Here is a 144179-nt window from a genome sequence, read left to right on the forward strand (position 1 = left end):
AAGAAACGATGGAGCTTAAGCAAGAGGAGCGAAGGGCAATCAAAATTCTCTGTTTTCGTAACCCTTTTTATAAGAGTTATGAGATATATTGGGTTCCGATAAGTATGGATTAGAGTGAATAAAGATGGATGGGTCGGCAGCAATGTTACTAAGCACCATTAATGCCACCAGAGTTGATTGCTTCCAACTGCAGAAAGTGGGGAATTCAAGCAGTTAAAGGGAGAAAGCGACAGCCATATTGGTAGGCAAATGCAGAGGAACACCGTGGCAGAGACATGGCCTTGATAGAGGTGATCACAGGAATTGGCATGGAGATATTTTGTCGTGGCCATCATTCAGTTGTCACATATTTTGTTATTTTGTAATTTCTTCATTTTAAAGAAGGAATCAAATCTATTGTAATCATTTGGGCAACAGAACCTCCGCATGCTGAGACAGCTAGTCGATCAAACAGTGGGGGCATCACTAAGATATTTTGTAACTATTGTTTCAAGCTTCCCCTCTCCTTATAAATCGGGGAACAAACTCATTTTAATGGTTCCAAAATCATGTTCCCGGAGATCTGAAATCTTTCTTTGCAGGTATTCTGAATTCTGTGTACAGAAAGAGGTTCCTACTCTTGGCTCAACGACTTGTTCAGGAGGTGCTTATGCTTATACAGATGTCAAATGTGTTGGACCTATGATATGGACTCCATTTTCAAATATTAATGAAGCCGATTTGGTGATTCCCTAGTTACAAGCTGCTTAACTCCACATTGTCTTCTAGAGAAAAAAATTCCACCCTCCATATTAATGTTTGAAATGGTGTCTGTGGCATCAAGGGATTCATAAAGATTTTTAAAGTAGGAATCCATTCCTTCAAATGAATTATACTATTATCTTTAGTTTTACGAATCAGCGTTTTCCTCCAAAACTTTCTAGTATTTGATTTGAAAAGTTACAATGGTTGTTCTTGCTTTCTATTTATATGGTACGTTTTCTTCCTTTTAATAGGGGTTTGTCTTGAAATGAAAAAATTGGAAATAAAAACTCGTTGAAATTCTTTTCATTTCACTTTGGTAAATAAACACAGGAATAAAACAATAAAGCAATACTTGATTGAACATGTTACATATCTAACTGATAACAGAAGAGTGCCATACCCAACAAAATTTGTTCTCCTAAATATAAAAAGTAGTGTTGCAGAATCCATGCATAAAACACCTTTATAATTATTAAATGAGACAAAGCTATCAAAATATAAAAACGGTGATTTTGAATTTCATTTATGAGAAATATTTTTGGAAGTTGTTGCTAAGTTGTTTTACAAAATACCTCATTATGTATTCATTAGATTACACATTTTAAAGTACTAGTTATAATAAACATTTTGAATTATGTCATGAGAACTAGGAGTCAATAAACATTTCAAATTAAATTACATATATTGCAAATCCATTAAACTCACTTGTAGATAAGATAAAATGGTTTTTCAACATTATTACAATAATGGAACTATAATGATAAATGTGTTGATGTTCTAATTAAGTTAAATAAGTTCACCAATTTCAAAATCCACACACATGTAAACATATAACATCAATTTGTATGCAATTAGATGTTCTTATTGTGCTTCCCAAGTGATTTTTGTGACATATATTTGGGATGAGTTGTAAACATGTTTCCCATCTCTTAAACCAATCAAAACATTTTTAAGTTGGAGTTCAATAAAAACATTTTTATGTTGGAGATCAATAATGGTGGAGGAACTTCACATTTGCATATGTTAAGCTTTGAAAATATATCTAATTCACTTGGGCCTAGTGCCAAAGAAGTCCAACAATGGTGGAGGAACTTCACATTTGCATATGGTTAAGCTTTGAAAATATATCTAATTCACTTGGGCCTAGTGCCAAAGAAGATTAATCATTTGGGTAAAACAATTGTACAGAAGTTTACTAATTGTCTCAATTATACATTACATAATTCTCTATATTCAATGTAACAAACTTTCATCATCTTTGTAGTTAATTTGAAAAGGAGAACAAAGAATACTTTGAAACAAAACTAGGAGAATGAAGAATACTTTGAAACAATGAATTTTTTCATTTTTTTATAATATTACACTCACCAAAAATTGACACTCAAACATGAAGGCTAAATGAAAGTGTCCAATTTATATCAGTGATATCCAAAGCTAAATGAAGGGGTCCACTCTATATCAGTGATATCCAAAGATAACCATGCTTAGTGCATAAGAACGAGGACAATAACCTGAGCGAAGTGAGTTCTTTATTCTCTATATTCAATGTAACAAACTTTCATCATCTTTGTAGTTAATTTGAAAAGGAGAATAAAGAATACTTTGAAACAAAACTAGGAGAATGAAGAATACTTTGAAACAATGAATTTTTTCATTTTTTTATAATATTATACTCACCAAAAATTGACACTCAAACATGAAGGCTAAATGAAAGTGTCCAATTTATATCAGTGATATCCAAAGCTAAATGAAGAGGTCCACTCTATATCAGTGATATCCAAAGATAACCATGCTTAGTGCATAAGAACGAGGACAATAACTTGAGTGGAGTGAGTTCTTTATTCTCTATATTCAATGTAACAAACTTTCATCATCTTTGTAGTTAATTTGAAAAGGAGAATAAAGAATACTTTGAAACAAAACTAGGAGAATGAAGAATACTTTGAAACAATGAATTTTTTCATTTTTTTATAATATTATACTCACCAGAAATTGACACTCAAAATGAAGGCTAAATGAAAGTGTCCAATTTATATCAGTGATATCCAAATCTAAATGACGGGGTCCACTCTATATCAGTGATATCCAAAGATAACCATGCTTAGTGCATAAGAACGAGGACAATAACCTGAGCGGAGTGAGTTCTTTATTCTCTATATTCAACGTAACAAACTTTCATCATCTTTGTAGTTAATTTGAAAAGGAGAATAAAGAATACTTTGAAACAAAACTAGGAGAATGAAGAATACTTTGAAACAATGAATTTTTTCATTTTTTTATAATATTATACTCACCAAAAATTGACACTCAAACATGAAGGCTAAATGAAAGTGTCCAATTTATATCAGTGATATCCAAAGCTAAATGAAGGGGTCCACTCTATATCAGTGATATCCAAAGATAACCATGCTTAGTGCATAACGAGGACAATAACCTGAGCGGAGTGAGTCCTATCCAAATTCAATGAAATAATAGTCATTTATTTATTCCTACAATGCCAACTACCACTACGAACTGTGAAAGGGGACTCTCAATGTTGGGTTGTAAAAATATATATATACTAAAAATTTATGAAGTTTTTATGTTCATAATGATTTTAACCCATCAACACCTCAGGAATTGCATAAGATCAACCTGAACATTATTGATGGAACTTGGCCAAATTAAAATTGTATCAACCTCTTTCATTAGGTGGGGGAAGTTAGAGGCACCATAATCTTTTATTCAACTTTGTGATGTACAGCAATTTGAGTGACACATTACAGTGAAATTTATAGTGAGTAAATAAAAATGTTAATATCATATGTATATAGTTCACAGAAGTTGAAATTATGAAAAGTTCTTCAAGTTTAACTACTTGAATTATATGGGAAAAAGGGGAACGCATGTAAGGAGTTGTGGGTTAAAAGTTAGGTAATTCAGGGCTAGTGGGTTAATGAGTTCGTCATTCTTTGCATGAAGCTTTGGTTCATTTTTTCCTTATTGGATGAAAAACAGTTTATTTCAACTTGCCAATATAGAAACATTAAAATGATTGTCACTCTTCAAATTGAAATATGACCCTTCCCTTTTAATTTTATCCATCCAAGATGTTCCCACAATGAATGCACTAAAATGTATTTACCTTACAAAACCTTAAAACAGAGTAAGATTACACCGCACTGAACCAGACGTAATCATTTCCCAGGCTCTGGAGTTTCCTGTGGTTGACTGTTGTATGGTTGACAGTTATTACATGCCAAGAGTGCATTAATGGAAAAATTGAGCCTCTCAAAGTGATAACCAAGAAGACTTGAAACCTAGTTGAATATTTTAGCAGTTTTAGTCTAGCTGAATTTCTCATATCTAACCACCATTTTGTAATGAGGGCATCTATATCACGACAATATCTAGAATAGAAACTAAATTTTTATAAAGAAACCAACTAAAAATATGCAATACTCTTTAACCTGACATATAGCTATTGGGGAAAACACTACACTGCATAATTCATCAACATTAAGGAAAACAACTGAAGTTATTGATATTAGACTTGAAACCAACACACACAACGACATCTAAAATCTCACTTATACAGTGCTGAGTGCTCTAACTGTAGCGAGCCATAAAATTCAAGTGTGTGATATGACCTGATCAAAAAACAAGATCCTTCCTCGAACTAATTTTTTCCTTTCAGTATTTTCTCTGCGACTCTCGAGAGAAAAAATCTAGCTTGTCATATGACCTGATCAGAAAAACATGATCCTTCCTCAGCTTGAACTAGCTTTTTTCCTTTCAGTAAATTATTCCCTCCCCAAGCCTGAACAAGCCCACAACTTCAGTGCATCTTTCTACACCTGTGTTCACCTGAATCCTTTTCCCTTTCCAACCTTTACTGGATTAACATTTGTCTTTATGAGCTGGCAAAGCTCATGGATCAAATGTAACAACATGCCTCTTAGGCACCCAAGTTCTCACAATGGCTTGGCAGATCCGCACTGACCGGTTATGAATTTGTTATCGTCATGGTATAGAGACTTACAAATTCACTCATAGTAGAGCAAACTTCAGAATGGGAAAACTAAATAGTGAACGACAGGAAAAGAAAACCAAAACTAGCGATGCTTGCATTATGAAAATATGGTAAAATCTAACAAACTGAGTCAAGCATTAAACCTAAACATGGACCAACTTTGTTGTCAATAGCTTACTTCATTTACAAACAACTATGCCAGATATGACTTTGTAAAGGAGATTGAAACCACTTAAAGTTAGAACATGTTATTTGCAGCAAAACTAGGTTTTGAGGTTTCTTTAGCTTAAACTGACAATAACTCTTGCCATATAACTGGCAATAACGCTAGCCATATCTGTAGAAGGAATATTATAAGCATAATTTACCACTAATACAAAAGAACATTATCAAAGGAATAGTCATGAGAATGCAGGTTGCACAAAGGATATTTACATGTACAGGGATTTTCTAAAAGTTTAAACACCAGCACAAGGAAAGAAAATCAAGGGAAAGGCTTGCCGCTTCATCAAGAGCACTGACCCTAAGATTTGCCTAACAGAAACAGAAAAAAATGCAGCAGACCAGAATTTTCCTGCTATGAAATGACAGAAATATTGCAGACTGGACACTTGTTTTTCTGAAGCAACCACTGCTTGATGCAGGCCTCGTGATAACTGTGACTGCACTTTAAACTTCCCAGCTCATCTCTTTCTTCATACTCTTCCTGTATAAACAATTCATACCATCATTTTCATACTCTCAGAAGCAAAGGTTTCCAAATATTTTTGAATCTGAAGAGGGAGAAAACTTCACACTTTAAAACTACCAACTAAACCTATAAATCTACAAAAAAATTTTAAAGTCCAAGCCTGCTTCATTCTTTGATAATCTCCCCACACAGGTTATAAATACCTGGCAAATGCTGCATTTGACTTCAATATCCATACTCTGAGAAGCATGCTCTGTTTTTGAGTACAAGCTTTTCTCTAAACACTTGGAAATAGTCTCCTCACTAAGTCCTGTGCTAACATAGCCAATCTGTTCCTCTAGAGCTAACAATTCCTGAATAAATAAGGGGAGGAAACATGTCATATTTCAGAATGAAACAAATCAATTCCTTCACATTCTGTATCCATTTGTCTATAACACAGTTAACAAATTGTATGGAGAAACCTCATATGACATGTTGTCTATATCGAGTCGCATAGCACTGTGTTGATCATGCAGGCTTATTCCATTTGAGAGAAGAGTTTCCTCCAGCATCAGCACTTGCTGCCAGCCAAAAGGAAATTACATTATCATATTAAAATTTGATTAGAGTGAAAATCTAGACATGCCAAATTTTAATTGTAACAATTACCTCACCTCATATGTTAATACTTCATTCTGCTCAATGCACTGCAAAGCTGATAAAACCTGGAAATATGTGAATCAACTGACAACTCAAATCACAATCTTTCCCATGTATATTTTCTGGTTTTGCAAAAATTCTAGAATATCCAACTCTATCGCAGAGTATAACATCAACCTGATAGTATAACAAGTCCAGTATCCAATGTCCTTGAGCTAGTTCATCCTACATCTTAAATCTTTGACCCCAAAACTTTAAACGCATTATACCTCGAAGGCTTTAAACCTTGAACCCTGCTTAGTAAGAAATCCTAACCCTAAAATACCCTTTAAAGCCCCAAAATCTGTGATGGACATTGGTTAAAATGTCCTCAAGAGATATCCAACCTGCCTACAAGGGTAGTTACGCACACAGATATCCATAAATAGCCCATTGGAAGTGCACATTCCATACTATGACCCAATTACCTTTTGAAAATGATTCTAAGCATTGTAGTATCCTTTAAGAACTGACCTTTTGAAAACGATTGTAAAAAAATGGTGAAACACTTGAGGAGTTTTTGGCATTAGAGATAAACTGCACTTAAGGACTCTTTGATATCTCTTGGAAATACAAGAGAAATGATTCTGAGAAGCATTGCAGTATGCTTTAGGAACTGGTCTTTTGAAAATGATTCTAAGAAAAATGGCAGCACACTTGAGAAAGTTTTGGCATTAGAGATAAACTCCACTGAAGGACTCGAGATATATCTTGGAAAATTAAATTTGTTCTAATGGCTAGGAGGCTGTTGGAAAGGGTTTCTCAGCTTCATGTACATTCAAGGTCCATATATCAATTAGGGGCCTTGGTCAGATCTACGCTTTGACAGTGGCAATTTCCATTCCACTATATCTATATCGCAAGGAGATGCAAGTTTTTTGTGGGCAAGGGATTTGAAGATTATTGGTCGTCTATGAAAGTAATAGACCTCATTGGAATCTACCATATGTGCACTCCATATTGCTGCATGTTGAATTCCTCCCTAGGAAGTCTAATACAATTTCTAAAGCTAAAACAGTCATCAATCATTTCTGTTTGGATTTACAGACTCCATTCTGGCAAGGATTTGTCCATCAAGAATATCTAAGTGAATTTCTCGCTGAAACTTCTTGCCTATAGCTGAATCGAATGTGAATAGCTTTCATATATTTTCCTTTCAAGTATCCAAGAAGAAGCATAACCCTTGCACATGAAAGGTTGGGATGCTGGTTTCAAATTGAAGCTAGGGATGATAAAACAGCATGTCAGTTTGAAACTAGGGCTGATAAAACAGCATGTCACAAGTGGAAAGCTTTTCCTCAAAGTTGAATTAAAAACTTTCCTACAAGTAAACAAGATATCACTCTTTGTGAGGGACTCGGAAGGCATATGTTCATCATCACAACAAGAAAATAGCTTGCATGGAAATCAAAAGGGTGTTCTAAGTTTGCAGAGAAATGGAAGTTGTTCCTCGTGTTATGTAGAAAGAGAGTGCCATGGATGTTTGAAAGCTGGATTAGATACCTGGAATGCCCTGTAGTGAGCAAGTTGGCTGAGCCATGAAAGCAATTGGGTTGAGTTGAGTGAGCTAGAAGCCTATAGCTTGGTTCGTTCACCCTAGTGTCCTCATAGTCTAGCTTCCCTACGCTTGGGGGTGAAATTGTTCATCATCCAGTTGCTTGGACCATCTTTGGATAGATGATAAGTGCTCTATCTTTGTCTATAAATATGCAATTTAATGTCATCTTTTGCAATGGAAATGTGTGTGTTTTGCATTTTTTGAGTGAATGTGATTAATTAAGAATGGAGGCATTGTTATAATGAATTCATGTTATTCCATGCTTGCATATTCCACTGCATTTTATTACTTTGCATCATGCATACATTTGATTGATATTGGACCTCCATGGGAGACCACCTCTGTTGGGATTATGGTGATTTGGTCTCTTGAGGTCCAGACTTTTGATCAGACTTTGCCATGAATGAATGAGGTTTTACTCGTGGAATTATATTGATGGCCCAGCATGTCTCATGGTGTTTGGAAGCAGCTCAAATGGAGAGGGTCATTTTTGTCTCAAATAGCCAGCATTTATTTCACTAGGGACGTGTGGACAATCCAGATCACAGCAGCAAAGGTTTCTCCTCAGTGTAAAAGAAGGTAGCTCTAGGGGCTAAGGAATGAGGATCTTGTTATCCCATCAACCAAAGACAGTGTTCCGTGTGGGAGGACTGGGGCCTGCCACCCACATAAAAGCTCCTAGGAGCTCCGTGCAAGGGTTGTTTATTGGCATGACTAGCACTTATTCTGTTATGTATGGTCTTCAACCTATGTAACATGGACTAGCCAGAATATGAGGACATGACCATCCAAATAGATTTGGTCCATGAGAAATGTGAAGGTACTAGAGAGGGCTTCACACAACTAGAAAAGAAAACCCATGATAATTGTGGCCTATAAAATCAAATGAAAATAATTCAAATCCATGAGGCTCAAAGTCAACAAAAAAGTTGCAAAAAATCAATGGGTTCAATGCAAATTGTGTGAAATCAATAAAGTGTTTACAAAAGAAAAAAAGGGTGCTACCCTCATCCCACCCTCTTGACCCTCACAATGTTTGTTGAGAATTCAAAAACCCTTGTGAAGATTTTCTTAAGTTAAAACTGGCAACTAGTGAAGGGAATTATGTTGTATTGTATTTGACTCAAGGCTGCTTGGAAGCGTGAGCGAGAGCAGGAGCGACAATTTTTTAAAGCTTCTAGGTCATGAGCATTTTCGGGAGCGTTTTTTATATAATATATATTTTGATGCATATATGTCAACAAAAGCACGTAGAATGATGAATTAGTTATAAACAACATAAAAACGTGGATTAAACCATATAACATCAATCATCTAGTAGATATAATCTTCATCAACCACATGTCCACAATATCTCATCTCGATTCTCATCAGCCTTAAAGTTTCAAAGTTTCAAAATTCAATATTTAACATTTGTCATCACTAAAGTTGTACTTGTAACCATTACCAAACTATAATAAAGAATATCAAACATGAAATGAAACATTTCATGAAGCAACGCATTCATAATTCATTACCAATGAGTTATAATTGCCAACTTCAAACTTCAAATTTAAATTGTACTAGAAATTGTAATTGAACTAGTTATAAAAAGTACTAGAAACTAGAAAAGACAAGTAAATCTACTATCTACTAAAATTTCTTCTTTCCACAAGAAACTTCTAATTTCTTTTCTCGTGATCTTTGAACAATGGGAGTCTCCTCCCACATAGTCTAACTCTGCAATGGTCGTGAACCATGTCCAGAACTAGAAGGCACATGACCTCCACGCAATTTTGTAGATGGAGATGGTGGAAAAGTTGGTGCAACTTGAGCCCTACAAGTGGATGGGGGTGGCATTGTTGTTGATGTTGTTGATGTTGTTGTTGTTGCTAAATGATTGTCATCCTCATCATCAAAACTTCTACTTCCAACTTTTCTAAATGCGAGGCTCCATCCTCCAAATTATCCTCCTCCAGGTTGTTGTCCCAACTAATATATGCTCTATCAAATCGAGCCCACTCACAATAAAGTGTCAACAACCTCAAGTTGTAGTGTGCATAACCAATCTTTCTGCCCCGTTTTCATTGGGGTAGTTTCTATTGACATTATGGATGAAGCTATAGGTTCTCCAACACCTCTCTACAAAATAAGTATTAACCACCAGCGAAAGCACTTTAACTACCAATTTCACCAAAGGTACCCCAAAGCCATACATGTTCCACTGTTCAACAGGATCCAATCTATCTCTATCATCGATTGCATCCAAAGTACCAAACATTCTAATTTGCCTGAAGTATTTGCTTAATTCTCCACGCAATCTGCCACTCCTCCCTGTCAGGGACTAGTGTGTCTAATGCTAGCATGTACCCATTTTGTAGCTCTAGATCTGTATGGGGTTTTCTCCTAACCCTACCCCCAGGTGCAGGTTTTGGCGTAAGGACATATGCCAAGGCATGGAGCAGAGCATTAATATTATCCCACTTTTTGACCACATGTTTGTGAATATGATCATACAAGATGACATCTTTCGGTTGAACAATATCTTTGATTTTCCCTAGCATGCTATCCATCTGCTCATACACCTCCCCAATCATCGGCGCATCTATATTTGCAAAACAAATCATGTTATAAATGGGCTTGGTGAACTACAAAACATACTTCACACTTGCCCAAAACTGACCATCAAGAATGGTGTCCTCCACCTCTTGAAAATCTTCCCTATCAGATGTGGTTGCAGCCCTGTCCTTTAATACCTGCCATGATTCACTTGATACCATGCTAGCCAATGCCTCTCTTACCTTCAAAAGGTGCCTGAAGGTGAGGTAATAGCTAGCAAATCTAGTCTTTGCAATCTTCAATAGCTCCAACCTTGAGTGACTACAGAAAAGGCCATGGGCATTGCTATGATTGGTAATAAATCTTATCATGTACTTGCCTCTCTTGTACAATGAACCAATCCATTTGTATTCAAGTTCCTTTATCTTAATAATGTCATGCATCAAAAGGTTCATTGTGTGAACCAAACACCTAGACCAAAATATGTTGGGGTATCTATCCTCAATGATTGCTCTCGTTGCCTTACAATTAGAAGCATTATCAGTAATGATTTGGATGACATTGTATGGCCCAATAGTTTCAATTGTTTGAATTAATGGTTCTGCAATGTTGATGTCGGTCTTGAACTTATCTGAGTAGTCATGAGATGAAAGGAAGATTACACCAGTAGCAGACACACCAAGAACACTTATCAATGGCTTGCCTTTTACATTTGTCCAACCATCAGATACAATGGATATCCCATATTCATTCCAAGCATTTGTGAATTTACCCAAAGCATTTTTTATTTTGTCCTTTTCCCGATCAAGTCCCATGTTCTAGATTTGTCATACTTAGGGCTCTTGTATCCTTTAGGGGCATCATTGATGGCGGTAACCATTTCATGCCAATAAGGTGAGCGAAGAACATTAGATGGTATGCCACATGCAAAGAGAAACCGATAAACTTTTGCATCCACGTCATCCCTACAACCTTGATCAAGGAGTTCTGATATTGTTCTATGCCTTAAAGGGATGTCTGTGCCTGTGGCTATGAATCCACTACCATGGGTGGATGGAGTTCCTGTTCGACCACTGAATGCTCTATGTGTGTTAGTGGCCTCATATTCAGCCTTTGATCTTTTTTATTTGTATTGTGCTTCCTCATCTTCGCTTACATATTTGGCTCTTTGTTGTGTGGCACACTTGCACAGGTTTTAGTTCCTATTGGCTTATTTCCATCCCATGGCATTTTCCCACATACGTGCTTTTTCGCACGAGTATATGAATCTATGTAAGTAGATTGCAATGGGGGCATATAAATTTAGTGGTTCCACCTCCTTTCCCTCCTCCATGCCTTGTAACATATTTCCACAAGGGTCTTTGGTCTATTTTGCTTTTCTTTCCATCATCATCTCCACTCCCATTATCTCCTCCTCTTCCTCTTTGTACACCTCCTCCTCTTCTCCACAGTATCCTAATCCACCACTACCCACTTCTTCATGATCTTCATCACTTCTTATGTTTCCCAACAACACCATCATAGCCAAAAATGGAACCAACAAGATAAGGCTAAGCCCCATCATGTTTGTTGAAGCTTGAGATTCTTGACAACAAAATGAGGGAGGAATGAGAAAGAGTAGAAGAAGAGAACATCTAGTTCGGGATGGATTTCCGGATGGTTGGTCACACCACATTATCTACCCAATCCACAAGTCAGGGCTTACTTCCGACCCCAACAACTACAGGACAATCATGGTTGGGCACACATTCTCCAAGCTATATGCTACAACACTCCACAGGACACTCTCCCATTTCCTTGAGCAGAGACAACTCAAGGCCAAGGGCCAAGCAGGATTCTGCCCAGACCACCAGACGATCGACCACATCCTTACTCTTCGTGCGGTGATCGAGGAGGCTAGGCATCGATCCTCTAAAGTGTACTGCTGCTTTGTAGACTTCCGGAAGGCCTTTGACTCAGTCCCGAGGGAAGATCTTTTCCAGAGACTAAGAGAGATTGGCATTTCCTCGACTCTCCTGACAGCTATCATGCGCCTCTATGAGGCCATCCTTGGCCGTCTCCGCATAGTCAGAGGAATGTCGGATTTCATCCGAAGCACCATTGGAGTCAAGCAAGGATGCCCCCTTTCTCCTACTTTATTCGGGATCTATATCAATGAGCTTGAGTCCTTCCTCCAGGAGCATATCCAAGATACAGATGGGTGTCTTCTTCACCAGGTCCTGATTTCCATCCTCCTCTTTGCAGACGATATTGCCCTTATTGCCTCCTCCCAAGAAGGCCTTCAGAGACAGCTAGATGCTCTCGCAGCTTTTTGTGATAGGAGGCATCTAACTATGAACTTGGGCAAAACCAAAGTGATTATCTTCAATGGAGTCAAGAAAACCTCGAACTTCCACTTCCTATTTAAAGGAGAAGAGATCGAGATTGTCATCACCTATACATATTTGGGAGTTTAGTTTTCAGGGCCTCGCTTCAGCCTATGGCCAGCCCTTCAGCCTCGGATCAACAAAGTGTATGGCTCCCTAGTCCTTCTAGAGAGGCAATGTTTCCGGCACCATTTCCAGGACATCTCGTCCAAAATGAGCATCATGGACACTTTGATTCGCCCCACAGTGCTTTACGGCTCAAAGATTTGGGGTCCCTCTCTCCTAGAGTCAGATTGGGCTTCAGCGGAGCGGGTCCAAACCCTCCTTTTGCACCGTTTCATTAGGTGCAAGCAGACAGTTCCTCAGCACATCATTCTAGCAGAGTTCGGGGCTCAACCTTTCCGCCTAGAGGTGATATTCAGGTTAGTGTCGCTCCTGCACAGGCTCTGAGGCCTGGCAGACGCGAGGAAGGGTCGTGACAGATACCCATATTTAGCATATTGCTCCTCGGAGAACATCACCCGTATGCAGACAGGCCAATCCAAATGTTGGTACACCGGTGTGACAGAGCTTCTGGAGGCTTCAGGAATCCAGATTGACCATCTCCCTCCTTTTCAGTACTCTCTGAATGCTCCAAGCCACCTCCTTCCCAATCAGCAAGAACTGAATAAAATCATTAAGGAGGATATTTACAGATGATACATTCAGGCTACATGGACCAATCCTCCCAATGGGTTACGTCCAAAAATGTTCTATGCGGAGCATTGCCTGGAGATCAGCAATGGGCTCATCATCAGACCCCAATACACGTTCCAGCATTGGATGCATGCCCTTAGAATCCCCCTCGAACAGCTCAGAGTTGAGTCTCACAAACTCCGGGTGGAGACAGATCACCACATCGATAAGGCAGATAGGATTTGCCAGCTCTGTCACTTACAGGAGATAGACACAGAGACACACTTCATCTTCGGATGCCCTGCTTACTACGAGATTCGAGGTCGTTTCCATTGTCTCTTCAAGTCTTCTCAGACTTTGCCCGGCTTCCTCAGATATGTTGATCTGAGATGCCTTACACTTTATCTCCAGGAGGCCTTCAGATTTCGGGCCTATTTTCTTCAACCCCCCACCAGATTGGACACCACGCAGAAGATCACGAACTTCTTTAGGGTGCTACCATCAGCGCGGGGCACCAAAAGAACCATTGACCAACCCACAAACACTGAGACCATATCAGTGCGGTCCCGGGGGGGGCGACCCACCAAACTGCGCCAGCGCTCTAGGATTGGATCCACCCCTAGGAGGTGCCCTAGAACCTCCAGGCGACAGTAGCGACAACCCAGTATGCCCACAGGACAGCAGACTTTGACAAGCTTCTCTCAATTTTCTTCTCTCGACCTCGAATGTTAGGAGTAGGAACTGGATAGGAGACTCCTTCCCCCATTTTTCTTCTTCTCCTTGTCTGCTTCATCTAGTGCTTTGTTTCGAAGCCGAGAGCTTCTAGCTTCTACATTTACATTTGCTTAGATTATAGATGTATTTTCTGCTTTTTAAAAGAAATGTGAAAGGGGATCGTTTGGTCCACCGGCTTGGCATGATGTAATCATTGTAACCGACAGTCCCATTGACCTATTATGGTCATTTGTTGGACATTAATAAAATTATCTTATCTTATCTTATCAACATATAAAAAACACAAATGTTACATGAAAAAAAACAAGAATGGGATTAGACCCTACCTCTTTGGATTTCCAATGGTGGTGGCAGTTTTCAATCTCCCAAGCTCTCATAAATGGTAGCCTTCAATCTCCCAAGCTCTCACAAATGGCAGCCTTCAATCTCCCTTGCAAGCTCCCACAATCTTATCTTCTCAATCCTCTCAAATCTTCTCCTCAAGGCTCAAACCCTCTCAATCTCTCTCACAAACTCATAAAATGATGTTAAGTGGGAGGGGAGGAAGCCTTTTATTCCCCTTGGCCTTCCCATTCCCTCCAAAAATAAAAATAAAAACCCAATCTAGGCCACGCGCGAGCTAAAGTGCCGAGAGCATTTTTATGTTGGAGAGCGCTCTCGGGAGTGACGCTCTCGGAACCTCCAGGGAGCATTCAAGGAGCGCGCTCCTAAAAAACGCTCCCAAACAGGAGCATTCAAGGAGCACGCTCCCTAAGGCACTCCCTGAATGCTCCCATTCTAAGCGCGCTCTAGGAGCGGGTGTGAGGGGGCCCTCCCCTACAACCCTGATTTCACTGTCACAGGCAAGCTTAGAAAGAAATATTGGAATTGCTATGATGATAATTTTGTTGTTGTTGTTATCTGATATAATTGTTCTTGTGCATAATTCTTGTAGTTCAAATTAGGTATTGATAGCTACAATAACATTGTAGAAGTCCTAATAGTCAGTGATCTTCTAAATCCTATAACTTCTAGCTCTGATAACATAATTGAGAAAATTTACAATCATTAAAAAGTTCTTTTAGAGGGGAGGAGAACTAAGGATTCAATTCTTTCATAAACCTTTCTATTTTATTGAAGTAACTAATAGAGCACAAAAGCTTATTGAACACCCTCCCTTAATGGTCAATCTAAAAACAACATAGAAGCTTATTTTGGAATTTTATATATTTTTCAAGACTTGGTGAAAATGTTTGTAATTTGGTCATCTATGGAACATTACTGCAACTCAATAGATCCATCCTTTATAATTTGTCTAATGATATGGCAATATATCTCAACATGCTTTGTATGCTCATGGAAGATTAGATTCTTGGTTAGTGTGATCACTCCTTAATTGTCACAAAGTAGGGGTGTTGGCTTTGTCAACTGCATCTTCATGTTTGAAAGCATCATCTTCAGCCAAACTACCTCACATGCTTCATTCATTACTTCTCAAAAATTTTCTTCTATTAATGAAAGGGCTACTACATGTTGCTTCTTGTTGGCCCATGTGACTACACATTTGCCAAAGTTAAATACATATCTAGAAGTTGGTTTTCTATCATCCACACAACCTACCTAATCTAAATGTATATGCATATAAAACCTAAAGTATATTTTTGTTGAAATTTGGGTAGCTTCAAGATGACTTTCTCCAAGGAAACCCCAAAGGGAAACCCAGCTACCCCAAAGGAAGCCCATCTGCCCCAAAGAGAATTTATATTGGCTAAAAGTGAAAATATTATTTTGGGGCGCTCTTCTTATTATCTAATGTTAAGAAATGTGGTCAATATATTTGATATTATTAAAAAGGAAATTAATGAGGTATCTTACAAGTCGAATCCATTATTGAAGGATCACTTCCACCATCAAATGCCTATATAAGAATATTGTATGGCTCATTAACTCACGCTTTTGTGACTCGCGTCTATTGTTTTCTGAGGTTCAAATATTCTCTTGAGGCTCGTATCTATGCACAATGGTTCGCAATAATTTCTAAGGCTCAGACTTTTGTGGTAACCACTTTTTAGTGGTCCCTAAGGTTGATCTCCACCTTTGTGGCTTTTGCATTTCTCTATGGCTTGGACTTCTGTGTTAACCACTTTTCAGTGGTATCTAAGGTTGATCTACCCCTCTGTGGCTTTCACATTTATGTGGTTTACAGTATTATGAAGCTCTCGCATTATTCACTGTGTGGCTCAATTATGTCATATCTGTGGCTAGGCTTGTATCTCCTGTAGATCGCATTCATCGGTGGCATCACAATGCATCGGCGGCATCACTAATGGCATTGCAATGCATCGGTGGCTTCGCTCGACTCTTACAATGGCATCACATTACTTTGCGCATCGGTGACATCATTATACTATGTTTTGTGGCTCGCTCTTATAATGGTAGTTTGTGGTTACAGTGACTCATTTTCTAAGAATCACGTACTCTATTTAGTGACATCATGGTTCGCACAGTAGAATCATGGTTCGCACAGTAGCATCGTGGTTCATGGCATCGCTAATTACAGTGTCTCGTTTTCTAAAGGATCACATACTCTGGACTATGGTTTGTAACACGCGCAGTGGCATCAACATATACGCACAGTGGCATCATGGTTCGAGATACTCTCTTCAGTGGCATCATGGTTCGTTGCAGTGGTATCATGTTTCAATGCAGTGGCATCATGGTTCTAAATATTCTGTGTCCATCATGTACTCTGGGGTATGGTTCGCATCAATGATGTGTAGTGTGTATATGGCATAAGCTCGCACTATACCCCGTGGACAGTGACCCCTTTTACTTAAAGACTGTCATCTACACTACAGTGAGACAATGGTATATGATTCAGTTATGCTGGACGTAATACATATATGGAAATATCGCCAGTATGATAGATTAACCTTATGTATATACATAACAGTGATTTAGACATATGCAGTGACTTTGTCAACAATGACCTTGATGTTTGACCATAACCCTATATGGCAGTGCACACATGACAATACTCTTGGTATAGTGTCTTATGTGAATTTGATACAAGACAATGATCTATATGTTTGACAGTGACATATTTGTATGGCAGAGATTTTTTTTATGAATGGCATGGAAATGACCTTCATGATAGTGACAACATGATAACGATACAATAAGCAGCCCTGTTGGACTTGTTTTGTTCAATTGACAAACGCAGTTGTGCACTGACATGGGTTGGCCTTAGGAGGCTTCATTTATCTCATTCTTATTGTACTTTGTATCTAAGTTGAACAATTGATGCATATCTAATAGAACTTAGAAGAAGAATCTGGTTGGGTTTCCCCCTTGTGGGGTTTTTCCCTGGTCTCTAACCTAAATCAGGGTGTCCCTATTGTGCATGCTTTTCTTTTGTTGTTGTTTATTGTTCTACTGCATTATTGATGTTATTCTTCTCTCTACATAATTGCTAAGAATGATGAAATGAAGTTATGGGGTGAATGTTACATGTTGAAAAAGTTTGAAAATGCAACTATCTATAGCGAGAACAATCTAGCCCTAAAAATTATCATTTTTCTACTATACAAAATGCCAAAGTCAAGTGTACATATCTTAACACCCTCTTTGTTGCAATCCAATACTCTAGCTTCAACATTACCATGAATTTGGAAATGAAGCTCAAAGCATAACTCAAATCAATCCTCATGGTTGTAAGATATATCAAACTCCCTACGGGCTACCTACAGACTGACTCATTAATTGCCTTTGAGTTGGTCATGGTTGAACGCTTCAATCTTTTCTCCATAGGTGTAGACAATACTTTGCAATCAATCATTCTAAGCTTGTGAAGCAAACTCCGAATATATTCCATTTGTGAGACAAACCGCTACTACCTATTTGCCAAAATTTTACACCTAGATAGTAATGTAGGGGGTCTGAATCAATCGTGTCAAAATCTTTACTCATATTAGATATGATCTAATTAATAGCACTTGCCTCACTACATGTAATTTTAATATCATCTACACAAATGACCAATAGAATGATGCCATTACCAATGCTTTTGACATACAAGTTGGAACATAGAGAACTCCGTTGGAACCCCTCTATATGCCACTTCCTCCAAATCTCCATTGAGGAAGGGCACTATTCATGTCCATCTGATGGACCTTCCACACAAATTGTGTTGCATGACTAGAACTAATAGAATGGTGCTCACCTTACATTGGCAGGCATGTTGTCTACCTTATACTTGTCGAAAGATATAACTATTTTTGGTCTTCATAATTGTACCATTATGTATTTTATGTAAATAGCAAAAGAAGAAAAAAAAAAGAATTTTTTTTAAGCATGGGTTTCAAGCTCAAAAGAATTTTATTATTATTATTATTATTATTATTATTTTATTAGATAAGCATGTTATTCATGCTTCTAGGTTTTGTTGAGTCAAAGAGTCAAAGTCCTATTTGGACCTCTTGAAAAGAAAAAGGAAAAAGGATTTTTATTATGTAATTTTGGGTCAAAAACCCCTCTAGATGCCAAGTCGGCCCTATCTCAATGGACATGTCTGTTCGCACCCCTCTGAACAGTATAAATAGAAGATGATATGATCTCATTTGGACATACATTCTTGGGTGTTTTAGGTCTGAAATTTCGCAGGAAGGGAGATGATATGGAAGGCTGAAGTATGAGAGAAAGGACTTCTCTTGAGCTGGAATATATTTGGAAATTCTACTTTGATACATTTCTTTGTTGTTGGTCTCTTGATGATGATTTTGTTGAGTAGAATGGAAGGTTTGACTTGGCATCTAGGGGTGGTTTCTGTGGTCATGAGTCTTGGATTATCTCAATTTGATCTGATTTTATAAGAAGAGAATTTTTTTGGGTTTTTCCCTAGCTGAGAGCTTATATCTTGTGTTCTTCTTGTTTCTATGATCTTCATGTTTATATTTTGGCAATTGTTTGATGAAAGACGACAAAATAAATGAATAAGAAGATAACCAAATTCACAAGCAATTACTAAAGAGAAGAGAAATCTAATGAAAATTGTAATCCTCTTGATTTCTCAACACTACTTAACCTTATACACCCATTTTTAGCCAATGGGTTTCTTCCCTGGTAGAAGAGCTATTAGATCCCAAGTCTGATTTTTCATCAAACGTCATGTTCAAGTGCCATGGCCCTCTCCCATTCAGGTCTCCCTTTTGCCTCCTAAAACACCTATGGCTCATATACTTCCTAAACAATGGCCATCAAAGCAAAGTTAACTATGTTTGATTTCTATTTGCTCTTCCCTCTCAATGATTTCCCTCAATAATTTCACTCGTTTGAACATCTCCATTAGTGTTGTGCCACCGTTGTGGTCTCTTCTTAGGATCTTCCCCATCAAAGTCATCACTATAATCTAGGTTGCTTATCGTTGCACCAATATCATCAAAATTGGTTCCTAAAAACTTGTCATGCTTATCCTCCCCCCTTCCAAGTGGAGTTGCTCAAAGCTTGATACCTAGATCCTTAGCTACAACGAATTATTACTATGTGATTTTAACCTTTGAATAAGTCAAGAAAAGTCCAACTACCTAATCAACTACAACATCTCTAATGAAGCTCAATTGATTGGTGTCAACATCAACCAATCCGTCAACGTCACAAATGTTATTGTACTCTATGATCATTTCTTGCTCTTAGGGTCTAACTTGGTTCTCTTCTCATCTCGAATCCAAGCATAAGAAAAAGAATCAAAGATCTTAAGATGGTTGACTATGGACTTCCTCCCATACCATGCATCCTCTAGGATTTTTTGCTTCACCACCATCTTGGGAGATCTATTCAGCTAATACACTATTTTGAATATTGTTTGTTGTTACTCAATCTAGCAAGGGTCCTAGGAGGGGTACCTAAGGGACAACTACTAGACCAAATGGAAACAATGGGAGAAAGATCCGTTGTCACCACAGTCAGTGCCCCCTACTCTTAGTCTTTACAAATTTTCAGCGATGGGAGGAGTCCCATTACGAAGGAAATCACTAATGATAATAGGATCAACAATCAAGTGTTGTGTAGTTTCCAATGCCCATTCAAAGGAGAGACTCGAATAGTGGCTCAATTGCTTCACAAAGAAGCTAATAGCTCTCCAAGAAAGGCTTATGAGGAGACCTAGACCTAGGAGGAAGGGTTATTCAATCACAAAGGATACTCCTAGACCCAAAGACTTCCTCAGGAGGCAAGGTCTTTCTTAGGATTTTGTAGGATAACAACCATATAAAGGATTGCAACGACAAGAAAGAGACCTATAGGGAATCCTAGTAAGGCCTAGGGTTAGAAAATGATCCTCAAGGAGATACCTAGGTCACCCAAGGACGAGAAAGATCAACGAATGATTAACTTCCTTTGAGATTTCAAGAGCATATGACCTTTGGAATGTAGAAAACTTATGATCTGCACTCTTAACCTAGTTTACAAGTTTGCATATGTTGTTTAGGCCCAACCCACATGTTTTGTCACACTGATATAAATTTCAGAATGCATTAATTGTAAACATTCAAAGAGTACTTCTACCATTTCTCACTTTTCCTAACAGTTGAAATTAATACAAAATTTAGGCAAGCATTCAAGCATGTGAGACACTAGTTTTTGGTCAAGGTGACCCCGGAAAAACCCCATAGCCTCTTGGGAAAACGGGTCTTCAAAGGAGGATTTTATTGCTTGAGAAAATTAGTTTAAGAACATAAAGTTAAACACAGTACTTATCTCCCTTCAGCTGAAGCATTAAATGCAAATCTGGAAATTTGTGAACACTGATAAATTTCATATTTTACAAATTTTTCATGCCCAAAATTTTCTGCACTTTCCCACAACTCATCTCATCGATTTTTGTGCCCAGAAATATGCCTCAAAATCCATGCTAAAGCAACCTCGATTTCTATTACAAAACAACCTCAATTTTTGTGCTAAAGCAGCCTTGAATTCTGCACTAGAAGTTAATGGAAAACCTTGAAATTCATGCCAGGTGACAGCAAGGACCCTCCTCGAAAATAATTTTGCCTATAGCAGCAAACCCAAAAATTCTGCCTTGAATTTTGAGCCAAGTCAACGCTGGAGCAGACCTTGAAATTCATGCCCAACAGTCTCGAAATTTGTGATAACTGCCTCCTTGATTTTCGTGCTCATCTCCTTGGAATTTGTGCCTCCTATGGCTACCTCCCTCCTAGAAAATTGAACCCTCCTCTTGTTGCAAGTTCTCCTTGAATTTCTACTCATGCTCTCTCAAGTGTGACATTAAGAAATGAGCCCCCCTTTTCTCCTTTTGTCTCTTAGAAAAGACTAAATCCCTAAACCTAGGATCCAATGGATGAGACTTCATCTCCAAATCTCAAGATGTTTGGTTGAGATTAACTCTCTCAATTGACCCCCCTCATACATTGGCCCCATTACTTAAAAGCGTCCTAGTACCTTTTTCAAGTTGTGTACCTTTTTCTATTTTTATCATAAAGTGATTTTTCAACTCACTTTAATATTAGAAAAGTACACTATGTATTTTACACATAAAGTCACTTTATAAAGTACAAATGACTTTAATATTAGAAAAAGTACATGGTACAACACATTTAAGTACCTTTTCCACCCATGACATTAATATAACTCATAAATGTCACCAAGAAAAAAGTCATTAATGTGTCTACTAGGCTAAAAGGGATAAATGCCTAGTAACACCTCTCCTTGGTACTATTTCCAACACTCCCTCTTACCGAGGAAGGTGTTGTTCACCACTCCCATCATGTCTCTGAAGAAAACATGCTTGCCTCTTGGCAAAGACTTGGTGAGAATGTCTGCTACCTGCTCATCAATGGATATATACTCAAGCTTCACTGCTCCTCTCTGAACCCAATCTCTAATGAAGTGGTATTTGATCTCTATATGCTTTGACCGATCGTGAAACACTGGATTCTCAGAGAGTTTAATACAACTCTGATTGTCATAGTAAATCGTAGTTGGTCTCAGCATTTGACCAAATAATCCATGAAGCATCTTGCGAAGCCATAATGCCTCGCACCCTGCCTGACTAGCTGCCATATACTCTGCCTTTGCGTTGCTCAATGCCACTGACTTTTGTTTCCTGTTGAACCATGACACAACTACTGAGCCCAATGAGAAACAACATCCAAAAGTACTCTTTCAGTCACTGACACTACCAGCCCAATCTGAGTCTATGCAACCAATCAATCTGACCCCATCACATCTGACATAGTCCAACCATAATCCACTGTGCCCTGTAAGTACCTCAACATATGTTTTGCAGCCACCCAGTGTACTCTCCTTGGCTCCATCATAAATTGGCTCAATGTGTTGATTGCAAAACAAATATTTGGTCTAGTGTTGACCAGATACATCAATGACCTGATCAACTGACGATACAAAGTGGGATCCATCAACTCAGAGTCAGCATCATGAAGCTTCTTCTGGTTGGTGATCAAAGGAGTAGCCATAGGCCTGCAACCATCCAAACGGAATCTCCTCAAGGTATCTCCTGCATACATGTCCTAGCCCACAACGATGTGCCCATCCTCCTGCCAGACCTCCAACCACAAAATGTAATGCATCAGCCCCATATCAATCATGTCAAACTCTGAAGCAAGATATCTCTTGCAATGTTGGATGAGACTGTACTCCCCTATAATAAACAAGTCATCCACATACAATACCAGAATGAGTGGATCGTCACCTACTACTAGGATAGAGTATAGGTTTGGATTTGCATCACTCTTCTGGAAACCCATCTGCTGCAAGTAGGCATCTATCCTCTGGTACCTTGCCCTTAGTGCCTACTTTAGTCCATACAAGGCTTTCTTCATCCTACATACATGAGAACCCCTCCCATGCAACTCAAAGCCCTCGGGCTGCTCAATGTACACCTCCTCCTGTATAACACCATTGAGAAAGGTAGTCTTCACATCCATCTGGTGAATCCTCCAACCCATCTCAGCTATTATAGATATCACTGCTCTAATGGAAGTATAACGAGCAACCGGTGCAAAGGTCTCCTCATAGTCAACTCCCTCTACCTGTGAGAACCCCTACGCCACAAATCGAGCTTTGAACTTCTCAACGCTACCATCTGTAGCATGTTTGACCTTGTAGAGCCACCTGGAAGTCACAACTGACTTCCCATCAGGTCGTGGCACTACCTCCCAGACATCATTCTTCATGATAGAGGCATACTCCTCCACCATGGCATCCCTCCAGATCTGTTGTCTAGCGGCCTCCTCAAAACTAGTTGGCTTTGTCTCCACAACATCTACCACAAAGCCACCCAACCTCTCTGGCGGTCTACTCTCCCTCACTGACCACTTGGGTCTCCCCACTGCCTCTTGAGCCTCCTTCAGGGTCTCCCGAAGCCATCTTGGCTTCCTCTTCCCTACAATAGTCTCTTGTGGTGGTATGGGAAAATCCTCAACTGGTGCCTCTCCTCCCGGCGATCAGAACTCTAAGATACTATGACTGATGAACTTGCACCAGGTGAGCCGGTACCAGGCGAAATTGTACCCTGTGAACATGTCACCCCTGAAGAAGGTGAACCTCCTGATCCTGATGTACCACCTGATGCACCTGAAACCTGTGGTGTGGCCCCCTATTGAGGAGCCTGCTGCTCTACCTGATCAACCTCCCAAGACCTCCTCAAAGCCCTCTCCTCCTCAAATGTCACATCCCTCCTCAAGACTATCTTCCTCTGTGCAGGAAGATATATATGGTAGGCTTTGTTGGTCTCACTGTAACCCATTAGGAATCTCGACATCAATTCTTCAAACCCTGGAATTCGATCATTGTTGAGTATAGTGGTTCTAAATACATACCACTCAGGTGAGAGTCCTCCAAGGGTGGTGAGAGTAAGTTCTCTGTCAGGAATGACTTCTCCAATCGAAAGTAGATAATTCTTGATCTCGATGATCCTTAAGAAGTAGGGTGAGAGTCCTCCAAGGGTGGTGAGAGTAAGTTCTCTGTCAGGAATGACTTCTCCAATCGAAAGTAGATAATTCTTGATCTCAATGATCCTTAAGAAGTAGGATTGAATATACTCGTCCTTGCCCTTCTTAATATCTTTCAACTTATTCTTGAGAAATAGAATTTGATTATCATTACTAACCTTGAACATGTTGATCAACCTGTCATAGATCTCCTTAGAGGTCTTCAATTCGGAGAAGTAGGCCACCAGACGCTTGTTAATGGAATCCCTAATAATATTCTTTGCTTTGACTTCAGCCCTATTGTACTTGGTCTTCGCAGCAGTCGGTGCATTTGAAGGAGGCTCAAGGATTTTACCCTGCACATAATCCATCACTTCTTGTTCTTCTAAGGTCAAATCAAGAAACATCTTCCATCCATGATAGTCAGATTTATCATGGAGCTTGTCTTCAACCGGGAAGTGGAATGAGGAACCCATTGAGCCTTTTGTCCTTGTCCAATTGTCTCTTTCACTCTTACTTGGGCTTTGTCTTCACCTCAGCTCTAATAATATGCTAATTTTAGGCAAAATGGTATGTTCTATGCTTTAGAGCAATTTTACTTCAATTTCTTTAATAGCCCAGTATCAATATTCAGATTAGCAATCACATGAACATGATATTAAAATGCAAATAGAACATAAATATAAACAGTAGAAGACAAGCCAAGAAAAGAGGACACAAGATGTGGCACCAGCCAAGGACAAACCCCAATGTGGGGAACCCTTGATCAAATCTTCTTATAGTCTTCAATAGTTCAACAGAGATAGTACAATTTACAAATCTGATATTTTGTAAATTTACAATTTACAATGCAACCCCTCCCATTGCAAATATAAGATGGTGGAGGGAACATGAGAGAATCCTCTAGGTGAGACATATTCACTTGATATAGACAGTAAAATGTCTATCTTCAACAACTTGTCTAATTTGAACAAGTTCTATTATGTTTATGCTTTTTCCAAAATTAGAAGACTTTGATTTTCTTATATTATCACAAAGTGATTTTTAATATTTATAAAAACAATTTTGGTATATTTGGAAAGTGCTTTAGCACATTTTTGTAGGAATAGTAGCCTAGCAGATGAGTCTAGAATAGGAGGGTGCACATCTCAATAAGGCTTGCATGCCTTTAAGGCTTTCCTACTCTCACATGATTTTCCACCTATGTTGCACAGGTTCGCAAACCCGAGGGTGGGGTTCTCAAACCCGTCCCAAGTTCTCGTCCCCAAGTATCGGGTCCGTGTACGAGTTCTTCTAAAACGCACCCAAAAGAATCGGGTTCTCCGAGTAAGCATCGGGTTCTTCGCAACCAAAATTTGGGTTCTTTTGTCTAATTGGGTGCACGAAACCCCAACAACAAGTGCGTGGAACCCCAAAATCAGGAACGTTAGGGTCAATTTTTTTACTGATTTTGTTATAATTCTTTTCAAGCTCGGCCTTTTTACTTCTCTTTCTGCAGTTTCAACCTAGAGATGGCCACTGTAGATTCATTGTGTAGGCTGAATGTCATTACTATTGTAGCTATGTTAAGGTCATTACTATTGTAGCTATGTAGTTGGAGAGCATGCTAACTGAAGATCTAAGTGATGTTGATGACATGGCTTGAGGAAGCCATTGTTCACTATTTTGAAATTTCCTAGTTCATGTTTGGAGATGCCTTAAGGCAAATTTTGAATGTAGTATGACAATGGACATATATCATGATTCTTATTAATATGTAAACTCCAATTTGCACTTGATATCAAACTAGAAATTTTGAAATTTCAATGTGAATGTTGAATGTTCAATGATGTGCATGTTTAAATCTTTAAAGTTTAAATCATAAATATTTTATTTTTCTTGTTTAAAGTTGGAAAATATACAAATTCATATATATTATAATTTATAATATATATATATATATATATATATATATATATATCCCCAATGAACCAACACACTCTGTTTCAAAAAGTGACATACTCGTCCCCAAACCCATGTTTCCTGGCAACATAGTTTTCCACACAAGCTAGGTGCTAGGGGAGATTTAGTCCAACTTCATTCTAACCCACGACCCTTTGCTTCAATTATAAAAGATGACATGGGAGTGAAGTTTAAACTTTAGTATTCACTTTTTGTTAACCTCAAACCATGAAGCAATTTTCAGAGTTGACTGTAGCAAATTTGATTTTCTGATTTAATGGTAAGGAAATAGCAAGGTGGACATTAATGTTTGTCCTTTTTCAATGTGATGAGTTTCAAACTTGAAGCATAGATCAGATTTCATTTTTGATAGTAGTTTAAAGTTATCTAGTTGTTAGCGTAGTAGAATCTGTATAGTAAACTATTACCATGAGTTGAAAATTTTAACATGGTATCAAAGAACGCTTTCAGAGATTTTCCAGATCCATGTATGGAGCAAGATGTTGCTTGCAAGAGGGAGTTGTCAAACGATCTCAATGGGTGTGATGACCTTGCTTCAATGATTGAAGCAAACTGAGACCTTTGATTGATTGTTGGGTGTAATGTCCGAGTTGCTCTAGTGATTAGTGTTGATCCACACCTATGATAGGTTGCTGACCTGACTTTTTTTCACACTGATTTGTTTGGTATGTTTTGTTCGAAAAGTTGCAGGAATGACTACTCGGTCTCTATCACATGTTGGAGGATGTTTCCAATTTTGTACAATGGAAGTTCAAGCTGCAGAATATATTGAAGAATATTGATCTTTGGAGTTTTATGGAAGAAAAGCTGACCACCCCTATCAATCCTGCACAACTGGCCGAGCACAACAAGAAGGCAGCCAAGGCAAAGAGAACACCATTGATTCAGTGAAGGACAATTTGATCCCTAGCAAAGAAGAAATTAACAAAGGACATGTTTAATGCTTTAGTCACTATGTACTAAAGTGTGAAGGTTAACCAAAAGATGTTATTGAAGAACAAGCTCAATAGAAATCACTTGACTATCACAAATACAGTGGCCCACTACCTAATGAAGATCATTGAGCTTCGAGATCAATGCACAGTTATTGAGGTCAAGGTGGAGGATGAGAAGTTGGTGCCCATAGCACCAAATGGGTTCCATTCATCCAAGGACATGTTTATTCTTGGTATCTATTCTTGAGAGAAGCTTCCTACCTTTCAAAGGCTTTGGAGGATTTCATCCAAGAGAAGAACAAACTAGAGTCCATTCACCCAGAATGAAACAAATCAAGAACTTCGCCCTCATCAGAAATATATGAGGCATGAAAGGAAGAACTAGGGAGGGTCAGAACTCAGAAGGACAAGGATGAAGAATCATATTCTTCAGACTAGGGTAAGAAACACTTGAGTTATGTGAAGTTTTTCAAGTGCCCAAAGTGAGTCACTATGCATCTCAATGTGCCAAGAGGAAGAAAGCCACATAGTAGCAAAGGCAATTCGTGAGAAGAGTAGAAGCTGTCGCCAAAGCGCATGAGTTAGCTTCCAAACTTAACACAGGTTTCTCATGGTATCATGTATTCGTACAATTTCTGATGTAGGGTGGTATGTGAATAGTGGACAATATAGACACATGACCTTCAACGAGAAAGCATTTTAACGGACTTCAAGAATAGGCAGACAGCATACAAGTGGAGTTGTGCAGTGATGCAACTTGTTTAGTTATTGAATTGTGATCTCATAGATAACAATTCATAATAATATTACATGTGGGTCAATGGGTATAACATCTCTAACTCAAGCGGTTGAGGGATGGAGTGTTATCCTTCCCATCCAGGTTATATTCTTGTACGTGACATGTTAAGCTCAAAATGAGTATATTGTTGTAACAACTTTGAGCCCTATTGTTGACTGAGCCTTGTGCCATGAAGAATCTAGTGTTTACCCTAGGTATCATCCTTGGAATGAGGGGAAGTGCCTGAGGGTTTTCCTCCAAATATGTTACCTAGAAAAAATAATATTACATGTTTATTATGATATAACAAGGAACACATCAATCAATGGCGAGATACAAATACAAAGTTGTAACAAAGATGTTACCATCAAATTTCTCTAGCATATCTGTTCACAAATTCAAAGCATTTTGAGGATGGATTGCTAGGCATAATTGACACATTACTCTTCCAATGCATTTTAAATACAACAGTTCCAGTTATCCACTTAATATATAGCATAGTTTTTCCTAACAATATTTTTGCCTCCTACATCTTTTTGGAAAACCTAGCCTAAAAAAATTCTTTCACTTAACAAACTCAATCCAAGAAAATATTTACAACTAAAATTTCAGATCCATCAATCTGCCACTCTTTTCCCACGGTCTGCATAAGAGTCTATGACAGCCAAAAAGCCATAATTGTTGTTCCAGCTTAAGACAAGATAGATTTTTGACAATAGAACTTGAACAGCTTTCATACAAACTTCCACAATTGTACTGAAATTTTTACCTTCTTGAATCTATGGATTTATAAACATCTGTCTTTTGCGGAAAGAAGACAAGATATTGATCAATGTGCTACCTTACTTATCCGTCCAAATATCAAATATGAGAATTGAATAATTCACCAAAATTCCCAATTGCAATTAGAAAATCTTGGTAAGACATGTTTGCTTAAACAATATGCTCTGTCCAGTAAAAGAACAAGCTATAGCTCTACATGATTATCTCTTTCCAATTTCCAAATGCCCTTCAAGGATTCTTGAAACTAGGAGTATGACTAAAGACACAGAAATGGGAAAACTTCAGAAAACAAAGAAGATGTATCTCTGGAACTCATTCTTACACACAATTGTTGCCAAATATCACCTTAAGGAGAGGAGGCGGAAGGGGCACTAAACCTCCTAACTTTGTAACGATAAAATATACGTGTAGCCTAACTCTTCTTGTTAAGGTGCCCCAAAAGGGTAGTCACAGAAAGTACACTTGTTTTCCTCCTTGGACACATTGATGGCTTAACATAACTTCATTTTCTTACCTTTGATTTAACCACTTGTGAGCAAACAAAAAGATAAGATTTGCTGTTTCAGTATGTTCTCATTGCTGCCAATCGTCAAGGTAACATGAACTTTAGATGCAAAAATGATTCACACAAACCCCCAAATGCACTGTTGTCTTGCTGCAAACTGAAGCTAAGAAGACAGCCTTACAATTGCTTCGTATCATGAAGTATGTTTATCAAAAGCTTAACAAGGAGTGAATATCAAGTTCAACAAACTAACTAGAAGAACAAGATGAAGTATCGCTGGAGGACTGAGTAAAGCACAAACAAGAAGTGAATCAACAAACTAATTGTCAAAAAGAACAAAATATGAAAATCCCATGTCCAGATGAATACCTGTGAAAATTTAAGATGAAAACGTAAGCCTGCCACATAAACTAAACAGTGACTAAATGTATACATACCAAACAACAGTACGTACTTTACAGTTGTACTGATCCACAATAATAGCCAGTATTGGAAGAGAAATACATTGTGATCTTTCCAGGAATAAAACCTAGGGTTCCAATAAGATGCATGCAATGACAGTGAATCATGCAGAAATCATAACCACCTAAAATCTAGAAATGCTAAAAGTGACCAGATGACTCACAGCTGAAACTAGAGTATGCAAAATATCTGAGTAGATAAAAAAAACACAGAAAGAAAAGCATCAATTTCTTAAGAGATATAGATAATAGACAAACTACATTTGTAGGTCAAAACACAGGTGCACATGGACACTTGGAGTTTGAATGGATACTGCACAAAAAACGAGGGAGGAAGAAGGATAAACAGACAGTACCTCCACAAATCCAGCCATTGCGAGCCCAGGCTGATTCTCATTAATAGCTGACCGGCGCCGGAATGACCTTTGTCTGATACCTTCAGAATTTGGTCTCATATATCTTTCTGGAGGACCTCTCACTGATGTAGACCTGTCAAACATTGAGCTGTCAAAGAAGTTCAAAGGATTGACATTATGTGCCGATGCAAGAGATGGTAGAGGATGTGTTTCCTGAGGGGTGGGCCTTGTTAATGGTAAGGATATAGAATCAGTTGACAATGTCTCTTCCCTGCTGTAACGTATTTCAGAAGGGAGTGGAGGTGGTCTTAAGGATGGCAAACTAGAAACTATAGATGTGTTATTGTTCATTTCATCCCCTATTAAAAGATTATACAAACTAGCTGATTCCATACTTCTGCTGATTCTATTCTCCATCTCCAATGAACCAACTAACCTTCTGCTTGGCATTTCGCTTGATATGTTTCTTTCAATTCTCCTAATATACCTGTTCGTTGTAATTTGTCCTGAAGAGTTGGCTGCCCCAAATGAAGTATCAGTTCTTCTTTGCAAAGGCCCAATAGAATTTCTCCCTCTCAAAGATGGAGAATTTAAACCCCTGTGTCTACTGAGAGGCATTGAAATCCGATTGCTTACATGTAAAACAGTGTCATTACTATGGTTTGGAAGTTCTAATTCCAAATCAGTTTCTTCTCCAATTAGTTCAACAGAACAACCTGCAGCAGATTCCATTGCAGTAATTGGCCTTCTGAAAGATTGAGGAGGCAAACCTCTATCTACTGAGTTCCAATGAGTTGGAGGTAACGCAGGTCCATTGTGCATGTTCCTCTGGGGTATAGCTGCAATTGTATTGTTAGCAAGTGATTCTTCAGAAAACCTTGGCACTCTACGTGACTCTTGTCCATAAATAGTACTCCTGGTCTGATTGGGCATACCATTCCATGGATTCTCCAATGCATGGCCAATATATGAAGAAAAACTAGATTGTGTTGAATCAGACACTAATGTATGCCTCAAACTGCTCGTATTTTGCCTTTCAGTGCGTGTACTAGCTTCTACCGACGACCGACCATTATAAACGTTTATTGATCCATAACCTTTAGACAAATCTTGAGAACAATTTTGGCTAGCGAATTGGTTCGCAGTTTGTGATATGGAGCTCTTACATTTAAATCCTGGAGACCTGGAAACATTTACCACCTCCCCCTGACCCGCAGGAGATTTGTCAATGTGGTCATCCACTTTCCTATTCAAACTTACCTGCTCCTGAGTCACCTGATTTACACTAGAAAGAAATAAAGAATCACTGTTAGAAGCTCCAACTGGTTCAATCAGATCTTCAGCCATTCTATCAACAGCAACAGGGGAGATGTTGTCAAAGCTGGTCTCAACACCTCTACCTCTAGTTCCTTTATCGATAAGTTGCCTATCTGACTCATTGATAAGCATAGTTGCCATTGGATATAAGGAAGATCCTACTCCAAAATGACTGAATTCCTCATGTTCTATGCCAGTCCGAACAGAATGCTTCCCATTCTTTTGCAATAAATCTGACAATCTGATCCTTTCACTGATTTCATCCAAGCTACTCCCATTATGCTCCCCATTCAAAACTATTCCCGAAAGTGCCTCAGGATCCGGCTTTTCATCACTTGAATTAATACTAAAAAGCTGATTGCTTTGGGAAAGACTTGCTGTTTCTCGAAGAAAAACAAAATTCATCTGTCTTTCTGAAGCTGTCAAGTTGGATGTTTCTGACAGGCCCAGACGATGGCTGCTGCCTGGTCTATAGGCAACTCCTCTTTGGCATGTTGGACTACTCGGTCGCAACTGAGCCAAACCAGCAGAAGAGTTTTGTGCTGAGCTCCATTGCCCTAAAGTAACAGAATTTTGCTGCATCCGGCATGTCCTCCTTGAGGTTAATGAGCTAGAAGAACCTAATTTAGGGGATATTGGAGCTGATTTTTGCAATATTGACTTGCTGCTGGAGGGATGCACACTAGCCCTGGAGGATTCTCCCTGCTCTCGATATTCAATAGAATCATTCCTAGAAGTAGTCACACTCGTACCACCTGTCCCAACAAACGACAGACTCCTTGGATGATGATTTGGATCTCCTGAAAGAAGACAAAATCCCCTGCTACTAATACCTATAAGAGGTGCAGCCCTTTGATTGGGTTGGTCGTCCATGTGAATCAGATGCTTGCAACAAGATGTTGATAAAATGAAAAAGGAAAGAAAAATATCAGGACTATAAACGTCTATGCTCCTGAACTATGTGCTCCTCTCCCTCGAACCTCTGAATCTCTAGAACCACCATTGTTCTCCTACACACAAAGTAATTGCTGTCAGGTACTGTTAACAAAACGACGTAACCAAATCCACAAGAATTTGAAGATTACTCACTAATATCAGATGATTATCTAAATTGTGTACAGCCAAACTGAAAGCATGGAGTTATCATAATCAGGAAGGTTTAGATAGAAAGATAAGAAAAAGATAGTCAGATGCCTGTGATTGTCTTGTAATTTGCTTTATCGAGATCAAACCATTCAAAAGGAAAATAATACCATGACTTGTGGAATATGTATAAAAAATCCTGTCAAAGAAAAATGCTGACGGCAAACTAATAAATAGTAACCAAATCCAATGTAAAATTTGTTATCTAGCTGTCAATTGGATGTAGCTCAGGTGGTTGGGAGAAATGTTGTTATCCTCCCCACCCAGATTCACTTCCCGCATGTGACATGTTTAAGCTCATAATGAGTATGTGCTTGCAATGGCTTTAAGCCTGTTGTCTGAGAGTCCCTCAAGGACCGAAACATGTATATTCCTCATATGGAATTTAAAGATATTTTTTGAGGGAACCCCAAAAAAAAATTGTTATCTAGAAATAATGAATAGAAAACCACCAATTTTTCATTCTTGAAGACGTTTACTCCAAAAGAAAATTAAATGTTATAAATATTTAACAACACCCCAATTATGTGATAATTAATTAAAACGCATCCCTAGAACATTAACTCAGAGAATTACCTCGGATTCCACTGATCATATTCTATCATGAACTAGAATAAACAAACCCTAAACAGATATAATATGATTGTAGCACACCACTTAGCAAGTTGAAGTATCTTGGAAGTTTGCCTAAGTGTGCCCAGGGTTCAAGTTTTCAAAGGGATATAAATCAAAAAGATAATTTACAGAAAGTAGTAGTCCTATGACAATTTCCAGCATTGCATCAGAAGCAAATATCTTTAAGTTATTCTCTTTATTTGCCGTTATTATAACAGTTTTGTTCTGTCATTTCTACTGATGTCTTTGTGCGCAAACCCTCAATTTTTTCCATTTTTCACAAGTGTAAGAATGATTGTCCCTTTGATTTAATGTCTTCTTCTCCTTGATCGTCCATCCTTCCACTTGTAATCAGGATAATACCTAATTTTATTCATATTAAGATGAAGTTTTGCCCTAACTTCTAAACCAGCTAGCGAGACATGAAAGAGCTCATATTTTGCATAATATGTTGATAAATATTGACTTTGTCTCATCATTCTTTTTACTTTTCCATAATCATTTCTCCTACATCCTTGTCAGACTTTTGTATATCTTGTTAGAACTTGACCACACTCACGGGCACAAACATCTTAAGAACAACACGAAATAGATGTCAAACAAGAACACTATGTGCATAGTGGAGAAAACCCCAAAGGGAAAAACTCCACTGTGAAATAACCAGTATAGATCCATCTTAACTCCGGATCTACCAAGCGCCAAGAGATATCAAATCTCAAGATGCAAACCTCGTTTTGAGCGCAAAACTTGAGGAAAAGTTTGCACCTCAAGAGATTTGATTCCTCTAGGTGATTGGTAGACCCAGTTTTAAGATGTATCGACGCTGGTTCTTAATAATATTATTTATATTTATGTAAATTTCACATCTCAATATATAGAAATATTCTTAATTTTAATTTTATTAAAACCCTGATAATACATATAGTTACATATATATGCAACATTTTTCTTTGGCATATTCTATAATTTAATTTTAATGTGATATACATAGCAATGATAATATATATATATATATATATAACTTCGAAAAAAAATTATTGTAAATATTGAATTTTATATGTTTGTTTATTAAATTTAAATATGTTCTGAAATATGATAGTTACAAATATGAATAGCCCTAAGGGTTAGTTCAAGTGGTCTAGAGCGAAACATGAAGTTCTTTAAAATTGATGCTAGTTGTTATCAATCAATTCAACTCTCTTCGATTCCCTTGGGGCGAGGCCCCGTAATAAGGGCCGACGGTTTACCCCCTTTACCATCCACGAAATGTGAGGAAGTACTTTGGGGTTTCCTATGCTTTCATTCCAAGTAAACAAAGAACACAAACACTGGTGGGACTACTTGCAAATCGATTCCAAACACCAAAACTCCAAAGAAAAAGAAAAGAAAAAAAGTTACGAATATGAATCGTTATTTTATTTATATAGTCAAATGGAGGTATATATATATATATATATATACATAGAAATAATTTTATTTTTAATTATACATTTATTAATTAAATTTCTTAAGTTTTTTTATGTTTATTAATTATATGTTTTGATATATCATGGATATGAATATGAATTATTATTGTTTACATTTAATTTAATATGATATGTATTAAATTTCCGCAAAACTCTACAACTACTTAGATGAATAACTGAAAACTGAAATCTAGTTTACTTTCACCAAGATACAGAGTTTCTTAACAATTCATAAGCAACGAAATAAAAACACAAAGATAAAACACATCACACAAATATTGACACACTTGCTTTCTCTGGAAACCCAACAGGGAAAACCTACTTGCTTGATATGGTATTTTACTGATTGTCTTGGAGTAAGTGAATTTATTACAAAGCAAATTGTCTCACTTGAGAAAGTGTTCAGCTTTACTCACAAATCTCAGCTGATATGGTTGATCTCGATTGGCCTAGATCAATGCTTGATCTTTGCCCTCTAGCTTGCAACCAATCCTCTGTTGCCTCCTTGACTCACTCTGCAAACCCTGTTGTCTTGCTTCAATTTTGCTCCTCCTTCATTGCGCACTTGGAAGCTTTATTCTTTGCGCTGATCTCCTATTTCCTAGCGCACTTCAAGCCCTATTTTCTAGCGCACTTCAGCGCCTATTTCTTAGGACCCCGGCTCCTTCCAGCACACAACTAGCTCCTAAATACTTGCGCACTTGTTCCTTCTATTTCTTAGGAAACAAGTTCTTTGCGCTCTCCACAATCAAGACTCTTCTCACAAACTTGTGAGTTGCTTTGTCTCACAACCTTGTGCACAAAACAAAAGAATAATCCTCGTGCCTTCGTCCTTGCTTTATATGCCCAATTCGAACATGTAAGGACGCCCAGTCCAAATTTAGAACTCGAGTTTTGATTGACGACTTAACTGAGAGTTCTTCTCGTCCTTTCTCGAATCAACACTGGAGCTCCTAACTCGTTCTCTCTCTAATCAACATTGGAGACCAACTCGCTCTAACTGAACTATACCTACCACCTTATTCTGTAGTCAAATTAATGAAGACTCCTCTTTAACTAAAGCTTCAACTCTATGCATGTTGACTTCATGATTATTCCAGTAAACTAGAAATAACTCATCATAACTGTAGTCAAACTCATGAGAACAATTCAAGGTCTTCACTGGCTAAGGCACAATCCAAAAGAGCTTGCTCGCTACATTTTCAACAATATGCATATTATGATTTTTCATGTGAAAAAAATGTTGTAATTTTATTAATAAAAACAAAATTACAATATAACAAATTGAATTGAATCAATTTATTATTTTTATTAATTGTAGCATTTTATTACTTTTTTCATTGAGCCAACAATATGTTTTATTATTATTATTATTATTATTATTTGATTTAATGTTTCATTTTAGGGACACTACAACATCTCTCCCATATCGTGTTGATCCGGACCCTTGAGGATCGAGGGTCTAAAGGAAGGAGCTCCACAAGTGTCCTTGTGGGCTTGAAACACAAGCCTAGGGTTTTGTACCCATTGATGTTTGGGCCAAAATCGTGATGAGATTTCGACATGTGATGGATGAGGATGATAGTACTCGTCGAGACGAATCCGATGCATCGAAAATCATCCGATTTCGAGTTGTAGAAATGGAGTTATGATTTTTTTTAAGTTATGTGTGGGCATGGTGGCACAAAGTTTAGGTCGGCCTAGCTATGGAGGCCTAATGACATTTGTCAAGCCCATATGTGTAACCTTTGTGTTTAGTATAAATACAAGGTGAGTGCGATGAATAATAAACATCCAAGTGTGCAACACAAGGACAACATAGAAGTGAGACAGAAGCTCGTTGAGGAGTAACATCTCTGTCTTGGCCGCAGATAACAGGAGCAGGACCAGCAAAGGAGAAAGAGGCTTGTAGTGGCATCTTTCATGACAGTTTGGGAGCAACTTTTATGTTGCAGGTGGGCCGAGGCTGAGGAAGGAACGTGTAGGTCTGTTGTGGCATATTTTATGTATGGGTTCCAATGTTTTATGCAGGCCGTGAGCACACGAAGGAGGTGTGGGTAGGCTGCAGGACTTAAACACCTTGTTGCAAGGTTGTGTGGGTTTGTTTGAGGGTAATAAGTGCCAAGGTCATTAGCGTGGAGGCAAAGGAGCTCATAGAAGGAAGGCCGCATTAGAAGAGGGTTATTCTGGGCTAGTAGAGCGAAAAGAATCCTCCCTAAAGTAGGCCGAAGTGATGACTTTGTTGTATTGATTAGGCCACAACCTATAGTGGTTAGTTTGAGGGACAAACAACCCTAAACAGGGAGTTGTAGGAGCCTTTTCAAATAACGAAGTCAACAACATTGTGAAGGGAAGGAAGTTGCATCAAATAAGGGGAGTTTTGGTTCGATTAGAGGGTTGTAGGCTACAGGAGAAACCCTAACCAGTGATCAAAACTCAATTCATGAATAGCAGTGAAGAGGTATGTGCTTTCTCCATTGGTGACTTGTGTTGGGTCGAGTTTTAGGACCAATTTGGATAGTTGGTGCATTGGAAACTTGATGGAAAGAAAGCACAAATCTTGGAGGACTATTGTAGGAGTTTTGAAGGAGACTACAATAGTGTGCTTGCATCCCTTGGCAAGAAATCAGCAGCAGCATGTTGCAGATGTTCTCTTGATGGTGTCCTAGGAGAGGACTGATTGAAGGAGTCTATTGGCAACCAAGAGGAGGGGTTCCTAGAGTATTGGATGCCCTAACTAGGTGTAGATGCTACAGCGAGGATTGGTCACTCGTGGTCAGTTGGAGGGCAGCGTGAGAGTGGGCCAAGTGTGAACGTGGATTGGGCATTTATAGTTTGCTGGAGGACAGCGTGATAGTGTCCAAGTTGGAGCCCAGTGTGCACCATCTTCATGGACCTAAGTGGTTGCTACAGTGGCAGTTGTTGAGCTCAAGGGTTGACGAACCATCGAAGCAGTTGAGCAACCCTAGACTTGTGTGTGGAGAAGGACTTATACAACAGATGATGGGAAATCCTCCTAGCCCGTGTTCATTGTGGGAGATGGACATCTTGCAGTGATAGGTGGTAGCCCTTCGTGCCCTATGTTGGTCCTCATTGGAGCAGTGCAGCAATGTTGCACAAAGCGCGATCGGGATTTAATCGGCGCCGGGAAAAAAGCGGAAAAAATCGTTAAAAGCGGGAAAAAAGCGGAAAAAAGCGGGAAAAAAGCGTTTGGCACAAAAATATTCATTTTTTTTCATTTTTTTTCAATTTTTTTAATATCTAAACCATCTACAACATAAAATAAATACATTGACACATAAATATGATAAAAAAACTAATATATAAGATGTTTAATATCATTTCTAGCGCTAAAATCACACATAACATTGAATCATGTCCTGAATAGTAAGTCCTGAGTCCCAACTCAGCCTCAAAATATCAACAAAAAATATGATAATGTATCTCATCATGTCATAATGTCATATACAATAAAATGAAAGTCTAATCCTATTGATTTCCTCTGCCCCTCTTGCGAGAAAATGGCACAACTTTCTGTTTCCCTCTAGATGTAGAAGCTGGTGCCTGTGCTGGTGGAAATGGCAGTGGAGTCTGACGTGCTCTAGAAGCTGAAGAACTAGTAGTAGCAGCTACAGGAGGCTGAGGTGGACGGAGACCACGTCCTCTACTGGTGGTAGTGGTAGCCCGGGTAGGCGGTGTCACCTCCTCCTCCTGCTCCTCCTCCTCCACTTGCTCCTCCTCCTGCTCCTGCTCCTGCTCCTCCTGCTCCTCCTCCTCCCCCTCCTCCTCCCCCTCATCCTGCACTAACCAATCATCAGTGGGATCCATGAGAGGCCTCTCGGTCTCAACCCTCCATTCAGCAGTGGTGTCAATCCCATCCAATGAGATGGCTTCCGTATCAGGTGTCTTCTCTAGTTGTCTCACCCACAATCGAAGATTGTAGTAGACATAGACCATGTCATTAAGTCTATGGGACTCCAACCTGTACAAAGTTCATGAAATAATAATTAATAATTAATATTATAAAAAAAATATTGTTTAAAACTTTAATGAATTCAAAAATTTATTTGGAAATTTGCAATATTTTAAATGTTTAAGTGTTAACCTATTGCGCTTCTTGTTGTGTATTTACTATTTTTTCAAATACACTCCAATTGCGCTCACATCCCGAGGAGCTGCATGTTTGGCTGAGGATGCGTACGGCAAGATTTTGCAAAAGGGGTACTCTGCCACCATACATCTTCCACCATGCGTCTACAACAAAATTACAAATAAAATTTTAAATAAACATAAGAAAAAAATGGAATTTGAAGAGACAATGAAATTTGAAACAAAGTTACAAAGTACAAACTAAAAAATACCTGGCATTTTAATCGTCCTATCAATGACAGCCATCTCAAAGCCAAATGTGCCACCTGACAACTTATATTGCTCAATTTGTCTAGAGATCTCCATACGTTCTTCTGGAGATCTCACCATCTTCTGGACACAGGTTAATAATCCTTCCACGACCTCAACATCAAAATTAAACCCACATGCATAAGAAAATGCAGGGTTCAGGAAAAGCCCAGCAGCATGAATGGGACGATGGAGTGTGTTGTTCCATCGCTCATCAATGACTGCCCATAGAAGGAGTTGTCTCTGAAACCCATCATCTCCCTTATCATCATAGTAGGACCGAATGGCTTCTTTGGCCCTGTCCATGGCTTCATACAAATAGCCCATTACGGGCTTCTCACCATCAACCAACCGAAGAACCTTTACCAAAGGTTCAGTAACAGCGCACACCTCCTGCACTCCCGCCCAGAAGTCTTCCTGGTATGAAACTAGTCTGCACACGGCTTCTCCTTCTGGTTTGCGGCTCATTGGCGAAGCACGCCACTCCTCTGAAAGAAACATTCTCTTCAAATCCCACATAGAATTCAAGAGGGATTGAAGAGATATGAAACTCGTCGCAAACCGTGTAATGGCGGGGCGCACCAACTCTTTGTTGTTGGTGCATTTTCTCATCAAGCTAAGCACAGATGTGTGGTTGTAAATAAATTTTGTGATGCTTTTTGATGAGTCAACAACCTCTTTGACAAAGGGAATTTTCCCTATGTCCTCTAACATCAAATCAATACAATGGGCAGCACAAGGTGTCCAAAATAAAGTAGGATGCCTGTCCATAAGCATTCTACCAGCAGCAACATAATTTGCAGCATTGTCCGTTATGACTTGGACAACATTTTCTGCACCCACCTCCAAAATAAACACATCCAGCAAATCACATAAAGTTCTTGCATCTTTGATTTGATGAGTTGCATCAATAGATTTGATAAACATAGTCCCCTTGGGACAACTAACCAAGAAGTTTATAAGGGTTCTCCCCTTTTGGTCAGTCCAACCATCTGACATAACAGTGCATCCTGTTTGTGCCCATGATGCCCTAAAATCCTCCAATCTTTGGGTGCAGTCACGCTTTTCATCTTGAAGAAGCCGGCCTCTGAAATCATGAAGAGAAGGGATTTTGTACCCCGGGCCAACACTGGCAATAACATCAACAGTAGGTTGGAAAAATGGATTATTCCTTATAATGCTGAAAGGAATATCACTCCAGAGGAGAAATTTTGTCATCAACTTGTCAGCTTGTTCTTTTTCAGTTCTTTTTAGCATTGAACCAATAGTTGGTTGTGAACCAGGTGTGGTTCGAGGAACAAAATATGATGATGCAGCTACCGGATTGACTGACGCTGCAGTAGAACCAGTGCCACTTGGCCCACTTCCTTCAGCTGACCTTTTTAGTTGCCTTTTGAGTTCTTCTTTGGCCTCTCTAGTGTGCTCTAATTCTCCCAATGCTCTCATGGCTTTTTGGATAATTTCAGCAGTTGTATTTAGACAGGGCCCCACATCATGTCCAGGGATTTGTGGAAGGTGGAACTTCAACCTGTACACCCCCCCGAATATTTCCTTTCCACACAACTTGCAATACAAGTTTTGTCTATCATTCGGAGTTTTAGGGTCACCATATTCCCAGAAAGGATCCAATTTCCTTGGCATGTTTGTTTTTGAATTTTGAATTTGCAAACCTATGGAAAAAATTAAAAATAAGGATTAGGAAATAGGAATTTAGGATTACATAATACAAATTACAATTTAGCATTTACAAAATTACAAGTTAATTATTTCCAAAATCCCAATTTCTAAACCCAAGTTACCCAACCAAATGCCAATGGCAAATGCCAAAAAACAATGAAAATTCAAAAAAAATAAACAATGTTTAAAAAAAATGAAAAAATAAAAATAAAAAATTGGTTCTCATAGTCATAACAAATTACCCATCCCAAATCAATGAAAAATTACAAAAAATTCTTTAAAAACAATGAAAAACAAAGTTTTTATAGAAGCAAAACAAAAAAAAATTAATCTACATACCTTTTTTATGGACAAATTGGTGATCTTTCTTGGATTTCTCCTAAAACCACTTGGATTCGCTCCCAAATTCGACGGAAACCCTCCAGCTCCTCTCCCTCACCTCTTCTCCTCCTCCGCGCGCAAACAGCAAAATGACATAAAAAAAATCGATTTTCGCCTATTAAAAGCCCGCTGCCCCGTGCCTCTGCGATTTTTTCTGTAAAAATCGCGATTTTTTTGGAAAAAATCGCTATAAAAAAAAGTCCGCGATTTTTTGGTATAAAAATCGCGATTTTCCGATAAAATCGTGATTTTATCGCGATTTTAACAACACTGCAGTGCAGGAAGACCATAGTGGGTTGAAGTCCTTGAGTAGCTGAGGAGCAGCAGTGCACAACTCTTAATCTGCCCAATCTCAGTAGTGCCTCTAGCCCACTGGATGCCAAATGGACTAGTGTCGTCGACGATGATGATTACTTCCTAGTCTTGGAAGTACCTCCCTCGCTAAGAGGGAGTGTTGATTTTTGTAGCTTGGGAGGTACTTCAAGCCTTGAGGATTGAGGGTCTAGAGGAAGCAGCTCCGAAGGTGGCCTTGTGGGCTTGAAACTCAAGCATGTGTTTTTGCACCCATAGATGTTTGGGCCAAAACCGTGATGAGATTTCAACATGTGATGGATGAGGATGATAGTACTCGTCGAGACGAACCGACACCTCGAAAATCATCCCATTCCAAGTTGTAAAAATGGAGTTATGAATTTTTGTAAGTTATGTGTGGGCATGGTGGCACAAAGTTTAGGTCGGCCTAGCTAATAGGAGGCCTAACGACAGTTGTCAAGCCCACATGTGTAACCCTTGTGTTTAGTATAAATACAAGGTGAGTGTGAGGCATAATAGACATCCAAGTGTGTAACACAAGGACAACATAGAAGTGAAATAAAAGCTCGTTGAGGAGGAGGAATATCTTTGTCTTGGTCGTAGATAAAAGGAGCAGGACCAGCGAAGGAGAAAGAGGCCTATAGTGGCATCTTTCATAATTCATGAATGATTGGGAGCAGCTTTTATCTTGCAGGTGGGCCGAGGGTAAGGAAGGAAAGTGCAAGTCTGTTGTGGCATATTTTGTGTATAGGTTCCATCGTTTTATGCAGGTCATGAGCACAGGGACGAGGTGTGGGTAGGCCGCAAGACTTAAACACCTTGTTGCAGGGCTGCGTGGGTTTATTTGAGGGCAATAAGTGCCCAGTTCATTAGCATGGAGGCAGAGAAGCTCATAGAAGGAAGTCCGCATTAGAAGAGGGTTTTTTTGCACTGGTAAAGCGAAGAGAATCCTCCTTGAAGTAGGTCTAAGTGATGACTTTGTTGTACTGATCAAGCCGCAGGCCTGTAGTGGTTAGTTTGAGGAACAAACAACCCTAAACAGGGAGCTCCAAGAGCCTTCTCAAACAGTGAAGTCACCAGCATTGTGAAGGGAAGGAAGTCGCATCAAATAAGGAGAGTTTTGGTTGGATTAGAGGGTTATTGTAGGCTACAAGAGAAGCCCTAGCCAGTGATCAAAAATCAATTCATTAACAGCAGTGAGGAGGTATGTGCTTTCTCCATTGGTGACTTGTGTTGGGTCGAGTTTTAGGACCAGTTTGGATAGTCGGTGTATTGGATACTTGTTGGATAAGGAGCACAGATCTTGGAGGGTTGTTGTAGGAGTTTTGGAGGAGACTACAATAGTGTGCTTACATCCCTTGGCAAGAGATCAGTAGCAGCATGTTGCATATGTTCTCTTGATGGTGTCCGAGAAGAGAATTGATTGATGGAGTTTGTTGGCAGCCAAGAGGAGGGGGGTTCCTAGAGTATTGGATGCCTTAACTAAGTGCAGATGTTACAATGAGGATTGATCACTCGTGGTCTGTTGGAGGGCAGCGTGAGAGTGGGCCAAGTGTGAACATGGATTGAGCATTTATGGTCTACTGGAGGATAGCGTTATAGTGTCCATGTTGGAGCCCGGTGTGCACCATCTTCATGGACCTAGGTAGTTTCTAGAGTGGTAGTTGTTGAGCTCAAGGGTTGACGAACCAGCGAAGCAGTTGACTGGCCCTAGACTTGTGTGTGGAGAAGGACTTCTACAGCAGATGATGGGCAGTCCTCCTAGCTCGTGTTCATTTTGGGAGATGGACATCTTGCAGTGATAGGTGGCAACCCTCTATGCCCTATGTTGGTCTTCATTGGAGCAACGCAGGAAGACCATTGTGGGCTGAAGTCGCTGAGTAGTTGAGGAGCAGCAATGGGCATGTTGACCACTCTGTGTCAACTGCCCTATAGTAGTACACTTTTTTGCAAAGAAATTCCATGTAGTTCAAACACTCGGATCATCCTAGATTCATCAGTCATCAGTCAACAATTTGTCAAAGTTGTAAACCCATTCTGCAAGTTTATAACGTAAATGATCTTAGTAAGACCATAATGTATGTAACAACCTAGGTAAGTCTATTATTTTGATCACGATTTCCATCCTAGGAGGTTTTTCATCTCACTGATTCATCTGTGTTTCTAAACACAATCTGATTGGTAGAGTTTTTCCCTCCAACCTCATCCCAAAGCTAAGGTGGATTTTGTTGTCAAGATCTTAGATGAATCCTAATGTTTTTTTATCTAGTATTTGTAAAAGTGATTTGGAAATAATTTTAGCTAGTTGGCTAAATTATTTTATTACAAGTCACTTGGTCTACCAAAACATATTTGAATCGCAAAATTGGGTAAATAATTGAGGGTCTATAAGGAATGGGTTTTCCCCCTTTAAGGGTTGAAATGTAATTATCTTATGTAAAAAATATTTTATCCATGGTGCTAAAATATTAGAGGGTTGGAAAAAATTATTAATCTCTCATGTGTAATTAATTAAAATTTTCTGGCAAAATAAATTTAAAAATCCTAAGCCAAAAATTTAATTAATTTGAGTCGAAGTTAATAAATTATCCAAAATTAAAAATTAAAAAAATCGTGGGTTCTAGAGAAATTAATTTTTGGAGTTTCCCCACCAAGGGAATATTGAAAATTTCAAGAAATTTTGGACCCTTAACCCTTGGTGGTTAAGTCAAAGTCAATTTTTTTAGAAAATTAGCTAATTAAAAATGAATTAAAAGATAAATTCGAAAATTCCTCAAAAAATAAATATTTTGACAGTGGAGATTAAAAGATAATTAAATCTTTATCAACGGTCAAAATTACTTTGATGGGGATCAAGCCAACTAACCGTTTGGAGAATTTATCTATAAATTAGAGGTCATTTGTCTCACAAAGAATCTGATCTTTGAATCGTGTACTAGCTCTTGAAGCTCTCTTGTAATTTTTCTAGAATAATAATAACGCAAAGTCTTTGGGGTTTTCATTGATGGTGGTGTTTCTCTCCTATTTCTTATGGTAATATTGTTCCTAATGCTCTACTGAAGTATATTTTAGAAGTTGTTGATTTTTAGCCTTTGGGAATAATCTATTGCACAGGTATCTTGCTTAAGTTATTGGATCTAAGATAGCATTTTAATTCAATTAAATTAGCATGTATCTCTGAATTTTTAGGATTATGGTGTTATTTTATATCTTTATTGATCTGAAAAACTTGATCTGAGTGTGCAAAGATCTTTTATATTCAATAAATTGGGCATGAGGGGAAGTCCTCGATTGGACTAGCCCACTCCCAAAGCATAAGATCTGAAGAGCCTTCATGATTGAAATCCCAAAATTTATCTAACGAAATTTCTCCTGCAAGGATTCTTGGCTAATGCCTCATTTAAAATTATTTATCTTTCATATACCGAGTATATGTTATAGCATTATCCAGCACTCATGTAGTTTTGATGCTCTGATATAGCCTTGGGCAGCCCTTTCCCATTCAGAGTTGATCATTTATTTAAACCCCAAAATTTTCAATTCCATGCGCGACTCTACACTTGCAAAAGCGCGTACACACGCAGGTACCATAATACAGAACCCACGTATATGATTTAAAATATGAAAAAATAAAAATATATCCTATTTTTCAGGCGGAGTTTACAGGTTTCACCGAAACCTAACTAAATCAACTGATTTCTGGTGGTATTTATACACCTCATGGGAAGGCCTAATCATAGAAGGAGATAGGATATCGACATTATAGTCCTTTTTGTCCCCAGATCAAGTCTGATTTTCCCTGTGCCTCCTGCACTCCCAGTCATAGGAAACCCTTATTTCCTTGCATAGATGCTCATCCTTCATTATATGGCATCCTGTTGCACATGCTTGAGGTGATCTTTGAGGCTTGAGTTGGACAAATCCAGAGGAAGTTTCCGTTGGTGCCATGGTTGGATCAGGTTGTATATATCCACTACTATTTGTTGATATCAATAAAGAAGCTCTGTCTTGTTCCTGATATGTTATGATCTCATGTTTTTTATGATTCATGTGTAATATATCATGGTTTATATGTTTATGCTTAATGATCTAACATGTTTATTATGCATGCACTTTGAACTACTTGCTATATATATGCTTCTCTGAATTGTGTTGCAGGTTTGATCACTTTGGAGGAAGCAGAGGGTTTGGACCCTACAGGATTGACATCAAACGTAGGACCTACAGGTACTCCTCTCAAACCCAACTTTGGTAGTTTATATAGTTTGCTTGCTTGAATGTATGCTTCTTGTTGATAGTCTACCTTCAATCTGTTGAGGTTGTCAACCCTTACCTTAGGGAAGTTTTTCCCGCCAACAAAACTAGCGACTCCACTGGGGATTACAGTGATGTATTTCCTAGAAGGGTTGTTTTTTCCTTGATCTGGGTTTTTCGTTCTTATTTATTGATTTTTCCAGTATTGTTGACTCATTTGCAGTCTGAGAAATCAGTCTAATCTTCTGGATCAGGTCTATATTTTTTACTTTTCTCTATTTTTTTTCATATACATGCTTTTTCTTGTATATAGAAGCGTACACACTCAATTTTTGCCAAAGAAATCTGCGTATACACTAGTTTCTTCGGAAACAATCACGTGTACACGTGGATCTGTTATTACACAATTGTGTATATTTGGAAAATTTTGATTTTTTTTCAAATGTTGCCTTCAGTCAGGAGTGTAGCCTGGTTTTTCTACTTTCTTAAGATCATTTACAGTCTGGAATGGTCTTGTTTCTTGCTGGTGTCAATTTCTTTGTCTCTTTTTGCAAAAAGATTTTGTCAACCTAGGGTTTGCAATTTTTTTAAGTTTTTGCATTCTAAGTTTGGGTTTCAGACCTTCTTGGTGAAGTGTCTGATTGTTCTATGCTTTTGGAACAGTGAGTTGATTCTCAACTTGCTTATAATCCAATATTTTCACTACTTCGTTTTGCATTCTTGAAGTTGACTCATTTGGTTTCTTTTTTATTATTTGAGAAGGGTCTTTGCAATTTTGGTTTAGTGAAGGATTTTGGTTCTCTGAAATCTTTCTGTCTTTTTGAATCTTTTATGTATCTTTCAGGTCAAGTTGTTCAAGTGTTTTGGTCTCTTATTCACTTTAGTTTGATCATCTTGGTGATTGTTTATGGCTTGTGAAGTTTGGAGTCTTTTCGCTTGATTTTGATCTTGAAGTGATTGATTGCTTTGCCTTCTTGAAACTTTTGTCATAAGTCCTTAAAAAGAAAAAGAGAAAAAACATTTGTTTTTTGCCTTTCTTTTCTTTGGTTTTTGGTTTTTTGGTCTTTTTGGCTTTTCAACAAGTGTGAAAATCTTTGCTTGAGGTTGAAATTTGCTTCGTTTGGGAGATCTTTTCTTGGATATTTGTTTCTCCTTGTTTGTCAAATTTTGGCTTTTGGTCTTTGAAAGAACACATTTGTTTATTTAGAGCATTCCATAGAATCTTGCATTTAGGCATTCAATTATGCATTATCGCAGTTTGCATTTTAGGCATTTTAGTCTCTTTCGATAGATGTTGAATGTGTGTGTGTTTAAAAGAAAAATAAAAGAGTTTTTGCTTTCATAGATTTCTCGTAGAACCTTGTAGAGATCACTTTTCATTGAAGAAAAAGAAGTTGCATTTGCATGTAGCCTAGTTTTCTATTTTTTTTTGTGTTAGAACATCATAAGTTTCACTTCCGCTACCCGTGACCTAAATAACAACCAATAAAATCAAGCGCTTAATCTAAAATGAACTAGATTTTTCTTTTTTGTCATAGATACATCAATTAGTCTAGGGCATTTAGGGCCTTGGAATAGGTGTGTGGAGAGTAAACTCTCCAAGGCCACTCTAAACTGAAACATAGAAGTTGATTAAAGAGTGCAAATCTAGTCTCGTTAAGTTGTCCGAGAAAGCTCTTCTAACACATGAGTTAAGCACGAGGACGAGTGAAGACAAGGAAAGAGAGATACCCCCTCTCCTACTTGTTGGATCTTGCACTCACGATTGTTCTGCCCGGCTTCTGATTACGAATTGGTGACCTTATTTGCCTATCCTAGGGACCACATAGGTGACTACAGGGGGGAATGCCCGTGGTACTTGAGACAGACGTTGCATCACTTTCATAGTACTTTTGGAGGGTGCTCTTGCGAAGCTCAGGTATTTGCATCGGCAAAGGCTATTGTCTAGAGGTCAGTGTAATAGTTTTTTATACCTTTGCTGGTAGGCTTGGGCCGTAATTATCCCAAACTATCTTCGGAAGGTCCTTATCTTCGCTTTCTTGTATTCTGGTATCCGGTCCTAACCACCCGAAGCGAAAATACTTGGAAGTTGCTTGTTTAGTTGTATCTTTAGGACTTTATAGTGGAGTGTTCTTTGCTCTTTGTATTTAGTTGGCTTTAGGTGGACTTGTCTTGTCAATTTTGGACCTTTGATTCTAAGTGACTAACCAACCACTCCACTGGTCTTGAAAGGCTTTTGATCTTTCTTTTGAAATTGTGGAGTTGCCTCCTTAAGGGCAAAGGTTTGATTGTGCATCTCTCTTCCTTGAAAATTCATTTGAACAATCCCGTAAGGGAAGGATCTACGTATAAGTTGGGTATGGCCAATATTCCTGTGGAGGCCAACCAAGGGACCCCTCCAAAAGGGGATCCTTATGCTTTTCCTTTCTTTGGAAACGTTGGTACCCCCTTGATGGGCACTTTGAAGCTTCTCAGATGAACGCTTTATTTCAAGGGCATCAAATGGGTGTTAATTGTTCATCTTCTTTACAAGAGAAATCTAGACTTCCTCTTTCTCCTCCATCTTTTAATAAGAAATCTAAAAAGAAGAAAAAGAGGAAGAATAAGAAGAAGAATAGTTCTCTCCATGAATCATCACCAACCTCTGCAAGTCATGTTGGAGATGAGCCTTCAGCCACTGCATGTCACGTTGGGGGCATAAGAATAGCCACTACAAGTCATGGTAGCAATGGGTCACCTCCCTCTGTGAGTCATATTTCTGTTGACTCACCTGCTTCTGTGAGTAGGACTAGGGACACAAGTCCTATCTCCCTCAGGAAAGAGTCAATAACCTCTGCAAGTCATGTTGGAGACTCTCCACCAACCATCGCTAGTCATGTTGGGGGAATAGATGTTGATCAGAAACCTAGGCGTACAAGATTTAAACCTAAGCTCCCTTGTAAGATATGTAAGGGAGACCATCTTACTCATTTATGACCTGGTATTTCAGTTATACAAAGGTTATGGTTCGAGTCTGAAGGTTCTTCTACTTCTGAATTTGTTCTGGTTTCTCAACAATCTAGTCAGCCATTGGTTGATGAAGTGGTCAAGCCAGTGCAATCTTTGGCCGATTCCACTCCTCTTTTGGGGGGTGAAGTGCTTAACAATAGAGTCTTCTTGATTTCTAGTTCAAAGTCTTCTGGTCTAGGGGGCATGCCGGTCTCTTCGAGTGTACCCCCTCTAAGTTCTAGGAGTGTCTCCTTTGATTGGGATAATCTTGTTGAGCCTCATCTTCCTTCTGCTACACCTTTCCAAATAAGGGTTAGGGTTAATTCCACAAATATCTATCAATGTATGGTGGATGAAGGATCCTCTGCAAATATTATATCCTCCTCGACTTGGAACGCTTTGGGTTCTCCAAAGTTGTTGCCTGCTGATAGTCAGTTGTTAGCTTATGATAGAAGACCTGGTGAATCTATGGGTGTTCTTCCTCAATTGCCTATTAGTGTAGGTGGGAACACTGTCTTAATCGATATGGTGGCAGTTGATAGCCCTTTAGGCTTTAATATGATACTTAGGCGTGATTATGTCTATGCTATGAATGTTTTGGTGTCTTCACTCTTTCGAGTGATGTATTTTCTTCATAACGTAAGTATTGTCACTATTGATCAACTTGCATCTAATAATCAACCTCATAATTTGAATTTAGTTCAGAATACCCCTTGGTATGTTCCAAGTGTTCAAGTAGACTCTGCCCCACCATGGGTAAACTATGTGGCATTGTATCCTCAATGCTCAATTGCTTCTGAAAAGGATCCTTTGAACTATTATTTTCCTTCTCGGGACTTGGTCCCAGCAGTTGATCGTGTGATTTCTCCTATGGGGGCATGGGACCCTTAATTCCCACTTTTGATCTTTTTAGTTCTCATGATTTCTTGGAAGTTGAGTTGCCTTCGCAGGAGGGATTTTTTGAAGCCATGAGTTTTAGCTACCAAAGGAGTCCTTGGCCTAAGTCCCACAAGGGGCTTGTCCTAAAGAACTATTATGCGTAAGCCACAAGGCTATGTGGTTCCCTATACCATATTGTATATATAAGGTACGTATTTTCAAGTTTTGTATTCTATAACACAATCTTTTATCTTAAGTTTATATACAGAATGTATTAACTTCTTGCCTAGTGTTCCTATTTATGTCTACAGAACTTTGAAGACTTCTCCTTTGGGCATTTTTATGGTTGATCCATTCTGACAGGTATTGGTTCTCGAAACTGGCATATAGGTTAGGTTTCCCACCTGCATTGTGCATTTATCAGTTTCCTTTTCCGTTTTGGCCCTAGGATCGACCCCACCAAGATGTGACACGGAACCTTCTCACTGCTTAGAAGTGTCATAACTTGTGTGGTAGGAGCCTACCTTATCATGGGCGCCCTAGATAGTACCTTGTTGTCACTTGGCACCCATGTTAAACATTTGTTCTTAGGCTCGGGAGTCCTCTTTAGTCCCACCATGACTTTGCGATGAAGCCTCATTCCTCTTCTTCTTCGCTATCATTTTGCCTTTATACCCTTGAGGCTCCCATGTGTTAAGTTGTAATGTTGCATTGCATATTGACTACTTGTACCCTTTTGGCCTTAAGCCGGCTTCACTTGGACTCGTGTATAAGCCACTTTTGACCATGACTTTTCTGCAAGTTCAAACCATGCATTCATTAGCCTCTGCGATTTAAAACCTTTTTTCTGTAGAAAGAACATTCCTTTGAGTGTTGATGACTACTATTCGCCATCTTGCATTGAGCATAGGAATGTTCCAGTCCCAGGAACTAGTGCATCTACCTTTAACACTCGTTCTTTCCACTGTATTATATTTTATTCTTTTCAGGCTTTCAACATGAAAAAGACAAAAATTATATATTCTAAAAAAGAGCGGGAATGAGACATTTCCTTCCATATTTGATAGCAGCAAAAGTCAGTTATGTCGCCCTTGAACAAAGCACTCAAAATAAGTCTTTCCTTCGTTGGGATGGGACTTAGTTTGACCTTAGGTGAGCCATAACCTTGTTCTTGAGTCAGTCCTCCTCTGATTGGTTATCTCTTCCAATCATATGGAGAGTTTGTTAATGCCTCCTACATTGCAAACTTATACAAAGTTATTTTATGTTGCCATAGAGTCACATATGAGTCGTGCTTTTGTTCAAGGGAAGTCAACCTGTGTCGGCCATTCTGCGGTGTCTCTTGACTCATTTTCAGTCGGCCATACCCGGTCTGTCAAGTTATCTTCAGTATCACATCAGTTATTTGGTCCTTCGCTTGTGCTAGTTAAGAAGGTCTCCATTGACTTCTTGCTGGCGGGTTTGCTCTTATCGACTCCGACAAATTGCTCTAAGAGTAGGCCTAGAGTCGCACCCTAGCCCTATTTACATCATTGATAGGTGACCTTGTGCTCAGCATCAATCAGTATCATGGATCTTTAACTAAGTGGTTTCCCTTGTGTTTGATGTTAGCTTACATTATCACACATTGGGATTCGTGCAGTGCCTTGGTTTCCATTTGACCCTATTGGTGGATTCTCGGCCTTTGTGTTAGCTCTCATTATTGGTTGGTTCAGAGGGTTTCTAGCGTGCGTTAGCCACATCTTGTGTACGCCGGTAACGTACTCCGGAATGGTTACTTCATCTCTTTTCATCCGACTTCTACCAAATTATTGGCCTACGAGTTACACTCGTGCTGGTTGATGTGGGATGCCTTAATTCCTTCCTTCCAGCAGATCTTTTCCAATCGATTCCAACTCACTGCTATGGGAACAAGATCTAGAGTCCTTTTTTCAATACCTTAGGGTTTGCAGTTATCAGTGGCAAACTCTTTCACTATCGATAGTGAGAATACATCAATGTCTCCTGCTTGATAGATTCTCTCAAGTGTGCAAATTCAACACATTTATTCGCACTTGTTAGATTGTACTAGGGTACCTTGACTGTCATCATCATTATCAGTGAGTTGTCTCGTGTGTATACATCAATGACCGGTAATCAAACAATTTCTCACATGGTCGACTTCAACTCATTTATTCCTACAGTGTAGAAATGTACCATTTGCGGTCGGTGAAGACCTTGGGTTATGTCAGCATCTTGGTTCACTTGTCAACTCCTTCATTTTTCTGCCAGTGTTACCAGCCACCCTTATATGTTGCAGTTCATCACAGCAACATCCTATATGTTGACACCCGAGTTTATGCAGTACCACTATTCCACCTATATGACATGGTACTATTATGAGGATCAATTATGCAACATCAGTGATCACACATTCTTCGAGCATCATTGATCAGATTTTCTTTTATATGTGATATTGAGACATAGCTCCATTGTGTTCCTTTGCGGCTATGATCAGATGATCCACTATGTATTCTTCAGTCTTCTTTGTACACTTATGTATACATGATGGATCCGCTTTGTACTTGATCAGCGTACATGCTTTACTATCTTTTAGCATGGGTATGCCTGCCTCATATATGAGACTTCTTTCTGATTCCTTCTATGGGTATTTAGTGGTCTGGAATCTGATGATCTCCTTTCAGGTCCTCAGATGATCTCTCTTTGTACTTAATACATTTCGGCCATCTTGTACCCCTTCTGACATCATATATTAGGGGGCATCTATTATAGCATCATTCAACACTCCTGTAGTTTTGATGCTCTGATATGGCCTTGGGCAGCCCTTTCCCATCCAGACTTGATCATTTATTAAAAAACAATATTTTCAATTCCATACGCAACTCTACCCTTTCAAAAGCGCATAAACACGCGGGTACCATAATACAAAATCCGCATATATGATTTAAAATATGAAAAAAATAAAAATATATCCTATTTTTTGAGCGGGGTTTACGGGTTTCACCAAAAGCACACTTACAGGAGCCCGTGGCCTAACTGAATCAACTAATTTTTTGTGGTATTTATACACCTCATGGGAAGGCCTAATCATAGAAGGAGATAGGATATCGACATTATAGTCCTTTTTGTCCCCAAATCAAGTTTGATTTTCCTTGTGCCTCCTACACTCCCAATCATAGGAAACCCTTGTTTCCTTGCATAGATGCTCATCCTTCATTATATGGCATCCTTTTGCACATGCTTGAGCGCTGATATTTGAGGCTTGGGTTGGACAGATCCAGAGGAAGGTTTCATTGGTGTCGTGGTCGGATCAAGTTGTATCTAACTATTTGCTTATGTCAATAGAGAAGCTTTGTCTTGTTCCTATTATGTTACAATTTCATGTTTTTTATGATTCATGTGTAATATATCATGGTTTATATGTTTATGCTTGATGACCTAACATGTTTATTATGCATGCACTTTGAACTATTTGCTATATATATGCTTCTCTGAACTTTGTTGCAGGTCTGATCACTTTGGAGAAAGCAGAGAGATTGGACCCTACGAGATCGACATCAAACATGGGACCTACAAGTACTCCTATCAAACCCAACTTTGGTAGTTTATATAGTTTGCTTGCTTGAATGTATGCTTCTTGTTGATAGACTGTCTTCGATCTGTTGAGGTTGTAAACCCTTACCTTAGGAAAGTTTTTCTCGCCAACAGTTTAATTAATAGATCTAGCTACGAGGAGCTTGATTCTATAGATCTGGGAGTGGAATCGGACTCATACTCCTCAGATCTAGTAGATTGTATTTTATTTGTATAGATCTGAAGTCTTTGTAAAATAATTTTTAATTTCTAACATCTGGTTTTGGGTTTTAGTTTTATTTTTGTATATATTGGGTCTTGGGAATTTCATTTTTTACTTGTGCAGGTGTGGATCTAAGATTATTCAACGAAAATTTTGGAATTTGAGACAGATCTAAGCCCTGGAGGACAAGATCTAGTCTCAAATCTTTGTTTGCAGGGTCAAAAATTCAAGATTTTTCGGTGAATGAAGATTTCAGGTTCGGCAAAAATTTTTAGGCCTTAAAGGCCTAACGCAGGCCCTAAAAGGCTCTCCAAACCCTACTTTAGTCTTCAGGGTTGAATGTTGCCTTTCCTTGAGATTTTGCACGCCTAAAGGCCTTCCAAAAGCCCAGTTGCAGCCTTACTTTGCCCTCCTTCTTAGCCGCTGCTTCCTCTTCCTGTCCTGCAGCCTTCATTCCCTATCGCTGCTCCTTCCAGCCCTTCGCTGCCCCTCCTTACTTCCTATTTTCCTAACGCTGTCCTAGCTTCTTTTCAACGCTGCCTGTAGCAGCTTTCAAGCCTCCACGCTGCCCTCACATTTTATTGCAGCTCTTCCAAGCCTCAGATCTACCTCTTAATTCTTAACACAAACCTTGGGAGGTCCTCCACAGTGTAACGTAGGCCTATTTGAGGCCTCTTCTTCTCGTTGTCCAGGCTACATTCCAATTTGATTCAGTCACTGTAGGAGAAAAACCATTTTCTGGGTTGGCACTTCATCAAAATTTGCAAAGAACTTTGGTCAAGACTTGTGGCATTCATTGGAAGAAACTTGGCAAATTGCTTTAAGGCCTAGGGCCTCAGGTTTTGTTTTCTAAACCTCTGTTTCTATCACTGTCTAATACATTAAGCTAATCATCTAAAACAGTGATATTAAACAAACACATTGGTAAGATAATCTCTGGCATAAATCTATAATTCAAGTGACTGTCATACATTGCCTAAAGTCTGATCATAGTTTGCACTTTTATTTTGGATATATTTGAGAAAATAGTAAATTCAGAATTGTTTGAGATATTAGACGTTGATTTGACATTAAATACTTCACTGCTGTCATAAGAGAATTTACTGTTGTCCTGAACATAATCTCTGAAATTTCAAGTAAGTTTTTTCTCATTGGTGAACTGCTTGCATCATCAGAATAATTGTTGGCATTGGTATTTGAGAAGTCTAATGTTTCTTGTCTTTCTCTGAGTTATATGATCTGAATTTGTGCTCACTTAAGCTCACTGCCTAAAGAACACTTATTTCACATATTTGGCCAAGCAAATAGATCTAAAGAATTGTTGGCATCTGATGTTTTAATTTGCTCAAAAGTTTTCTTGTCTCATTGAATTGTGGAAGACAACTGTCTTTAGATCTAATTCTCTCTAAATTGAGTATCATTGAAATTGCATAACATTGAGTAATCTGAAGAGAACTGATTGATTGGGATCTAATTGAATATTTGAGCTATTTGAAAATCTCTTAGTTTGGAATTGTCATCGACATTTTACATTGAGATTGAATGAGCTTTCTATTGTGGATGGGTGGCAAATTGTACATTTAAGTCATCTATTATATCTTGTTGAATTGGCATTTATCTTTATAATTGAAATTGTCTATTGAATCTTTGTTTAAGTACTTAGCGATATAACTCAAATTAAATCGTAATCTAAGTACTCCAAGGCTTTAATATCTCATCTTAAAGAACCATTCTCTAACTTCACCTTGCATTTGCATCCTAAGATAGTTGTGCATATTAAAATTTACCTCCAAGCTGGTTGATAGAGAGATAGGAACACCTTTGATTCTTCCCTTGAGAAATCTAACCTTTTTAATATCTAAAATGGTGACCTTGCAGTCGTCAAAGCCACAGTCTATGTAGCGTCAGAGGCACCAGGTACATTAGATTTCAAGGAGAGGGATCGTTAATCACACCCCCGTGTGCTTCACCTTGACTTATCTCTGCCATTTGCTATAAAGTTTAGGCACAATATAGACAAAGATCAAAGGACATTCTTAAACTAGGCATTTAAGTAAAATCAACCAAGATTCCTACATTTCACATAAGTCCTAGGAATTGCATTGCATATAGGATAGTTACTCATCAAGGCAGCAATTGTCCATCTGGTACTTGGTCTTAAATTTGTAAAGCAAGAGTGTTGACTCGATAAGGCATTGGTTTCAATTATATAAATCTAATCGAATCTTTAATATCTTGCTAAATCTAAACAAGTACTTGGCCACTCAACTGTGTCTCCTAGACTAGTTGGTTCTCAACTTGTCCTTCATTCCATTTTCGTATAGTCTACTCCCCATAGCCTGTTGTTGGGAGACAGCTTAAACGAAGAGGTTGGGGATCAGGGCGACATCCCCCGAACTGAGTTGTTGTTGCAATGCCTATACATATTGAGTGACAACAGGGCAAATAAAATTTGTTCACAAACAAAGTTGTGAACAACTCAACAAGAGTCTCGATGTGTTGCGCCCTTAATGGACTAAGGCACAACTAGTGAGCGGATTGGATAGTTGAGGTTCAATGGCCAAAGGGACTTGGATCGTTGATAGAGGCAGTGCTGCAAATCGGGAGCCAAAGGACTAGGCAATAACAAGGTATAGCCGAGAGGAGCTAAGAGAGTGGACTACATCAGCCAGATGGTCAAAGTATCTTTTTGAGGGTAACTTGGTTGTCGATGGATTGACACCAAGCCCCAGTTTTGTATTCATGTACTAGTGGATGTATGAGGGCCATTATCCCTAGTACAGGAGCCCTAGACTGTTGTAGTATATGTTGATTAATATAACGAAGTTGGGTTGAAAATTGTAAAAAGTTGTTTATATTTTGTGCATGTGTGATTTACTGTTGTTTATCTTTCGTTGTACAAAGTAGTATCGTTATGATTCTTGGTTTGGTAGCGTCAGATATTCTAAGATTTTATCCCAGACACCAAGATCGTGGAAAAACAACATATTGAGCCAAAATTTGAATGTTTACACTCATTTACAAACACTACAACATCTTCCCCATACTGAGTTGTAGAGCACCTCTCGATGCAATCATTGTCATGTGCATGCATTCCTCTTTCCTATGCAATGGTACAAGATCCCATTATACAAGGATTGGGCATAATGGAATAGCCAACTCGTAAATGAAGACCACTAGGCACTAATCACCTCTTAAACAAAGATCACTAACCACCTTATTATTAAGGATCACTAATCCTTTAACAACCTCAATAATGAGGAGCAATAAATGATTGGATAAGATATAATGTCACACATAAATGCCATTCAACTAGTTGTCAACAATGTTGTTGGGTATTTGGCTAATTATGTTCCAACAGTGCCCAGTTTGAATCCCTTTGAGTGAGGGGCACTAGTCCACTGTTATGTAAAAAATAGTTAATTTTAGGTTTATTATTTAATTTAGGTTTAATTAGATGAAAGGGCACGATCATAAGATCATGCCCTTTCCCAAAGGGTGTCCATGGCGGTATTTAAGCCAGGAGCCCCATTGTAATCAGACATCATCTATCTATTCATCATTTATTAATAAAGTATTTTTATATATATTTCTGTTATCTCGAAGTTTTTACACTTCATCTGGTATCAGAGCCACCACTGCACTACGTCCATCCGCTGCTCAAATTATCGCACCATTCTTCGGCCCTCACACTGCCACCGTCATCCGTCAACCGTAATCCGTTTCTCCAAACCGCACTGCCACCGTCATCCGTCAATCGGCTTCGCTCGTTATTTTGTCGTGTCCACGGCACCCTCAATCGCTTCCCACCCTCTCGCCATTCCCATTTCTATCATTTTTCTCTGCAAATTCCTCGCAGAAACCGTTGCAATTGAAGCGAATTTCGATTTTTGTTTGTGCGATTAGAAAACAGAAAATTGCGGCATATTCCTTCACCATCACCTCCATTCCGTCACGACGGGGATGAAGGACTCGGTAATTCTGTGCAACCTGCTGTGTTAAGACTTCGACGTGCTGCCAGCTCTGTGTTACGGTGATAGACAATACAATTTTTTTTAAAAATCAAAAGGGTTTGTTAAAACGACGTGCGGCCAGCCTGCTGTACGGTAATATTCGAGTGTTACGGTAATATTCGATTTTTTTTGAACGGTTCATCAACCAAACGTGACTAGTCGTGACGTTCTGTAATATATATATAATATAATTTACAATATAAATATATATATATATATATATATATATTATAATATATATATATATAAGTTATATAACAATAATTTTAACGTAATCGTAAATTATATATATATATATATATATTATATAAATTATATAACTTAATTAAGTTATAATATAAGTTATATATATATAACGGTTAATTTATTTATATATATATATATATTATATAATATAAATATATATAAGTTATATAATATATATTATAAATTTTATAACATATAACTTTAATTTTAATTTAATTATAAGTTTTATATATATATATATAAAGTTAATTTAATTAATTAAAATTATTTTAATTAATTAAAAAGTTATATATATATATATATATATATATATATATATATATATAAGTTAATTTAATTATTAAAAGTTATATGTATAAAATTTATATTAGATAAAAAAAAATAAAAAAAAAGAGAGGGAAAACCCTTAAACTGGCAGATAAATACACGCCCCCGCAAACCCGCTCAATGTCGACAATGACAATGGCGGATTTCCAGAAAAGGTTGTTGGGTGCAGAGCATAGGATAAATAACAACCACGACGAGGTCAGTAAAAGATTAAATGAAGTAGAGAGCAAGCTGGGAGAGCAAGCGGACAAAATCAAAAATCTTGAAGATACGACAAATCGAATAGAGATAAAAATGGAAAGTCAACATGTCCAAACAGAAGTAAACTTCAAAGAGGTCTTAACAATGCTAAAAGTTCTGTGTAAAAGGTCGAATTGTACGCCCGAACAACTACTGAAAGAAGGTGAAGAGAATCAAGAACACGTCTCGTCGAATTCAACTAAGTCCACAGACTCTCATGACAAGGTTGAATCCCCAAAAAAATCAGCGACACCCCACCAAGAAGCAAGTAACACAGTCCTTACAAACAAGCAACTCTGGGATAACTTTACCAATCAACACCCTTTTTTCGCTCAACCAGTGGCAACATACCAGCGAAGGGCAAAGGTCGAGATGCCTAAATTCGATGGGAACGAAAAAAACAATGTTGCATGGATAAATAAAGCAGAAGAATACTTTGAGATATATGACATCACTGACGATGACGAAAAGCTCAGACATGCATCCATGAAAATGGAGGGAGAAGCATATAACTGGTATATGTGGTGGAAAAAGACAACACACGTCATTAGCTGGAAGAGATTTAAAGATGCATTCTTCAAAAGATTCCAAGGTGTAAAGGAAGAAGAGTTCTTTTCAAAACTCATCAAATTACGACAAAAAGGAAGTGTGGACGAATACACTCAAGAATGGGAGACCCTAGTAACACGAGTACCTGGGTTATCAGAATCTCATCTAATTCAGTCATACATCTCAGGACTTAAAACCCATTTACAAGCAGAACTTGAGATGCATGATATTACATCTATAGAAGAAGCAAGACGAAAAGCAAAAACAGTCGAAAAGAAATCCGAACCAATATTTTGGTCAACAGCGGAAAAAGCTTATGCAAGACGAAGGATACCCCAGTATGTGGACTCAAATAATACAAGATATGTTCCACCACATCGTCGTGAAGATGAAAAATCTAATTTGGAAATGCAAAGGATAAAAGAGGGTAAATGTAAACGCTGTGGTGAGAAGTGGGACCCCAAACATAGATGTGCTAAAGGAAAAGAACCAAAGAACCTATATAATTGTGAAGCAACCAATGATTCAAACAGTGAAGATTATGACGTAGAAGACACAGAAGACGCTCCAGAATTTTCACCAGAACTAGATGATGGAAGTATTCCACAAGTATCATTATCAGCTATGACAGGTATATCACAACCTCAGACTTTAAAGTTAAAAGGACACATAAAGAAGAACAACGTAGTGGTTCTCGTCGACTCTGGAAGCACACACAATTTTTTAGATACAACTGTGGCAAAGAGACTCAATATATTTTCATTTCCCTTACCAAACATGAAAGTGATGATAGCTAACGGTAAGAAGATTGAAAAGGTGGGAAAATGCCATAAGGTTAAATTGCAGATTCAAGACTTCAGTTTAGAGTCTCCGTTTTTCACAAAACCGTTAGGAGGAGTAGATGTAGTCTTAGGTATCCAATGGCTACGAACTTTAGGTACTTATGCCGCCAACCATCAAGTACAATTTATAAAATTCAAATGGGGAGGTCAGAAGTACAAGCTACACGGATTCCAAGCACCAGAAAATCAAGTTGTATCATCATCTCAGATGATGAAGCTGAGTCGAAGAAGAGCACCTGCTTATGCAATACAATGTCACTGATTAGAAATGTTATCTACAAATATGACCAGAGAAGAGTCACCAGAGATACAAGATCTGATTCGGAAGCATGAAAAAACATCTCAAGACCTATCTATGAAGATGCCGCCTAATAGGGAAATTGAGCATACATTAGAAGTCAAGACAAGATCAGACCCTGTCAACATCAAGCCATACCGATATCCACATCACCAAAAAACGGAGCTTGGGAAATTAATCCAAGACCTTTTAAAGTGTGCGACCTTGATCATCTTAGAATATCTGATCAAGTGGAAGGACTTACCTGAAGAAGACGCCTTCTGGGAGAACGAATCATTCTTCAACAACATCCGTCGTTACTTATGCTTTGAGGACAAAGCATTCTTTCGAGAGGAAGGCAATGTTATGTAAAAAATAGTTAATTTTAGGTTTATTATTTAATTTAGGTTTAATTAGATGAAAGGGCACGATCATAAGATCATGCCCTTTCCCAAAGGGTGTCCATGGCGGTATTTAAGCCAGGAGCCCCATTGTAATCAGACATCATCTATCTATTCATCATTTATTAATAAAGTATTTTTATATATATTTTTGTTATCTCGAAGTTTTTACACTTCATCCACACTGACAAGTTTCCTTGGTATGCCATCCATGAAAGTGGGGAAGCATCCCTTGGGTTTTCATGCAATATTTTCCTTAGGAAGTAAATCTCCACTAAGTCAAGAATAACTAACAAAGTGAATAATTCACACTAGCCCCCTGATGCCTAACTTGGGGAACATGTGCAAAATTAAATAGACTCATTTAATTGGTCAAAAAAGTATTATACCAACACCCCCCATAATATACACTTGGGCAAGATGTGACAAAAAGGTTGGCCAGATATTACAAAAATCCTCCCTAAAAATTGGGTAGGACATACAAATGATCGACTCTAACAACAACATCCTCACCATGATGAGATGCAAACAAGCTCGCACCAAAGATTCCTTCATAGCAATAGAAAAGGATTCCATAAATGAGCATCGGCACAAGCAATCAAGAGCGAGAGTGGAAATGCCACAAAGCTCCCAAAGAATAGTCTCAAAAAGGTGACAAAGAAGTTGACAGTGTTGAAGTGGAGAGTGATCTAATACAATTGTTAGCAAGTCTTGAAGATCAACAAGAATGTTTCAATCAAACCAAGAACCAATGCTCCAAACAACACATGCACCCATGTAAAAATGAAGGAAAATAAGTTGTCACCATCCTTATAGAGATAACTAAAAGCGTTGAAATTGAAGAAGAAATACGAATGCACAAAACGAAAAACATCGCCAATAATTAACATAATTACTCCAAGTAAAAAGGATGTGTCAATGTAAAAAGTTGAACCAAGTGCTTCAGGAAAATAACAAACACCAATGCTATGAAGATGACTATAGTTGAAGCTTAAAAGGAGATGACATAGATGAACTAAATGGAGAAAAAAAAAAGTCAACTATCAATGTAAATGCACCAAGCAAAAGGTGGTACCAATGTAGAAAGCCAAATAATGAGGAGGACCTTATGCAAGAATGCGCAAAATGGAAAAGAAACCATCAGCAATCAACATAAGTGCTACACACAAAAAGTGGTGTCAACAAAGAAATCCAGACAACGTGCTTCATATGATAGAAGCAAATACCGTAAAATGTCATCAAGAAGTTCCATCCGAATAAGAAAAATCTCGAAAAGAATTAATCTTGCTATGCACAATAACAGGTATGCAAACTATGCAATGAAAGTGTAGACGAAACAAGTGTAGGTGGCACAATGACGAAGCATCGATCTGCCCATAAGAGAGAAAGATTGTGGGTGTCTAACCAAGGTTTTGCCACTTCCTCATTTTCATAAAATGTTTGTAGTAATAGGTCTTACAATGCCAAGCAGTCCAATGAAAAGGCCTTCCAATGATAATCGACAAGTTACAACAAAGGAACAAAAGCCTTCCAATATAGACTAGGGTTAGGGTAGGAAATTCATTTTTAGGACTAAAATATATGCATAAACAGCAAATGAAGGATGACATCAGCCCTAAATAAGGACGTTTAACCATGCACTAGGTTGGGATTTTCCCTTATATTATTTATTGATGCAATTCCTAAATCATAAGCCACAAACATCCAATCAAAATTCACTTTTAAAAGGAAACTGGCCTTAAAAACCCTAGCGGCTAACCCTAGACATCTAGAAATGAGGGAAAGAAGATAAAATTTGATAAAATTTATGGTTGATCAGTACAAAAAAGATTAGTGCCTTCTCCTACAAGGGTTTGATGGAGTCTTCTAGGGCTAAAATTCCATGGAAACGTTTTGATGGAGTAAGGGGGGCTGACTAGGGCATCCACTTTTAAAGTCCTTGATATTTTCCTTATAAGGAGAGAAATTAAATATAAGGAATGCACAATCAAAGTTTATTTATAGGTTTTGGGAGAACAATTTTGCATAATATAATTAAGCAAGATTTCACCAAAGAATTAACATTTAGTCATGGCACAAAAGAGAAAACCCTACTTACACAAAAGATAAAGCATTAAACTTACACAATTCACTAAGAAATATGTCTTTCAATCCCAAGAAAACAACTCCACACAAAAATCCATCTCCACGAGAGTGTTGCACCATATAAAGATCACATTTTGCCCAAGTAGAAAAAAAGGACTATTCACACTCTTTTAAAAAGAAGAGTGATGTAATATGTGATTATAAAATGAAATGAGGGGGAGCCTCTATTTGTATGAGACTTAGCACCCTCATTTTTACAAAAATACAAGTGAAAACCCTAATTACAAGTTTACTTCAAGTGTTCCACAAGAGTGAGGTTACAAGCCAACCTCATAGCTCAAAAACATAACAAAAAATGACAAAAATGCCCACATGTGTGGGAGAAAAACCTCCTCCACCATGACATCATCCTCCAAAAGAACTCTGAATGCCACAAATAAGTGTCAAGTGGGTAATGAGTGCTCCATACTCCAAAAAGTAGCTCCAAGTCCATGTGCATGCCTCCAAAGTGCCTCCATACCAAGACATCATCACCAAAATGCCCAATATTACCCTCTCAAGGGCAAGAGGGGTGCATGGCACCAATCTCCTCAAGCGTTGGGGCTAAATAATGATGTGTGAACCCTCAAGGATAAACATCATCATCCAGGCAAAACAAGGAACACCCATCAAACAATGCCAAAGGTAGCTTGGGGTCGTCCTGGGTCCACTGGATACATCTTTTGCTAATCCAACAACAAGCTTCATAAGCTCAGCGTTTCAGTATCTTGGGGTACATCTGAGTGTCAATTACCATGTGGAATCATTAAGTAGCCCAACACTCTACTCTAGTTGGGCAATGCAACATTAGCAATATCATATCCGCTCTCTTGAATGGATAAAATGACCTCTGGTATGTTGTTGAATGGAGTGATAATCATGCCTCCAAATGCCTTTATCGTTGTGACAATGACATCTAACAAAACCATACTCAAGATGAAGTGAAGTCCTCAGTCATTAGAGGCAATAACCATAAATGCATCAAAGTGGACAATACTAACGTTGGGGGCATGGGGGGGATGGCTTTTGAAGTTTTGACAAACCGCACGATGACCTAGTGTTTCTTTTTGTTGCGTTGAGGAGTCTACCAAGGAAGACCCCTCTCCTCTTTTTCAGCCCCAGGTTGTATGCGAAGGTTCAAATGGGAGATGATCTAGTGGACTTTTCCTACGATCCATATGAAGGACAACGAATCTTGGCACGTCAACATGAGGTTCACACGGTCTCTCCACGCCACATGGAAGGAACCCCTAGGCCAATGAGATTATAATGACATGATTGATAGCATCGTCGACCTCCATGTCCCCTAAGTCCGCATTGGAATCCTCTCAAAAGGGTTTCTCTCCATGGAATCTTTACGCAATTATTCCATCCGAGGGACCCAGACTCTAAATCGCTCATCCGGTCTCTTCACCCTTTGTTTCCACTGACCCCATGGAATGTAGCCAAATTTGGTCGGAGCCAGGTGTCTATAATGTCCTAGGGTAATTTTTCTTTCTAGGTTTTCTTATTCCATCTAGGGTTTCCACTATAAATTCAATGGATGTTCATGCTTTCACACAACAACAAGCATCTCTTCATAAAACACAAATTATTCAAAGCATTAGTAATCCAGTCAACAGTTACTCAATTTCACAATGCACCATATTGATCATTCAATAACCAAAATCTGCTCAACTAATACTTTACAATATTGTCTAGCAAATAAATCAAAAGATATTAGCTTAATTGGATTTCACCACAGCTTACAGAACCTAGGCTAATTTGCCTAATTCATTGTTCGAAGGAAAATTGTAGCTCAGAATTACTTCCATGGCAAGTCCGCAGATGTATTCTTGCTTCACAAAACTCCCAGGAAAGATTCTGCCGAATTTTACCCTCAATAATAATCGAGTTGCTTCAAAAATTATGTCGAGTTGTCACAAAGATTAACCAATTTCCTCGAATGTGCCTCAAGCAGCCTCAGATTAGTTCAACCCGAAATGCCTTCAGATAGTCACCCAAGCTGCCTCAAGGGGTAGCCAAATTGCCTCAACTTAGGCAATGGACAAGGACCGAACAACCCCAGGGAGGAGCACCAGTTTTTCCTCATTCAGCACTATCTCAAAGAATTCGTCCAACATTGCCTCAGAAGATAATCGAATTGCCTCAACTTGGCCTCATGAAAAGGATCGAATAGCCTCAAAGTAAGACACCAAACTCAATCAAAATGCATCAAAGAGACCGAAGTGTCTCAGAGCTGATCAACAAAGATGCCAAGATACCCCCTCCCTTCAATTCTGCCATAGAAGACTTGTCTTTCACAGACGAGAAAGCACCAAAATGGCCCTAAACATTCCAACAAATTTGAGTTCTAGTACATGATTTGCCACCAAAATTTGACGTCTCTAGATAAATAGATTCCTTGCTTTCCATAACATAACAGAAGATAAAAGGAGGTTTTCTAACTAGAGTGGAATCTTTCACCACTGAAATCAGTAGAGAAAAAAGGGGTCTTAAAACCCTCAGAACCACAGCTCAAGAAAACAAATGTATTTGATCCAATTCCACAATGATAATTTGATTATGTTTGAAAAAGTAACTATGTTCGGTCTCCAATAATGTACTTGAGTCATCATGTAATGTACTTGTCAAAAGAATAAAGAAAAGCATTTTTATTATTATTATTGTGACTTATTAAAGCATGGGTTTCACGCTTGGGTCACCATGTTTTAGGTCAAAGTTCCCATTGAGGACTTCTAGGATTTATTCTGAGTCTATAGAATTATTGTACATTTAAAAAAAACCCTCCTTGGGCTTTTGAATCATGTAAATCGGTTTAGTATTGAGTCAAATATGAATTAGGAACCTCCACACCATGGTGACCCGAGGGAAGATCAAATCGGCCTAAGACCTTATTCGACCCCACAAGAAGCCTATAAAAGGAAGGACATCGAATTCATTTCCAGCATCGCTACTCATCTTCTCATCTACTGGGCAGAAGTGTGAAAATCCTGTTGCTAGGCAGAAGTGTGAAAATCTTGTTGCTGGGCAGAAGAGCGAAGTGGATAGCTGGGAAATTTTGTTGTCAGGAAGCCAAAGTGAATGCGAGTATGGGGGAGTTTAAGGAGGAGAAAAATCGAAATTTTGGTGGTGGTTTCACTCTATTTCGTGCTTTGGATTGAGGGAACGAAGTCTTCCAAGTTGGATTGTTGCCGGAAGTTGCTGACTACTGCAAGTTGCTGCATAGTCGAAGTTGCTGGAAAGAGGTCAAACTTCTGGAGGCCAAATATACAGCAGAGAGAGAGAGTACAAATATACAAATCTGAGATATTATGACAGCAGTAGAAAGTACATCATTATGACAATCTTCAACCAATCATTAGGAGTGTTGTAGCATATCCTGATGCAACATTCCTTCGATTGCTAGCTGCTCCAGCAATTCTGGTTAGGGCACAATATGCAGCCCTAAACTCCCTTGAGTGTGAGAAGTTGCTGATTTGATAAGGGCACCTGAGGCAGACCTAAAATTCCTTCATAATCTCCAAACAGCCCTAAGAAATCCTTGCTATGGTGCTATGGCTTGTGGCCTAGCACATAGCAACACTTTAGAAAATATCCTCAAAACATCATCAACGCAGCAGCACTTTCAAGCATCTAACTGTGTACATATGCTGATCTATGGAGCAGACTTCAATGCATTCCTTCAATGTATAACAGTGGCTTATCAACTTAGCAAACAGTCCTTAAGGCATGCCTATATCAGCTTCCTTTATCACACAGTCACCTACAGCAACACGATGTTTATCCATGCATCTTAATGTTGTGTTAAGACACTTTCTCGCTGCATTCTAGGGCTACCTTTGCTGCAGCTAAGGTTCTTTACTTCACTGTGTATTAGGGCTCCATTGACAGCAGTTTTAGGCTTCCTTGTGACTGCGGATTTAGGGCCTCTTTGGCCAGCGAATTAGGGCTCCCTGTTTGCTGCGTATTGGATCTTTCTTGACAGAAAATAGCACCTCCCTTGACTGCGTCCTAGTCTCCTTTATGACAGCAGATTGAGGGCTCTCTTGACAGTGGATTAGGGCCTCAATAAACTGTAGTTAGATCTCCTTCATTTTGCTTCTAGGGCTTCTTCATGACTGTGGTTTGATCTCCTTTAGGACAGCGTATAGAAGCTCCTCTTGGCTGCAGATTAAAGCCTACCCTTTGCTGCGTATAAGAGCCTCCTCTTGCTGCACATAAAAGACTCCTTGACTGCGTATATTTCTCCTCTTGACTGCGGCCAGATCCTTCTCTTTTCCTGCAGCTATGCCTCCTTCCTTTAGGACTGCGTATAGGGCTTCTCCTTAGGAATGCAATTAGGGCCCTTTCCTTTAGACCTCTCTTTCCACCAAAACCCAAACAAGTGGAAAGAGAGATCACAAGAGATCAGTGTGTCAAATGACTTGAAGACCTCTTCTATTTATAATGCAACGATGAGGATAAGTTGGGGTAATTTGCTTGCTGGCTGACCTTGACAAATTGTCAAATAATACAAATAAATTAATATCTCCATAAATGCATGTCGGAATCGGATGATCTTTAGATCAATCCTACACCTCTCAGAGAGAGGAATCCAAGAAAAATATCAGCTGCCATAAATAAGATGACCCACATGGAGTTTGGCCCTAGTTGCCAATTTTAACACTCCCTCTCAACTAGGGAGAACTCCATCTACTAATCCATCTGCCAGACTGTACTATCTCTGCCATCAATGCAATGCCCTGCACTGCTCTCCTCTGTTGAACTATGAAGAAGAAGAAGTGATCGAGAATGTATCATACCATTCTCTACTGACCTGAAGTCAGTCCCATATAAATAGAGTGTCTCATACCACTTCTACTCATCGGAAATCAGTTACAAATAAAGAGAGTGTCTCATACCACTCTTACTGACCCGAAGTCAGTTCCAATTGATCCCATATCAATATCATCCTAGCATAGGGAGTACGGTAGTACACGATGCGTCCATTGGTAGTACTATGGTCCCTATCCTCATTTCCCTGCTCATTGGCCAGATGAGAGGTACTTCCCATGAGTCCCAGACTGCATGGGTCGGATGTCTCAGCAAAAGAAGGATGAACCACTCATCCTGTCTACATGTTGCCATGGGGTTTCCCAGGGGAAGGCTGAACCAGTCACCCTGTACACAACAAATCACTAGGGGAAGGTTGGACCACTCACCCTATGATTGTGTCTCAGCAGGAGAAGGATGAAGCACTCATCCTGCCTACATAGCAAACCACTAGGGGAAGGCTAAACCACTCACCCTATGGTTGCTTATAGCTCCAACTAGTACCCCAAGCCCCCCGGAGCTCCCAGAGCTCAATATCCATATCATACATGACCCTCAGAAGAGGGTTTCTCTACGACTCTTAGTCGTTCTCGAAAAGTCAAGAATTTGACCTTTCCTAAGGGCTTCATCTGAATATTGGTGACCTGCACATTAGTCCCAATGTGATGGAGCCTTATTGCTCCTCGTTGTACCATATCCCGGATAAAGTGGTACCTGATGTCCAAGTGTTGGGAGCAGTCACGAAATACGGGATTCTCTGACAATCGAATCCCTCTCTGGTCATCACAGAGGATCACGATGGTATCCAGCACGCGTCCAAACAGCTCACTAAAGAGCTTCCTCAACCAAACAGCTTCACAGGAGGCCATACTTGCAGCTATGTATTCAGCCTCAGTGGTGCTCAAAGCAACCGACTTCTGCTTCCTGCTCATCCAGGATATCGAAGCAGAATTCAAAGAGAAACAACACCCAAAAGTGCTCTTGCGATCCACCACATTTCCTGCACAATCAGCATCAGAATAACCATGCAGCCTCACAGCTTCGGCAATGAATCTCAGTCCATGAGTGATTGTGCCCCGAAGATATCTCAGAAGATTCTTGGCACCAATCCAATGTGAGTGATGAGGCTCAGCCATATGTTGGCTCAACATGCTAACTGCGAAACATATATCCGAACAAAAGTTTAGCAAGAACATCAATGCTACTATGAGTTGACGAAACTCAGAGGCATTTCCCAATTTAGGTCCGGCAACACTACCACATAGCTTCTTAAAGTTAAGCTCCATTGGGGTAGTCATAGGCTTGCGGTCCACCATTCCAAATTCGGAATCCAATTCCCTCTTACTTTTGTAAATGAGAGAGTTTGTACCTGTTATAAAGAGGTCGTCCACATAAAGTATCAATATGAGAGATCTATCATCCACAACCTTAAAGCAATGGTTTGGATCGGCTTCACTCCTAGTGAATCTCAGCTTCATCAGATAGCTATCACTCCTCTCATACCAAGCTCGGGGTGCTTGCTTTAAATCATAGAGAGATTTCTTCAACCTACATACATGAGAATCTCGATCATGAATCTCAAACCCCTCAGGTTGTTGCACATATGTGGTCTTGCTATTACATGAGGGGAATGGTCCCCTTGTAAGTTTTCCTTCGATACATCTCGGACATGTACCTTCATGCTCTTCTTTGAATTCAGGCATCCCTATCATCATCTGTCTCACATCACGTAGGGCATTACAATGAAGGTGGGTAGACCTCCGGTGCCATTGAAGAGATGTGTCACACGACATGGTCCCCAATGGACTTCCTGCAACTTGATACAAAGTGCCAACCCTGAACCCAAGAGTAAAAGCATCTTTAAAATTCCTTTTCCAAGCATGTACCTTTCCATCGATGAATGCCACCTTGTAACCTTTGTCTTCCATTTCTGAAATGGACACCAGGTTCTTCTTGAGATCAAGTACATAAAGAACTTCTTGTAAATGAATCGTGTTACCCTAATTCAATTGAAGGGTAACATTCCCTACACCCTTTACAGGATAGGTGGCATCGTCTCCAAGAATAATCTCCAAGTTTGTCTCCTTCTCTATCAAATTAGAGAGAGCTTCCTTGTATCTGGTGAAGTGCCTTGAAGCACCACTATCAATAAGCCAATTTCCCAAAGTGTCTGGAGGAGAGGTAGTGGAGAGGGCCGATATAAGATAATACTCCTTTTGCTTATCAAAAACAACATTTGATTCTTCATACCTGGAGTTCCTTACTTTCTTGGAGGGTTGACCATTTCCTTGATGTCCTGCATTCCTTTTTCCTTTGCCATTGTACCTGTCATTCCTTCGATCATTGTTGTTGAAGTTGCCCCTGGAATGATTGTGATCATCATCATGTGATGTGTCCCTTCTATTTGGACACTCCCTCACATAATGGCCAAACTTATTGCAAGCAAAGCATTTGCCCTTCCTTCCACCCTTAGATCCGGGCTTTCCATTGAAAAGACCTTTAAGCCCTGCATGATTTCTCTTTTTGGCATGAGTGGAGAAAACAGTGGGGATGCTTCTATTAGGCATATCTTGCTCCACCATCCTGGTTTCTTCTTGAATGCATCTCGACATCAATTCTTCAAACCCTGGAATTCGATCATTATTGAGAATAGTGGTTCTAAATATATACCACTCGAGTGGGAGTCCTCTAAGGGTAGTGATAGTAAGTTCCCAGTCGTATATGATTTCTCCAATCGACAGAAGATCATTCTTGATCTCGGTGATCCTTAAGAAGTAGGATTGAATATCCTCGTCCTTGCCCTTCTTAATATCCTTCAATTTATTTTTGAGGAACAAAATTTGATTTGCATCACTAACCTTGAACATGCTTACCAATCTGTCGTAGATCTCCTTGGAGGTGTTTAGATCGGAGATGTAAGCCACCAGACGCTTGTCAATGGAATCTCTGATAATCTTCTTCGCTTTGACTTCACCCTTGGTGTACTTGTTCTTTGTAGCAACCGGTGCATTTGATGGAGGCTCGGGGATTTTACCCTTCACATAATCCAGCACTTCTTGTTCTTCCAATGTCAGATCAAGAGACATCTTCCATCCATGATAGGACTTTTCATAGAGCTTGACTTCAGCCAGGAAGTGGGATGAGGAACCCATTGAGCCTTTTGTCACCAACTGTCTTCGATGATTGCTCTTTCACTCTTGCTTGGGCTTTGTCTTCACCTCAGCTCTGATACCATGTTAAATTTTAGTATGTTCTATGGTTAGAGCAATTTACTTCAAAATTTTCATATTAGCCCAATGTCAATATTTATATTAGCAATCACATCAGCATGATAGTAAAGTGCAGACAGAACATAAACATAAACAGTAGAAGACAAGCCAAGACAAGAGGACACAAGATGTGGCACCAGCCAAGGACAAACCCCAATGTGGGAAAACCCTTGATCAATTCTTCTTATATTCTTCAATAGTTCAGTAGAGAGAGAGATAGTACAAATATACAAATCTAAGATATTATGACAGCAGTAGAAAGTACATCATTATGACAATCTTCAACCAATCATTAGGAGTGTTGTAGCATATCCTGATGCAACATTCCTCTGATTGCTAGTTGCTCCAACAATTCTGGTTAGGGCACAATATGCAGCGCTAAACTCCCTTGAATGTGAGAAGTTGTTGATCTGATAAGGGCACCTGAGGCAGACCTAAACTTCCTTCATAATCTCCAAACAGCCCTAAGAAATCCTTGCTATGGTGCTATGGCCTGTGGCCTAGCACATAGCAACACTTTAGAAAATGTCCTCAAAACATCATCAACGCAGAAGCACTTTCAAGCATCTAACTATGTACATATGTTGATCTATGGAGCAGACTTCAACGCATTCCTTCAATGTATAACAGTGGCTTATCAACCTAGCAAACAGTGCCTAAGGCATGCCTATATCAGCTTCCTTTATCACATAGTCACCTACAGCAACACGTTGTCTATCCATGCATCTTAATGTTGTGTTAAGACACTTTCTTGTTGCGTTCTAGCGCTACCTTTATTACGGCTAAGGGTCTTTACTTCAGCGCGTATTAGGGCTCCATTGACAGTGGTTTTAGGCTTCCTTGTGACTACGGATTTAGGGCCTCTTTGGCCAGTGAATTAGGGCTCCTTGTACGCTGCATATTGGAGCTTTCTTGACAGCAAATAGGACCTCCCTTGACTGCGTCCTAGTCTCCTTTATGACAGCGGATTGAGGGCTCTCTTGACAGCGGATTAGGGCCTCAATAAACTGTAGCTAGATCTCCTTCAATCTGCTTCTAGAACCCTTCCTTCACAGTAGCTAGGGCACCTTGTCTTGCTACATCTAGGACTTCTTCATGACTGTGGTTTGATCTCCTTTAGGACAGCGTATAGAAGCTCCTCTTGTCTGCAGCCAGATCCTTCTCTTTACTTGCGGCTATGTCTCCTTCCTTTAGGACTGTGTATAATGCTTCTCCTTAGGACTACAATTAGGGCTCTTTCCTTTAGACCTCTCTTTCCACCAAAACCCAAACGAGTGGAAAGAGAGATCACAAGAGATGAGTGTGTCAAATGACTTGAAGACCTCTTCTATTTATAATGCAACGTTGAGGATAAGTTGGGGTAATTTGCTTGCTAGCCGACCTTGACAAATTGTCAAATAATACAAATAAATTAATATCTCCATAAATACATGTCGGAATCGGATGATCTTTAGATCAATCCTACACCTCTCGAAGAGAGGAATCCAAGAAAAATATCAGCGGCCATAAATAAGATGACCCACATGGAGTTTGGCCCTAGTTGCCAATTTTAACACTATGTCTCTACATTGGAACCCTAGCACATTAGAGTTTGGTGGAATGTGTGAGCAAGACCCTTACATTGTCTTAGAATTGATTTACTTGTTATGTGTGTATTGACTAATCAAACCTTAGTATAATCAAATTGATTGTGTGTCTAACTCTTATTTGATATTGTTGTGAAGTTGGGTTTAACTAACACATGATATGAAATGTATTTTTCATGATGATGAAATCTAAGCATATATATATGTCCTTTTGATTTAAGTCCTAGATTGGTCTATGTCAAATGTATTTATGGACATATGATATGCTTATGTATGGTTATGAATTCCTAGATATGTGTGTTGACCTAGTCATTGATGGTCATGAGTTTTTAGGATTTTATGGAAATCCTTGTATGAGATTCTAGGATGATGGTATCTGGAAATCTAGGGTGTTGTAGCTAAACCCTAGTGAAGTTAAATTGTCTAGTATGTGTAACAATCTGAAATTTGTTTTAGATGATTATTGGGAAATGAAAAATCTAGGATGTTGCAGTTAGATCCTAGTAGTGACATTGTCTAGTATGAAATTTAACAATCTAAGATCTATGTATGTAATGATTGTTGAGACTGTGGAATTCTAGGATTTTGGAGTTAAACCTTAGTTGAAGTAGAAATCTCTGATGAATGTTAACTATATGATAATTTGAGATTTGTGAAGAGATTGTTGAAATTGGAATTTTTGGTTGAGTTTGATGATTGCTCGGAAATCTAGGGTTTGCAAACTAACCCTAGTGGTAGTTGGTCATGATAGTGACTGATTAATGGTTGATTGAAAATCTAGGGGTTTGGAACTAACCCTAGTGGAAGTTGGTCAGGTTAATGACTAAGCTGTGATTGACTTTGATTGATTCTTTTGTATGAAATCTAGGATTTGTATGAATCCCTAGTGAGAAATCTAACATATATGTTTTGAAAGGTTGTTAGATACTTTGAAGATCTATATTTGTGTGAATGGTTTCTAGGGTTTGCTATATGTTGTAGTAAGGTATGTCATGCCTTTGGAAAGCATATTGAAACCCTAGATGGAATGAATGTTGTTATGAATAGTCTAGGGTACATAACAATGTCCCTAGCAAGATGTTGAAGAGTATATGTCTCTTGTTTAAAAGTTTGGGTATCTGATAGGACTAAAGTTGAAATGCTTCCGCGATTTTTATATGGCTAACATCATGCTTCTATAAATTTGGTTGTACTTGCTATTTACGCTGTGGAGGTACACAATCTTCAACTTGGTGAAAATGCTCGAGGTGACAAGCAAGCTGTGCTGGTACACAATCTTCAACTTGGTGAAGATGTGATGATCATGATGAGGGTGATGATAACTCTGATGAAATGGTTGGAAGCCACGAAAGATTCTCTGATGTCGAAAAGAAGAAGCTGAACTCTCGGAGGAAGCATGGATAGAAGAGATCTCCCTAAGATTAAGAGGGAGTCCAGATAAAGAGGTGCTTCCTGGTTAAGAAGGAGGGCATAGCTTGGTATCAATTGAAGAATGAATTTCGGAGGATATGTTATTGCATGTATAGTAAGAAATATGATTGAGGAATCTTCTGTCAAAGATTCAATTGATAGTCCTACTATGGAAAGTTGAGAAGCAACATTTGTTGTCTGTAATACTCCTGAGGTTTGTATTTGATTATGTACATGTGAAAGTATATTATTGATTGGGGTTGTGTTTGTACAGGTGAATCTCTCGAAGGATTTGATAGCATGTTGGTTACCAATTAGTTTGATTAGGAGAGATTCGTTATTCTTGATCTGTTGGATCAAAGGGTGTTGAGGCTTTGTGAGTGAAGCATTGCCTCAAAGGGCATGTGATCGACACATTGTGTTGATGTCTAGAAGTTGGAAAGGTGGTGTTGATCAAAGAGCTTTGTTTTGGATACACACCTGAATTTTTGGGTTGATGGTTAGCAAGTAATCCTGATGGTACCTAGAGGGGTTGAAAGCTTGAGTCCATCTTAGTCCCACTTATATAGATTTCCCTAGTCGGGAATCTAGTACATGGCGTTGCGGTGCCTATATTGTTGAGTGACTGGTTGGATAGATTGCCCTGGTCAGGAACCTAGTCCATGGCATTGTGGTGCCTAAATTGATTCACTGATTGGATAGATTGCCCTAGTCAGGAATCTAGTCCATGGCATTGCAGTGCCTAAAGTTCTTCATGGTTCATATAGTTTGAGATCTTCCATTATGTAAGTACATTATGAATACGCCCCTAGTTAAGAGGGGGTGTTGGAAAAAGTTACTATGTTCGATCTTCAATAATGTACTTGAGTCATCATGTAATGTACTTGTCAAAAGAATAAAGAAAAGAATTTTTATTATTATTATTGTGACTTATTAAAGCATGGGTTTCATGCTTGGGTCACCATGTTTTAGGTCAAAGTCCCCATTGAGGACTTCCAAGATTTATTCTGAGTCTATAGAATTACTGTACATTTAATGAGACCCTTCTTGGGCTTTTGAATCATGTAAATTGGTTTAGTATTGAGTCAAATATGAATTATGGAACCTCCACACCATGTCGGCCTAATGGAAGATCAAGTCAGCCTAAGACCCTATTCGACCCCACAAGAAGCCTATAAAAGGAAGGACATCGAATTCATTTGGAGCATCACAACTCATCTTCTCATCTACTGGGCAGAAGTGCGGAAATCCTGTTGTTGGGGAGAAGTGCGAAGTGGATCGCTGGGAAAGTCTGTTGTCGGGAAGCCAAAGTGAATGTGAGTTTGGGGGAGTCTAAGGAGAAGAGAAAAATTGAAATTTTGGTGGTGGTCTCACTCTATTTCGTGCTTTGGGTTGGGAGAACAAAGTCTTCCAAGTCGAACTACTGCCGGAAGTTGTTGACTACTACAAGTTGCTGCATAGTCGAATTTTTGGGAAGAGGTCAATCTTCTAGAAGTTGACTTGGTGTGTAGGGAAGCTTTGGTCAAGGTCTAGGGTGAAGAGTCTCAAAAAATACTATTGAAAGGAAGAATTACTTTGACTGGGTTTTCCCCTCGAGGGGGGTTTTCCCCTGGCATGTGCCTACATCTTGTGTTCATTGTTTTATGTGTTGTTGCTTTTGGTAATTGCTTGATGAAATAAAGAAATAAGATACAAAGAATTGCAATAAAAAGAAATATCACAAGTAATTATCAAAATCAAAAAAATCTTTACTGCCTTTATGATTTTCCAATTTATTCCAACTCTCCTCTATTTATAGATTTCTCCATGGGCTCCCAAATGTGAGAGGTTGTGAGTGCAAACCCCAATTTTGGGTCGTTTTGCCCCAACCAACCCAACTTTTGCAACGCTGCCCCAACATTGGAAAATTTGGGTTTTACCCTATGTTGCATGAGTAGTTGGAACATGGGAACATTGGGAACTTGGGTACGAGTGTCGGGAACAGCGAGAGGTTTCCCCACAATTTACAGGAAACAACTAAATGGGAGCGGTAATATTATATAATAAAAAATTAAAAATTAAAAATTAAAAATATATTTTTAATTATATAATTTATATAATAATTATAATTAATATTAAATCAAAATATTCAAATATTGTCCGCCTGGGGTAGCTCAAGTGGCAATGGTCATGGAATGAAGTCTCACCGAACTAGAGATCTTGGGTTCGAATCTTGTGCTACCCTCCCCTTGTAGCGGGGTGAATAATGGACATGTAAACTCGAAAATCAGAGAGTCCTACCAAGCTTACAAAAAAAAATATTCAAATATTAAAACCAATTTAAATATATAATTTCTCTTATATATAAATACATTCTCTGGGTGTCCCTCTCCCTGGGTCTCTCCCTTTTATATATATAAAATATTAAAATGTCAAGTTCATTATGAGTTCTCTGACACATGACCAGTCTTTGAAACAATCTGCCTTAAAAATACAAAGGAACAATTTTACCTATGTTTCTCTAGTTATTCTTAAGAGAAAAAGTAAAGCAACTCTAATGGTTAAGCATTGACTGCCACATACAATATGCACACAATCTTCTGTGATATATATACATAAACAGCAAAATAAATACTCATCGGCATGACATCCCAGATATCACCCTTACATTGAGGTGCCACACGCTTCCTTAACTCATCAAGAGATTGCTCCAGTTTCTCAATTAAGGATATCGGTGTTAAGGATGTCTTTGGCCTTTCTTCCTGCGGAGGTTTCAATAAAGGCTCATGTTTTGTGGGCAATTCAACATATTTGTCTACAAGCTTTGTATTCCCCAACCCTAGGAAACGCCAAAACTCCAAAAAAAACAATATTCAAAACTCTCGGAACTTTCCCATGCTCCCATCGCAACTCCCACTGAAAAGGGAACATTCCCATACAGTTCCAAAGCTTTCGGAAGCATGGGAACCAATGGACTGGGTTTCCCACCTCTAGGGAGCAGTTCCCATGTAACATAGGTTTTACCCCTTTATCAAGACTATAGCCTACAAGGTTGGATAGGCTATTTTGTCCTTCCATGTCATCAACATCACTTAGATCTTCAGTCAGCATGCTCTCCAGCTACATAATAGCTACAATAGTAATGACCTTAACATAGCTACAATAGTAATGACATTCAGCCTACACAATGAATCTGTCATCTCTAGGTCGAAACTGCGGAAAGAGAAGTAAAAAGGTTGAGCTTAAAAGAATTACAACAAAATCAGTAAAAAAATTGACCCTAACATTCTCGATTTTGGGGTTCCACGCACCCGTTGTCGGGGTTCGGCACACCCAATTAGACAAAAGAACCCAAATTTTGGTTGCAAAGAACTTGGTGCTTACTTGGAGAACCCGGTTCTTTTGGGTGCATTTTAGAAGAACTCGTACCCGAACCTAGTACTAGGGGATGAGAACCTGATACTAAGGGATGAGAACCCGAGATAGGTTCAAGAACTCCACCCTCGAGTTCGCGAACCCATGCAACATAGATATTTTCCATTCCAATAGCAAAAAGGAAGACTCGTGAGATGAAGAGATTGGTTGTACAACATTTTTATGAGAAACATGCAAAATTCTAGTGAAGATTAGTCAAAAACACAAATATAAACTATGTTGTAGTCATTGTATATTCTAAGATAGAGAATTGTTATGATAACAATTTCCCTAAGCAGGAACAAAGGATGTTGAATCTGTGCAAATTCGACACATATGAAAGATAGAAGAAATGAATGAAGATCATTTTAAAGGAGACAAGAAGAAATAAAAAAGCAATTGAAGTCCTCCAATGTGCAAGTCCATCCCAAATTAGGTAGGTGAAAGAGAACAACTAGAGGACTGTTGAGTACCCCCGACCACAAACTAAATCCTTGAAAATGCAATGTTTTTCTTATTAATAAAACACATTTCAAGCGTAGGGGGAGGTAGAAGCGGGAGGAATATTACTCTGTCCCGAAGAAAAAATTGTGGCACAATTTGCTTGGGGCCTTGGTCATGCGACAAAAAATCAAGCAGAGTTTTTGGCTCTGTGGAAAGGCTTGGAAATTTCATTGGCAAGAAATGTTAACAATCTTATGGAATTTGGCGACTCTTTGATAATTATTCGTCAGGTGGTCAAGGCCAAGAGAGAGACATGCTCTAATCTCCCCCCTAATCTCCAAAGGATTCTCTTACTAACCTCTCAGTTTGAGCACTTGGAATTTGTTCATGTCTATAGGCACCTAAACTCAATAGTCAATGCATCGGCAAAAAGAAGCTCGATGTTGGTCCAAGGCTGCATAGAGATTGAACAAGGAAATTTTAAAATCGCCCACGTTCCTTAATAATGAAAAGAACTCCAAGTCGAATGTTTTTGAATTTAAATTTTGATTCATTCTAAAATCCTCCTTGTCAGATGGATGGGACATGTGCCTTTCAAATTGAATGGTCCCAGGCTCGTGTTGCAAAGATAAGTGGTATCGGGATATGGAATGCTAGTGCTCTCCGACGTCGATTTTCAAGTTCTTCCTCTAGGTGTCTCTCACACTCACATAGGTGTCTTGAACTCTCTCCCCTCCTTTGCTCAATGAAGCATTTGTATTTATTTCAGTTTATGCAAGAATGGTTGGATATCGATACAGATGTGGTGTTTCTTTCTTTGAGCAGTGGGATGGAGTTATTAGCATCGTCTTGCGCTTTCATTTCCCAGTCTATTCATCATCCTCCGACAAATTTTGGGTGGGATTTGGAATAATTTCCCCAACTTGGCTCATGTGAATGTTCCAGTCTCGATTATCTAGGGGATTATACAACCTTCCAGATTTTTCATGGGAATTTTTGCTTGGTTGGTCTTGCGGTGTGGGAGAAGCCTGTTGTGTGATAGCGAGACGTGTTCAGTGGTACTTTCTCGAAATGGCGGATCTTCAATCTCTTTCGGAGAGCTGCAACGCTAGTCAATTGCTCGATAAAGTTTTGGATTCAATTGAGGCACTGCAGCTGGCCAAACAACAACAAGATGATATGGCTAAGAGAAAGCGCCAATCTTCTCAGCTCCTAATGGAAGCCAAATTCCTCTGGCTTCTAAGTAATTTGGAAACTTCAGTGAATGAACTGCGTGAAGAAGTCATAGCACTCAGTGCTCAGGTTGTTATTCCGGAGAATTCTATAGTTGGCATTGCTCAGGTCAATTATGGTGGTGCAGGCTCTAGTGTTGTTCCTGATAAAAAGAAGACTCGTCACCTACGACGGAACGACAATCCTGGAATTGGTCACTGCTGATGGAGTTTCTTTGGTTAGTTCAGTTAGTTTTTGCTTCAGTCATCCTGCTGTTACGTGTTGCAATGCAAATACATCCTTATTCTAGGGGTTTTTTTTAGAGTTATAAGCAGATACATATTTAGCACAAGGAAGAAATGCAACCCCAGAGCTTGCATAAGTTTTATAAGGTCTGGTGAATACTTACACTGTCTGAAAACAGAAAGATCATGTGATGGTTGTCGCCCATAATCCAGAGTTTGTTAACCTCTATCCGTCTCTTTAAAAAAAAAGGCATTTCAAGCGTCAAGGGCATAGCTAAGTAGCTCAACCAATCAACTAGAGTAATCATCATAATTAACTCATCCTGCTTCCATAAATTCAGAAGCAGCAGACTCTACAGGACAGTAAATGAATCAAAAGAAACCAAGGATGAAAGAAAATAGTAGCAAAATGCCCGCTGACAGGAAATCTGGTGGAAAGAAATGTCAATTGATAATACGAAAAAAGCAGGAATTTGAGCCTCCCATCGAGTCAAAAAATAATTCGTTGGGGATTCGGGTCCAAAAGCATAAGTCTTCAGACATTATTTTCTTAGTAAAAAGATAGAGCAGATAGTGCGGACATTTAAACCATAATTCTGCTTGCCAGGCAATGTCTCGTAGATCTCGAAGGGTCAAAAAGGTCTGAGATTGTCGGCAATGTCATATCATTTTTAGAATTTAATAAAAAGTAGAATAAAATTAGCAATCCCTTGTATCCCTTCATGAGATCGAGAATAGAAAGAATTCTCTATCCTCGTGAAGGAGAACATAATTAAGACAAGACACAGACACACAGAGAATAGATCCAAGAAAAAGTATATTACTAGAAACGTCTGGCAACCATTCATTCCATCTTCTAAACTGTAAGCGTGGCGGTGGTGGCATTCGCTAATGCCTATTTTCTTCAGAAAAAATAAACTAGTAAGCCTGAACATCGAACCCATATAGAGTTCAAACCATTTAAGCACGAAATACCCATAAATGAAACAACTGCAACATATATGTTCTGCATCCGGTTAAATCGGAGGGCTCATCCATGAGCTCAGAACATGTCGATGAATTTGATCAACAGCTAGCCAAAATAAAATATAAACGCGTTGATTCCCAGTGAAAATTATACCCAAACAAAACAATCTACGCACCAGAACGCAAAGGGGAGAAGAATTTGCAGGTGCGGAGCTCCGAGGAAGAAAACCCGATGGAAAGCCGAGAATTTGAAGAGCGTACCACGACCGAGATCGAGCTCAGGGTTGTGTGTATGTATGAATTGTGGCAGAGAATCCTATGCAGATGGCGGGCATTCTTCAATGTAAGGAAATAAAATGATGGGTAAGTAATATTCCATGAATATGTCCATTTGACTGTTTTTTTCCATCATTAAAACGTATGCGAGATCCGGTGAATTCGTGCACTCCAAAGGTGTATCATTCGCTAAATTTGGCGTGTTGTCCACGGCCGGGCCTAAAAGAATTCCTAAAAACCCTACCTTTTTAAGACAACATCGATATCTTACTGGCCACTAGGACCGTGTTCATCAACGCTATCCGTAAGTTGGCTTCCTGCCTACGGCCTTCCTGAGCGGGAGGGGGATATTGTTTAGGAATTTTCCAATGTTTCAACAGTTATTGATTTAGATGTTAAAAAAATATCTCGATCTATTAAGTGTTGAGAAACTGTTATTGATTTAGATGTTAAAAAAAATATGGATTTATTAAGTAGGGAGGGGAAACAAATTTCTTAAGAATACAAGTATTTTTTCAAAAATAAAATTTAAAAAAAATGCAGTTTAAGATTTGATTTTTTTAGGCACTTAGTAGATAAGAATTAAGATAAATTTATATATATTTTTAACAATATTATTTTTAAAAAAATGCAGTTTAAGATTTGATTTTTTTAGACACTTAATAGATAAGAATTAAGATAAATTTATATATATTCTTAACAATATTATTTATATTTATATAAATTTTACATATCAATATATAAAAATATTTTTACTTTTTAATTTTATGAAAATTTTAATAATAATGTTCATAGAGTTTATTGGTTCAAAATTTTATGGGCAAAATTCAACCATGGTAAGGGTTGGTGTGGTGTATGTCTCATGCAATCCAATGATAATTTTGACAATTTAGATGTCTCTCATTCTCACCTACTCAAACTACAAGTTAGACATATTAGTAATCTAGACTCACATTATCTAACAAACAAAATAACAAAAGCTTTAATAATATTATTATAGTTCTTTCACATGTTTTATATTATAAGCTTTAATAATATTACTATAGTTCATTCACATGTTTTATATTATTTTAATTTAATTTTTAACGTTAATAATATTATTATATTTCTTTCGCGTGTTTTATATTATAAGCTTTAATAATATTATTATAGTTCTTTCCCATGTTTTATATTATTTTAATTTAATTTTTAATGTGATATGAATAGAATTTATTACATGGAGAAGCTCTACAATGCACTATAGAGAGATGTGTAGGTGTAATATAGGGAGATGTGTAGGCCTAATGTAAGAAAGTATGTAAACATTTTTACATGTTGGCTCAATATGTTGAATTTATTGCACTAGCATGTTTTATATTATAAGCTTTAATAATATTATTATAGTTTTTTAATTTAATTTTTAATGTGATATGGATAGAATTTATTACATGGAGAAGCTCTACAATGCACTATAGAGAGATGTGTAGGTGTAATACACAATACACTATAGAGAGATGTGTAGGTGTAATATAGGGAGATGTGTAGGTGTAATGTAAAAAAAGTATGTAAACATTTTTACATGTTGGCTCATATGTTGAATTTTTTGCACCAAAAGGCATTTTCTAGCAAAGATGTTGTAATGTAGTGTTTAACATTTTGACTAAGTCAATTTACATAAAAATAAAAATTAATATAATGTAATGTAAAGATTTTAATTGGATAAAAATGAAATAAAAAATAAAAATAACCTTATAAAATTAAAAATAACCTTATAAAAATAAAAATGGTCCATGATATTAACTCATGGTATTCATGTGGAATACAAGAATTAAACCAACCTAGATTTATCTTAACTCTAGATCTACCAAGCCCCCGAGAGAGATCAAATCAGAGTGAAAAGAGATTTTATCCCTTTAGATCTACCAAGCCGGAATCAAATCTCTTGATATGCAAACATTTTTTAGAGTGAAAATAGATTTGATCCCTCTCGGCACCAAACCTTTAATCCCTCTCTACGCTTCCTAGATTCAAAGTTAAGATGGATCTAATATTAATATATTCAATTTATAAGATGTAAATGATTTATAAACATTTACATGTCAACTCAATTAAATAATAATAAAAAAGTTAAAAATAATATGGAACCCATAAATGTTGTAAAAAAAAAAGAGATTCAATTTGTTATATTGCATTTTTTTTAATCAATAAAATTACGAATAGTTTTGGGTTAGAACGCGAGCTGCCGCGCTACAACCCTAGCCGCGCCTTCTGAGCGACCCTGCAAGCGCTCTCCCTCATGGAGCCTGGAGGCGGCCCTGCGGCCCCTCCCCCCTTTCCTCCAGAGATCGAAGCCTTCAAGGCTCTTGTAACTGCAACAGGAAAACGTCAGGTCACAGGCCCGCAGCAAAAATTCGTCAAAAAACTGGACAGTATACCCAAGGTGGCCTTACCAGAGGAGGAAATCTGTAGATCTGCGCTGAATCTTGCAGAAAAAGGTCTGATCGGCCAGTTCACCGGTTTGTGGCCATCCCCGAGAGCAGTCGAAGAATGGGTCAAAAGGAACTGGCTACCTTTGGTAAATGAAGGAATCAAGATCTATTTTGTAGGCAAAGGGTTCTTTGTTTTCTTGTTTGACAGTACAGAGGACAGAGGCCTGATTTTCAGAAACGGGCCATACTTCATGGGGCCTCAAGGACTCTACTTGAACAAATGGTCTACAGATTTCGATCCAGCGCAAGACGTGCCCAAGGCGGTTCCTGTTTGGGTGTGCCTCCCGCATCTTCCCCTGCATTGCTGGAATCAAAGCTCACTTCAATCCATTGGAAATGCTCTTGGAAAATACATAGACCAAGCCCCAAGGAAGGACCAATACTCTTGTGCCCGGATCTGCGTGGAGTTCGATTTGGAAACAGGATTACCCGAAGCGATTCAGCTATCGGTGGCAAACTGGACACACATACAAGAGCTTGATTACGAACAGCTGCCTTTCAAGTGTCGTTTCTGTCATGAGTATGGGCACTTTGCAAGATACTGCAAAAAAAGAAGCGAGGAGACAACAGAGAAGGAAAAAGAAGAACAATGGAAACAGGCAAAGAAGACAACACTCAACAGACAGAGTAACAAAAACAAGGCTAAAGGGACAGAGAACAAAGTAGATAATGGAAGCACAAGTAACCAAAACGCCGAAAGCAGTGAAACAAAAGGCAATGAGGGGGATAAAAACCCCTTTGAAATCCTCACGCCTCCTTCAGATCCTCCGGAAGCAGGGGAAGAAGAACCACCACAGCAGGAGAATATTGAAACCATAGAACCAGGTAATAACCCAATCTCCATCCCAAGCAATATTTCTTCCCCATCATACGCAAATATAATCAAAAAAAAGAAGAAAACAATAGAGAATATGGGATCATCAGATGATGAAACATTAGAAAGGACAACAAAGAGGGCTGGACGAAGATCAAACAAGGAAACTAGAGAAGAGGAGTCAGAAAGACAAAAAACCCTCGGCAGTCAAGCTACCATCGAAATGACACTAGGGAGGAATATCAGGCCTAGGGCCTCCAAAGGAGGAGGGCCTACCCCTTCAAGTGGTAAATGATGCAGTTGATCTCTTGGAACTGTAGGGGTCTGGGTAATCCCAACAAGGCAGAGGCTATCAAAGACTTATTGAAGATGGAGACCGCGGACATCCTTATGCTCCAAGAGACCAAAGTAGAAGGGGAAACCCTTCTAAACACCAGCGCTATGAAATGGAAATTTGATTCAGGAAAGGTTGTTAGTGCAAGGGGCACGGCTGGAGGAATAGGTACTTTTTGGACAAAAGACTTCTCACTAGAACGATTCTTAGCGACCCAACATTGGATCTTCACAGAGCTGCGTCACACCGTAAGCAATCTTTCCCTCGCTCTGTTTAACTTGTATGTCCCTGTTCATTATGAAGAAAAGAGAGAGTGCTGGAGGTCACTTTTGGATTATATAGCGCAAATCAGCCCCTCAAATTTAGTCATAGGTGGAGATCTGAATATAACTCTAGATCCCAAAGAAAAGAAAGGAGGGATTCAGTCTAGAGATCCTTTCATAAATACAGTGGGCAATTTGATTCTGTAGTGGGATTTGGTAGACTTCAAACCAGTGAAAGGCAAATACACCTGGACAAACAATAGAACCAGAGAAAATCATATCTCTGCCAGATTGGATAGGTTTCTTATCAGCAGCTCTTTAATGATGGACAACAGAATAGTTTTCACCAAGATTCTTCCAAAACTCACGTCGGACCATAAGCCTATCCTCTTATGCCTAAAAGAGGAAGAAGATTTAGGCACCCTTCCATTTCGGTTCAACCCTCTTTGGGCAGGTAAAGAAGGGTTTTTAGAAACAGTTCAAGCAGCATGGAGAATAGATGTACTCGGTTCCCCAAGCTATGTGTGGGAACAAAAAAGAAAAATACAAAAGAAGCACTCAAAGATTGGATAAAGAAATCCATGCAATCTCCCAATAGGCAGAGGAAGGAGGCAGTTATTCAATTGGAAGGAATACAACTTGAAATGGAGGAGAAAGATCCCTCTTCCACAGATTTAGCCAATGAAAAATCTGCTCAAAGGAATGTATACTGTTCTTTTAGAAATGAAGAGGAATATTGGCGCTTAAAGTCTCGAAGTCTGTGGCTCAAATCTGGGGACAGAAATACCTCATACTTTCATAGACAGTGCAGGGCCCGTCTCTCGCGCAATCACATAACAGAAATTACCAGCACTAGTGGTCAGGTTTATAAAGGATTTTCTCAAATCCAAGAAGCAGCTGTAAATCATTTTCAGAACCTTCTTAGTGCAGAAAGAAATGGGAATGAGGAGGATGAAGCAGAGTTCCTCACAACCATCCCAAATCTAGTCAGTGAGGAAGATAATGATTCTCTGATGAGCCCAGTAACGGAAGAAGAGATAACTAATATTGTCTGGTCCATGGAACCAGATAAAGCCCCAGGTCTCGACGGATTCACAGTACACTTTTACAGAATTTGTTGGGAGATTATCAAAATTGATCTCTTCAGAATGATAAGAGGAGTCTGGAGGAAGGCAAAAGTGGGTGGTGGAATAAAATCCACATTTCTCGCTTTAATCCCTAAGGAAACAAACCCAAGATCCTTTGACAGATACAGGCCGATCTCCCTTTGTAATTCATCATACAAGATCGTGGCCAAACTGCTGGCAAACAGAATTAAGCCACTTCTTCAAAAACTCATCTCTCCAGCCCAAGGAGGATTTGTGAAAGGCAGACAAATCTTGGACAATGTCATTCAAATCCAAGAGGCTCTCCATTCCAGCCATACACGTAAAGAACAAGGTATGATTATCAAATTAGATATGAGTAATGCTTTTGATCGTGTTAACCGTTCTTTCCTGCTCAGGGTACTTGCAGCCTTTGGGTTCAGACAGGAATTCATAAACCTTATCAAAGCCTGCATAGAAAACATCTGGATCGCTCCAATGGTGAATGGGAGACCAACAAAGTTCTTTTCAGCCACCAGGGGACTGAGGCAAGGCTGCCCTCTGTCTCCCTTTCTCTATATTCTGATGGCGGATTCATTAAGCAGAAAGCTGACACAGGAGCAACAAAGTGGCACCATTCCTGGGATAAGAATCGTGCAAGGCGTAGCCCCAGTGAATCATGCGCTTTTTGCCGATGATTCACTCCTGCTCGGGGGCGCATCCATGAGAATATCTCCAAAAGTATTGCAGTGTTACTGGAGCACTAATCAGTGAGAGGAAAAGCGCAGTTTACGGATGGAATACCGATCAACAAACAATTGAAAGGATAGCCAGTGAATTGGGGTTCAAAGGCTATGCAGAGTGGGATAAAATAAAGTATCTTGGTCTTCCGTTGACGATGGGATCCAATCGCAATTATTTGTGGGAGGAGGTGATTTCCAAGTTCAATAATAAGATAGCAGCGTGGGGCGGAGTCTGGCTTACCACAGGCGGCAAGCTCACTCTCATCCGTTCGGTGCTTTCAGCTCTGCCTACTTTCCAAGCCTCTTTGCTGATGGCTCCAAGGCAAATCGCAGATCAGATCTCTTGTTTAATGCGGAACTTTTTGTGGAATGGTGGGAAGGGGAACAGTAACCGTTTTCACTTAGTTAAATGGGAAATGGTGAAGCGTCCCATTGCTGAAGGAGGACTCCAAATTAGAGACCCCCAACAAGCAAATCTAGCCCTGGGTTGTAAACTCCTGTGGCAGCTAATATCTGAGCCCACGCATCCAATCAGCCAACTCTTAAATCTCAAATATCTCAGAAATCGGTCGATCATCTCCTTCAACCTAGCGTCTTCTCCTAAAGGAACACAGGCTTGGAGGCTCTGTTGTAAAGGGATAGATTTCTTCAGAACACATTTGTACAAAATTCCAGGGAATGGCAAAAAAACATTGTTGTGGAGAGACCGAATCATGGGCCACCCTCCACTCTCAGTCATAAACGAAATCGCAGATTTAAGAGTCTGGTTAAGATCAAAAGGAATCAGGAAAATCGAGGACATTGCAGAGTGGGATAACAAAGGCAATTGGAAGTGTTGGACTTTGCCCAACATACCAGCACACTTAAAAAATCAGTTAAACTATTTCATAGATGCAATCACAGACTTTACTCCAGTGCATATGGACGAGGAAGATTCATGGGGTTGGGGACAAACAGGGGTATACACAGCCAAACAAGGGTACTTACAGATGCAAAGCAAAAAGGACTCTTTGCACCCGGAAGCAGTGTGGAAGCAGATCTGGGAAAGCTTCAGCATTCCGAAGATCAATTTCTTCTTCTGGACTTTGTTTCACAACAAAATCCTAACAGGAGATAACCTATGTAGAAGGAACATAGCTGGTCCACATCGATGCGTGTTCTGTAAAAAAGCCTTGGAGACCTCAGTTCACATATTTATTGAATGTGAGTATGCTCAGAAGGCCTGGACTAGCTTCTTGGCTGGACTGAATGTTAGACCCCCAGTGCATTGTTCGATAACAGACATGTTTTTGTCTTGGAAAGCTAGTTATCCCTACAGCATCGCAGACAAATCCCTTTGGTACAAGGTGTGGATTGCAACTCCAAAGTATGTGTGCTGGAAGTTGTGGCTCTCCCGGAACGAAATTGTCTTTAATCAAAAAGAAATGTCTGCAGGAGATGTCGCAGAAAAGGCCAAGAAACTACTAATAGAAACTCTGAGACAATCCAATGTTAGAGACAGCTCCCTAAGAGATGAAGAAAGAGCTTGGTTGGGTGACTACACTCCTACAACGAGTCCTTCAACAATCACTCGCCCAAATCACAAGGAAAACTGGCAGATTCGAGACAATTTAGAAAGCTTCCAGAAGTGGTGGAAATCTCAAGGTAAATGCACTATCTTCTTTGACGGAGCCTCGAAAGGCAATCCAGGCAGGTCAGGAGCTGGGGGGGTCATTTATCTCCCGAATGGAAGAAAAGAGGAATTCAGTTGGGGACTCGGAATTAAAACCAACAATCAGGCAGAAGTCCTTAGTCTTTTAAAAGCTGGCCAACTGGCCAGAAAAGGAAACCCAAGGGAAATCTTAGTGTTTGGAGACTCAGAATTGCTGATAAAAGCTCTATTAAATAAGAAAGGGCTCAAGGATCCAGTTCTGAACAAACAGATATTAAGAGTGAATAGACTCTTGAAGGACTTCTCTTCAGTTCAAATCTTTCATATCCTCAGATAATTAAACTCAAAAGCAGACAGTCTGGCAAATATTGGATGTAATCTAGAAAAGAACATGATCAGCATAAATGCAGGAGAACCGAATATGGCAGCCATTCCTTAAAAGGGCAAGTCGATCTTGTAAAAGCAGAAAATTGTTCTGTTAGAAACAGAAAAATGTAAAACTTGATATGGCTTCGGCCACCCATAAATAAAATATCCGTTTCGGTTATAAAAAAAAAAATTACGAATAGTTTTTTTCCATAAAAGAAAATCATATATATATATATATATATATATATATATATATATATATATATATATATATATATATATATATATATATATATATATCACATTAAAATACATAAGTAGTAGTTATAAGTTAAGGTCCATTTTTTTTTTTGACTGTAACGGTTATGGTTTTATTGCTTTGGCGGCAAAAAAGCTACCGCATACTGGTTACAATGAATTAGGATTTCAAATTTCTTGAACCGCCGAAATCTCTATTCAAGACGGATCCAATGACAAGCTTGATTTCATAAAGATCTGAAGGGGAAAAGCAGCGGCTCTGCCTATCAGCTCTGGACATCAGTGATGAAGCGATGGGCCTCTCGATCATAAAACTTGATGCCCCTGTGCGGTTTCAGAAATTGACCTGCTTGGACCTGGAGTTCAATACTCTGACCACTGAGTCGATTGCCAATAGAGCGAACGGATCATAGTTTCTTCAATTGTTTGTCGACTTCCCTTTTTAGACATCATTACATGATTTTCTCTGGACAACCTGTAGCATAGTGATGCGTTTCCTTGGGCGATAACTAGCTGTCTATGACTGATTAATCCAAGACTTTATTAGGCTCGCTGAATAGAATGGCAATCACTTACTTGTTTCAGCGTTCCTTTTGCAGAGGTCCGGGCGGGAACCGAAGGGATGGAGCAAGCTGTTGCTGGATCCGCTTTCTGAAGGTAAACACTAGTCTGGAAAGGGACAGACTCTGCGCATTTGTGGACAGAGACAGAGAAGGGCCCCGAAACATGCTGCCATTCAAGGCTTTTCCCTACATTGGATATGGGATCTAAAGGATATACTTTTAATGCTTCCAATATCTCGCCTGTATCGTAGAAATGACCAAGCAGTCCCGCATCGTCCATGACAGATCAGAATTTTGCTGGAGACAGAGGCTTATAGACTGCCAAAAACAGAGAGACCAGGATGACTGATTTCCTTGATTGCCTGCCCTAGGAGAATGGTGAGTTTGGACCTGGAAACCAGAACAGAACAGCAAATCGATTGGTGTCACAAAATTTGATCCCATAACTTCAAGAACAGTAGTCTGGAAAAGCCAATTAAGGGATACTACAGAGAGAATCAGCCGAATTGACTGAGAGAGTTCTTTGACTTTTGCCAGAGCCAAGATTTGCTTCCGAATCTGCCTCAGAATTTAACTGCCTCAGAATGTGGTAGAAGGATATTTTCCGAAATTTAGCCACTAAGGGTCTAATTTTCTTGAGAGTATGGTCCAAATGAATTTGCAATGGATGTGAATGTGAATTCATAGCTTGAATGATAACCCGAGAGTCTCCAAAGACTGTCAGGGATTGAATATTCCAGCTGAGAGCGAGTGTCAGCCCCTGCCATAAAGCTAGAGCCTCTGCTCTATTGTTAGTTTCGATGCCTAAACCCCAGTGAAACCTGAATAAACAGGTGCCATCAGGTTTTAGAAGTACTCCTCCTCCACCCGCAGCACCTGGATTGCCTTTAGAGGCCCCGTCAAAGTAAAGACAGTGGTCATCTAGGGCCGATCTCCACTTGAGAAATTCCTGTTCTTCGAGACGAATTTCCCACTTTGCATGGCAAAAGGCTGGGGAAGTAGTGATGGATTGATTTTTAGGGCCAAAATCTTTCAGCCAGAGCTCTTCCTCACTATCGAGCTTTGCTTCATTCCTTAAGGCTGGCTTGACATCCATCGTTTCTCCCATTATAGCTCTAATTTTGGAGATTACGCTGTTTGCTGTGCAGATTTCTCCTCTAAAAATTCTGTTATTCCTTTCCAGCCATAACTTCCAGCATGTGAATTTAGGGGTCCACATCCAAGCAGTTTTTAACAGATTTTTTTTTTTATTGAGGCAGAAGGGTGATAGCTTGGCCCACTCATGGAGGAGATTTGACACATTACTTGGCAGCTCAATCTTGTTCGCCAGTGAACTCAGAACCCCCTTCCAGACTGTCTTGGCAAAGGGGCACAACAACATCAGATGATCAGCTGATTCTTCCTCTGAAATACATAAAGGGCATCTAGAAGGCCCTTCCATTCCCCGTTTTCTCAGGTTGTCTCCTGTTAGCACACTGTTATGGGCAAGCGTCCAGCTGAAGAAGTCGATTTTTGGAAGAGAAGGGAAGCTCCATATGAAGTTCCATGGCGAAGGATCTGGGGGAACGTTCTGAACAGCTATCAATCTTTTGTATCCTTCAGCTGCTGAGTAGGTACCTGTTTGGGAGCCCCACCCTCTTTTGTCCTTGGCTGAAGCAGACAGAGGAGATTTCCCTTGCAGGTTGTCTAACAGTAAAGAAGCTTCTGTATTCAAATGTTGTGGAACCTCTCCTAGGTTCCAGCTGTCCCATCTTCTGTCAGCATCCTCCGTCCAGTTGGAAATGTCCCAAAGGGTTTCTTTATTGTTAGATTGCAACCATAGTTTAATATTTGCCAGACCCTCTTTCTGGTGTAGAGGTTGATCTCCAAGAATCTGATCTTTCCATATTCTAATTTTCTTCCCATTGCCTGGGATCCAGTAGAGGTTGGTAATGAAGTTCTCCAGGGCTGCGTTACATAGCTTGGAAATAGGGGAACCTTTGGAATTTTTTGGTGGGAGTTCCAGACATCTCTGACGTTTACCGTTGTAGTATTTCTTCCACAGTACTTTTTTGCTCCAGCTTATTTTCCCTGCCACAATATTCCACAAAATTTTTGAACCTAGAGCCATATTTTGAGCTGCCATGTCTCTCATTTGCAGACCTCCTTCTCTGAATGGTTTCTTTATGGTATCCCAATTTACTAAGTGAAGTCTTCTTTCATTATTTTTCCCCCCTTCCCACAGGAATCTTCTCAATAAGCCTTCCATTTTATTGAGAAAAGTTTTGGGGGCAAGGAGAATGGAGTGCTGATAAAGAGGCATGCTTGTAAGGACAGATTTTATAAGAATTGTTTTCCCGGCAGAGTTCAACCAGGAGGCTCCCCAGGCTTGTATTCTGAGCTTTAACTTGTCTAACAAGGGCATCCAGTGGACGACTTTAGGATTGGATCTGAAAATTGGGATCCCAAGGTATTTGAAGGAGTCCCAGTCCTGACAGATTTTCATTTCCATAAGCCTGGCTATGTCAGCAAGGTTTTTGGCTGAGCAATTCCAGCCATAGATTGTACTTTTTGCGTAATTTATTTTACTGCCGGATGCTTCCTTATAGATGTCCAGTTCATTTTTGAAAGCTCTGGCCGAATTAATGCTCGCTCCTCCCAGCAGCAGAGTATCATCGGCAAATTGAGCATGGTTTATATCTTTGACATTCTGCACCATTCTAAGGCCTGGCAGAATTTGGATTTGCTGGCAGAATTCAAGCTGGAAACTTAGAACTGAAGCTTGAATAGCATAAAGCAGAGGGGACAGCGGACAACCTTGTCTTAATCCCCTGGAAGCTGTAAAGAATTCAGTCGATCGGCCATTAACCAACGGTGCAATCCAAGGAGAGGAAATGCAGGCTTTCACCCAGTTTATGAAATTTAGTGAGAAACCCATTTTCATCATAACAGCAAACAGAAATTCGTGCCTCACCCTGTCGAAGGCATTAGCCAAATCTAGTTTTATTACCATTCCTTTCTCTTTTCTCTGGCCACTTGAATGGACTGCCTCTTGAACCAGCACTATATTATCCAGGATCTTTCGCCCTTTGATGAAGCCTCCTTGGTTTTCCGGAATGATGTCTGGCAAAATATTCTTGAGGCGATTGGAAATTATTTTGGTAATCAGTTTATAACTAGTATTACACAAAGATATGGGTCGAAATCTACTGAATTCTAAGGCTCCTTTCTCTTTCGGAATCAAAGCAAGGAAGGCTGAATTGGTACTCCCTCCTATCTTTGCACAGAGTTGGGACTTCCTGACCATTCTCAAGAGGTCTTTTTTGATAGTTGACCAGCAAGATTGATAGAATCTAGCTGAGAACCCATCAGGCCCTGGCGCTTTGTCCGGATCCATGCCATCCACGGCTTTCTTGAGTTCTTCCATGCTGATCATAGCAGTCAGCATATTATTGGCAGAATCTTTCACACAGCTGGGGATTAGATTGTACGGATAGGCTTGAGGGTCAATCGGCTGGTCATCTGGCGCTGAGTAAAGATCTTTAAAAAAGGAAAATGCTGCTTTCTTGATACCTTCAAAATCATTAACCACTGCCTCTTGGAATCTGATTTCTGAAACATTTTTAAATTGCTTTCTAGCTTCGGCATGCCTGTGGAAGAAACTTGTATTTTTGTCTCCGGCCTGTAACCATAAATTTCTAGATTTTTGCCTCCAATACTCTTCTTCTTCCCTACTAGCTTTATGGAGGGCTTTTTGCAGCTCAACTTCTTTTTGGAGAAGACTTTGGGTAATTGTTGATTCCTCCATTGATGATTGATGAACAGCAAGGTTTTCTAAAGACTCTTTTCTTTTGGAAGCAGGGGTTTTCAAAGTTTTAGCCCATTCCTTTAGTCTTCTCTTAAGAGTCCTCAACTTTTCCTCCCACACGAAGAAGGGGGATCCTTGTATTTTCCGATTCCATTCTTCTGAAACCAGCTCATTGAACCCCTCTTGCTGAATCCATAATGGACTAAATCTAAATGGAATAGGGCCCAGAGAATCATCCTTGGAAAGCTCGAGACTTATGGGTTTATGATCGGAAGTGCAATTGGGCAGAATTTTGGAAGAAGCCATAAGCCCGGAGGTGAGAAAGGAGGCTTGGACGAGGAATCTGTCCAATCGAGCAGCTATATGGGTGGGGCCTAGTCTTTTATTAGACCAAGTGAATTTCCCAGCTGATGGTTTGATGTCCTCCAAATCCCAACCAATCATAATATCTTCTACCCATTCTCTGGACGGATCCCTTACCGGGGAACCTCCTTTTTTCTCTTCAGCTGCTAGAGTAACGTTCAGATCCCCTGCAATAATGATATTTTCTGGGTTGTGCAAAACTAGAAATGACTGGAGCGAATCCCAACAAATTTTTTTCTCTGATGGAGAGACTGGAGCATAGAGGTTAAATATACTTACTTGTTGACCAGATTCTTTGTGGAGGAGCTGAGTAAAGATCCAGTGCTGGCTACTTTCTTCCTGACTCAAGTCGTATTTGGAGCTGTCCCAGAAGGAGGCAATCCCACCAGAGGCGCCTCTAGCACTGACAGCTCTACCAGGGCCTTTGCGCCAAAAGGTTTTGCTGGTTTGGAGGAGAAGAGTGTCCTCCAGTTTTGTCTCCTGGATGAGAAAGATTTCAGGCATGTGCATTCTCACAATATCTTTCAGAGCCTCTTCTTTCAGCCTGCTACCTAATCCTCTGCAATTCCAGGAGACGTATTTCATTATTTATTGGAGTGGGGGGAGGTGGCCCCTTTTGGAGCCTTGTTATGCTTGCGCCCGGATCTTGTGTTCATCATTCCCTTTAGGGTTTTCTGAGAACCTTGGAGAACATCCATGTAGGTTATCTCCTCTCTCTGTTTTTTCTTGGATTTCCGGCCCCTAGTCGATTTGATGGGAGTTATTTGTGTGCTGTCTGATTCGGAGTCTCTTTCTTCTGAATCTTCCACTGATTCAGAGGCAAGACTTATGTGTTCATCATTGCCTGCTTTGTCCCCTTGATCTGCCTTGACTGGTTGGACATTTGATTCTTCTTCGGTGTCCTTCCTTTTCTTTGGTTGATCTTCCGTTTCTTCATTTTTCTCTGAAGTCTCCCCCTTTTCAAAGGAGGTTGGGCCTTCATGTGAGACTGGATTGGTCTTGTCATTGATCTGGGGATTTACCTTTGATCCTGATTGCTTTTTTTCATTCGGCTTTGTGACTACCTTTCCCTTTTTTATTTCCTTCCATCCTTCTTCTTCCTCTTTGTCCCCTGAAGGTGCTTTGGGGCAGTTTCGTTGAAAATGGCCGTGCTCATGGCAGATTCTGCATTTGAATGGCAGTTGCTCATAGTCCAACTTCTGGTAATGGTGCCAATCTCCCACTGAAAGCTTGATGGCTTCCGGTAACCCAGCTTCTAGATCAACTTCCACGCATATTCTGGCGCAAGTGTATTGGCCCTTGTTATCAGCTTTGTCTATGAATCTGCCCAAACCGTTTCCTATCTTTTGCAGAGCTTGAAAGCTCCAGCAGTGTATTGGCAGGTTGGGGAGCCGGACCCAAACAGGGACCTCCTTTGGGACATCAACTGAGGGATCAAAATCGGGCGTCCATTTATTCAGGAAGAGGCCTTGGTTTCCCATGAAGTATGGACCGTTTCTGAACACCAGATCTCGGTCTTCTTTGGTAGTAAATTCGAAGATGAAGAAGCCCCTTCCAACCGCATAGCTGATCACATTGTTGGGGAGGAGAGGTCTCCAGTTTCTTTGCACCCATTCATCGGTCGATTTTGAGGATGGCCACCGGCCCATAAATTGCCCTACTAAACCTCTGTCAGCCAAAGCAAGGGCGATTTTGATGGTTTGATCTTCTGGCAAAGCTATTTCTGGGATTTCTTCCAACTTTTTTATAAATTTCGGGACTTCAGGATGAATTCGGGGTTTGCCTCTCTGCGAAATTATGCGTCTAAACGCTTCTGCTGGGGATATCGGAGGGGTGGGAGAGGTCTCCGCACCCCCTGGAGCAGCCATGGCGGCGGCGGCAGCTGATCTCTAACCTAATCGAACGCAGCACAGCGCGTTCCTTCTCTCTCGCGAAAAATTAAGGTCCATTTTACTTTGTAAATTTCGGAAGGCTTTTGTGATCCATAATGAATTACCAAAAATCTTTTGGTAGAAATCTCTTATATGATTTCTACCGAAAGACTTTTCGTAATATTTTATTTAAATTTAATTATATAATATATTTTTTAATTAAATCTAAAAGCAAGAAGAATATAATTAATTTTGAGATATATCTAAATCATTTATCAGATTAAAATATATAAGATATAAATAGTAGCTCTAAATTAAGTTTCATTTTTCCATATAAATTAAATAATAATTTGTAACCATATTTAAATTTCATTAATTAGTAAGCACATAAAAATTTAATACTTGCACTAAACAATATTTTTAACTTTGGATACACACCGTCACTTTACCATGGATATTATTAATTTGTAAATAGTATTTGTCACAATACTTTGGGCCATCAATACTACATACCCAAAAACATCTCTCATTTCACAATCAAAATATTTTATAAAAATGCTATTTAAATTTAATTTTAAAACATGTTTTTTAATTAAATTTAAAAGTAAAAAATATATAATTACTTTTGAGATGTATCTAAACTCTCTATCAGTTGAAATAAATATGATATAAATAGTAACTATAAATTAAGATCCATTTTATCATACAATTTAAAATAATTATTTTGTAACCATATTTAAATTTCATAAAAACTTAATATGTTCAATTTATAACATGTAAAGGATTTGTAAACAAAGTTAAAAGTAATATGGAGCCCGGAAATGTTGTAAAATTTTAAAAATAATAAAAATAACAAAATTCAATTTGTTATATTGCATTTTTGTTTTTATTAATAAAATTGCGAATAATTTTGTAATGTACCCCGGTAACCTCGCATGTAAAAGTAGGGAGTTAGAATTTTTTATACAAATTACCCACAAGTAATTATCCAAATCACAACTCCTGAATTCCTCAATAACCATTAGCTATAATGTTCATTAATACATCAAGTAAATTGCAATAAAAGACAATAAGTTGCATAACCATTAACCACCAATGTGGTAGTGTAATAACATAAACTGTCTCATGAACCTTGCGTCCATTTCATGATTTTCCTTTACCATACAAATTAATCACATACTTTGGACATTATGATTATCACATCAATTAAAGAATCATCATCAAGGATTAAACATCATCAAACTGACACAAAAGGCAATCACACCATTGAACACCATATACCCTGGAAACCCCCGTAGGGTGAAAACCAGCAAACGTTTAATCTTATTATTAAACGCTCGTGAGGGTTTTCGCCCCTCACTCAATGACTCATAAGGGATTCCATCCCTTAACCATTGTTATGAAATCATTACAATGAATTATCATTAAGTTATTACATAACTAGCTAAAAGCTAATACATTTTCCATGAAACCCTTTCCTTACATACCGCCACATGCAACATTCCTTGTGGCGTGATTGTTCTAGCAATGGACGATCTTGCAACTCTAACTCATCTGCATGGACCATTAATCATTTTCCTGCCACAATGTTAAACATCACTTTTCTTTGGCACCAACCGCCATCGTTTCTTGTCAATGTTGTTGTCAACAAGCTTTGGCAACAAGATTAGATACCATATTAATGAATCAAAAATCAACCTCTAAAAGATATCTTTTAACATTTACTCATCTGCATGAGCAAGCATAACATACTAATTAACTAGTACATATATTCAAGTAAATTCTTGTTCTACTTTTCACAATGCTTATTCACACTAATGCATATTTCTCTTTAAGAGATCTAATCATTAATTTTACAAGTCCATGTTTCCCTTTAAAACAAATAACACATTAGTTTTACAAGTCCATGTTTCCCTTTAAAACATACAACACATTAGTTATGTTTACATACAGGTAATAAACTATTGTTTCTGCGCCTTTGCACATGCGTTCCTTCCACATAGTTATTTTCCAAGAAGTTAACATAGTTTCTTTAACATACACAGAACACATCTCCATAACACAACACATCTCCATAACACAATGACTATTCTTTGAGTATCCTGTGGCTTATCTTAATAGCCCTTCTTTAATATATGCAACGCATATTCCCTTCTCTAGAACTCTACCATCATTTCATGTAAACAATTACTTACTTCTTTCTTAAAGGAAGTCATCATAACCCCATTTCTCTATCTTCCTATAAGTATGTTTCTCATGCTTTTCCTTTCAAGAAATTATTATAGATACCCATCTTTACGCTTAAAGAATCAAGAAACAATAACAAGGTTAACTTAACCTTTTATGCACCAAAATCAAGAATTCGATCCAACTCATCTAGAAAGACAATCTTTTCAAGAGATTAATATTTCCAAGAATGTTAACATCGATTATCATTATTTACAAGAAAGTCAACATAATACTTTCTCTACGTACACACCAAAACATATTCCCAATGTCACAATAGCTACCCTTATGTGCATGCAACATGTGTTTTTCCTAACACAATTACTTTTATTTCAATGCACATAATCTTTTCATGAAACAAGTATGGATTCTTGTTCTTGTATGAACACAATTCATATGTGGCTTTTAAGGAAAGAATCTCTATTTTTGTTTCAAGAGATCTCTCATAAAAGCCATTATTTTCATACATGAAGTATGCACACTTTTCCTAAAAATAAACTATCTTAATGACCATTATTTATGTATATATAGAACATACTTTTCTTCAAGAAAGTTGGTAATGATTATCTATGTGCCTAAAAGCACACTACATATTTTATTCAAATAAAACTCGGCCATTTTTCATACCACGTCCTCAAGAAGTTTATATGTCTCACCATCTTTTCTCAAGAAGATATTTTGGCTATTTAGCAAGAACCTTGTGTAATTTGTTCCAAAGAATAATGAAGCTACTTAGCTTTTGATAATCTCAAGCAATCACACAACTACTTAGTTTTTACTGTGCTATGTACCTAAACTCAAGCAACAGTTATTCCTAAGAGAACTTAGATTCCTGCAATATTTTATCACATGGAAAATTGCATTGCTTGGCAATCATAACCAAACTATACTTTGTGCATCTAAATAAAGAATTTGCTTAAGGAACATAGACTTTATTAATCATATCTTTCTATGCACATAAACAAAGAGTATTTCAATAAATTAACTTATCTTTTCCAGTTGTACCACCGCAAGCTATCCAAAAACAAAAATTGCATACAGGAGTAAACGCCCCCCCCCGAACGCTGAAAATAACAACCTTCTTTCTACCGGCCAAAGATTGCACTGAAACACACTGGATCTCATTTTCTTCATCTGCATAGAACAATGCGCCTGTCCGAAATCTTAGAGCCAACTGCAATCCGAGCCATAATCACTAGCGGCAAAATGGAATTGGAAGTCCAGCGACTCGATCTACCGAACTAACCCCATTCAAATCGATGCAAGCATCTAACCAAAGATCTGCCATGAACCAATCAGTCCAACCATTAAACATGCTCTGCATTCCTTTTGGTTCGTGAGGACATCCAAAACCTTCAAATGTTCTCAACGATTTAATTTTCTCTCCTTGTTATTGTACAAACAATTGCATAAGTTTTAGGACTGTAGAAAGATAATGAAACTGAGTTCCAATGCTCCGAACCCTAGGTTGATTCGATGCTCAATGGAAATGTAACAATCTACGCTCAACAGTTTTTAGACATATCCTGAGCGTAGGATGAAAAACCAAGCCCCTGTAAGGAACACCTTGACCGTCCAACTGATTGTTCTTGATTAAGTATAAAAAATAATATTGTTTTGGATCGGAACGACTCCATAAGTAAAACCACCTTAACCTCCTTTTCTTGATTCATCCTCAATTTAGTTTCACAGGAATCAAGAATCAGTTCAATAACTAATTCGTAAGTCTCTGTAACTTTTCTATAACTTAAAATTACTTTTATGCAGGGTTAATTACAATAGGGATATTACATACTCCCCCCCTTAACAAGAACACCGTCCTCGATGTTCATCTCTCGCTGGAACATAAGATCTTACTCATGATATAAACATCTAAACCGCACAAAAAGTGATCCTTGCTCTTTAAAATCAGACATTTCATTCCAAGAAATGACAATAAACAAAATAGTAATGTTATAACATAAGAAAGATCAATAGTTATAAGAATTCATAACTGCAAAAATATGCAAGTTCTAATTTCCATTACTTGACCCGTATTCAAATTCATAATAAACAATTCTCTATGTCAACTTACCATTACTTACCATCTACTCTTGAAAATCATGAGTACTTTCACGTATGCATTTTAATAGTGGTTGGACAACCCATCAACCTCCATGGTAAGTAATTCCTGTTATGTATGACTAACAAATTCAATCGCATTAGTCACAATATTTCGAGTCAAATGAAATACTTTTAACTATCAATCAATTGTGCAATGTTAGATGACTTTTAAATCACAGTGCTTTTACAAGTACCTTAAAGAGCTCATCACTACTCCACAAGCACACTAAATTAATTCTCACTAAAGACATCCACAGAGTACTTCTAAAAGTACCAAAAGAGAACCTAGCTCTCTAATCATCAAAACAGTCAATCACTGCATCAAGTGAAAATTGTCTTAGCCCCTACCAAGACGTTCACAAAATTAATAATACAACAAAGGAATTAAAACTTCCAATAACTCCTTATTGAGCACCAAACTCATTTCCTGTTAAATGTGCATAACATATTTTACACAACTATATATAGAATTCATTTTTAACATAACATATAGTTGATTAGTTAATTTCTTTAGCTATGAGAATCACAATACGTTAAAGAATTCCCAACCCATGGGAACTGGTTTCCACAAACAGATCGAGTCATTTCGACATCCAGACAGTTTCTTTGATAGAGACCTTACCAGGTCTAACATGGAATTCCACTGGCCAACCAACTCAAGAATTCCAATGACCACATAGGGTCCAATATAGGATTCCTCTTAGCAGCGTCCTGCCTATTCCTCTGATAGCGTCCCGTCTATGAGGAATTTTGGGCCTCCGTCCAACAGGCTCCAAATCAACAGAGCTGCCTCAAGCTTTTTACCCTCTTCACCATCTTGGCACACTCTTTTCCCTTATTGAGATCATTGATCTCTAGGGAGAGGAAATCCGGGCAGACAAGTACCATCAACCCCTCCGGGCAGGTAACTGCCATCAACCCAAGGCATTGAATCTGGCAGACAAGTACCATCAACCCCTCCGGGCAAGTAACTGCCATCAACCCAAGGCATTCAATCCGGGCAGACAAGTACCATCAACCCCTCAGGGCAAGTAATTGCCATCAACCCACTATCTGCAACTGTCTGGCATGTTAAATTTCTCTTTCATTACTCTTTCCCAAAGCAATTTACGTAATGAACCATATGAACATTATCATTAACAAAATAAACATGCATGTACACCATGCATTTACACTTAACCCTCATCATGGGTCCACAACATCTAGATTGATGGGAAACATATCTATCATATATGTTGTATGCATTCAGATTTCCAAATAACATAATTCATGCATTATTCTTTCTCATTTACGATTGCAATTCACATTGCAACGATTTACGTGATGAGTTTTCTTGTTGCCATTAAGCTACCTCTACTTAATCCCATCAGCAACGTTAGTTATAAATATGCATCAGTTAACAAGTATTCAATTTCCAAAAAATTTCATGCATACAATATTGTCATGTATAAAAGCATATGCAAATATTCATTAATGTATAAATGTCAACAATAGTTGAGTTAATAATCTAAACATTTCCAATTTCCTGTAGTCTGTTGTCTGAATCCAAATCGTCATTAATGGTGTATTATCTTACGTTTACTATGGCCAGCATCGGCCATGCATCATTAATATAATTAAGCATAATCAAGGTGTTCTGACCAACCCTTGGTTCAACATGCATAACTAACAAATTAAACTACCCTTATCGGAAACAATTCCTCTACTTATGCAATTAGAAGCATGATCCCCTAAGTGTCACACATGCACCAGAGTTACCACTTGATGTTAGATGCAACAACTATCTTAACACTACTATGTGACCATTTCAGAATAATGACTTCAAGGAGACATTACGAAAATCATTAACATCAACACACTATAGTTATCATTTTCCAACTCCTTAAGCATGGTCAAAGGAATACTCACATGCACATCAAGCGCTATCTGGTCATCACCAGACTTAGCGTCTTCTGCAAGATTCTGGCACTCAAAGCCTGCGCTATCTGGTCATCACCAGACTTAGTGATTCTTTTCCCTTCTCCGTCTGTCCCTACAGCACGGTCTTCTTCCTTCTCCTTGCTTCCTTTTCCTTTGGAAGCATCTATAGTTGGGGAAGGTAGTTAGAGTTTACTAACAACTGCATTAACACAGGTAGTCTATTTATGAATAATTATCACATGTAATTCTACCATGAATGGGTCCTAGAAATGTTACCCACTGAACATGCCTCTACAATTAAGTTCACACTGGAATGCAACATGCATAAGGAATCCGTCATTCCCATAGTAGAGATAAATTCAACCATCATTAAATAGATGCTCAAATGATTTTTATCTCACAACAAGTAATGATTAACATAAACACATACCATGCTAGTGAATCTCAAAGAATTAGAGGGAAACATCATTAAGTCTATTAAGACATAAGCATATACTATTCATCAAGCATTCTCATGGTGAATAAAATTAAGAACTCTTCTCATAAACAACTGGAACTATAACACAGAGAGAGTAAGAATCATCATACACACATTCCACGCATGTGACACCAATCAAACCATCACTTGTTTACGAATTGTAATAATCTTAAATCCAATGCAATTAATGCATATAAGTTCTATTGGTTAGTCATACAATACTAACCAATCTCAACTACCAATCATCTTCATGCATCTATGACAAGACTGAATCAAAAATTAGTTATTACAATCAAGTCTCACTACTTGACTTATTGTATATTTCCAATATCTAAAGGGGTTCTTACAACGTCTTTTTAAAACACTATATCGTCAAATCCAAGGACATCCCCGTATTTTACATTCATGCATTGACTCATTAAAATTAGTTCATTGCAACTTCAATCTTGTTTAATAAATGCATCATTGTTATTGCCATATTTGCAAATCAAAAGTGGGTAGTTGATTGTCACTTTCCTCAATGAGTGTTCAATATTGTTCATAAGTGTAATGAGTGTTCAATATTGTTCTTAAGTGCGACAAAAGTTTCATTGTCTTTTATCCTCTTCAGGAATCCAATGTCATGAACATAGTTATGCAACAACTTTATTACTTACTACTCAAAGCAGTTATAAACATGAATCACACATATCATGACGAAAGTAGTGTACTAAATAAATCAATATGTGAATGGTTAAACACATACCTAAGTTAATGCCACTGGTGGTGTACCTCAATTTCTTTTCCGCTGATCAATTCCCAAAGGCGCCAATACTGCAACCTTTAGCTCTGATACCACTTGTAATGTACCCTGGTAACCTCGCATGTAAAAGTAGGGAGTTAGAATTTTTTATACAAATTACCCACAAGTAATTATCCAAATCACGACTCCTCAATTCCTCAATAACCATTAGATATAATGTTCATTAATACATCAAGTAAATTGCAATAAAAGACAATAAGTTGCATAACCATCAACCACCAATGTGGTAGTGTAATAACATAAACTGTCTCATGAACCTTGCGTCCATTTCATGATTTTCCTTTACCATACAAATTAATCACATACTTTGGACATTATGATTATCACATCAATTAAAGAATCATCATCATCAAGGATTCAACATCATCAAACTGACACAAAAGGCAATCACACCATTGAACACCATATACCCTGGAAACCCCCGTGGGGTGAAAACCAACAAACGTTTAATATTATTATTAAATGCTTGTGAGGGTTTTCACCCCTCACTCAATGGCTCATAAGGGATTCCATCCCTTAACCATTGTTATGAAATCATTACAATGAATTATCATTAAGTTATTACATAACTAGCTAAAAGCTAATACATTTTCCATGAAACCCTTTCCTTAAATACCGCCACATGCAACATTCCTTGTGGCGTGATTGTTCTAGCAATGGACGATCCTGCAACTCTAACTCATCTGCATGGACCATTAATCCTTTTCCTGCCACAATGTTAAACATCACTTTTCTTTGGCACCAACCGCCATCGTTTCCTGTCAATGCTGTCGTCAACAAGCTTTGGCAACAATATTAGATACCATATTAATGAATCAAAAATCAACCTCTAAAAGAGATCTTTTAACATTTACTCATTTGCATGAGCAAGCATAACATACTAATTAACTAGTACATATATTCAAGTAAATTCTTGTTATACTTTTCACAATGCTTATTCACACTAATGCTTTAAGAGATCTAATCATTAGTTTTACAAGTCCATGTTTCCCTTTAAAACATACAACACATTAGTTATGTTTACATACAGGTAATAAACTATTGTTTCTGCGCCTTTGCACATGCGTTCCTTCCACATAGTTATTTTCCAAGAAATTAACATAGTTTCTTTAACATACACAGAACACATCTCCATAACACAATGACTATTCTTTGAGTATCCTATGGCTTATCTTAATAGCCCTTCTTTAATATATGCAATGCATATTCCCTCCTCTAGAACTCTACCATCATTTCATGTAAACAATTACTTACTTATTTCTTAAAGGAAGTCATCATAACCCCATTTCTCTATCTTCCTATAAGTATGTTTCTCATGCTTTTCCTTTCAAGAAATTATTATAGATACCCATCTTTACGCTTAAAGAATCAAGAAACAATAACAAGGTTAATTTAACATTTTATGCACCAAAATCAAGAATTCGATCCAACTCATCTAGAAAGATAATCTTTTCAAGAGTTTAATATTTCCAAGAATGTTAACATCGATTATCATTATTTACAAGAAAGTCAACATAATACTTTCTCTACGTACACACCAAAACATATTCCCAATGTCACAATAGCTACCCTTATGTGCATGCAACACATGTTTTTCCTAACACAATTACTTTTATTTCAATGCACATAATCTTTTCATGAAACAAGTATGGATTCTTGTTCTTGTATGAACACAATTTATATATGGCTTTTAAGGAAAGAATCTCTATTTTTTTTTCAAGAGATCTCTCATAAAAGCCATTATTTTCATACATGAAGTATGCACACTTTTCCTAAAAATAAACTATCTTAATGACCATTATTTATGTATATATAGAACATACTTTTCTTCAAGAAAGTTGGTAATGATTATCTATGTGCCTAAAAGCACACTACATATTTTATTCAAAGAAAACTCGGCCATTTTTCATACCACGTCCTCAAGAAGTTTATATGCCTCACCATCTTTTCTGAAGAAGATATTTTGACTATTTAGCAAGAACCTTGTGTAATTTGTTCCAAAGAATAATGAAGCTACTTAGCTTTTGATACTCTCAAGAAATCACACAACTATTTAGTTTTTACTGTGCTATGTACCTAAACTCAAGCAACAGTTATTCCTGAGAGAACTTAGATTCCTGCAATATTTTATCACATGGAAAATTGTATTGCCTGGCAATCATAACCAAACTATACTTTGTGCATCTAAATAAAGAATTTACTTTAAGGAACATAGACTTTATTAATCGTATCTTTCTATGCACATAAACAAAGAGTATTTCAAGAAATTAACTTATCTTTTCCAGTTGTACCACCGCAAGCTATCCAAAAACAAAAACTGCATACAGGAGTAAACGCCCCCCTGAACGCCGAAAATAACAACCTTCTTTCCACCGGCCAAAGATTGCACTGAAACACTCTGGATCTCGTTTTCTTCATCTGCATAGAACAACGCGCCTGTCCGAAATCTTAGAGCCAACTGCAATCCGAGCCATTAATCACTAGCGGCACAATGGAATTGGAAGTCCAGCGACTCGATCTGCCGAACTAACCCCATTCAAATCGATGCAAGCATCTAACCAACGATCTGCCATGACCCAATTAGTCCAACGATTAACCATGCTCTGCATTCCTTTTGGTTCGTGAGGACATCCAAAACCTTCAGATGTTCTCAACGATTTACTTTTCTTTCCTTGCCATTGTACAAACAATTGCATAAGTTTTAGGACTGTAGAAAGATAATGAAACTAAGTTTCAATGCTCCGAACCCCAGGTTGATTCAGTGCTCAATGGAAATGTAACAATCTACGCTCAACAGTTTTTAGACGGATCCTGAGCGTAGGATGAAAACCAAGCCCCTGTAAGGAACACCGCGATAGTCCAGCTCACTGTTCTTGATTAAGTATAAAAAATAATATTGTTTTGGATCGGAACAACTCCATAAGTAAAACCACCGTAACCTCCTTTTCTTGATTCATCCTCAATTTAGTTTCACGGGAATCAAGAATCAGTTCAATCACTGATTCGTAAGTTTTTGTAACTTTTCCGTAACTTAAAATTACTTTTATGCAGGGTTAATTACAATAGGGATATTACAATTTTTTTAGATAAAAGGAAATCATATATATATATATATATCACATTAAAATATATAAGTAGTAGTTATAAATTAAGGTTCATTTTACTTTATAAATACATTAAATAATAATAATAATAATACTTATAATAAATTTATAATATAATCTTATTTTTAACTTGTAAATAAGTTTTGTTATAAAACTATGGTTCATCACCCACATGCCCAAAAATACTCTTATTTCACAATCAAAATATTTTATTTAAATTTAATTATATAACATGTATTTTTAATTAAATCTAAAAGTAAGAAGATTATAATTACTTTTGAGATATATCTAAATTATCTATCAGATTAAATTATATAAGATATAAATAGTAGCTATAAATTATGTTTCATTTTACCATATAAATTAAAATAATAATTTTGTAATCATATTTAAATTTCATTAATAAGCACATAAAAACTTAATACTTACAATAAACAATATTTTAAACTATGGATATTCACCCTCACTTTACCATGGGTATTATTAACTTGTAAACAATGTTTGTTACAATAATATGGGCCAATACCATGGCTCATCAATAACACATGCCCAAAAACCAACTCTCATTTCACAATCAAATTATTTTATAAATATTTTATTTAATTTTAATTTTAAAACATGTTTTTTAATTAAATCTAAAAGAAAAAATATTATAATTACTTTTGAGATGTACCTAAACCCTCTATCAATTAAAATATATATGATATAAATAGTAGCTATAAATTAAGATACATTTTACCATATAAATTAAAATAATTATTCTGTAACTATATTTAAATTTCATAAAAACTTAATATGTTCAATTTATAAGATGTAAAAGATTTGTAAACATTTACATGTAAGCTCAATTCAATAATAAATACATAAAAACTTTAATACTTACCATAAACTTATAATATAACAATATTTTTAACTTGTAAATAAGTTTTGTTATAATACTATGGCTCATCAATTCCACATGCCCAAAAATTCTCTCATTTCACAATCAAAATATTTTATTTAAATTTAATTATATAACATGTTTTTTAACTAAATCTAAAAGCAAAAAAGATTATAATTACTTTTGAGATATATCTAAATTATGTCATATTAAAATATATAAGATATAAATAGTAGCTATAAATTAAGTTTCATTTTACCATATAAATTAAAATAATAATTTTGTAACCATATTTAAATTTCATTAATAAGCACATAAAAACTCCATACTTACAATAAACAATATTTTTAACTATGGATATTCATGCTCGCTTTACCATGGATATTATTAACTTGTAAATAATTTTTGTTACACTACTATAGGCCAATGGCATGGCTCAGGGATACCACATGCCCAAAAACCATCTCTCATTTCATAATCAAAAATATTTCATAAATATTTTATTTAAATTTAATTTTAAAACATGTGTTTTAATTAAATCTAAAAGCAAAAAAATTATAATTACTTTTGAGATGTATCTAAACCCTCTATCAATTAAATATATATAATATAAATAGTAGTTATAAATTAAGATCTATTTTACCATATAATTTAAAATAATTATTTTGTAACCATATTTAAATTTCATAAAAACTTAATACTTACAATGTAACAACATTTTAAACAATGGATATTTACCCTCACTTTACAATGGATATTATTAACTTGTAAATAGGTTTTGTTACAATACCACTAGCCAATGTCATGGCTCATCAATACCGCATGCCCAAAAACTATCTCTCATTTCACAATCAAAATATTTTATAAATATTTACAGAGACTCTTCAGACCATGGAATGGATGTTGTAATGTTTTGTTATGTTATATAGCTTGAGTGGGCCTAATGGTTAAGAGCATGTGTTTCCTCCTAAGAGGTCACAGGTTCAAAACCAGAGGGGGGTAGAGTATGTATGCCTTCGTAGACTTAGCAGTCAAATTGCTGCGTGGAGGTGGGTCCCTTGTCCCACAAACAAAGGGGTCTTATACACCAATTTGGTGTATTTGGGTCCCTTGTCCCACAAACAAGGGGGTCTCATACACCAATTTGGTGTATTAATTAAAACATTTTGAATAGAGCTTCGAGAGGGATAAATAAATATTGTAAATATCGATTTTTTATATGTTTATTAATTACATTTAAATATGAAACCCATGGGGCATAGAATAAATGGTGACAGGGTGTTTTGTTAAGACACTCTGTGGTGTAAAGGTCATTGGTTCGAAAGCTCGTGGGCAAAAATCCAGCCATGCTAAGGGTGGGTGTGATCCTCTCGTGATTTTGATGGCTTATATGCCCCTAGGTTGTGACTACTCAACCCACATGCTAAGGGCGGGTGTTATCATCTGGTGATTTTGATGGCTTATATGCCCCTAGGTCGTGACTACTCAACCCATAGGTTAGGTGTGTCAATCTCAATACTCGCATTAGCTAACAAACAAACAAAAATAAAGAAAGAAAGAAATGGCATTTTGAAATACAGTTGTTATGCATATGAATCATTATTAGTCCTTGCAAGGTAGGACCATACTAATCAATTTGCCTTTTGACCACTATTAGTTTAACATTGACCAATGCAAGTTATAATGTTTAACTTTGAAAGATAAATATTTATTCTTCAATATTATTAAAAAATTTATTTTCAAAACATTTGACTAGACAATAACTTGAAGCTCTTCCTACAACCTTTGCACAATATAATGTCATGTGAATAGTTGCTTCTCTGCCATAACTTTTGGATATAGATGCAATATTCATGCCATGATTTTTAGATATTTGTGCAGTGAATTTTTATTGCAAAGGTGTGCAGGAAAATCACCCAAAATATAAATCCTTGAAAATAACTCATTGCCCGAGAAGCACTCTCTAGATTAATATGGGGTAGATGTCGTAATGTTCAACATTTTCATTAAGTCAAAAAACAACAACAACAACATAAAATTCTCTAGCCCAAAGTTTTTTTTCGCATGGTATTCTTAAGCCATGATTTTTCTCATGGTATTATTTTGTAATGTGGCCTATTTAAAGGCTAATATTTAAATCAATCTAGATCCATCTTAACTCCAGATCTACCAAGTGTTGAAAGGGAGAGATTTGGTCTCTCTCAGCACTTGGTAGATGTAACGACCCAAAATTAAATATTCAATTAATTAGCATAGAATTTTCGAAAAACATGAACATAAACAACTTACCTGTAGGGATGATATTGCTTGCTTGCGATTGAAGTTGAACATTATTTTAATCTTGCTAACTGCAACAAAGTTTTGGTGACGACTCTCCACCCAACCATAGGCTCAGTTGCACATAATATTTCTACAGTTAGCCACCCCTGAGCCCTCAATCAACATACTACTGCCAAGATTTCATTTGCCTCTCAACGTTTAGCCACCCCTGAGCCCTTAATCAACATACTACTGCCAAGATTTCATTTGCCTCTCAACGCTCTTCTCCAGAAGAATGTTCATCTCATTTCCTCTTCGTACATTAAATAGAACCGATTGTTCCAAAAATGAAAGAAAATTGGAAAGAGATATGCATGCACACAATCCATGTGTCAACATATAGCTTTTATATCTTTGTTTTAAGTATTGCTTAATTTAATATTCTTCTTAATTTAACTCTTTCTTATTTTATTCCATTTTAGTTTCTTTTTTTTGTTAACTTTACTTATTCTTACTATTTTTATAGTTTATTTATATATATATATATATATATTTATTTAGAACTCTAGTTTGTTATTTACTATTTTATTTATTTGCTATTACTATATTCTCTTTATTATTTATTGTTTATTTACTATTATTATATTTTTTTATGATTTATTATTTATTCACTTATATATTAATATTATTTATTTATTATTATTATTATTATGGGCATTACAAACTCCCCCTCTTTAAGGAATTTTGTCCCGAAGTTCAGTTGAATCATTTAACATTATGTTTAATTAGTTATTTATTATTTCACGTTTTCCCTACACCCTCTGTTGAACTAGTATAACTAGTAACCATCGAAAGTTTCCACAACACCTGGGAAATCCCGAGGAATTTCTGTCATTTTCCCAACTTTCGCCTACACAGACATCTTTTGCATTCTGAAGCTATTGGAACATGTTTCAGAGCTATCTGAGCATTATAAATTGATTTATTCACACTTTTGAACATAATAGAGAAGGCTAAGCCATTAGAAGTTGGACCAAGGAGACATAGACCAAGCGGGTTGAACTCCTTCATCATGTGCTATTGTGATACTGTTTTGGTGATGTTCATATCTGTTGTATGTTGTTATTCAGTCATTTGTTTATGTTAGTTTGTACATAAAATTTACACAAAAACACTCAAAAACTCTTGTTTAAACTTGAAATTAACCTCATGAATCTTTAAGCACATTTATATATTTTGAAGAGGAATTTAACACAACAAAACTAATTTTCCCATTCAGATCACATAACATCATTGTTATCACAACATTCTAAATAGTAAAGAATTTCATGGTCTTGCATGTTCTAAAATCTGCATGCGATTACCACATGTTTCACATCATAAAATACCCTCATAAGTTATAACATCAACATCTTTGCATCAAATATATATCATGACATCACATAATAAATGAACCACATGTCAATATACATCATATCATAAGATGATGATCCCTGTGTATATCATATACATCATGAGAATTCAACATCATTATCATAGCAAATAAATAAATAAGCACCACATATACATCATTAACCTCTCATCATAACTATATCCATTTACCACATACCATCACATCATGAAATATCATTAATATGAAAATCATCTCAATACTTATCAAATATAGAACAACAATACACTATAAGCATTCTTATCGTGAATTAATTTCATTTACTTATATAGACAACGAATACTAACTATGAATTAAGATTATTCAACATCCCTCTAGGATCTATGTTATCTCATTAGTATTATTAGTGTCATGTTTTCATCAAGGTATCAATTAATTTTCAATCATCATTTATTGTTCTTTCTATTAGGAAGTTAACCATTTATACCATAGGTATACCCATCTAAGTACATTGTTAAATTTCAAACGAATCTCATCATCTCGAGCCTTAATCTCTCGTTAGATATTATTCCTCCCGAAGGAAATTTTAATGAAATTTATTGTTAAGATATTATCGTTTATACAATCATTTAAATCATCAATATCAAGTTAAAATTCCACAGTCACGGTACATATTGTATCTATCCAAATGGCACACATACACGGGGTCATCCTTATTTAAGTCTTATGTTATGCTTAATCCACCCGCATGATGGCTTGTTGTACCCTAGTGATTTATCCATCACTCACATAATTGTCATTGTTCATCCTAAAAATATTTGTTTATCCCATCAAGTTACCACTTGATCTCTTTTATCGTATATTCACTAATCTTCAAGTTGGACTAGGGATTCTTCCACCTTAATTTTCACTCATTAAATATTTAGTTTAGATTTTGAAATGCTTGGAACCACTACCACCATTATCATCCATGAATGATTTGGTATGCTCAATGTGTTTGGAAATAACTTCTTTTAATACTAATGACACACACTAGTAAGTTGTTCAAGTACACCCTTTATTAGTTGATTCTCACTTCTTTTGTCAATTTATGTGTAACCATTCTCAAATTCTCATAGGATTTCCAATATTATTTATTCTTGATGTTTTCTCAATAGTCTACATAGTGTCTTTCTTTTTCTAAGAGTTAAACAATCATTATCCTTTAAATACTTTTGTAGCTTATCACTTACCAATTACAAGTGCTCAGAACTTCCTACCTTGACACTTTTAAATTTATAGATCATCACTTTGACCCTTACCAATCATGTTGATCAATCCACTCATCATATATTTAAGAGAATTTCTTCTTGATTGAATCACCCCTTCACTTCCTCACATTGGACATTCATAGATATAATTTATTTTTCCCCTACTCTCAATTACCTAATATTCCATGTCTACTAGTTTCAACAATGGAAACTTCTTCACTTTGTTCAATTTTAAAAGCATATTATCAAAATGGCTTTAATTTCTGACCTCCAATCATTGTGGCTTATTTCTCTTCTCTATTATATGCACAAATTGTTGAAAACTGAGAATGGTGTTACTACTTCCCAACTAATAATGTTGTTCCTATTCATTGTCATCCTATAGGAATTCATGGGTTAATTACCTCCTTAACCCAACACCAACATACTTTTTCTTGCAATTCCTTGAAATGAATTTTATCAATATTATGATCAGTTAACTTCATCCACGGATTGGAAATAGATTCTTCTTAGTATGCATCATCCTCATTTAGACTTCACAGTGATCCTTATCATGTTTTTATATGAAATATTTTTGTAACTCCATGTCCATTTTCCACTAGGTGACCCAAAATCTTTCTATTATGCTCCCAGATAGGCTGGTTCCTCTTGTTGATTACTTACACTCATTTGTGAAACTTCTACCCACTCATCATCCTCATTTAGACTTCACAGTGATCCTTATCATGTTTTTATATGAAATATTTTTGTAACTCCATGTCCATTTTCCACTAGGTGACCCAAAATCTTTCTATTATGCTCCCAGATAGGCCGGTTCCTCTTGTTGATTACTTACACTCATTTGTGAAACTTCTACCCACTCATTTTTTTATTGTTTATTTATTACTCTTTTCTATTCATCTCCTCATTCTACATTTATCATAGTTATGAAGGCTACCATTTGTTAGCTTCATTATAAAACTTACAAGTTCCTCCCTTGCCTTTATCCCTAAGGTAACTTTATCAAATCTACATTGCTAATATTGGGAATCAACTTAGAAACTTTACTTATTTTCTTAAAATTGTTCTCTTTATACTTAATATTCCATCATCTCATTCCAATAATATATTTATTGTCCTTCCAACTTTGTTGCATATCATCTTAAATTATTTTTCCTTCTAGTTTCAACTTCATTTGACGTGTATCTTTAGTGAATTGTACCATTATTCTCTAAATTTGACCTCTTATAATTTCTTTACATCTTGTATTAATAGCTAAGGTCTTCAACGAGCTGAGCATATTATATGATTACATATCACTTCATATCTAATGGCCTTGTCTTAATGTCCATAGTTAAGATTTCATTATCATTCTTCCCTCTTTATCATGAAAGCAAAGTCATCCAATTAATATTTTAGTATTCATGAATAAGCTCCATAAAATATGTTTTACTTTACCCTTTCATCATATCCCTACTAAATTATCCTAAAGTGATACAAAACTAAAAGTAATTTCATGTTAACTACAATATTAATTACAAAAATAATCTCACTATGTCAACATAAATATATGTCATAGTATAGTAAGCATCACTAAACAAACAATATATATATAGTGAGTCTCATCACTCTTAATAACTTATATTACAACTCTTCATCATGACTTTTCTCTTTGATATACACATTCAAAAGCAAATTTAGTGAATAACAACATTTCTATTTTATATAAATAAAGTAATTAATTCAACTTAAAAAAATACATAATAATTGATTTTAATATTGTATTTTTCCTAATTGTATATATATATTAAAAGTATGAACTCACTTAATATATATGCTTAAATATATTTAATTTGTATTCAAATAATTACTTTTATCATTCCCATGAATATATTATATAATTATATAATCTTTTAAAATAACTTTTCAACATATCTTTGCATGACGAACAACCCTGCATAGCTAGTGTCCCCTGTCGTGTAGTTTAATAAAATATTTTAATGTCATGATGTGTTGTATGTACTCCAAACAATAATAAAATTGTAAAATAAGTTTTTTTTTTTTTTTTTTTTCCGAAGGTGGTAAAACCTATCAACTCAGGTGTCAAACCAACAGTGAGGACAGCCATCTCTGGCTGCTATCCGCGAATGCTGGGTTTGACTCATCACTGTTAAATAGGAAAACCACGCCACCTGGTATAACCCTGCTGGTGGTCCGTAATCGGGAGCAGGCTCTCACTCCTGCCAGATGCCTCTGGGTCTTGGGCCGTTAACCTGTTTCCTTAAGTTATATGAATATTTGTTTAACCTTTTTTTATTAAATTATTTAATATAATTAAAAAAATTGGTAGATAAAGGTTATATATGTATAATTGACATTGAAGAGAATGATAACAAGTTAATAATTATTTATTTAATATTGAATGATGTCAATTTTTTTTATATAATGCACATATGATAGTACACATGTCATGTCATTAGAGTATAGATTGATATAATGAGAGTTGTACAAATTGTATACGTTATTTTTACAGTAAGAGGGGAGACATTTCAACCAATCATGTTTGAGATAAATAGAAATAAATTTTGTTTAAAAATAATAAATTTAATTTCATACTATTAAACTTTAGATAGATTTTGTGCACCTGGATGCAGGTGATTAATGAGAATTAAATACCGATAAGACAGGAGAATGGCAAACGGCGGTGCCACATGGCCACCCGTGTCCTCCTTCATGCCAAATTATGGCAAAATACAAGGTACAGGCAGGCACCATTAATCAGGTGCACTGGTCGAGGCAACCATAGCAGGCTTAAGGCCATGGCGAATATCAGCAACAATTCATTATCCCTCTCCTCGCTTGACTACTCCTGCCCCCCACAAGTAGAGGAGCCGAACACACACACTGTCACAGGGCGACGCTGCTGGCTTCAATGCTGTGTGGATCTGGGCAATGGACACCACTTCACCCATTCCACCCACTGTGCTTTGAATTTAGGTTTTAACCCCGTACATAAATTACTTGCATATGAATTCTAAAACATAGAAAATAAATAATGCGAGAGCATAACACATATACATAGAGATTTTCCCCTGGATCCCAAAACTGGGACTACCAGCTTGATTTTTCATTATACTCCTTTCAATGTTACAATACATATATATACATGTCGAAGCATCCAATACCATGGACCAAAAACCATAGGTAGGTTCGCCTAAGCTAATATAGGGTCCAAAAAAAAAATTTCCTGGGGCGCTGCCCTGGACCCCGTAGAGTGGGGCTACCCGCCCCCCTCAAACCCTCCGAACAAGGGGGGAAACACCCCCACTACACAATTGGCGCAACACAGGGGGGGCTCCGCCCCCCCTCTAACCCCCTGGTTCACTACGTAGGTTAATTGTGGAAAAAATATAACACAACCCAACATTCTCCCACTTGTTGTTTTCTTTCCACAGGGGGCCACAAGAGAGCTTAGTCGTTTTTCCAACCCTGAAACACCCATTGTTTCTCTACACCAAGAGAACTTCTCAGAGCTCACAAATTTTGTCAATGCATCTGCAGTATTCTTCAAAGTGTCCACCTTTACCAACAACACCTTTTTGTCTTCTATCATATCCCTCACAAAGTGATATTGAACATCAATGTGCTTTGTCTTTGAATGATAAGCATGGTTCTTTGCCAAGAAAATTGCACTTTAGCTATCACAGTCTATCCTTATAGCTCCTTGTATGTAATATTCCTCTCGTAAATAACCAAATAACCAAAAGTAAAATCAAAAGTTACGAATCAGTTATTAAACTGATTCTTGATTCTCATTAAACTGAATGAGGGGAAATCATGTCCAGGTTCATGGCATCTCTAATCGGCTGCTCACACTTCTCGCAGCTCCCTAGTCAGGATAATCCTTTCGCATCCTTTTGCTAGAGGAGGAGGAAGGCTTATATCTTTGGATAACCACTTAAGTCCAAGGGGACCGGAATGCTTGGAGGATAATCACCTCTCCCATCTACATTTCCAAGGATTATACTTTCATTTCAATTCGGGGCTGAAGGATTAAAGTCTTTGGACAATTGCGTAGAATGTCTCTGAATGCATGTTCTCTGGCCTGTAAATGAGAGCATAAGGTCATTGATTTCTTATGGTCACTAATACAAGACTGGTAAGGAGAACCAGCGTCTACTGCGCGTACGTGCTTTAACACTGGAACATTCTAGACGTTGTTATTCAGCAGTTAAAAGGACTGCAAAAACAAAGGAAATCGGTTGGAGCCGAGTCTTTGACGTTGTCTAGAACAAATCCTGACGCTAAACCGCTTTGTCAACGGGGCAACGCGTCCCCTTCTTCAACTCAGGCAAAGCCGAATGGTTCTTGAAACTAGGAAAGATAAGTTAATTTCTTGAAATACTCTTTGTTTATGTGCATAGAAAGATACGGTTAATAATGTCCATGTTCCTTAAAGTAAATTCTTTATTTAGATGCACAAAGTATAGTTTGGTTATGATTGCCAGGCAATGCAAGTTTCCATGTATTAAAATATTGCAGGAATCTAAGTCCTCTTGGGAATAATTGTTGCTTAAGTTTAGGTACATAGCACAGTAAAAACTAAGTAGTTGTGTGATTGCTTGAGAGTATTAAAAGCTAAGTAGCTTCATTATTCTTTGGAACAAATTACACAAGGTTCTTGCTAAATAACCAAAATATCTTCTTGAGAAAAGATGGTGAGGCATATAAACTTCTTGAGGACATAGTATGAAAAATGGCCAAGTTTTCTTTGAATAAAATATGTAGTGTGCTTCTAGGCACATAGATAATCATTACCAACTTTCTTGAAGAAAAAGTATGTTTTATATATACATAAATAATAGTCATTAAGATAGTTTCTTTTTAGAAAAAGTGTGCATACTTCCTGTATGAAAATAATGGCTTTTATGAGAGATCTCTTGAAACAAAAATAGAGATTTTTTCTTAAAAGACACATAGGGATAGTGTTCATACAAGAAGAAGAATCCATACTTGTTTTCATGAAAAAGTTATGTGCATTGAAGTAAAAGTAATTGTGTTAGGAAAAACACATGTTGCATGCACATAAGGGTAGCTATTGTGACTTTGGGAATATGATTTGGTGTGTACGTAGAGAAAGTATTATGTTGACTTTCTTGTAAATAATGATAATCGATGTTAACATTCCTGGAAATATTAATCTCTTGAAAGATTGTCTTGCTAGATGAGTTGGATCGATTTCTTAATTTTGGTGCATAAAGGGTTAAGTTAACATTACTATTGTTTCTTGATTTTTAAGCATAAAGATGGGTATCTATAATAATTTCTTGAAAGGGAAGCATGCGAAACTTACATATAGGAAGATAGAGAAATGAGGTTATAATGACTTCCTTTAAGAAAAAAGTATGTGATTTGTTACATGAAATGATGGTAGTATTCTAGTGAAGGGAATATGTGTTGCATACATTAAAGAAAGGCTGTTATGATAAGCTATTGTATGCACAAAGAATAGTCATTGTGATATAGAGTTATGTTCTTTGTATGTTAGAGAAACTATGTTGAGTTCTTGAAAAATAACTATGTGAAAAGAACACATGTGCATAAGCATAGAAACAACAGTTTATTACATGTATGAAGATATAACGATTGTGTTATACATTTAGTAGAACTAATGGGTTAGATCTCTTGAAGAGAATTATGCATTAGTGTGAATAAACATTGTGGAGGTAAAATAAATATTTACTTGAATATATGTACTAGTTAATTAGTATGTCATGCTTGCTTATGCATATGAGTAGATGTTAAAGATAACTTTTAGAGGTTGACTATTGATTAATTAATATTGTATCTAATCATGTTGCCAAAGCTTGTTGACTACAAAAATGATAGGAAACGATGGCGGGTTGGTGCTAAAGAAAAGTGATGTTTAACATTGTGGCAGGTAAAGAATTAATGGTCCATGCAGATGAGTACGAGTTGTGGGATTGTACATTGATAGAAAAATCATGCCACAAGGATGTAGCAAGTGGCGGTATGTAGGTAAAGGGTTTCCTGGAAAATGTAATAGCTTTAGCTAATTTTATGTCACTTTAATGATATTTCATTGTAATAACTTATAGCAATGGATAAGGGATGGAATCCCTTATAAGCCATTGAGTGAGGGGTGAAAACCCTCACGAGCGTTTAATAATAGGATTAAACGTTTGCTGGTTTTCACCCTACGGGGTTTCCAGGGTATATCGGTGTTCAATGGTGTGATTGCTTATTGTGTCAGATTGATGGTGTTGAATCCTTGATGATGTTGATTCCTTATTGGATGTGATAATCATAAATTCAAGTATGTGAATAATTAATATGGTTAAGGAAATCATGAAATGGATGCAAGGTTCATGAGACAGTTTATGTTATTACACTACAGTAGTGGTTGTTAATGGTTATGCAACTTATTGTCCTCTATTGCGATTCACTTTATGTACTAATGAACATTATATCTAATGGTTAATAAGGATGTGAAGTTGTGATTTGGATAATTACTGGTGGTAATTTGTATAAAAAAATTATAACTCCTTGCCTTTACATGTGAGGTTACCGACGTATGTTACACTGTACTAACCCCACACTTGAACACAATCTCTGCAGCCAAACTGCTTCATTACTTGCATGAGTGGTTGCCATGTATTCTGCCTTTGTAGTTGATAGTGCCACTACAAATTGCTTCTTACTCATCCAACTGACTACACCTCCAAATAGGTTAAACACATACCCACTTGTAGATCTTCTCTGATCTAGATCTCCAGCCCAGTCTACATCAATAAAGCCACGAATATCCAACACTCTGTACAATCCTGGTCTTCCTTGGTAGCACAAACCATAATCACTAGTGCCACGCAAATACCTGAAAACCTGCTTCACTGTTGTCCAATGCTCCTTTCCTGGTTTTGACATAAACCTGCTCAATACTCCCACTGCATGTGCAATGTCTGGTCTAGCACAGACCATTGCATACATCAGGCTTTCGACTGCACTTGCATATGGAACACAGGACATGTCCTCTTCCTCTTCTTGTGTCTTGGGACACTGTTCAGCAGATAACTTTACACCTACATGAATAGGAACCTTCACCAGTTTACTATCCTGCATATTAAATCTCTGCAATATTGTCTTGACATACTTCCTCTGGTTTAACCAGAGCATCCTCTTTGCTCGATCTCTTTTAATTTCCATGCCTAATATATAGTTTGCAGCACCAAGATCTTTCATGTCAAATTTGGAGGACAATTGGGTCTTCAAATCCTGGATAATTTCTTTGTCATTTCCAACCAGCAACATATCATCCACATACAAGACCAAATAAATAACACGGTCACCAATTAATTTAAAATACACACAGTGGTCTGCTTTGCTTCTGGTGAAGCCAAGTCCTGGTATAAATGTATCAAATTTCTGATACCACATCCTTGGTGACTGTTTTAACCCATACAGAGACTTCTTTAACTTGCATACCAATTCTTTCTTACCCTTCACCGCAAAGCCTTCAGGTTGCTTCATGTAGATCTCCTCTTCCAGATCCCCGTGAAGAAATGTTGTCTTCACATCCATCTGTTCTACCTCAAAATCAAAAGCAGCAGCAACATATAAAAGTAACCTAATAGAAGTTACCTTGGCAACAGGAGAAAAAATATCAGCAAAATCAATTCCCGACACCTAGGAATAACCTTTTTCTACCAACCGAGCTTTGTATTTCTCCACCTTTCTTTTTGCATTTGTCTTCTTCTTGAACACCCATTTGCTGCCAATGGGTTTCCTTCCAGCTGGCAACTCCACCAAATCCCAAGCCTCATTTTTGTGCAAAGATGCCATTTCATCAACCATGGCTTCTTTCTAGAGTTTTCCATCCTCTGAATCTACTGCTTCCTTCACAGTTCTGGGATCATCATCAGTAATATATAAAGCAAAATTTGAATAGAAAGTAGATGGACTATACCTTTCTAGTTGCCTTCTTTCTTGAACTAATCTTCTTACACCCGGAGTTTGTGGCTCTTCATCTTCTGATTCCTCCTCGACTGTAGAGTCTGATTCTTCCTCCTTTAGCTCAAACTCTATCTTCTCAAGTTACTTTGATTGGACTTCATGTTTAATAATATCTTTCACCTCTCTGAACACCACATCTTGGTTGTACACAACTTTCCTTGTTACTGGGTTCCAAAGCTTATAACCCTTTAAACCATCCTTATACCCAATAAAGATGCACTTTTCAAATTTACTATCCAACTTGGTTCATTTCTCCTTTGGAAAATGTACATATGCATCACATCCAAATACCCTCAGATGTGAAAGAGAGGGTTTCTTACCAGTCCATACCTCTTGTGGAGTCTTATCCTCCAACGTTGATGAAGGTGATTTGTTGACCAGGTAACATGTTGTCTCCACCGCCTCTGCCCAAAATTCTTGTCCTAACTTGGCATCACTGAGCATGCTTCTTGCCCTTTCCATCAATGTCTTGTTCATTCTTTCTGCAACTCCATTTTGCTGAGGTGTATATGGAGTAATCTTCTGCCGTGCTATACCACACTTCTTACAAAATTCTTCAAATTCCTTACTGCAAAACTCTCCACCGTTATCTGTCCTCGGCATCTTTATCTTTTTCTCTGTCTGGTTTTCCATAAGAGCCTTAAATTCTTTAAACTTGTCAAAGATTTCAGATTTCTTCTTAAGGAAATATATCCATGTATTCCTTGAGAAGTCATATATAAATGATACATAGTACACAAACTTACCCAGTGATGGAACCTTCACAGGTCCAAACACAACACTGTGCACAAGCTCTAATATCTGTTTCGCCCTCTTACCATCAGAGGGGAAACTCACACGATTTTGCTTCTCGTATACACAATTTTCACAGAAATCAAAATCCAGAGAGCTATTACTCGGACCTTCTACCATACCTTTACCATGAAGTATTTGAAGGCCCTTCTCTCCAATATGTCTAAGCCTTTGAAGCCACAGCGTGGTCTTCTCTCCAAAGACCACTAGATTTTCTGCTCCACTTTCAAGAACCACAGAACTGTTGCACCCACCAACAACAGTGCTACCTTGCAGCTTGTACAGAGTTCCAGTTCGAACTCCCCGCATCAATACCAGTGCTCCCCGAACCATCTTGCAAGTATCCTTCTCGAACACTGTTTTTACACCTGCATCATCCAACTTGCTTATAGAAATCAGATTTCAGGCCAATGCAGGAATATGTAGAACACCCGAAAGTGTTCTAACCCTTCCACCTTGCAACTTCAACTTTACTTTTCCGCAACCAATGATTCTAGCCTTCTTGTCATCCCCTAAGAAGACATAACCACCATCGTATTTCTCATACTCGCAGAACCACTCCCTATGGGGAGTGAAGTGAAAGGATGCACCTGAGTCAATCAACCATGCCTCATGATCTACATGTGTACTGGAAGAAGCCAAGTACACATCCCCACCTTCATCTGAGGTGGTTTTCGCCTCTACAGAAGGAGCATCATCATATCCCTTTCCTTTATCAGGATCTTTAGATTTATAGTCCCTTTTGAAGTGCCCTTCCTTTCCGCATTTCTAGCACACCACCTTTACAAGTTTTCCTGGAGATTTAAATCTCCCTCTAGATTTAGATTTCCTACTCGATGACTTTCTTTTGTTTTTGTTCTGGGACTGTCCTCGTACAGACAAGGCATCACCATTTTGGCTCTCCATATTTTTCTGTCTCATCTCCTCTGTCAGCAAGGATGAGACTATTTCATCAAAATGCAAGGCAATTGCATTGCTACCTATTGCAATAACCAGACTATCCCACGAATCTGGTAGAGAACACAACAAATTGATGCACTTATCTTCATTTGAAATTTTAATATCAACATATGCTAACTGACTTACCACAGTATTAAATGCATTTAGATGCTTTGTCACCGAGTCTCCATCTTTCATCCTTAGGTTATATATCTTTTTCGGCAAGAACAATTTATTCACCAGAGACTTAGATTGGTACAAAGTCCCTAACTTGTCCCACAAAGCCTTCATCGTAGCTTCCCCTCATACATTTAGCAATACTGAATCTAAGACACACAATCGTATTGTGCTCTTTGCCTTCAAACCCCACGAATAGGGGTGGCTTCCGCCCCCCCTGTGGCCCCCCCGTTGCGCAATCGGCGCAACGAAGGGGGGGCTCTGCCCCCCCTCTAACCCCTTGGTTCACTACGTAGGTTAGTTGTGGAAAGAATATAACACAACCCAACATTGAATTTTACCCAGAATTCCTCTGCCTCTAGCCCAATCAACACCAGAAACCCTAGAGTGAATGATATCCTATATGCTTCTAATTCTGGTGATAACTCTGCTATCCCCGCTCAAAACTCCAATAGCCATCATGCTAGTCATGCAATGACGCGGATTGGGCATAGAATGCGTAGCAGACACAGATTAGGCATAGAATGTGTAGCAGACGTGGAAGTAGTCGAGGCTGTAGCACTCACCCAGCCATGCAACACACCCCTGATTCAGAAGCCCCTGTCTCCTCCCCCTCTTCTGGCCAATTCAGAGGTCATCTCTCTGACAACTACCTGCATACCCATAGTGGAAGAGGCCGAGCACAGATTTAGGGTTCCCGTAGAGTGAATGCTGCCACTCAAACGACTGACCCTCCTGAACTCCCTCACCCCTTTTACCACACTACCCAGTTTCTCTTTCAGAGCATGATGAATCAACCAACCATCCTCGCCACCATAACTGTGGCTTTCAGTGAGGAATTGAATCAGCAGGAGGCGCAAATTGCCTGGACACAAGAACCAGAACCAGAGAAAGGGACGCCAGCAGGCAGGAGAAGGCCGAGAAGTCAGGTGATACAAGAGCTGGAGCAAACACAGAAAAGAAGATTGTTTCGTTCAGGCGCAGAGAAAGATACGGCAGCACCCTGCATGGTGAGGATATGGCTAGTGGCAAGCATGCAGGAGATGAATGCAAGGGAGACACGCAAAAGGCCGGAGGTAGCCAAGGTGGCATGTCTGCTGCGGTGGCGGAGGAGGAAGACTACGGCTGTCGCATCATGGAAGAACTGGTGGACTGGGTGGACCACGGCTGCCGCATAGTGGAAGAGCAGCCACCTGACGACTAGTGGGCTCCGTTGGACTGCTGAGAATGACAGGTGGGCATCGTTGGACTGAATCATGTTTTTTTTCTGTTTTGACTATATGTCTCATTCGGACTGGATCACAACTGGGTTTTACCCATTTCATGCTGACTGGAATCTGACTGGGTTTATACTCTTTTTGTTTATGAACTGGCTTTATTTCTTGGATACACTCGGACTGGTTTCCCCTCGGTGGGCAGTCTTGTTTTTTGTATTCTAAGATACATACAAAAATAACTTTGTTCTGCACCGCAGAGGCTAAGACCTCCATGTAATTTTACTTTTTTACTTTAATAGATTAGCATTACTTAGAAAAAAAACAAAAAAGAAAAAAGCAAAAACAAAAAAAAACAAAAGCAAAAAAACCAAAAAAAACCTTATATAGATTTTAAATCCTTTTAGTTAAAAAACTAATAGCTAAAAAACTAATCCTGTCAACTCTAAATATAATAAAATACCAATGTAATTGAAATTATATACATAGTAAGTTTATAAACACAAAAGAATTAACTATTATTTAAGCATTGTGATAGCTGGAAAGCATTAATAATTTAAGTTAAAAGTGTATAAAAAATTTACATTTTAAAATTCGCTTAGTACAAAAAAAAGGGACAATTCAACACACAAACTATTAAAACGTGTGATTAGGTCCAAAAAATAAAAATAAACATGTTCATGTTTGTGGCGTGAATGGAAAATATACGGAGAGGGTTACAAATTCTCTCTAACCATAACTAGCATTTCTGTGTAGAAGGGAGGTTCTTCACTTTCGGACTGCTCGAGATCTCCACGTTTGGGGAATTTTCAAGGGATTACCTCAATTCCACCATCATAGTGTGGTCTATTGCTAGTGGGATTGACTCTCACATGTTATATAAGGCGCTTGGCCATTGTTAGGTCGAGGGTTTAGTCCCTCGCATGACCCTTTTTTAGCATGTGTTATAAATAAAACACTAAAACACCAAAAATTATAAAAAGGATTAAATTAAAATTTTTATTATAAATAAAACACCAAAAATTATAAATGGATTAAATTAAAATTTTTATTAGTCTAAAATTATTTTATCATGCATATGGCATCAATGATATAAAGTTAATTTTTAATAAAAAAATTTAACTGTTGAATTGAGGTTTCTGTGATCCATATCAAGTTTATGAAAAGTTCTTCGGCGAAAATTACATGATAATACTTTTGTCGACAAGTTTCGAACCAACGAGTGTGGTTCATCGTCAGGACAAGTTGAAGAATTCAATCATGGCTACATATTAAATGGGGAGAGTAGATCTTCCAACGGCTAGGTTTCCCAGAAAAACGACTAGATTAGGTCAGACAGGATAAACGGTTAAAATTGACTAAGACAAACAGTTAGATTTTACCATTCAAATTGTTTAAATTATAATAATATTAAAATGATAACATAAATATTATTTCAAGTGTTGTTTTAAGGGAAAGGTTACCAAATGGAATATAATAATAGATCTAGGGAACATCATGAAAAAATAAATAAATCAATCAAATAAAATAAATAAAAATAAATAAATAAATCAAATAAAATAAAATTAATAATAATAGATATTGTATTATTATTTTTTTCTAAGTAAAACTATTCTATTGAAAATAAGCAAAATAATAATACATCGAGGCTCCGGCCTTTGCGGTGCGTAACAGCGTTATGTCATAATTGTCAAAAAAAACTCGACTGCCCTTTGAGGGGAACCAGTTTGAGTGAGATTACAACAAAAAACCCACACAGGGGTCCTCGTTCAAAGTCAATTAAAACATACTAAAATGTTTGAAAAAACAAAAGTAAAAACCTCAAACAACAAGCTTGTAAAACCTCTGTTGATCTGCAAGGTGACACCTGGCAACTAGACATATGGGTTGGGCGCTCTGACCATGCAAGGGACCCCCTCGATGTCGCATGGGTTGGGCTCTTCCACAATGCGACACGTGTACTCATCCTCTGCTGACGTGCCATGTGAGATACCACTTGTTGTTTGAATGCCTGTTGAGCTGCCCTCCGCTGCATGCATGCCCGATGTGTCATCCAGGGTGCCACCTGATGAGCCCCAAATTTGGTAACATTTTGGGCTCATTTGGCCTAACTACCTTTGCTCAATCCTTCATTTTTCATAACTTATACATCATTTTTTAGTATGTTTATGTCATTTGTACGAATAAGGGCAGTCACTATTCCTAAGTGGCTAACACGTGTTCATTTCAGGTTTTTTGACACATGATTGGAACAAAACTGAGCGGATAAGGACAGAAGACAACCAAGATGGGGTTGAGGATTCGTAGGAGGGTTGTCCACAACATTAAAATGACCTTCCTCAGGATCTTCACCCCCAACTCCGAGCTCCAACAGCCACCACAACCGGATTTAAAGATAGCCAAACGGATTTTGAGGAAGCAGCAGTTCACTCTTAGTTTGGTCAGCCAAGCCCCACTGATTTAGGAGGGTTGTCCACAAGCTCTCAAACAACAGTTGCAGCAAAAAGAGGCGCAACTGGCTTGCATGGCCAGTTGGGCCATGGATGCTCTCCAATGCAGACAACCGGCCAAATCCTATAGCCTGTACCTACGAGACCAGTGGCTGCAATTTCAGATAAATGCATTGGCACAGAGGGGTATCTCCCAACTCCAAGACCCCCAGCAGTTCACAACGTTATGTAATAGCAGCTCATCAGAGGATAAGGCCAAACTCTCGGAGTTCTATCTCCATAATTTGGCCCTTCCTAACGTGACTACATGGGATCCCAACACAGTTGTAGGGGATATGCAATTGATGGCATTTGCCTCATGGTTGAACCATGAAGAGAAGAGGGCAGCAGAAGTCAAGGAGGTCATGGACCGAGAATTACATGAGCCACTGCTGATCAGAGCAGAGCCAGGGGATTCCACTACGTTGATATTGGCCCACCAACACTTAGCCACCAACCCTCAAACTTTATTGAAATACATGGATCAGCAGGCACAGGCCATAGCACATTCCGAGGATATGGAGCGACTATTAGGGGACAACTGTGTTCATGCTTGCACCCGCTGATGGAACACATTGTCCCACAGCCTTAAAATCAGAGAATACCATACTCCAACTCGAATGAGGGAAGCTCTAGCACGGGTGCCCCTCTACAAAAAGTCCATACAGAACCTTCAAGCCAGTCGGATTGGCCTCAAGCTAAGCCCACCTCTGCTGTTAGGATTGATGGAAGACAACACAGAAAAAGAAGAGAAAAAGCAGTGGGAGGAGGTGGAAAGGAAGGCTGGGTTCCATGCCAGTGAGGAAGAGACCACTTCAGAAGCCTGGGATGTGAGGGTGGCGGTGAAAGCAATGAAGGACGAGGAGCTGGATTAGTTGCTCAGGGATGAGCAATCATTTTAGCTGGGGGGTGATGATGAGCCCCAAATTTGGTAACATTTTGGGCTCATTTGGCCTAACTACCTTTGCTCAATCCTTCATTTTTCATAACTTATGCATCATTTTTTAGTATGTTTATGTCATTTGTACGAATAAGGGCAGTCACTATTCCTAGGTGGCTAACACGTGTTCATTTCAGGTTTTTTGACACATGATTGGAACAAAACTGAGCAGATAAGGACAGAAGACAGCCAAGATGGGGTTGAGGATTCGTAGGAGGGTTGTCCACAGCATTAAAATGACCTTCCTCGGGATCTTCACCCCCAACTCCGAGCTCCAGCAGCCACCACAACCGGATTTAAAGACAGCCAAACGGATTTTGAGGAAGCAGCAGTTCACTCTTAGTTTGGTCAGCCAAGCCCCACTGATTTAGGAGGCCACCTTGGGGCCTCGAGATGTATAAATGATAGGGCTTTAGCCTTCGAAAAGTACTTTTGAAACATTGTTGCACATCCTGCACTACGAGCTGCTAGCTTAGTTTTGCTCTTTTGTAGCCATTGTTGGCATACTATGTGACTTATGATTATTATTTTTTAATGGAAAGCAGTCGGATTTGATCTCAGTTCTGAGCTTTTAAAGGAGCCATAGCTCTCAGGGTTGGGCCCAACCTGAGAGCCTAAGGCCTCCTTCTTCTGTATTGTTATCCTTTCTGTCACATTATGGTTTTTATTTACATGCATTTGAAACACAGTTTGTTGAGTTAGATTTCTTGGTGTGGTTAAGTAGGTCATTGGTAGAAGATAGAGTTGCTTTAGCTGTTTAGAATAAATTGAAGAGATTAGAGTTGATAAAAGTTCCAGAAAAGGGTTGCTTGCACACTCATTTTCACCTCTTTCTAGGGGCTGGAATTGCAGACAGTGCTGCCCACCAAAAACATTGGTTTACAAATTCATGGAATCTGTGGTGCAATATTTTCGTTTGTAGAAGTTGCCCATGCGTTCAGACCTCTTGGAATATTTCCTTGCTTTAGTACTATACATGGTTTTCCTTAAGAATAACGTTGCTGTTCATTGGTTCCATTAAACAGTTAGGAATGTTTTGATTATATGCAGGACGTGGAAGAATTTGATTCAGTTTGCACTGTGCAGTACTATTCCCTCACTCTCTCATCCTTCTAAGCCTTGCTCAGGCCAACTACTCATCTCCCAACTAGACCTCTTGTCTTTCAGCTACTCTACTACCCACGTTATCCTACCTTCTCAGCCTTCCATTCCCTCTACCCTCCTTTAGACAAACCAGCTTAGCACACCCCCTCATTATCTCATCTCTCTGTCACTAAGGCATTACAAACCCCTCTCCTACCTCCCTATCCACCCATGCAACCTCTTCCACTCACCCATCACCCAAAGATCCGATTGTAGAACATCCTGTAGGAATTACTGAACATCCTGTAGAAGTTCTGAAACATCCTGTAGAACCCCTGCAGACTTCCTGTAGAAGCTCATAAACACGGTTTCTTGGGAGCCAAACTTTGTGAGACTCTCTGGAAGGGTGTTAGGGACCCCTTAGACCCTCTCTGAACTTTCCCAACCTTTTTCAAACCTTCTGCCTCCTTGATCCACCTCTGCACAGTAAAAAGCTAGTTAAAAGCACATGCATGATAATTCTAATAATTGGAACAAAAATACAAAAAGTGTTTTCTTCAGATAGAGGTAGTCTAAACACCTGCATTTCACCTTCATAGAAGTAATGGCATCGCTTTCAGTAGTTTGCATCCCCATCTCTGCATCAGTAAGACTAGCTGGTAGAATTAGGGTTTGCTAGGGTTTGCGTTTCTTGTTGGCTTTCAGTTCCTTTTTGCAAATAGATTAGCTTCTTTTGATATCATCTTTCGCCCATCAGTTCAAAAGCTTCTTCTAAGAGCTCATAGAAGTTGGCTTGAGCCCCTAGCGGACTTGTGCCAGCTGACCAAGTGACAGCTGCGACAAGAGCTAGTACTTGTGCATACAACACCGTCGCTTCCAAGTTTGTTACGAACTACCGGGTTGATAAAACTAAAGAAGGAAGCTCCAGGAGTTGTAGCATTGTTGCTACAATACTAGAGCCCACCAGCACCAACAACCTTCGTGCCACCCGCTCTGCCCTCAGCTGCATGCTCGCTTCCAGCCAACTCCTTGCCATGCAAAATTTCAATTTTCCCTGCTTTCTGCTGGTTTCCTGGTTCACTGTCATCCCTGTTCCTCTTAACTGCCTTCTGCTTTGTGCCGTTGTGCCTTTAACCTGGTCTACAGTTGTGGGTCTGAACATCCTGCTCAGCCTATGAACTAGTATCCTCACTGAAGGTTATGTTAACTGTGGCTAATATTTATGGCTGAATCAGCGAACTCTGGAAGCAAAATTGGGTGGTATGGTGAGAGGGGTGAGGGGGGGGGAGGGAATTCTCTGTTTGGGTAGTTGCGTGCACTTTGGATGCCATGGGCTTGTGACTACCCTCTACCACTGTGCGTATCAGGGTATCTTCCGAAGAAGGGACCACGGGAATGAGTGATGGATGGGGAGGAGAATGGAGCAGCAGAATTAGGGCTGGGCGTTGCGAGGGGGTGTATGCTTCCTCGACTACGCCCGCGTCTGCAACGCATGCGATGTCGAGTGTGCGCCATGACTGTGATGATTTCAGGATTTGCAGGTGGGGAGGCGGAGGTTTCTCGGGGATTGAATTGGTTATGCCGAGGAAGAACAAAGGAATTCTGAGCGTGATTTAGCACACAGTGTGTCGTTTGGGAGAAATGGAAGCCATTTCCCAAGTCGACACAGCTGAGTATCCAACACCTCCTGCCAGTGATGGTGCGTGAGCTTGGCTCCGCTGCGTGAGGGGGACAAGAACAGTTTAGCAAGGGAGGGATGAATGAAATGTGGCTTGCTTCCGCCATTGCCTTATGCTTGCTGCGTATTTCTCGACTGAAGCACCAGAGTAAATGTGCCTGTAGGTCGACTGGAATTTGCCATAAATTGGTGTGGGGAGGGACGCGGGTGGCCATGTGTCCCAGCCGCCCGCCATCCTGCCGTCTATTCTTCATTAATGGCCTCATTATCACCCACATTAGGGTAATAAATATTGTATTATTGTTATAATATTAATCTTAATAGTAATGGATTGTATAATTAAAAAGTAAGGTTATATAATGGGAGTATTTATACTAACGAATAATATATATAATTAGTACTATACTATTGGTTATTATTATATTTTTGTTATAGACTAATTCTTATAACTAAATAATGTTGATTTATTAGTAAAGTTATCTAAAAGGAACATATATTAATAGTTTTAGGGAAATTAGAAAATGTAAGGATTCATTGCATTATTATTAATAATATAATAGTGTTATAATAATAATATTATTGTTAAAGGATGGGTAACTAATAAATATAAATTTATTAGGGAGGTTGTCTTAAACTAGATAATTAATCCAATTAAGACAAGGAATATCTAAAAATAAATAAATAAATAAAAATAAGGATAAAGGGAGAAGTTCCAAGAGGATCAAAAGAATTTAGGTTCAAGAAAACTCAAACAATTTAGGGGAGGAAGGGGGAAACAAACGATTAGGAAGAGAGGGCAGGAATCCAACAACTACTGATCTTCCAACCATCATCTATGTTGAGATTGGTTGGCCTTCTTTCAATCTCGATGGCTTCTCTAAATTTTCGGTGATGGAACTATGCAACTTTAGCGATAACATTAGCCTCTTCAATACAAACATGATGTTTGGTTTTCTCCTCATGCTCTGCTAGTGCGGAAGACTTGGTTCTCCTATGCTTTAGGTCAGTGACGTGCTCATTAATCCTTTGATTAATAGAGTGTCCAGTTTCTCCAATATAGGGGGTCCCACAGGTACAAGGAAAGATTCCGAGAAAGTAGATTTAGGGATCGTTTGACTTTGCTGATTTCAGATCGTAATAAAGCTAATAGCCTTTAGGAATACCCGATGGTTCTGGGGCGTGTGGAGGCGATGATTAATCTGGGCAAAGACCGAGATGATGGAGGAGTCTTTGTATCTTTAAGAAATGCCAGATCAGACTTCAACTTTGAAACCTAAAAGTGTGCCCATTCAAATTGATGAACCTTAGTTGCAATGGCTTTTCCGTGCAGGGATTCAATTGTTGAATTGAGGCTTCTATGATCCATATCAAGTTTATGAAAATTTCTTCGGCGAAAATCACATGATAATACTTTTGTCGACGCGTTTCGAACCAACAAGTGTGGTTCATCATTAGGACAAGTTGAAGAATCTGATCATGGCTACATATTAAATAGGGAGAGCAGATCTTCCAACGGCTAGGTCTGCCAGAAAAACGGCTAGATTAGTATCCTAATAATAATAAAGAAAATTTATCTATTTAAAAATACTATTTATTTAATAATTATTAATTTTAGAAAACATATATATAAATTTATATATTTCTATATATTATTGATAATACATTATTTTAAATGTATTATAGAAAATTAAATTAGTTTTTGGTTAATTCATGAAAATTTTAGGAGAAAATTACATAAAGAATATTTGGTCGATGCGTTTCGAACTAGGTTTTATTTTTCAAATTTATTTGTTTAAATTTTTATTAGGAAAATTATTGATAAATTTAATTAAGTATTTTTTTCAAATTTTTACCTAGAGGTTACATAGAGTTATAATACCATATGTAACGACCCAAAATTAAATATTCAATTAATTAGCATACAATTTTCGAAAAACATGAGCAAAAACAACTTAGCTATAGTGATGATATTCCTCACTTGTGATTTCGGAATAGAACACTATTTGAATCTCACTAACCACAACAAAGTTTTGGGAACAACTGTCCACCCAATTATAAGCTCAACTACACATAATCTTTCTACAACTGGCCACCCCCAAACCCTCAATCAATATACTACTACCACTATTTCATTTGCCTCTCAACACTCTTCTCCAGAGGAATGTTCATCTCATTCTCTCTTCACCCATTAAATAGAACCATTAGTTCCAAAAATGGAAATGAATTGGAAAGGGATCCGCATGCATACAATGCATGTGTCAACATGCAACTTTCATTTATTTGTTTTAAGTTTTACTTAATTCAATAATTTTCTTAATTTAACTATTTCTTATTTTATTCCTTTTTACTTTTTGTCAATTTTACTTCTTTTTTTTCACAGGTGGGAAAACCTATCATAACTCAGTTGTCAAATCAGCGATGAGGACAACCATCTCTAGCTACTAACTGTGAATGCAAGCTGACTCATTAGCGTTACTCAAGGAAAACCACGCCACCTAGAATAACCCGTTGGTCGTTCGTAAGGGGGTAAGTTTTCGCTCTTGCCAGATGTCTCTGGGTCTTGGGCCGTTAACCTGTTTCCTTACGTCCGAGGAAGACAAGCTCTTAGCCAAGCAGAAGTAGTTTTAGGGCATACTCTAGACCTCTTATCAACTATACTTATTCTTACTATTTTTATCGTTTATTTTTGTATATATTTATTTAGAACTCTAGTTTTATTATTGTATTATCTTTATTCTTTATTCTTTATTTACTATTATTATAGTTTCTTTATTTGTTATTATTTATTTACTACTATTATATTTTCTTTATTATTTATTCATTTATATATTAATATTATTTTATTTTATTTTATTTATTTATTTATTATTATTATTAGGGGGCATTATAGTAGATCTAAGCTGGTATTTAAGTAAATAAAATATTTATCATTAGTTATTATCCATCATAATTTATGTAAAATTTTGGGTAAAAAAATGTATAGAAATAAGATGTAAATAAGTAAACTTTTTTTTTTTTCTCGGTAACAAAACTATTCTATTAAATATTTACAGAGTACAAAATACATCAGGTTAGACCCGTTTGCTCTTGCCCAGACATAGACAAAACTGAGACAAAACTAAGACTGTCCATAGACACACAAGCCCGCGCAGGGGATACAGAAAGAACTAACACCATTGACACAAAAAAGCCTGTTCAGGTCGTCTCGCGCAGGGGAGACACAAGAACCTAACAACTTTGATATTCTGAAACAAAAACCATAGACTAACACAACAACAAACCAGGAGACGGCAGCGTGCTTGCGCCCAGGTGGAGCAGGGGCGCCAGCGAGATTATTCGCTCGGCTCATCCATTTTCTCCTCCACAATTGGGTACCAGCCGTAGTAATCCTGCTCAGCATGGGTAGGCGAGGTCGCTTCCACTTCCCCCGCGGTGGCTGTTGGAGCATTCTGGGATTGCTTGGAAGTATCTTCAATGATGGCCCTACTCTTGTCATCCTGCTCCATCTCAGCAGTCGGAGCTTGCTCTGCATCCTTCTGGTGGTCCTGCGTCCCCTGCTCCTGAGCATCCATGGGGTCATCCACCTCCGGAGGGCTCTCGATGAACAGAATGGAGACATGAGCACTAATTCTCGGATTTGTCGTGGAGCTGGTGAAGTTGAAAATCGTGGAGCCGAAGGCTGGCAAGGAGGCCGAGCTGGAAGCCTCTGCATCCAGATGATGGCCGGAGAGCAGGGGAGCGGCTCCAATGGAGCTTACCAGATTACAGTGGCAGCAGTGCCTCATTACATTTCTCACAGGCCTGCTCGAGCCCCCGCCTCTGGAGGAACCACGACGGCTCAACATCCTTTGTTTGGGTCTCACCATGGTGATTTGAGCCTCCCTGCCAACTGCCAGATGAGCCAAACCGTCGCAAACCAGAACCAGCACTGTAATATACTCCACCACCTGAGAGGGGGCCGTTTCAACACCAGAGAGGCCAGCCAAGTGCTGCATAACCATAATTCCTTGCTCCCAGCCGGATATAAGCTCGCCATCGTCACCAACCCGCCTCGAAATCCCATCCGCCATAACTGCATCAATGCTCTGGGCATTCATATCTGCTATCCCCCGTCCCTTCAATTTAAACCAGGAGTGTGCCGTCCCCCGTCCTCTCGCATGGAAGGCCACGTGATGCCCATGGAGCGGCATGTGGCTGGCTTCCATCTCCCGTCCCATCGCGTTAACCACCCGCATCCGGGGTGTAAATAAGTAAACTTACCAAGAGTTATTTTCCACCATTATTTATGTGTTCTTCAACACTTTAATAAGTAGACCTAAGTTGTCACGTAACACTTCTTTTAATTTATATGGTCAAATAAATATTAATTTATAGCTATTATATATTTTGTATATATTTCACATTTATATGTTTACAAATATTTTTTTATTCTTAATTATATATTTATTAATCAAATTTATTATTATTATTTTTTATATATTTATCAATTATATGATATATGAAATATTATGTTTACGAATATGAATCATTTTTATTTAAATTTATTTGAATGTGATATAGATATTATGATTAATTATAAGTTATGAAATATCATGATTGGCAATATGAATCATTGTTATGTAAATTTATTGAATGTGATATGCATATTATGATTTTCCCCCAAAAAATATCGTTTGTAATTTTATTAATAAAAACAATTTTACAATATAAGAAATGGAATTGAATGAATTCATTATTTTTACTACTTTTTTTTGATTGAGTGGATATATTGTTTTTTAATTTAATGCTTCATTTTACTTACGGTGACTCATAGTTAAAACGCCTTTGCTATTGACAGGTCACGGGTTCAATTCTCTCAACACCTTTGAGGTGAGGCTCTATGGTTGAGCTGGCAGGAAGTGATCCCTTCGGGTGGATATGCCTGGTACAAATATTTCATGGACATAACAACGACTAATCTTGGGACTTTGTGAACCAAATTTTAAAGCATGGGTTTCATGCTTGGGTCCCCATGTTTCAGGTCAAAATCCCATAGAGGACTTGTAGGATTTATTCTGAGTGAATAGAGTCATTGTACTTTATAGAGACCATTCTTGGGCTTTTGAATCTTGTAAAAAAGTTTATTATTGAGTCAAATTAATTTATGTATCCTCCACATCAATTCGGCCTAAGGACATCAATTCGACCTCCCTTGAAACCTATAAATAGAAGCAAGTTGAATTCATTTGGTGCACCTCATCTCAAGCAAGTTCGATATCTCTAAGGAAGTTGGAGAAGTGCGAAGTGTGTCTAAGGAGGCAAAAGGAAGTGCGAGTTGGGTGGAGACTAAGGAGAAGAAGAAAAACGAAATTTTATTGCCTCTCTCTCTTTGTTTTGTGCCCTAGTTTGGGAGATTGAAGTCTTCCAAGTTTTGCTTATACTGAAAGTTGCCTGATGCCAGAAGCTACTACATAGTCGAAGACGTTGGAAGAGAGGTTGAAGATTTGGGAGGTTTACTTGGTGTGGAGGGAAAGTTTGGTCTTTGTCTAGGGTGAAGAGTCTCAAAGAATACTATTTAAAGAAAGCGAATTTTAACTAGGTTTTCCCCTCGAGGGGGGTTTTTCCCTTGCATAGTGCCTATATCTAGTGTCCATTGTTTTATGTGCTTTTTCTTTGGTAATTGTTTGATGAAATAAAAGAAACAAGATATAAAACTTAATAAGAAGTCAATAACATCACAAGTATTTATCAAGTATAAGAAAATCTTTCTGCCTTTGTAATTTTCTAACATGGTACGAGAGATTTGGTGGAGAAAGAAGAAAAAGGCAATCTCGAGCACTTGATCAAGGAACCACTCAAAAGGATTATCTTAGGGAAGGAGTCTACTATATTCAAGGAGGATGTCTAACACAATCAAGGGAGAAAACAAACTTGAAGAAGCCTCGAACTACAGGTCTAGGAAGAAGAGGAGTGACCTCATCCTTGAAAAGAACAAGGTACTAGACTTGGTCAAAGGAAAAGTAAAGAAGCCTACAGATGACTCTAGTGACGCTGAAAAAATAAAATTCAGAGTATTAGAATTTGTGGCCATGACTCTAATGGTAGAAGGAATAAAGGACAATCTTGTCCCATTTGTAGCCAACATCAATCATGCTCAAGAAATTTATGAAGCCTTGTCAAAGTTATTCACTATTAAGAATATTAGTCAAGTGGCAAGCTTGAAGAATGAACTAAGGACCACAAAGATGACTAAAGAAGATACAATGGCCTCTTTCTTTGTGAAGATAGTAAGAATCAGATAAGATATTCTGGCATTGATGAAATTATTTTAGACAAAGAACTCGTTATCATCGCTCTATTACGATTACCACCTACTTGGGGTGCATTTGCTGCAGGACTTAACAGTTGGAAGGAATCTCCCACTTTTGAAGAATTATGAACTGCATGTAGTCAAGAAGAATTGAGGATCTCATGAGTTTCCAATTCTGAAGATGTTTCAAATTCCTACATTGCTCAACATAAAGGAAAGAAATCAAAAGGAACAAGGAATAAAATTGACATGTCCAAGGTAGAATGCTATCAATGTCATAAGAAGGGTCACTATAGGAGTGACTGTCTCGACAATCCAAGAAACAAGAAGAGAGAAAGAGATCAATCCAATGTTGCTGAAAAGGAAGACCTAAAGAAAGCCAAACCCGAAGAATCTGACATAAGGGACTTACATTGCTAAGTCCTTTGCTTGTAGCCTTAGATATCTTATTTTATATTTTTTGATGTTTTAGGATTTATAGGTTAAATTTTAACATGTTTTTGGAAAAAGACATTGTTTGTTTTTTCAAGTTTATAGGTATCCCTCAAGCTTTGGAGGGAGCCCCCAATAACTCCCAAAGATAAGTATCTCATTTCCTTTCAGTTTTTGGTTTCATATACTCATTTAGTTTTGATTATATTAATGTTAATCACCATTCTCCCTCTACTATCTTGACTAGGAAAACATCTGCTATATTATCAAGGAGTATAAAGGAGGACCACTCAAGACAAAGTTTGTCAAGGAACAAAGGTATGCTTTAAAACATTGATTTATTTATGGTAAATGTTTTTTCATTTGACAATCTATTATTAAAATTGTTGTGTCTAGCTATCGTAACTCATATTGATTCCTATTTTGGGTGATTCATCACTTGATAAATCTACCCAACTCCTATTCTTAATTGATTTTCTAGAACTCTAGACAAGTCTTAAGGGTATGCTTATGGTAATGTATGAAACTATAAACTTCTTAACGTTATTGAGAAATGATATTTGAAGTTTTTATTGATGATGTCATGTTTGGGATTTTGGTATGATCAGGAAAACCTAACTTGTTAGGATTGTATGATAAACTCTAAAATCCTGAACCTTTGAAAGTTTTGGTAATCTTGGGGTTGCTATATTCCTATATTGAAACCCTAGATCATTAGGGTTTGGTGGAATGTGTAATAAATACCCTTGTAATATCTTAGAAATGATTTCCTTGGTATGTGTGTGTTTATCTGATCAAACACTAGTCTAGTCAAGTTTGTTGTATGTCTAACTCTTATTGAACTTTGTGAAGTTGGGTTTGACTAACACATGATATGAAATGCCTATGCATGATGATGAAGTCCTAGATGTATGAGTTGGCCTATTTGTCGATGGTCATGAATCCTAGGGTTTGGAACTAATCTCTAGTAAAAGTTTTTCTTTCTAGGATGATAATATTTGTGAAATTCTAGGGTTTTGGAGTTGAACCTTAATAGAAGTAAAAATCTACGATGTATGATGAAAATATGATGATTTGAGATTTGTGTAAGATTTATGAAATCTGAGTTTTAGTTGGGATTGATGTTTGATTGAAAAATATAGTGTTTGCAACTAACCCTAGTGGAAGTTGGGTTGTGATTGGTTTTGATTGATTCTCTTGTATAAAATCTAGGATTTGTATGAAACCCTAGTGGAAGATCTAACATATGAATTCTAAAAATTGTTAGATGCCTTGTAGATCTATATTTTTTGAATTGTTTCTAGGGTTTTCTATATGTTGTAGTAAGGTATGTCACACCTTTGAAAGAAACATTGAAACCCTATATGGAATGAAATTTGTTATGAAGTAGTCTAGGGTTTATGACAAAGTCGTTAGCAAGATGTTGAAGAATATGTGTTTCTTGTTTAAGTTTGGGTATTTGATATATGCATGGTTGAAATGCTTCCATAATTCTGATATGGCTAATTTCATGCATCTATATTTTTGGTTGTACTTGTTATCTAAGTTGTGCAGGTACACGATCTTCAATATGGTGAAGATGTTCGTTGATGTGATAAGCATGTTGGGGATGAGGATAACCCTCATGAAATGGTTGGAAGCCATGAAATATTATCTGATGACAAAAATAGAAGAGATCTCCCTTAGATTAAGAGGGAGTATGGATAAAGAGATGCTCCCTAGTTGAGAGGGATGGCGTAACTTGGTTTTGATTGAAGAATGAATTTTGGAGGATATGTTGTTGCACGGGAAGTAGTAAAGGAAAATGTATGATTAAGGAATATTTTTTCAGAGATTCAGTTGATAGTCCTACTATGAAAATTGAGAAGCAACGTCAAGTTTTCTCAAAGATCCCGGAGGTTTGTATTTCATTATGTACACATGAAAGTATATTATTGATTGGGGTTGTATTTGTATCAGTGAATCTCTCGAAGGTGTTGATAACATGTTGGTTATTGATCAGTTTGATTGGGAGAGATTAGTTATCCTTGATCTACTGGATCTAGAAGTGTTGAGGCTTTGTGGATGAAGCATTGCCTAGGAAGACATATGGTCAACACTCTGTGTTGATGTCTAGGTCCCGAAGTTGTAAAAGGTGGTGTTCATTATAGAGCTCTTCTTTTGGATACACACTTGGATCTTTGGGTTGGTGCTTAGAAAGTAAGCATGATGGTACCTAGAGAATCTGAAATCTTGAGTCCATCTTAGTCCCACTCAGATATATTTCCCTGGTCAAGAATCTAGTTCATGGCATTGCGACGCCTAAATTGTTGAGAGACCATTGGATAGATTTCCTTGGTCAGGATTCTAGTCCATGGCATATGATGCCTAAAGTTCTTCATGGTTCATATAGTTGAGATCTTCCTTGTACTTGTGTATGATGAATATCTCCCTAGTTAAGAGGAATGTTGGAAAATGTAACTAGGTTCATTCTTCATTAAATGTATTTGAGTCCTTTTGTAATGTACTTGTCAAAAGAATAAAGAAAAGAATTTTTATTAATATTATTGTGACTTATTAAAGCATTGGTTTCATGCTTGGGTCAACATGTTTTAGGTCAAAGTCCCCATTGAGGACTTCTAGGATTTATTATGAGTAAATAGAGTCATTGTACTTTTAAAGAGGCCCTTCTTGAGCTTTTAAATCATGTAAAAAAGGTTTAGTATTGAGTCAAATGTAATTTATGTAACCTCGACATCAAGTTGACCTAGAAGAGATCAAGTCAGCCTAAGGACATCAATTTGACCTCCCTTGAATCCTATAAATAGAAGCAAGTCAAATTAATTTGGTACATTTCATCTCAAGCAAGTTCGATATCTCTAAGGAAGTCGAAGAAGTGCGAAGTGTGTCTAAGGAGGCAAAAGGAATTGCAAGTTGGGTGGAGTCTAAGGAGAAGAAGAAAAACGAAATTTTGGTGCTTCTCTCTCTTTGTTTCATGCCCTAGTTTGGGAGATCGAAGTCTTCCAAGTTTTGTTGATGCCAGAAGTTGCTACATAGTTGAAGTTGCTGGAAGAGAGGTCGAAGATCTGGGAGGCTGACTTGGTGTGGAGGGAAGGTTTGGTCTTTGTCTAGGGTGAAGAGTCTCAAAGAACACTATTGAAAGGAATAGAATTTTTACTGGGTTTCTCCCTGGCATAGTGCCTATATATGGTGTCCATGGTTTTATGTGCTTTTGCTATGGGAATTTCTTGATGAACTAAAAGAAAGAAGATATAAAACTTAATAAGAAGTGAAGAACATCACAAGTAATTATCAAGTATAAGAAAATATTTCCGCCTTTTTGATTTTCTAACAGGGTTTGGGGGTAAGTTAGCACATTTTAAAAATACATTTAAAAAATATTGTTATATTGTGGTGAATGAGAAATTGCGTTGTGGTTTTTCTCCAATGCAACGGCTAGGGTTTCGACCTATTCGGTTGTTGCTTCCTCCTTACTCATATTTTTTGCAGAATGAAAGTGCTTATCTCTATCTTGGTAGTGGGTTGCTCGGGTTCCCCTGTGTCCCCATCCTTTTTCATGCTTCATTCTTCAGTCAGACCCTCCTCGATGTTCAAAATGATACCTTTTCTTCTAGTTTTGGGCGAGAATATGCCTTCTTCCTCTGTGATTGGCTCCCTATTGTCCCACTTTCAGTTTTCTGTGATGTCAAGGGTGTTAAAATTCCTCTGCATCATTTTCAGTTGGGGTCATATTTCCCTCTTCTTCTATTGCTGGTGGATTAAGCGTCGCTCCTCCCTTAAGCCTGGAGGGCTCTTGACAGACAACGTCCTCTTTGTCCTTTAGTGAAATCATGTAATATGTTTCTTGCAAGCCTCCATCAGGGTCATATCCTTCCTCCTCATGTGACATGTTGAACCATGGCTCTGGCTCCCCTTCTTCTGGGATGCATGTTCTTGAACTTCCCACAATTGAGATTCTCTCAGTGGTTGAGGCTTTATGTGAAATATTTTTTCCAGAGGCAAGTTTCATCTACAGGTTTAATGTCATGTGGTCGAGGCTTGTAGACCTCCATTAGTGGATTTATGAGCATTAGAAGCCACTAATATTCAATGTATTGAACATAAACATTTTGGAAAGAGGTTTTTTATCGCAGTGTTTGAAAAAGTTGAAGTGTGCGAGGATTTTTGATTCTGCTGGCGTAGTTCCATACTTTGTTTCCTGCATGTTTTAACCCATTATAAATCATATATTTAATATAAAGTTTTTTTTTGTTATGTTAATTATAAACCCAAAGAAGTAAAACAACACAGATACTTACAAATTCCACAATTAATTTTTGATATGCCAACATATACTCACAATTGTTTTTTTACAGAAACAGGTAGTGGATATATTAGAAACTTGGCCTTAATGCTGAAGAGCGGATTACAAAAGGTGAGTCTAAGTCTAGAAATGTCGAACAACCTTGCAAGATTGTGACAAATATGTTTAGCTCACATCTCTTTTTTGCTACTACTATGTGGTCAATTTCAGAGATTTTCCCAAGCTTTTGGATACAAACAAACTCATTTAACAAAAGGTAATAAAACATCACAATTTTCTAAATTAAGGAATTGGTTCCCATATTTCCTGACCGTCTCTGAGCAGGGAACTAGCCGAAGGGCTGCTTTGTTAGCTTCAGTGTCCGCCTCCTTATTATTGGCTCTCAACACATGATACAATTTCAAGTTCTGGAAAGAATCTCCAAGATCTAAAATTATGCGAATTAGCCTTGCTAGCATTAGGTCCATTGGCTTAGAATGAGTCACCATAGTGTTAATAATAACCTAAGAGTCTCCGATAACATTAGCCTCCCTGATGTTCAACACTTACAAAATCCTGAGTCCTTGATAAAGAGCCAAAGCCTCAGCTTGAATGCTAGAAGCAATGCCCAAACTCCAGGCGAAACTGTGGATCCTAAAGCCAGCTGGATTCAAAATAACTCCTCTAGCACCAGCTCTACCAAGATTTCCCTTTGCAGCCCCATCAAGGAATAGAGAGTGCCTCTGTTGGTTTGCAATCCATCCATGGAACTCTTTTGTTGTAGCCTTTATTTGCCAATATTTTTGGAGGGATATACTCTTTGCCAATTTTTGGAACTGAAGATCGAGAGAAGATCCCCACTTTTTATCTTGCCGGGTGAGATTTAAATCATCTTTGTGGTTTCTCAGGCACTCTTTTAACTGGCATTTAATTTTAAATACCACTAGCTTGACATCCTGTTCGCAGCTTCTGAAAATCCTTTTGTTTTGCTTAAGCCAAATATGCCAGCAGGTAATTTTAGGGAGAATAAACCAAGCAGCGCTAATAATTTTGTTTTTTGGAGGAGGACTAGGGTACCTTTGCAGCCATTTGACAAAAAAATTAGTAGTGGAGGCAGGCAACGCGAAGCTGGAACTAAAAGTTTCCAGCAGCTCAGTCCAAATCTGCAATGTGAAGGAACATTCAAGCATCAAATGAGAAACACTTTCCTGATTTACCTTGCAAAGTCTGCACCTTGAAGGGCCGTGGAAGCCACGCTTCTAAAGATTATCGTCTGTCAAGATTTTGGAATGGCATAACAACCAATTGAAGAAATCGATTTTTGGCAGTGAGGGATAATGCCATATCCCTTTCCATGGCTCTGGGTTCGTGGCCACATGGGGGCGCTCACACAACTTGGCGTATCCCTGAGCAACGGAATAACCACCAGCCTGCACACCCCAACCTCTTGAATCCCTGCTTCGCATCCGCGTTGGAGCCAATCCGTGAAGCTTGGAGAGCAGTTCCTCGCGTTCCATAGACAAATCTGGGGGCGTTTCAAGTTTCCAGCCAGCCCAGCGTGAATCCTGCCAGACTGAGATATCCCACAGGGAGCGCAATCCAGCATCGTTCATCCAACTGCGCAACGCTTGAAGAGAGCGACAATCTCCCAGCGGCTCATTGTTCATAATTTTGTCTGTCCAAAGGTTGATCCTTTTTCCATTGTCAGGGACCCAGTAGGCATGAGTATTTATAAGCGGACAGGCTTTGGAATAGAGCTTCTGGAAGGGCATATTCAGGAGCGGTAGAGGATGGTCTAGACAGCGGGAGCGCTTGCCATTAAAGTATTTTTTCCAAAGAGCTAGTTGAGCCCAGCCAGGATTAGGAGCAATAATTCTCTAGATGAGCTTAGCTCCCATAGCGATATTATGATATCCAAGATTTTTGAAGTTCAAGCCTCCTTCCAAGAGCAGTTTGGAGATGGTTTCCCAGCTGACTAGCAGAATCTTTTTCTCATTTTGCTTGCCCCCCTTCCAAAAACAATTTCGAATGATCTCCTCCATTTTTCTGAGAATGCTAGAGGGAGCTAGAAGAACTGGAAACTGAAATAAGGGAAGATTGTTAAGGACCGATTTAATAAGGACAAACTTACCAACAATGTTGAGCTAGGTAAAGCCCCTGGCAAGCAACTTATTCTTGAATTTCTCCAATTGGGGGAACCAATCTCTGCTGAAGGCTATTTTAAGAAATACAGGAAGGCCTAGGTACTTGAAGGAAGTCCAGTTTGAGGAGGTTACGAAACCAAAGGTTCTGGAAATGGAGTTGAGCAAGCTGGAAGTGGTGTTCCAGCAATAGATATGGCATTTGCCATTGTTAAGACTGCTTCCCGAAATCATACAAAACTCATCCAGGACTCCTTTAAATCTGGAGGCTATAAGCACAGAGGCAGCTCCCAATAACAAGGTGTCATCCGCAAAGAGGGCATGATTAATGTTTTTGACACCTCTTGCAATACAAAGCCCAACAATTTCCTGGTCCATCATTTTTTTTTTCTAAATAGAAGCCGAGAACAGAGGCTTGAAGAACGAATAGAAGGGGTGAGAGAGGGCACCCTTGGATTTCTAGGGTAACTTTGGGGAGGATGAGCTTATGTCTATTAGCGATGAATTTAGTAATCAGTTTGTAACCAATATTACATAGCGAAATTGGTCGAAACCTGTTGAAGGTGTTGGCTCCTTTCTCTTTGGGGATGAGAGCAAGAAAAGCAGAGTTCGTGCTGCCTCCAATTTTCTGGCAAGCTTGGGACTTAATAACCATTTTGTATAGATCTTTTTCCACAATCGGCCAGCAAGATTGGAGGAATCTGGCTGTAAATCCATCCAGCCCAGGGGCTTTGTCTGGGTCCATGGCGAAGAGGGCATCCTTGACTTCATTCTTGGTGACTTTAGCTTCAAGAAGGTGATTCATTTCAACAGTAATCAAGGAGGGAACCACGTCAATCATATCAGAGATTTGGTCCAGATTTATATCTTCACTATACAGGCTTTTAAAGTGAAGGGAGGCAACTTTTTTGATGCTTGCATTGTCTTTATGAATAATAGTGCCTTCTTTGATTTCGGAAATGGAATTGGTACATTTCCTTGCCTGAGCTTGTTTATGGAAGAAGGAAGAGTTCCTGTCCCCTGCTTTAAGCCAAAGGCTGCGTGACTTAAGTCTCCAGTACTCTTCTTCTGCTAGACAAGCCTTATGATAGTTTTGCTGGAACTGGGCTTCTTTGTCTAGAATCTCTTTAGTTATGTTAGCTGTTTTAGCTTGGAGATGATGATTTTCCAAAATGCGTTGGAGATTTTTTCTTTCATTTGCTGGATTGGGCAGAGTTTTGGCCCATATTTTTAAAGCCCTTTTCACTTTTCTGAGCTTCTCCTCCCAGACAAAAAAGGGGGAGCCTTTGACCGGCTGCATCCAGATGCCATTAAATAATTGCATGAAGTCCGATTCCTTAGCCCATAGCGGGCTAAATTTGAAGGGAATTGGATCTAGGTCAAGTTGAAACACCAGTTCCAACTTGATGGGTTTATGATCAAAAGTGTTGCATGGGAGAATATGAACTCTCCTCTAATCCAAGTAGAAGGAAAGAGCTTTGAAGTAAGAATCTATCCAATCTGGTAGCAGTGTGGCTAGGACCAATTCTTTTATTAGTCCAAGTGTTCTTACCAGAGATTGGCTTGATGTCCAGCAGGTCCCAGTCTTGCATAAGGTCCTCTGCTCATTTCCTTGCCAGATCTCGAACAATGTTGCCTCCTCTCTTGTCTGTTGATAAGAGAGTGAGGTCAAGATCTCCTACTATGATGGTATTCTCAAGATTAATTAGATCTGCTTGGGTTCTAATGGAGTCCCAGTAAGCTTTTTTTTCCACAACATTCACAGGGATGTACACGTTGAAGAGACTGATGATCTCTTTCGAATCTAAGTGCTGCAATTTTAAAAACAGCCAGTGAGTATTGAGGGTCTCAAAAATGATTGAGAATTTGCTAGCATTCCAAAGAGTGCCCAACCCATCGGAAGCTCCTCGTGCTGAGATTTCTTTCACCTCACATTTATTCCAGAGTTTCTTACTTGCCTAAAGGAAGATAGAGTCTTCCAGTTTGATCTCCTGGATGAGAAGTATGTCAAGAGCTTTTGTTCTTGTTAAACTTCTGATGGCTTCTTCTTTGATTTTTCTCCCCATACCTCTACAGTTCCAGGAGACTATCTTCATCATTTGTATTTCTAGTTGGCTCCCTTGGAGCCTTGGGTCTGGTTCCTCGCCATCTTTGCTTTTGATACTAGAAGCTTCTCAAGGGTTGGCTGGCTGCCTTGGAGCTTTTCCTTGAAAGTTTCTTTCTCTCTTTTTTCCCGATCTGATTTATGGCCTCTTGTGGATCTCCTTATCGAAGCTTGGGATTCTCCTATTTCCCCTTCTTCCTCCGAGCAATCCGATTCATGCTCTTCTTCCTCTACTTCGACAATGTTTCCTTTGGAGCTCTCAGCAAGGCTTGCCCCCTTGGGAGAAGAGGGTGTACCTTTGGAGGGTGGGGTTGATTTTTGATTTTCTGGTACTTGAGTTTCCTCTATTTGTGAGCTTAGAGGAGCGAATTTATTTTCTTGATCTATTCTGGGAGGGGGTTGCTGAGGAGGGGCCTGAGGACCTCTTCCGTTTGGCCCAACCTGCTTTTGGATTTTCCTGGCGCACTTGACCTGGTTCCAACCTTGTTATTTACCCTTATCTGGTTCCACATTGGTTGGGCATCCTCTGGTGAAGTGACCGTAGACATGACATTTTCGACATTTGAAAGGCAACTGGTTGTAGTCCAGCTTCTGCAAATGAGTCCAGTTTCCTACTTTGATTTTGATGGCTTCCAGGAGACCCACCTCTAGGTCTACCTCTACACAGATACGAGCACAATTGTATTGATCTTTGCTGTTTTCCCTATCTATGAATTTCCCAAGGGCATTTCTGATGTGTTTCAGCGAGTCCCAGTTCCAGCAATGAATTGGGAGATTAGGGAGTCTGACCCATTCGGGGACAGCTGTGGGAACATCTACTGCAGGGTTGAAACCTGACGTCCATCTGTTGAGGTACAAGCCCTGGGGGCCTATGAAATAGGGGCCTTTCTGAAATATCAGGTCCTTGTCGTCCTTTGAGGTGAATTCGAAGAGGAAGAACCCTCGTCCTAAGAAGTAAGAGGTGATGCTGCTCTTGATCAGAGGAGCCCAGTTCTTGTTAACCCAGGTCTCAATGGTCTTAGGAGAAGGCCATAGATTGGTGA

At 38.2% G+C, this 144179-nt stretch overlaps 2 protein-coding genes across 5 annotated transcripts in view; both read right to left on the reverse strand.

Moving 5' to 3' along the window:
• Positions 1-4978: 4978 nt before the first annotated feature.
• Positions 4979-79881, reverse strand: LOC149250125 (uncharacterized). 4 transcript variants are annotated; one of them, XM_089458920.1, is made up of 7 exons: positions 79486-79881; positions 30212-32051; positions 29725-29857; positions 6104-6154; positions 5912-6010; positions 5651-5800; positions 4979-5462 (listed from the first exon to the last, which is right to left on the reverse strand). In XM_089458920.1, exons 2-7 carry the CDS (start codon positions 31912-31914, stop codon positions 5334-5336), a joined length of 2265 nt encoding a protein of 754 aa, XP_089315046.1. In that variant the 5' UTR covers positions 31915-32051; positions 79486-79881; the 3' UTR covers positions 4979-5333. The 4 variants fall into 4 exon arrangements, with proteins under 4 accessions (XP_089315046.1, XP_089315045.1, XP_089315043.1 ...); XM_089458919.1 differs by having other exon boundaries at positions 30161-32051; positions 79486-79880; XM_089458917.1 differs by having other exon boundaries at positions 29725-32051; positions 79486-79878.
• A 63741-nt stretch (positions 79882-143622) lies between these two features.
• LOC149250126 (uncharacterized) overlaps positions 143623-144179 on the reverse strand; it is a 762-nt gene continuing 205 nt past the window's right edge. The window contains exon 1 of the mRNA XM_089453559.1: positions 143623-144179. This exon is cut by the window's right edge and continues 205 nt beyond it. Coding sequence (XP_089309685.1) covers positions 143623-144179 — 557 coding nt within the window.

This window comes from Pinus tabuliformis, chromosome 7, assembly GCF_031772625.1.
Source record: "Pinus tabuliformis cultivar Carrire ecotype Pingquan chromosome 7, CPIR1, whole genome shotgun sequence".
Lineage (NCBI taxonomy): Eukaryota > Viridiplantae > Streptophyta > Pinopsida > Pinales > Pinaceae > Pinus > Pinus tabuliformis.

Excerpts from the sequence above, each read along its gene's own strand:
- LOC149250125 (XM_089458917.1), bottom strand. The coding sequence starts at position 31,914 with ATGGACGACCAACCCAATCAAAGGGCTGCACCTCTTATAGGTATTAGT. Across the intron at positions 6,155-29,724 it reads CAATGGCTGGATTTGTGGAG|GTTTTATCAGCTTTGCAGTG; the intron begins GTACTGTCTGTT and ends ACATATTTCCAG. Across the intron at positions 5,801-5,911 it reads TAGACAACATGTCATATGAG|GAATTGTTAGCTCTAGAGGA; the intron begins GTTTCTCCATAC and ends TTATTTATTCAG.